The following is a 129,745-nucleotide window of genomic DNA, read 5'->3' as shown; positions in this document are numbered from 1 at the left end:
CGCAGCCACTTTACGGGGACCGACCGCACCTCGGGGCGCCCATCACCACCTTATTCCGCCCGCCCCGGGCCAAGCCGCCGCTCCCCCTCCCCAGCCCTCCGGAAAAGGCTCTATTTGGGCCGGGATAGGAGCAGGGACCCGCCCTGCCCCATCCAGTTTCGCCCAGGTGCGGGAGGGAGGGGGCGGCGGTGGTTTAACTGCGCACCCGGCTGGTCCGGGAGGAGGAGCAGCCGTCGCCGCCCTCTGCGCGTCCCAGGTGTAACCGGAGCCGAGAGGGTGCGGCACAGCCACCACCACCTGCGGAACCTGTCGGGTGGCTCAGATCGCTTCGCCGCCGCGCACGCAGCGCTCCCGCTTCTCCGCCCGCGACTCCGGAGGACTTTTCCCGGCCTCTCCGCGCCCCACCGCCGGCCCGAGCCATGAAGCCGCTCTGTGGGGCTGCGCTCCTGCTGCTGCTTTGCGCCGCTGCCTGCGCCCAACAGACCCGTGAGTACCCGCAGTCTTCTGTCCGCCCTGCACTCGCTACTGTTAACCCGGCTCCTCCGCCCCGCGACCCTTCCTGCGGCCCCTCTCCTCTGCGGCCGCTCACGGAGCCGCCCCGGTGGGCTCCCTACTCCGTGCGGCGACACAAAATGGCGCCCCCTTGCCGCTGGGGGCGCGGGGCCGCTGCCGGGCGGGGAGGGGCCCCCCTGCGGGCGGGAGGGTGAGGAGGGGGCAGAGGCGCCCAGTGTCCGTCAGCCTTTGTTCTCGGTTGGGCAGCTGGCGGGAAGGGCTCTTGGCGAGCCTGGGCGTCGCGAAGGGAGCTCTCGCCCTTCTCTAGGGAAGGGCAGGTGGCGAGCTGGGAAGCGGGTGGGGTGCGGGCACGCCACACCCGGCCGGTTCCGTCTGGTGAGGGGCGGCTTTGTCTCCACTATGTCCGCGGAGCAGCGGGTGCCCGGCTGCCTCCCCCGGGGGCGTCCGCGCTCACAGCCGCGCTTCTCTTCCAGCCTGTATCTGCGAGAAGAACAAGCGCGTCACCAACTGCCGGCTGGTCGACGGTGTCTGCTGGTGCGACTCGGTCGGCTCCGGCGTGTCCGTGAACTGCGACACTCGTGAGTAAAGCACGCGTGCCGGCTGCGCTTGGCCTGAGTGTGCTCTCTGGTACGGGGCGGCGAGGAAAAGTACCAGCAAAATTCAAGGGAGGACGTGAACGTGGCCATTTGAGTTCCGGCACACAATGGTAGCGAGGAAGGAGAGCTTCTTTCTGGTCTTCCAAGTCAACTGGTGATGGAAGATAAGGTTTAGGATGCCTACTGTTTAACTTGTGTGGCTGTGCGTAGGCTCATACTGATGCAGGCTACCCTGTCCTCCTTAATATTGGTCCTGGTCTCTAATGGCAAGGACTTCTCAAAGATTAATTTTTAGCTTCCTTGTAGGCGCGTATCATGACTTTCTACAAATCTGGAGGTGAAAGAGCCTCGTCTCAGGACCTTACTCTTATTTCGAGCTCACCTAAGCTGTAAATGATCCTCTACGCTGTAAGAAATGCTAATGCACTTGCCTTGAGAAGCTGAAGTACCCTAGTTTTGTTGACTTTATTGCACCATCTACGTGCTAGACACCCACTCTTTCTTGTAATGGCTTCAAATCTGGTTGCTTCTGATGTAACCATGTGTTTTTACAGACCAAGAGCTCTGTTTTGAACATGCATGGTTGGACGCTGCATAATGTGACTTTGGTTATTTTCAGTGACCTCAAAATGCCTGCTGATGAAAGCAGAAATGACAGGCTCAAAATCGGGTCGTCGTGAGAAACCAAAAGATGCATTTGAAGATACTGATGGCCTTTATGATCCCGAGTGTGAAAATACTGGTGTTTTCAAGGCGAAGCAGTGCAACGGAACCACCTGTTGGTGTGTGAATACAGCTGGTGTTAGAAGAACTGACAAACACGATGCAGACTTGAAGTGCAATCAATTAGTCAGAACAATGTAAGTATTTCAACAGGATATGCTGTGACCTGAAAACACTTCTCTATTAGGTTCTGTGTTGTAGAGGACTTGTATGAATGATGTGCTGGGGCTGAATGAAGATGAAGCAATAAACACTTGATTACTGTTCAGTGGTTTTTGGGCTTTTTGTTTTGTTTGGTTTGGTTGTTTTTGTTTGGTTGTTTTTTTTTCCTTCAGAAACAAGGAGACACTGAAGGGCTTTGGAGGGGGCTTGCTCTGTTTTTCTCATGGCTCTTTTTTTTTTTTTTTTTTCTTCTCCGGTTAGGTTTGGTTTTTTTTTTTTTTAGTGTATTATACACACATGCTTTAAGAATATTAATTGTCTATTATTTCAGGTGGATAATCATTGAAATGAAACATGCTGAGAGAAACACTCCTCTGAACACTGAGTCTTTAAAGAAGTAAGTGATGATAGTAAAATGCACTACTAGCTATCTATTCTGTTTCTAAACAATTGTTTTAAAGCATTGTCAAACCTGTGTGAACTCATTTGTAAGACATCTTGGAAGTGACCTACAGATCCATCATAGAGTTCCTTTAACTTTTATGGAAATAAATTTACTAATAAGATTCACTTCCACTTTTAAAACTGATTGCTACTGGTTTGTTTGGTTGTTGTTTTTTTTTTAATCACATCAATATACTGAAAGCAATGGATGGTAATAAGGTGGAACTGCCCAAAAATTAAACTGACAAAGATGGCAGAGAGACTGCATAGAAGCAGCAGGAGAAAAACAGTAGTTTAGCTATTAATTTTCTAAAGTAAAATCCTACTTCTCTGTGTCAGAAGTCGTATAGCAAGAAAAATGTGTTTGTAGGTGTTAAATTCCTCCCATCTTGCATATTGGAACAAAACGGCTATTCTCTAGCTCTTCTTCTGAACTCTGAAAACTGTTAGCACTTTTCTCTGTAACACTGTGGTAATGTACGTGTTTAAAACTTAATTAAGGGCAGTGTACTGGATTTGGTTGGGATGGAGTTAATTGGTATAGTACTGTTTTAGACTGGTGACCACAACAGTGTTGGTAAGTGACCAGTGTTTTAGCTGTTACTGAACAGCGCTTGCATTGTGTTGAGGCCTTCCCAGACTTTTCGCTCTGCTGCCCCAGTGAGTAGGCTGGGAGGTGGGCAAGAGGTTGGGAAGGGGACACAGCAGAGATGGCTGACCCGAATTGACGAAAGTGATATCTTGTGTTGTATAACGTCATGCTCGGCAGTAAATCTAGAAGGAAGTTTTTCACAAGTAGCCATTGCTTGGAGGCTGGTTGGGCACCGATCTACTAGCGGTGAGTGATTGCTTTTGCATCACTCAGGATTCCCCTCCCACCCCCGGCCCCAAACTTGTCACTTATTAGACTGTCTTTATCTTGACCCATGAGGAAGTATTTTTCTTGCTTTTGCCCTTCTGATTGTTTTCCCAATCCTGCTAAGGGGAAGTGAGTGAGAAACTAGGTGAGGGTTTAGCTGCTAGCTGGGGTCAGCCCACCAGAGAGAGACTGCAGGAAAAAAAAGCTGATTATACTTAGTCTTCTCTGCTGCTGAAAATAGATGTGTAAAATAGTACTGTTTTTTAACAGCTATGGATTTAATATCCTTACAGGTTCTTCAAGGAAACAATTACCAATCGTTACATGCTGGATGGACGCTATATAACTAATGTTCTGGTAAGAGGCATGTAATTTTTAGTGAAGTATCAGAATTTTATTTTGTTGTGAAGAACTTTAAAAACTCTTGTTTGACTAATGCAGTACAGCATGAGTCTTCTTTGAAGTTCACAAAATAGTGACACTTAGTGAGCAGCCAGCAAATAGCTGTGTCTGAAGCACAGTACTGAAAAACTACTTATTGCTCTCCTCAGCCTGTAGATTAATTCTTTCTTTGGTTCACTAAAAAAGTGGAATTTACTGTAAACTCTGTAAACAGTTGACTTGAGAACAAGTATTGTAAACCTGATTCAGCATGTGAGTTAGCAAGTTAGATCATAATATTTTGCTGTGTATTTTGTAGCTGGATTTAAAATAGCCCCTTCCTAATACCATACTTTTTTTTTTTTCTTGCAGTATGAAAAACCTTACATTACTATTGATTTGAAGCAAAATTCCTCAGACAAATCTTCTGGAGATGTGGATATAGCTGATGTGGCCTACTACTTTGAAAAAGATGTAAGTGTGTCGTGGGTAGAGTCTGCTGAAGACTAGATGTGTATGTTGCATTGCATTTGGTAGTCTTGCTGTGTACTGGGTAAAGCAAGATGAATTACTACGATACCTGCATGAATGCCTATTACAATGTGAGCTAGCAAGTCTTTTTTTTTTTTTTTTCTATCTGTTCTTAGGTAAAAGGTGACTCCATCTTTCATAATAACAGACTAAACGTCAGCATTGATAACGAAATGCTGCATTTTGAGAAGACAGTGGTCTACTATGTTGATGAAATAGCACCAGAGTTTTCCATGAAGTCTCTGACTCCTGGCCTCATTGCTGTCATTGTAATAATAATAATAGCGATAGTTGCTGGAATTGTTGTTCTGGTAAGTTCTTAAAAAAGCTGCCAAACAAAACGGGTAAGAATGTAATTTGGGAAATAACAACATACCAGGGTAATTGCTTCTGATAGAAACAGTACTCTTGTGAACTGGCTTCTTTTGTGAGATTTGAGGGGTGGGAAAAAGGTGATGGACATACCATCACTGTTTCAGGTTACAACTGAAGGGTGTTATGTGGAAAACGAAAGTATTAGGAAAAACTAATTGAGGTGAAGAAAGTACCCATCCTGCCTCCTGGTTTAAAATAGTTGAGAGTGACAGGCAGCCTCTCCTGTACCTTGCTTTAGAAGGATGAGGAAGGGATAGATTCAGGTTTGGCATTTTAAAAATCACAACCAGATAAAGTTACATGTAAGTGAAGACTTAAAGAAAACGTCACAATTATTCTGTCCTCTTACAGGTCCTCACAAGGAGAAGGAAAGGGAAGTACGTGAAAGCAGAGGTAATTAATTTCTCTTTATGGTCTATGTGCGGGGAGGAAGCTGACCAGAATCCAGAAACTCCTGAGTTTGCTGTAGTTTGTTAAAAACTTGCTTTGGGTGCTTTGGATGTGTGCAAGAAGACTGAAGGCATTCAGATCTGTAACTAGTTCTCACCTGTGTATAGTTCACCCTGTTAGTTCTGCACTAGTTTCAAAGGCAATTGATGATCTGCTGCATTTCCCAGGGGTGGGGGGCGGTGCTGACAGCAAGTACTATTTTTACATATCTATAGCAAGGGCCATGCCATCCACAGGAAATACTGATAGTCTTGTTCTGTCATGAAGACCTTTAGTCGAGGTATTTGCATGAAGCTGGCAGTTTCTATTGAAGAGCTACTTTCCAATGGAACACTAGCAAATGGTGCTACTGCATTGTGCTTCACCCCCAGTGCAGAGCCTTTTGTAAAGGAATCCGAAGGGTGTTGTGGCTAAATAGTAAGGTTTGCTCCCTGCGTACACCCCAAAGACTGCTGCGGGTTTTTCTTTAAAAATAGTCGTTAAAAAAAAAAAAGCTGAAGTGTTACAGTGGTCTTGGCAGGTTTGATTCTGTTAGTGCTGCATCGTACCCCTTTTGTTAATGAAGATCTGGGTTGTTCAGTCCTGTTGACTTCTTGGGTCTCATGTTGAGAATTAGCATGAATATTGATCTCCCTATTCCTCCTCCCCTCCAGATGAAGGAAATGAATGAAATGCATAGAGGGCTGAACGCATAATTAAATCAGATGAAGACAGAGTAAGAAGCAAACAAGAAGACAACAGAAACGTTAGAGGCATGGATCTTAACTCTTAAAAGATTCCTCCTGAAAGGGAGGCAGTTGTGCTCACTTAGTGATTGTTAAAACTCTTGACAGCCGAGACTGGTAACAATGCTACTACTTTTAGTATTTTGTTGAGAGTTAAGTGCCCCATCTTACTCAAGTCAAACTTAACTATTGCTCCCTGATTTTTTTTTTTTTTTTTTTTTCATGATGATGAAATGAGTTGACAACTGCTGTTACTAGGGGTTTGGAGCTTAAATGGTTATTTTAGCCTTGTAGGAGGCTTATTGGAAATAATGATTTTTGTAGCCATGTTGTAACGAGACTGTCTCCTGCATAAGTGAATGTGACGTTTTTATCACTGTTTGTACATATTTGAAGTTGCTGTAACGTTTTTTATTACTTGAATTAATAAAACTTTGAAACAGGCTTCTAATTCTTCCATGTTGAAATGATGATGATCTACTACGTTACCATGCTTACAGATTCAGCAGTGTAATATTTCATTAAAGCAGGTAACCTCAGCATAGGTGAAAATATTTTAAACTCTACTTAACAAAGTTTGTATTGGCCATCTAATATATCTCACTAGTGTGGTGATTTTTATTTTTATTTTCTTAAAGCTGTGAAAAGGATGCTTTATCCTATTTTCCAGTCTTAATGTGCAACAGGAGTAAAATGATAAAATATGGATTGTTTGTATAAAATAAACATGCTGTGAATATAACAGTTTCAGGAATGCATAGACTGGTGTTTCAGATGCTACATAAGTATTTATAATAAAATAAGCCAAAACATCTCTGGTATAGAGTTGAGGGGGTGGGTAGCCTTGCCATCTGGTAGTGGAGGTGGGGAAGAGCTATTAACACAATTATTTGTATAGCTATTCATTATGAAGTTGCACAGCTAGAATCTGTTTCTGTGGTTATTACTACTTGCTGTCGTGGAGGCTGATCAAACTTAAGCAGGCTATCTGCCTTCCAGACCTCTGGATAAAAGCTTGCTTCGGCAGTCAGTAATCTGTAATATATATTGGCTAGCAGGTAGACATGTATCATCTGTCCAGCATATCTCATTTATAAAGGAAATGCTGTAACGCCTGTTGCCAAAGAAATAATGAGATACAAGATAAGGAACTGAATGACAAATCTTATTACTAATGTGTTTGTTTCAACCCTTCCCCCTAAAACAGGAACTGTAGGATAAACTACTGAGAGGATATTCTACCTACTGTATCAATAAAATTGAATTTGAAACGTACCCCATTAGAAAGCTTGTGTGTCTGCTAAATACAACAGGGGAAGTTAGTGTGCTGTGTTGGACGTACTTCCAATGTCACAGTTCACCAGTATACCTTCTGCCTTTCAACGAAGTGATAGCTGACATGCAGGTGTTAACTGTGCTGAATGGTGAAGTGTAGGCAGCAACTGTTCCCTTGAGTCTTCCAACATCTGGTACAGTCAACTTAGAAATGTATGTACTGAGCTGCTGCAGCCCCTGGGTTTTAGCAGATTTCTCAAGTCTACAGTATGTTTTGGGAAGTGGCAACATGCACATTGATTTGCTCTGTCAAGTTACTGCTCCTGCTAAGCACAAAAATCCCAAAGCAGGGAATTTATGTGAGGGCTTTGCAGCCTTTTCAGTGACAACTTCTATAGGGCAGTCTCTTCCTCCGCCAATACGCACCACTCCCTTTTCTCCCCAGCTATGTAGGCAGTCTGCTGAAGTATGATTAATTTCATACAACTCTGTAAGCTGTTAAACAAAGCCTAGTTTTCAGTAAGCTTGCGTTTTGCAGAGTTGTGTGTATTATTGTCTTTCCCAATTCTTGACTGTATCCTGTATTTTCTTAAAATGTCTGCAATATCTTTGCAGGTATCCTTGCCTTTTTTCTCCCCAAGATGCTATATTTTCTCTCCTCCTCCTCTTTCTACCCTCCCCATCCCCATTTCATACCTTATTTTTGGCCTGTGGGATGGAAGGAGATGTCATGCTGTGGCTGGGCTGGAGCAACACGTGCACTGACTTGACTGGCTGGTATGTGCCTGTTTTGTGGGCTGGACCTTGTCCCAATCAGTTTGTTTGAAAATCCCTTTCTCCCTACTTTTCCCACAGTAGAGGAAGGTATTGAGATCCTTTTCAATTTTTTTTTTTACCTAACGTAGGTTTTCATGTCAGATACTTGCCCAAGCTTAGTGTCATCTTCCTTGTCAAATTTGACTGAAACTAGCCAAGCAGTCAGAAAAACCACGTTTACAGAAATTGCCTAAAAGACAGAAGACAGTTTAACTAAATCTACAAGTGAAGGGATCATACTGTATCTGTTTCTAAACTCAGTTACTACAGTACAAACATGATGCTGCTCAGCTCTTGGTGTTGGTCAATAATAGGTTTTCCCCTAGTTTCCTTTTCTAGTTTTATTGACCTTTATTTTGGGTTTGTTCTGTTTTGTTTACTAAACACTGCACTTGTGCAGCAGTCCAGCTGTATTAAAGTGTGTATTTATAGGGAAATGGAAAAGAATGAATGGGGGGAAAGAGTTGAGAAATTAGTGCGTCAGCATCCTGCAGCTTTATTTGGGGGGGGGTTTTCAATAGCTGAGATTAGTGTGCTGATTTTTTTTTTTTAAAGCTACTATCAGATAGTGTCAACTCTCCATACATGCATGTGATTATTATTCTCATATAGAGAGCAGTTTTGAACTGTTGGCAAAAATGATTGCTGTTGAAAAATAATATTGTATTACATAGCAAAATACAAAGTGTTTTCTAATACTTTGTAAGTGTTCATAAAAGTTAAAAAGCAAGTTTCCTGTAAAAGAAAGAAACCGATAAAACATAGTAAAAGAGTATTAGTCACTGCATCAATTTTTGACAAGGTGAATAGTTTTATGCTTCTGTTTGCCTAATTAATTAACTTCCCTCAGTGAAGAAGCGTGTTTCTTAAATGTGAAGTTCTACACAAAGCTGTGATAGCATGTTCCCTCTCCTTTAATGTAATGTCAATTGTGATAAAGGATATGAAGGGTAGACTGAAGATTTAATAAATACTTTGAGACTGAATAAATGAGATCTTTTGTTACAGATGGACACAAGCCATACAAGAACCCTAGTAATAATATTTATTTTAGTGCCTATGTACAACATGGGGAAATAGTATTTGTATAAGCAAGTGCAAATCTATTACCTCCTTATGAATTATACACTAGCATATTGTCATGGTTTAGCCATACTCAGCAGCTGAAATACCACACAGTCACTCACTCCCCCCTCACCAGCCCCTGCAGTGGGATGAGGATGAGAACTGGTAAAAAAAAAAAGAAGGCAAAACACATGGGTTCAAATAAAAAACAGTTTAAGAGAACAACAGAGGAAAAGAAAACAAACCCCAAAACCCCCTCTATAACAGAAAATACTGAAGCACATAATTTACAGTACAATAACTCACAGTGGATCTTTACACCCAGCTTCCTCCCAGGTAGCAGGACCCTCCCCTCAGCACCCTTCTCACTTATACACTGAGCAGAATGTCACAGGGTGTGCAACAGTCCTGGGGCCAATTTGGGTAAATTATTCCATCTGTTGGCTAATCAGTAACCTATCCCAGCTGCGTCCCCCAGCCACAGGTGCCACCAGCTCCAGCTTCTGTCCCAGCTCCATCCTAACACACACGCACACACGCATGCACACGCATGCACACGCACGCACACACGCAGGCACACACATGCATGTGCACACACACACATGCGCACGCACTCGTGCACACACAGGCACGCACATGCAGACACACATGCGCTCACATGCATGCACACACGCGCACACACACGTGCACACGCGTGCACACACGCGCACACACACACAAATTATTACTGCTGAGCAAAATAAATAAATGTTTATGCAAAAACAATGAGAGACTTTTTAGAAGAGGATATGCAAATGACATATTTGAGAAAGCATGACCAATAAAGTCTATACAACTTTATTCCGAAGACCTAAGTAATCCCTAAGCGTAGTTTCCACAACTACAAAATGAAAGGTCAGCGTTGTGTACGCAGGGTCTGTTGACACTGGCATGCTCATTACCCTCCCAAACAACCATAGTAAGTTTGGTAAGAGAAATAACATTGTTCGTGAACCATGTTTATTTATATTCTCTCCTGCTGGACTTTGATCGCTATAATATACAGAGACTTTGGATAAAAAATATTCCAGGAAACTGAAAATACTTGCTGCTCCACTGTCCCAACTTTACAACTGCTACTTACTGAATTCTAGCAATTCCCAGGAGAGGCTGCGGTCTGGTGTTACAAAGGTCCGTCGCTGGGCATACAGGCAGTCAGGCGTGCTGTAGGGGTGCCTCGTATGTTGGGGATAGTTGGGCCCATCCCCACAGTTTTATACACTTTGCTAAAATCTCTGTCCTCCTTGTCTTAGCAGTGACATGTGATGGCAGACCTATGCAAGGGAGAGGATGGTAGATAAAAAGGATGTGGTGTATAATGTTAGAAGGAACGCTTATAAGGTTATAGCATGTAAAAACTTGATAGACGTATGAAGTGGTTATTTTCTCTATTAACCCCTGAATGCACTGCAGAATCCTTGTGCATCCAGGTGCCTGCAAAGTACAGCGTGGCTCTGCCAAATTGATCTGAGTGAAAAAAGTGCATAAAAGAAAGTTAAAAGGTCCTTTACAAGGCAACAGACACATTTTCTGTTTTCAAACTTACATTAACTAAATATTCTTATCTTATCTTAAGACTCTGCTGCATTATACGTGTGCACACATACATACGCACAAGTCTAATAAAAATTTTTCTAGTAACATCCCCACCAACTTAAAAGCATTAGAGCTGCCACTGATCACACTTGAATACTGATTAAACTTTGGTGAAAAAGGGTTTATTTTTCTTTTCTGTAAAGTGGTTAAAGGACGCCCATTTTCTCAACTGAAAAGCCATTTCAACTTTTCTGTGTATACTAGTTATGCATAAGAAGGCAACAAAATTAATTAAGGTATAGATTAGCATCCATTTTCCACCTGCCGCATGTGTAGCAGTTACAGCTGTCTTCTCATTCCAGTCCCCCCTGGCAGGCAAGGGAGAAAGCGGGAAGTGCTCCGCCAGCAACAGCAAGCTGAAGCACCCAAGCCTGGCAAGGTGGAGATGGTCCCCGTTCAATAGCTAGACCTGTGCAGATCAGCCGGTGCATCGAGCTGCCCTGGAAGAACAGACAGGGCAGGAAAAATGGGAGAAGCTCAGCGGAAAGGTGATCAAGCTGGTGGGATTTTGTGCAAGACGTATCACAACATAAACATTTCTCATGGACTGTGGTCACCACGCTAAGAGCGTTAGTGGCTGGTTTAGGTGGTGGCTTTCGGTAAATGGGAGCCTCGGTGGAGTTGTCTTGAGCAAACTGCTGAATGAAGAGGTGTAACTAGTCAGAGGAGAGAAAAGGAAGCACTGCAGCATGCAGCAACTACAGCTTAGCAGACATTATTTTACCTCTTTTGAAGCTAGTAATGAGGTCCCTGGAGCCCACTTCCTCTCCAGTTGTTTGTACAGGACACTTTTTTCCTTCTTGTCCTATCTTCTCCCTTATCTGTAGTCATTAGTATGTAAAAAGACATGCACTCCCGGCTGTTCACAATGTATATTTTGGGCTCACCTGGTATTCACACCTCTTGGCAAAGTTACCTGACTTTATGAGTCCCTTCAGAAGGGGAGGTCATTTGCTAAATTATGATCATTTAGGCTGAATTATTTACGTGAGTACTGCCACAAGCAAACACTTTTGGTGGAGGGAAGTATCAGACCAGGCAATTTAGCCACTTCTGAAAACAAGGTTAGGAAAAGTACACTTAACTCATACAGAAATTAAATCAAACTACCCTGCGAGAGCAATGTCGTTTTTACAAATGTTTAGGAAATAAGAGGAAGATTTTGGGCAACTAGGAAGCTGTCAAAGCTCTAGTGACCTTATGCTTTGCTTCTTCCTTCCTAAGCCAAATGAAGGCAGATCTTACTCTCTCTTCTCCACAAGAACTGCCTGTGGTCCTTCAGCAAGTGCATTTGCAAAAGGGCTTTGAAGGCCTTTTCTGGAAAAGCTGTCTTACCTCAGGGGTACAGGGCCGGCTGAGGTAGGGACAGGCAGCCCTGGGTGACCCTGGGCAGGAGTGGGGCAGAGGTGGGGACACCAAAGTGTTCCCTGTGGGGGCACAGCCAGCACATGGCGACATGGTCAGACTGAGGTATCTGGGTGGCCCCAGTGGTGAGAGGATAGTGTGAAAACCCGACTAGCCCTTATGTGGGCCTCTGTGGGCCTTTTGGAAAGCACCTATTGACACCAAGAAATATCAAAGACGAGCACATTGAATGACCAAGTGGAAAGAAGACAGAAGTCAGGTCAGAAATATGGGGAAAGAGGTCCTAAAAGCATGCCATAGCTGGGACCAGGGGCGGGGAGGAAAAAAAGGAAGGGTGGGAGATGAGGTAGGTGAAGCTGAGGTGATGTACGGTAGAAAGGAGAGAGAAGGCAATGGGACACAAACAAAGGGACATTCTGAAGCAGCAAGGTATGAAATGAGAAGAAGGGATAAGCATTTATGGAAGAAATGCTGAGGCATGTAAAACCTAAGATGTGTTTTGTCTGCAGGTGGTAGGGCGCAGGCGACTGAATTGGAGTGCAAGAACTGACTGGAGGAAAGAGCAGTGGTGTGAGACAGGAGAGGTTTCCAAGAAGCCTTGATTTAGCTGACGAAACATGGGATTTCCCATTATTCTTAACCAATAATCACTAAATGAAAGATTGTCGGTTACACTGTTTCTATTACTTTGTGTCTTTACAGCAGAAAGAAAAACAAAAAAAAAAAAGCAAGGAAAAGATCACGAAAAATATATTAAAAAACCCCTGAAGCGCTCCGTCACGAGAGGCCACAGCTCGCCCCGCGGGGGCCCGGCGTGCAGCAGCCTGCGGGCTCTGCTCCCCCCGCCACCACCCCGGCGTTGCCATGGCAGCGTACGGCGCGCGGGAAGGCCCAATCCTCCCCGCTCCCGCCACGCGGGCGGCCCGGGTGTGACGCGCTCCGCGGGTCCCGCGGCGATTGGGTGCCGCCGCCGGCGCGCGCCTGCGCGGTGGGCGAGGGGACGGGCGGGCGCGGCGGCCGCTTGGCGGGAGGCGGCAGAGATGGCGGTGGAGCCGCCGCGGGAGGCGGTGTGGCCGGAGGGCGCGGGGGCCGAGGCGGGCTTCGTGCGCGCCGTGCTCTCGCTGCCCGAGAAGCCCGACACCACCGTCCGCTTCTTCGAGCGCGGCGACTACTACACGGTGCACGGCGCGGACGCGCGGCTGGCCGCCCGCGAGCTCTTCCGCACCCGCGCCGTCATCCGCCAGCTGGCGGGGGCACCGGGTGGGTGCGGGGCGGTGCGGTGCGGGGCGGGGGGAGGCCGGGCCCGGGGGGCTGAGGGGCGGCCGGTTGGACTCGACCCTCCCGGGGGCCTTGCTGCGGGGGCGGGGCGGCCGGCCGGGGAGGAGGGAGCGGGGGAAGGCGGGAGGGAGGCCGGTCGATGTCGGTGACAGCGGGTGCCGCCAGCAGCCGGTGCAGCCGTGGCGTCTTCTCAAGGGCAAGGCCTCCGGGGTGTCACTGCTTGTTTTCACCTTCAGCCGTGGCGTTTGCAGGCGGCGTCGGACATAAGTTCTGGCTGGCGTCATTTTTTTCAGAGCTGGGGGCCTTGTCAGGGCGAGGGAGCGCGGGGTGCCGCTGTCGCCTCCCCGCTGTAGGTCACTGTGTCGCTGGGCTGCTGGAGCCTGCGGCACCCCGGGCGTGGCAGGGAGCGAAGGCCGCGGTGCCCGCTGCTGTCCTCTGCGGTGATGGATGTGGGGAGGGAGGCATTAAGAGGTCTCCGGATTTTACTCTCCGCTCTGATTCGTGGCTGCTGGGAAGCAAGCATAGCGGAATGCAAATCTTTCTTCGGCCTCTCGCAGCTTTAAAAGGATAATGAGTAGCTGTTTCGAGTAGGGTGCACGTGGCAGATGCTGGCGTACAAACATAGGAAGGTAACTGCAGCAGGAAGCATGGAGCCTAGTGTTACTTCTCTTCCCATAAGCTCATACTGGGGTAGTTGGTTGAACACAAAATGTTGCATAGCCTAACAGCAGTTAATAACATTTTTCCAGAGCACTGGTAGATTTCTGTTTGTGAAAATGATTGTGTGGCATTTGCTGTCATAACTGAGGACTGGACTCATACAGTTCTACAGTGCAGGTGATAGGTAAACAGTGGTATCTTAGTGCTTGACTAATGATGGCCTGCAGAAGTAAATAACCTATTTAATTATGTATTGCATAAGATTTTCTCTTCCATCCACCCCCTGTTGCTTTTTATTTATCTCTTGGTATGAGACGATGGAGCTTGCAGATGTTGGATCTAAGAGCATTGAGATAAAATAACTTGTCAGAAGAGGCAAACCTTTGGTATTATCCTTAATCTCCAGGAACATGATGTTGCAAATTTATTGGCTTATACTTTGCAAAATAAACTTGGTTGGAACCTGTTTGTTATGAATTATATTCTTTATTTTTTTTTGTGCACTGGCATTAAAAAGAGAATGGCATTCTGTTGTACTTTTCACTTTCTATTGCAAGTGATGAGCTAATACATAAAAAAACCCTAAACCAAACAAAACCCCTGAAAACAACAACACCCCCCCCATCCAAAACACCCACACCACAAAAAAAAAACCCCAAAACTTGTGGAGAAGTTGTAGAGCATGATAGTTTCAAGTGCAGAATTTGATATATCTTCCAGACTAGAAGCGCATTATTTTTGTATTCAATTTAAAAGTGATCATTTCACAGATGTAAGCCTGTGACTATCAGCTCTGGTTTTAAAACACTGCAAACTATAGCCTTATCTAACATATCAAACTAAAAGTCAGCATAAAACTACACTTTTTGCTTTCAGGATGATTTCAAAGTACGTATCAGCTTCAGCTGCCACCTGTGCCGTGCTGGGGTATTATGTAGTGTCAGCTGAAAAATTGTTTTGTTGGACATATGCATTGGGAATTGAGAATCTAATTATGTAGTTTTTTTACCTGCTTCTAAAAAAAGTCTTACTGGAGATTTGAGGAAAAAAGAAGAAAGAAAATGAAAAAATACTGGTTAAAGTAAACCTATTTAACTCCTTTAATAAATCCTGTCTAAAATAAAACTTTTGGGTGTGGAAATTCACTGTTTAACATCTGTCATGTAAAGAGAGGAAAACCCTCAAATGCGATGAAGACATGCTAGTGAAAATAGGGATGTGATGATCCCTGTTTATTGCTTGTGCTCACTTTGCATGTCATCTAGCTCTTATGTATCTGACACCAGTCTGAGTAAATTCCACTTGCTGCTCTGGGAGAAAACTTAATAATACCAACCTGAAACCCCAGTTTGTTAGTAGTGGAATTATCTTATTCTGTGAGTGTGCAGGTACCAGAGGTAGGGAGGTAGAAGTGGTATTGTTCCTCTTGGCAGCTGTACAGAGTTAAATTTGTTCTATGTCATCTGCCTGCTCCCTTGTAGGAACAGATGCAAGAAGTTTGTCAATAAGGCACTTTCTAAGTTAGATTTTACTGTAAACTTTTACACTTTTTTTGAGGTGGTTTTTTTTTACAGCATATATTGTGATAAAAAGGGAATGTCTTGGCACGTGTGTCTTACTGTCGTCTGAGAGCGAATAGGGTGACAATCTTTTCTGTCAATGGAAGTGGCTTATCTAGGAAAGAGAAGATGTTATCCAGAATGAAAACCTGTAGCAGGCATCAGCCACTCATTAGGTTAAAATGTGTGAAACACTAATTAGAAAACCAAATCAAGAATATTGTAAGGAGAGGGGAAGGGTGGGAGGAACAGATCTCTTTGTCTGTACGTATGTATAGATTTAGTGAAATTTGGACATGAACATTGTTTTTATTTGGATGTGGAGTATGCTTTCTTAATTCTCAGTATTAACCAGTTAAATGTTGTGGTTTTGTGTTGTTTCATGGATTTTACTTGTTTGCTTCTTTGATATTAAATAGTATCCTTCCTGAAGGCTGTTCTTGGGACTTTTGATTGCAGAGAATAAACTTTATGAACAAATTCAAGTATCTCATGATTTTATTTTTTCCTTTTTTGCAGGAATGCAGAAACTTGAAAGTGTTGTGCTCAGTAAAATGAACTTTGAATCTTTTGTGAGAGATCTGCTTCTTGTTCGTCATTATAGAGTTGAAGTTTACAAGAACAAAGCAGGGAGTAAATCTATCAAAGAAAATGACTGGTATTTAGCATACAAGGTACAGTTTTCAACCTTTCTTTATGATTGTGATATGAAATTTAAGAAAACCCATAACTTTCCTGAGCCCCTCAGCTTGGAGTTTTGGGGTTTTCAGGGACTGGCTTTGATGATATGGTGGTAAATCGTGCGGTCTGTTAAAGATCCCTGTATTTTCTACTCCTCTAAGACTGAAAGAGCTTGTTCTGTGTCTTTGCCGTAAGTTGGGAAATAAAGGAAGTAGTTCACTATGTGTCGATGATATGTAAAATTTTAATGGCTAAAAAATAGAACTGGTGTATGTTTTATACTAATGAACTGTTCAGTATTTAGTTTTATCAGTTGTTGTCCTTTTTAAAGAAAAATAAAAGCATGTGTATATATGCAGACTCTTTAAAAGTATATTTCTTTTCTAAATAGGGTTCTCCAGGAAATCTTGCCCAGTTTGAGGAAGTTCTCTTTGCCAACAATGATATGTCAACGGCCATTGGGGTTGTGGGGGTTAAGCTGTCTACTGCTGATGGACAGAGACTAGTAGGAGTGGGGTATGTCGACACTACCCTGAGAAAATTGAGTGTCTGTGAGTTTCCAGATAATGATCAGTTCTCAAACCTTGAAGCTCTGCTGGTTCAACTAGGACCAAAGGAGTGTGTCCTACCAGGAGGAGAGACTGCAGGAGAAATGGGAAAGCTACGACAAGTAAGGGAACCATTATGGCTTACAGTTAGGCAAAACTTTATCTAAAAAGATGGATTCTAGCTTATTAGCTAGGCTCCATGGTTTATGTAAAAATAAAGGAGCAATATGGTAACTCGAAGAAGTTTTTATTTATGCATGCAAAATGTGTTATTGACTTATTTGCATTTTATTCAGCAAAAGTTGTCCTAAGGCTAAAATCTCTTCTGTCATTCTTCTCTCTGCAACCCAATCTAGCAGTAAATAAATATCTCTTTAGGGTTTACTTCTATGTGATCAACTTCTGTCCCCTGAATATTGAAAATAATTGGTAACTGTGTGTTTATGGATACAGGTCATTCAGAGGGGAGGAATCCTGATTACAGACAGAAAGAAGGCGGATTTCACAACAAAAGATATTGTTCAGGATCTCAATCGCTTGTTAAAATCAAAAAAAGAAGAACAAATGAATAGCGCAGCATTGCCAGAGATGGAAAAGCAGGTGAGCACAGAGCGATGTTTAATGTGTTCCTCTTTTTTAGAAGCAGAATGGTGTGTGCACCTGTTATGAGCTGATCTCCTCTGTCCTCTCTGGTCCTGTTTTAGGCTGGATTCCCATACTTCTGGGAAAGTGTGTTGTACAACCCTGGGTATATTAAGCTATATTCTTGCTGAAGTGTTTAGCAGTTCTGTTCAGCTTGAGTCTGTGTCAAAGTTAGATTCCAGGGAAAAAATGAGAAAACCCTTCACTTACCTCTTTAAAGTAGTAAACTCTGGTAAGCAAAGACTGTGTGCAAGAGATGCTTCCTGTTCATCTGTCTGGCTCAAGTACTGAAGTACAATACTTAAATTATTTTGCATGACAGTTAAATTGGTATTTGAAAACAAAGTAATGTTTGTGATAATATTTTTGTGGTTTATATCATCTTACGGCTCAAGCACATGATTTAGTGCCTGCATGTGAACTGAACATGTTTGTTCTTAGCTGCAAACAAGAGCTAATTTGCTTGAGATAAGCGTGTTTTAATTTGTTTTAAAATGCCCTTCACTGCTGATGCTCACTGCAGGTACCTCTGTAAGGTACAGAGTTATTCTCCCTTAGTGCGTGATTTCACAACAGGTTAAAATTGTTTGAAGTGTGTTGCAGCTGAACAAGTCAGTCATGCTGTTGCCTCTCTTCAGTGCTGGCCCTAGCATTTGTAATCTCATGGAGTGAATCAGATCAGATTCTTGTTCTGGCTGAAAACTAACCCTGAAACTGTGTCCTGACATGATCCATGATATCTCCTTTATCTGCAATAACTTGTTTGTGTTCCTGAGCCAGAAACATCCTGATAACAGCTTTAGAAATCTGGCAAGGCATGCACGTCACATTTTGTTTGTCAGATTATGCAAATATCTAGTTAATTGTTCTTGCACCTACCTAGAAAGACGACGCAGTGCCGTAGAAAATGAAGTCTTGTCAAACAGGATGAGTCTCTTATGGCCTTGCTGGAATTAACATGACTCAAAGACTTCCCCTGATTGTAATTTTCTAGGGGCATTTATCAAATACTGCCCATTCAAGAGTGTTTCTAACTAGAATGTTTCTGGTGTTTGTGTGTGGTTTTGTTGTTTTTTTTTTTTTAAACCACTTCAGGTTGCTGTTTCATCTTTGTCAGCCATTATCAAGTTTTTAGAGTTGCTGTCAGATGAGGCTAACTTTGGACAATTTGAGCTGACTACTTTTGATCTTAGCCAATATATGGTTCTGGATAATGCAGCTGTTCAAGCGCTCAACCTTTTTCAGGTAAGAAATGCACACTTGAATTGATAAATGTCTTGCAATATACTTATTTAGCTGCTTGGTAAGTAGCCTGACTATCCAATTGCAGCTCCCCGGATCCTGATTAATGGAAACTTCTACATTTTAGCTTTGTTTTCAGCTGCTCCTGAACAGTGTGTGTTTTAAACCCTGTTAGCCACTGTTACCAACTTTTTTGTTTATTTTTGTTAGCTTATTTTGAATGTAGAACAGAAGATTATCAAGGAGATAGGAAGTGGCTGCACACAAGTAATTGTAATTTTTTACAGTGAGGCTGGTGGAACACTGGAACAGGTTGCCCAAAGAGGTGGTAGATGCCCCCTCCCTTGAAACATTCAAGGCCAGATTGGACGGGGCTCTGAGCAACCTCATCTGGTTGGAGATGTCCCTGCTCCTTGCAGGGGGGTTGGACTAGATGACCTTTAAAGGCCCCTTCCAACCCTAACCATTCCAAGATTCTAATTTGGTTAACTGTATTTTTTCCCATTGCCTCATTCTGTTAAGTCCCTGCCCACCCTGCCCCACTCTCAAAGATTTCCAACCAAAACTCTTGAACCCGAGTCCTGTTTCTTGCTGCTTTTTTTTTTGATGGACAGGACCCCTATTTTTTGACATTAAGAAGGGCAAACTAGCAAATATCTAGTTTTTCCACTTTTCCTATTCAAAGAGCAAACTGCTGAGTGACTAGGTATGTTTCTGACTTTTCTGTTCAGTCATGATTAGTTTCAAAGTAGAAAAAACTACTTTGTGCTTGCTGTGTTCCAGGGACCAGAGTGTAAGTGCCATGCTGTTTGATTTGCCTTTTTTTGATGGGTGCCAAGTTGGATACAGAAAAAAACACTGATCTGTTCCTAGGTAGCAAAGTTGAGTGCCATTCAGTGAATGTCAATAAACGAACTCTTTTTTCCCTTTCCCCCCTTTCTCTTTCCAGAGCTCTGTGGAAAATGCTAATACTGCACAGTCTCTAGCTGGTTTACTAAATAAATGCAGAACCCCTCAAGGACAAAGACTAGTTAATCAGTGGATCAAACAACCACTTATGGACAAGAATAGAATTGAAGAAAGGTAACAGTATTATGTGTTTGATAGACTTGCACAAGTTACTAATTGTTTTACAGAAGGCTCTTTTTAAGCACAAAATACTGCAACCAAGGTGTGATGGTGGTGGAGGTTTTTCTGTGCTATCCTGTAACATATTGTAGTTAGAGCAGAAAGTGTTTTTCCCTGATGTGAAAATTGACAGTTTAATGTTAGATTAAATGCTTTTTACAATTACAACATTTTAAAGAAGAGTTATGGCATGTTTGGATGGTGAAATGATCCATGCTACAGGCTAAGGCAGTGTATCTGCAACTTCTTAACTGTTATACTGCAAATTCTCAAGCTGTATAATATTTTTATGTCCTTCCAGTTTACCAATGAAAAAAAAGAAACCTACCAAAAAAACCACCAAATTATTAAGCAGTACTGACCTCTTTGTATTTCCGAAAAAAAACAACCTTTGGTTGCAGTGAGGCACTCTTACCGTATCTTGCTCAGATATTCTGGCCCAAATATGAGTGCTCTTTTTCTTCCTTGCTCTTTTGTACTGCTGCCTGTCACCATGCTTCTGCCCTACCAGTATCAGTCAATATGATGCCTTAGAGAATCTGACGAATCTCTGTGAGAATGTACAGGTAATTCTCAGTCCTTCAGAACGGAAAACTGCAAAGGCCGTATTCCTACAGTGTGTGTTTCTCTTGCTTATGTTCAGCATGCAAACAAAAGTTACACTTTTTAAAAACTCATGCTAAATACAGCTATATTCTTACTATTTAAAACCAAAATTCGTGCTAGTCAAGTGAATGGCAGGTTAATGCATTGCAAAATGTGTGTTAATGTGTACCTTGACAAAGCAGAAGAAGCTAGAAAACTGAATTTAACTTTGATACCTTCTCTAAGGCTCATATTTCAGACAAGACATGACAGGTATGTCTGTATATGCTGTTGGACTTCAGCAGATGTCACTACTACCAAAAAAGAAATTTTGTCTTGGTCACATTGATATTTAAAGAAGTTATGCAAAGAGTAGTTTTCTGTCTAGCTTTCTAGAGACTGAGTTATTCTGCTTCTCTTCATAATTTTTTTTCTTTTACTAATCATTTGCAGAATGGTGCCTAGTAACTTGATCAAAGCACACCCAAAATATTGTCAATGTGACATTTAAATATCTGTCCCCAGGTTTATTGAATGCTGTATCTTATTCTGGCATGTATTACAAGAGCTTTCATCATTAGTTCTTGATTACATGCCCAAGGTCTTCTACTTCTGTCAGTTTTGGATTCTAATATCTAAGCCAACTTTAATTTTATGATTATGCTGGGTTTAAGATTTTGAAGGTTATTACTCTCATTTGTAGTTTTCTTATGTCAAAGTAAGCACTGGAAATTTGAACTTTTGTGTGAGATTTGTTTGCTTGTTGCTGTGCATCAGTCTTGCAAGTTTGGAAGAGAGATGGTGTTTTCTTGATAAAGCTGGGATTAAATGATAGGCCGAAAAAGTACCTTGACCTGTTTTGTAGAGTTATGATCATCTCTGCATTTTGTGTTGCAATTTTATATGGCTAATGGTGACTACTTTTAGGAAAAGCTATATTTAAAGGAGGAGGGGAGTAATTAAATGGAGTTAAACTCTTAGGGAAGTTTGTAAAGGTTGATGTATCAAAGTGTTACGAGGTTGAAAGAGATCCACTGATAACCTCCTGTATCTTGCCCAGCCACAGAATCATCAGGGTTGCCATGTGTTAAAAGTAGTTTGTTTTAATCTGTACTTATGGACGCTGAAATAGTAGAATCATGCTTTTTCAGTTTGTTCTGCAGCATAGCTAAGCCTATCTGAATGCTTCTTGCTTTGATGAGTTTAATTATTTGGTTTTGGGATAAAAGCAATGTATTTTACTCATAAGCTTTTGATGTGCTGTCGTCCCAATCTTAATGCTGTTCAAAGTGTGTAGGACTGTTCTTTTTTTAATCCAAAGGAACAAGCATAATACGAGAAGCTGTTAGTGGGACTGATGACATATATTGACAGATTCAAATATCTTTGGAAAGATAGGCAGTTGCCAAGTTGTTTTCTGTATGCTTTACAGTATATTGTGGCTGTTTTAACAATCACAAACTATAATTCAGAACATATAGATGGTTTCAGAAGGAAATGTCTGCACTGATGTTCCTTTGTGTTTCCTTTGTAGTCAAGAGGAGTTAACTGATTATTTCTTTGCTTCAAGTGTGCCACGTTAAAGGACACCGTTCAACACTAACCTGTGCAAAACTCTTATCAAACTAGGCTGAAGTATTCAAGTTGGACTGATGTTATATGACAGTGTGTTGAAGTAAGCCTGTTGTTTTGCTTATACAGAAGGTATTTTGACTTAACCTTTGTTCTGATAGTGTAGAATTGGATGTCTGATGGCTTATTTTAAAAACTGTAAATTAGACTCTTGTAAGCCTCTGCTAAGACCTGTAGGTGGTGCAAGTCGTCTTTTGGAGCTAAATGGATCAGCTTCTTTCAGTAGTTTGTAGCTTGCAACATGTTAACATTTATGAATAAATAGAACAGGGTATTACGTCACTAGTCCATACTAACCATCGATAGAGTAACAATACTGTGGATAGTGCATGTGCTTCAGATAAAATGATGTTTGTCTACTGGAACAGCTCCCAATGAGAACAAAAAAAACCAAGGGTTCCTGATACTTGCCTGTCTTGAAGGACTTGGGGTTGTGTGCATGTCTGGCTGGTTTTCCATGATTAAAAATTAAATATCTGTCATAAGTATACAAGATGACACGATGCTTCTCCCATGTGGTGTGCTCAGAAGGCGAGTACATGAGGTTCTTGCTCCCTGCCTTATGGTCAGCATATTTCCGAAATTAAAATATAGTTGCAGAGACAGGAAGTGCAAATATATATATTAATTGTGTAGCACGATTGATTGTAATACAGCAAGTAACCAGTATGTAATGTTTATTTCATAGGTACTAGGAAGTCTGAGAAATGTGCGTGTTCTGTTATGCCCGGGAAGGGAACTCATGCTGAATATGTCTTTTTTTTTTTTTTTTTTTTTTTTTTGGGGGGGGGAAAACTTTATCTGAAATTTGTGCACAGAACGAATATCAGATTCCCGTTGACCTTTTTAGTCATCTATGCATACTGTGGCCAGACCTCTTATATGTCTCCATCCCGTAGTAGAAAAGGTGGAGGGGTCTCAGTTCCAGAGGAGTTACAGGCTGTACTCTAATGTCACTTATTCTGACTCAAGACTGTTTTGAGCTTTTCTCTTGTGTTCCTAAATACTACACTGCATTGGGGTCTAAATTGTAGAAACCAGTCCTATCTCTAGCAAAGTCAGAAAGTAATAGATTTAGGAAGCTTGAGGTGAATCAATGGCTAGCAGGATGAAATTTCCAAGTTTGTAGAACGTTCTCATGAATCAGTCTTAAATAACGATTAAAGTAGCAGTTTGTTTAAAAATAAAAGAAAACCTCAACTTGTGGGCAGGCTTGAATGGCTTATACAGGGTTTTATTTAGTAATAAGTTAACCTAGCATACGTTTTCTCTAGCAGATAAATGGAGGGACAAGGTGGGGTAATGCATATGGGATAGCTCAGAAGCTGTGTCAGCTTATCTCAGGTGCACACAAATACACAGCGTGGATGAGAAACAGCCAGGTGAAAAGAGAAGTCTGTGCACATTGCAGGCCTGTGATCTCCCTCGGATTGCAGAAATGTGATCAAGCAACCGGAGTGCTGTAGTGCCTACTTTTTATGAAGGCTGGGCAGGGAAGATGGAGAGGTTGTGTTTCTCCAGAGGTATGGCCTGAATGCGCAGAGCTCTGCTGCAAAGGGGGCAGTGGGAGAGGCCTATCAAGAGCTTATGGTTTAGGATTACGTGCCAGCAAGTTGAGGGGGCGTTACAGTGAGTATCTGCAGCACACCTGGCCCATCAAGATGAAAAAGTGGACAAAGCTGCCTTGACACAACAGGAAGAAACATGATCATAGGCCCTGGCTCTCTTGCAGGACTTGAGCCACCCGGGCACCTGCTGGAGTGAAGCACAATACTTGCATCTTTACACATGCTGGCAGACACATCAGCAATGTGGCCTTGCAGCAGTGAAGAGTGACCGCACACTGGGCTTCACTGGTGACAGCAGATTGAGGAATGTGATTGTTCACATCTACTTGGCAGTTGTGAGGCTGCACACAGAGGCTGAGCACTGTATCCAGTATGGGTCTTTGCCGTACAGGTAGATGGACAAACAGGAACCAGTCCAGCAAAAAGCCACTGAGCAGGATTGTGGGCTGCAGCATGTGATGTGTGAGGAGAGGCTAGGGAGCTGGGTTTGCAGACTGGAGAAGTGAAGGCTAAGGGGCAGACCTAACTGCTGGTTTCAGCTGCTTAGTGGGTGGGAGTTGTAGAGAAGGTGAAGCCAGGTGCTTCTTGTAAGGGCACAGCAAAAGCACCAGACAAAACAGACACTAATTTCACCAAAGGTTCATCCAGCTGGACATAAAGAAAAAAAATCTTCACCATGAGTATGATCAGACTCTGGAATGTGTCCTCAGAGAGATAAAGGGATCTCTGTTCTTGTTCAGTGTTCAACTGAAGTTATCCTTGTGAGCAAGGGCTGGAGCTAGTGGCCTTCAGTTTCCTTCTAACCTGTGACAGATTTTCACTACTTTTGTGTTCTTTTCTAAGCTGCAGCTGTTCCCGCAAAGCACTGCAGATAGGCTTTGTTGCTTCTGTCATTGTGGTTAGCAGCTCTGGAAAGACCTTCAGTACTTTTCCAAGTATAGGTCAGTACTTCTCCACAGCAACAGACTGATTTCAGGCAGTTAAATTGGTAGGTGGTGGCCTGCGTCCTCATAAGGGAGGGGAGAATGTGACCAACTTGGAGGTTTGTCTAAATGGCTTAATTAAAATGCACTTTAAATACTGGGAGTGTCCCTAATGCCTGTAAAGAAGCTTCTGAAATACAGGTTGAATCTGAGCTAGTTGGAAGACAGAAATGTGATTTGTTGTTGTCATGCAGATGATGATGCAATAAATATTTCGCATGAAAGAAGTTGTCATTCCAGTGACATGAAAATGGTATTTGCTTCCCAGTAAGCCTCTAGAAATGTTAGAAAAATGTCACCTTTGTCATTCCAAAAGTTATCATCTCTGAGGCCCCTAGAGAAATGTTTGGAGCTTGAAGCTCTCAACACTGCTTCTGTAACCCTCTCCCCTCCCTTCCTATGTTTACTATTTTCAAAACTACTAGAAAACCTGTGTTTTAATTTGAGTTTGCTTGTAAAACTGAGGTTGACAGTGGCTGCTGTCTAGAAACATTAAACAAAAGCTTTGCTGGTCAAACACAGTCAGACAGGCCACATCTTTAGGAAGGAATTTCCATCAAAATCCTAGTTGCTTGAAACCTATTAAAAAGCTTAGATTCTTGTGTTGCAAGAGACTTATTTTTAGTTTTTGTGGGAACAGGAGGATATAAATAAAAGCTGAAAAAAGACTCCTTTCATGACACCTTCAGGTGTGGGTAAGACAGGGTTGCTATTTGAGCTGGAGAAGTATCTAAAATCTGTTTGTGTTCTGTGTGTTATCCAAATAATTTATCTTCTAGGTCAAGGATCAGCAATCAGCATTGCAAATCTGTAAATTACAGGTGGCATTCAGTGGTGCAGCATTGGAGCAGGTAGTCATAGTATCTCCTAGTTGATACTTCCAGCTCACCCGCTTCATCCTGACAAGTTCTCACTTGATGCAAAATAAATAGAAAGATTAAGCTTTTAGTCAGTTTCTTTTGTATCTGAATTTTGAGGCTCAAGAGAAATAAAGATTAAAGTAAAATTTCCTTGTAACGTCAAATTGGTTTTCAGAATTTTAAGAAATAATTGGATTGCTATTTATTTAGGGAGATGTGAATCTGTAGCTGCCATACTGTTCTTTTGCTCTCAGCCTGCCAAAAGGAGGTGGATGGTAATTACTGCAGTAGTTATATTTTACTTAGAATCTCTGTTTAATTATCTCTATTTAATTTTTTTTTCTTAATCACAGCCATAAGTTAATAAAGTTTCCAGTTAAAGTGTGCCCATATGAAGACTTCTACTATGTACGTGTGCTCTCTGGTTTGTCGCACTATCCTAGATGGTCACTAATTTGAACACTGTATAGAGGAATATGGTATATTTTGTGTGAAAGGACAGTGAACATATTATTGTTTCTGCTCTGTTTAATTTGCTCTTGGCAAGATAATTTTGTCTTGACTTGTAATTTAATTTTATTTATCATGCATAAGGGTTATAAAAGTCTTTAATGTTTTGTTTACATACAGTTTTGAGTTTCTCCTTTGGGCAGAATGAATGCAAATGAAGAAATATTTGTTTTTTTTAAGGCAAAGAAATAGAACTTGTTCAATATGCTCTTAGTCTATACTGGTTTAAGGAAATGCACAACTTAGTAATTTAAAAGATTATTAGTGTTCATAGAATCATAGTGTGATTTGGGTTGGAAGGGACCTTAAGGATCATCTAGTTCCAACCCCCCAGCCATGGGCAGGGACACCTTCCACTAGGTCAGGTCACTCAAAGCTCCATCCAACCTTGAATGCTTCCAGGAATGAGATGGAGTGTAATAAACTTAACCTCTTAATTTTAATAATGTATGGAAACTTGCAAGGAATAAAACACTTAGAAAAAAAATAATAATGGAGAAGCCTTTCCTCAGCGGTCTCTAGTCTTTGAAGGCCATGCAATAATATTGTTTTATCACTGGATCCCAAAAGGCTGTATTTAATTAAAAAGGAAGACTGACACAAAACCTCTGCAGTGTAAGGCATTATGCTGAGAAGCAGCCTTAGCTGCTTTCCATCTTCAGTTTCTCTGGAAGGTTTTGGGTGGGGCAGTTTCACTATATGGAGTTTACAAACCTGCCCATGACTGTACAGTACTTCATGAGTTCTTGCTCTGCTGTCTCCATTGTTCTTTGTTATCATAGAAGAAATTGAGGTTTAATAGTAATTCTTAAAAGATGGGCAGTTATTTTCCAGAAGCCTAAGTACTATGTTAATGGAATGGCAATCTTCAAAAAAAAGGTATTGTGAAACTGGTTGTTCTTGTCTTTGTTTAAATTAGGATATTTTTGCCTTCATGTCCTTGACATTTGCTCACACTAGCTGTTCTGTATGAAGGATTTCCTTGGTCTTCAGTGATCGGAATTCAGTGTGAAGGTTTTTTGTTTGGTTTTGACTCTTAAGCATCATGCAGCAACCTGTGACACTGAGTTGTTTTGTAGTTGGCTGGCACTGTCTGTAACTATTTAAATCAAAAAGTGTAGTCATGCTTCCCTGATTGTGGATTGTTACCAGTTCCTTTGTTATTGGCACTGGCACTAGTGTTCATGTAGCTACTTGGTTAATCTTTTGATGGGGAATATAGTATACTAAAATAATCGGGGGTATAATGTTGTATAGCATCTTATCCAGTAGAACTAGCCAGTTGTCAAAAGGGGCAATCCCAGTTCCCCTTTCTGGCCTTCAGCTCCTGCTGCTCCCTTTTTTTGGTCTTGTAGCTACAGACTAATTTTGTTTGGCTTGTTCCTCTGATGAAAACTAATGCATGAAAAAATGAGGAAAGTTGTCATCTAAAATTAATCCTTTTACTCCTCTGCAGCTGGTCCATGACCTGCTATCATAATAAATATGAGAAGATTAACATCTTCCTAAATGCAGATCAAGCAATACCAAAAGCCTGATCTGATTTGTAAATGTTTGCTTTCTCTTGATATCTTGACTTTTTTAGAGCTTATGCTAATTAATTTATATTGTAAGTTGGATTACCAAACTTGCTATGGGAGGATAAATTGAATATCTGCCTATCTTTGAATTGGAAAAGTGTCTGAATCTGTGGAGTGGATCTGTTGAGTACCATTGCTCAATAAACCTTCTGCCTTTCTGACACGTTCACTATGAAGTACTACTTGAATACTTTTTAGCTCCTATGGAAGACAGACTATAGAAATTTTATGGAAAATAATGTATACATGGAAATAAATTAATAAGTAAAATTTCTTGTAACATTGGGAAGACAAAAATAATGTCTCTGCCAAAGTGTTTAGGAGACACTTAGAGAATCTTTGCTTTATGAAATACCATCCTATCACTTTTGTCTGTAAAATTCCTTGAGGGTAAGAGACTGTTTAGTCCAGCAAAATTGTGCCGGTTTTTTGAGGTGGGAGAGGATTTGCTCTGTAAAACATCTTGTATTCAAAGTTGAACTTTGCTGACGGATTTTCTGTATGATTTTTTTTCAATAAGTGTGCATGTTGGGAACTGCTTATCATTCTGTGAAGCATGGGGTTGCTATAGGGTGAGAATTTTGCCTTTTTATCTCGGCTCCTCTTCTGTTGGACCTGTTTAATTCTTTAAAGGTAATCATTTTGTTATTTCTTAATTGGGAATGAGAAGGAGTGGTAAATCAAAGTTGTACTGTTACATAAAACTCTAGTCTGAATGGCAGTTCTCAGTAATAATTGGAAAAAAAAAGCTTTATTCTTATTTGGGAAACATAACTTTTGAGAAACATAAGTGAAAGTTTGTTTTCCTTTTCTATAACTTGGATAGCTGACTTTTACTGTAGGTAACATACCCTGCTGTGGAATGGGAAATGAAAGACACTTGGTTTTGGTTTTAACCGTGACTGGGGTGATCATGTAGGTGTAGGCTGGATGCACAGATCTATGAAAGTTTCTTTAGAATATAGACAGGAACAATACTTTTTGCTTTAAATGTTTTAATATTTTCAGGACCCAAGTCTTGTAGAGCAGGACTGGTCTGCCATGGGAGCAAGGAGCAGTCCCAACTGCAAAGTGAACTATTAATGGGAGCTGGTGAGAGGGAGATGCTGGTAGAACTCTTTGGGTCCCTGCTGCAGGGCATAGGTGGCTTTCTGTGCTATCTGGAGGGAAACAGTGGAACCCTTGACCAGCTGTGGTCATTACCTGCCGGTAGAACTGCTTCTGAAGATCCCTTTCCTTAGTGCTCTGAAACACAGCTTGCAGCCTATGGCTCTTGGCCATGTAAAGAGATAGGTGTGTGATAGTACCATCAGGAGGGCTGCCAGCCTTGCCTTATAAATAAAGAAAAAATACTTCCTTTCTGCTTTTCTTTTTGCTGTAGGGAATTTCTGTGCATGCCTCAGAGCCCTGCAGTTCTTCACTTTGGCATGCTTTATGGCTAGAGGAGGCAAAGTGAGTTCTGCTTGTGTGCTGCTGCTTTATTTGCATATGTTTAAGAATGATGCCAGGCACTCCCTTCCCTCAGGGTCTAAAATATTGCTGTTGCAGCAGTCTGCTTCAGGAGCAAGATCCTAATTGCATCAAGTGATACTTTGCTGGTAAGGACAAGACCCAAGTTTCTATTTTCATAGAATCATAGAATAGTTTGGGTTGGAAGGGACCTTTAAAAGTCATGTAGTCCAACCTCCCCTGCAAGGAGGAGGGCCGTCCCCAACCAGATCAGGTTGCTCAGAGCCCTGTCCAACCTGGCCTTGAATGTTTCCAGGGATGGGGCATCCACCACCTCTCTGGGCAACCTGCTGAACAATGGTTTTCTTTTTCTTTACCTTGCCAAATCTGCTAGAGATGGAAAATGTTTAAACACATGTGCAAAAGTAGCAAATTATTGGTAACCTCTTTCAGAGTAAATAAGACTGCAATAAGTATCTTTGGGAAATAAAACATTATATTGGATTTAACAATACTCTTTCTGAGAATCCTGCTTTGCTTTTTTTATTCTGAGCTCATTAGCTTGCAACCTCACAGTCAACACATAACAGCTTCCAAAGCATTGCTTGATTGTTACAGAAAATAGTCATTTTGTACTTGATGTAGTGTTAGGGCTTTAGTTTACTGCCTCTAGGCTTTGACATAATACTCAAATGGTATATGCAGGAATTCATGTAGGGTTGGAAAGTGCTGCTTTCCTGATACATATTAGTTTTATGTTATATAAATGTAAGTGATATGGAAGAGTGAACACAGATTATCTGGAAGAATGAATGCATTTATTGAATTTAAACATTTATCTGTAAGTGGACCATTCTAAAGTTGCAAATATCCATTATTGTTTTCATGGTAGGATTATTTGGGGACTGAATAGGAAAATCAGAAAAGGCATGAGATTGATGTTTGGATGTGGCTTTCTCTTACGTTGCTTAATCTTTCAGGTTAAACAACAGGGATTCTGATGTGCAACACTTTTGCCTGGCTGCTTAGTAGCACACTGTGTACCCGGTGCTCTGGAAATGTGTGCAATATGATTTCTGTGGCTTCTCTAGGGTCTAAAGCTGCTCTTCAAGCCTTGGACTCTGCATTACAAGGGACTGCTTCAGTAGAGCTGCAAGAAATAGCCTATTCGTGATTGCTTCAAGTTATGCATTTGAGATTAAAAGACAGTAGTAGCAAGTTCAATCCAAAGACCTGTCCTGTAATAGTGGAATGAAGGCCAATTTCTAGTACTAAATACATCCTGAGGGCATCAGATACTTGGCTGGAGATCTCTTGACTAAGTTAACTTCTGACTTGAGGCAGAAGGTATGGCAGGGTGGAGAAGAGCAGCAGGCAGCAATGCTACTGCACCCTTTTTGTTAGTGGCAGTGCTGGTTTGTGCCAGCTTAGAAGTGTTTGTAGGACTGTGGCTTGAGGACATAATTTCCTAGCCAGCTTAAGCCAACATCTGGATACAAGAGGGCTTGTCTGCAGCTGGCAGAGCCACCTCTGAGTTGAGCTAGTTCAGGGGAGCCTCACTGGTGAAAAGCTAACACAGCCACAGCAAATGAAGGTTTGTGTTTAAGGAGAGGACTGCTACTGGGGGTGTCACCTTCAGTGTCAACCTGGGAGGTCGGCAGCTGCCTTCACCAGACTACTAGTTTTGCTTCCTCTGTGGTATGTGGTTGGCGTGTGTGAAGGACAGGATGGCTTTCAATCTGTACCACCGAGCCAGGTCATGCTTAGTCTCTATAACTTTCTTGTTTCTGCAGAGGAAAAGTTTTGAAACTCTTAGTTTGGATCTAGAACTGGGAATCGTTACAAAATCTTTTAGGAAGCTAGGAAGGTCGTCAGAACACAAGGATCGCTATAAATTTAGTGGGATGACAGCATTGTCTTTAAGAAAGCAAACATTACAGGTAAATTGTAAGATGCAGCGCTGTGGGGCTGTTTGTTCCTAGTTTGCTCTTTCTGTTAATCTGCCCTAGTATACGATATCTGTTCGTTGCTAGAAGTCTGCAATTTCACATCCCGCACATAAAGCAGTAATGTACTTTACATTCTGAATTGAGGATGTATATACACTGTTATACTCCTCCACTGTAGTCTTGAAAGTTTTGCTGTTTAGACAAGCTGTGTCTTCTAGTTTAGCTCTTTCTTTTTTTGGGTTATAACTGGTTTTTAGAGGGGGAAGCTGTGAAGTCACTTGGTGTTACAGAAGCATTTATAGCATGTTCTTATATGAGGAAACAAAACCAACTTTGTGCTAGCATACTAAGAAGAAATGGTAACAGGCTGCAGGGTTTGGGCAATAGTAGGTGCGAAACGGAAGAACTTTAGCTGTTCAGCATGGAGGGGAATACATATGAAGGTGCAGGCTACTTTTTTTGGCAGAGAGTAGGAAGAAGCCTTACTTACCTGGGTGCAAGCCTCTCACACAGGCCTGTTGGAATTGACTGGGTTGTCTGTTTCTGAAGTACAGGCCCTTGTGCATGCACGTCTATTTGGAAGAGCTGAAAGAGAGTTTACCCAGATGAACAACTTGTGACCCTCACTCAGACATAAGATTTTGGACCCTAATGATATTGTAGGGCCAAATTATACTAGTTTCATTAAAATAACAACAAGATTTTGACCCCTTTCTTGGAGTATTTTCTCTCATATGTAAGATGTGCTAGAAAGGTAAGTATACAACTCATCCAGAGAGCAATGTTCTGAGTTGTTGATGAAACAAAAACCTGGTCTCAAATATTGTGTCTTCAAAGTACTGGAAGAACTGGTGCTTACGGTGAGTCCCCTGCAAGGCTGCTCCTGTGGCTTGGGTAAATATTGCCACCAACAGGAGGCCTGCTGGCAGACTATCTGCACAACATGTCTGGTGTGATCTGAGTGTGTAAGCTGAGGGATTGAGAAGATCAGGGATATTAAGCTTCTGGTATATAAGTAAAATAAAAAGACCTTTGATAGTATTAGTCTCTCTAAAGCTACCGGGTCCTTATTCATAGGATCATAGAATGGTTAGGATTGGAAGGGCCCTTTAAAGATCATCTTGCCTAATCCTCCTGCAAGAAGCAGGGACATCCCCAACTAGATCAGGTTGCTCAGAGCCCTGTCCAACCTGGCCTTGAATGTTTCCAGGGATGGGGCATCCACCACCTCTCTGGGCAACCTGTTCCAGTGTTTTACAACTCACACTGTAAAATTTTTTTTCCTAATATCTGATCTGAATCTACCTCCCTCTATTTTAAAACCATTACCCCTCCTCCTTTCACGACAGGCCCTACTGAAGGGTTTCTCCCCATCTTTCCTGTGGGACCTCTTTAGGTACTAGAAGACCGCTATAAGGTCTCCTTGGAGCCTCCTCTTCTCCAGGCTGAACAGCCCCTACTCTCTCAGCCTGTCCTCACAGGAGAGGTGCTCCAGCCCTCTGATCATCTTTATGGTCCTCCTCTGGAGTCACTCCAACATGTTCATGTTTTTCCTGTGCTGAGGGCTCCAGAGCTGGACACAGTACTCCAGGTGGGGTCTCACAAGAGCAGAGTAGAGGGGCAGAATCACTTCCCTCAACCTGCTGGCCACACTTCTTTTGATGCAGCCCAGGATGTGGTTGGCTTCCTGGGCTGCAAGCATGCACTGCCAGCTCATGTTGAGCTTCTCATCCACCAGCACACCCAAGTCCTTCTCCTCAGGGCTGCTCTCAACCCATTCTCTGCCCAGCCTGTATTTGTGCCTGGGCTTGCCCCGACCCAGGTGCAGGACCTTGCACTTGACCTTGTTGAACTTCATGTGGTTTGCATTTGCCCACCTCTCCAGCCTGTCAAGATCCCTCTAGATGACATTCCTTCCCACCAGTATGTCAACCGCACCACACAGCTTGGTTTTGTTAGCGAACTTGCTGAGGCTGCACTCTATTCCACTGTCCATGTCACCGACAAAGATGTTGAACAGGGCTGGGCCCAACACAGACCCCTGAGTTGCTCAGGTTTTGTGTTTGTTTTATTTCAAATTGTTTGCAAAGATTGCTCTGATTTAACAAGAAAGTCTTTCCTGCATAACTAAGCACTTCCAAAAGCATGTGTGGGTTGTCTAGATCTCTTGCATTGTTATTTCTTTGTACTTGTCTGAGAAATTTTGAATATTATTTTCATAAATGCATGTAACAACTCTGATTGTATTGGGCAAAATGACCTGGGATGGTCAGTGTTATTTTTATGCTGCTAAGATATGTGCTGGAATAAAGTAATTCTCAGTATCAGGCTTCAGATAGCTGATTTTGCCTCCTGTGTGTCCATCTTAAGTGTCTGTCTTAATACTTCAAAGGCTGTAAAACATACTGGGGTTTTTTGTCGTGAAAAGAGCTTTGCAAACTTAAGGTGATATTTACTGCTTACCTAAGGTGGTGAAAACTGGACTTCAGCTGATTTTTATGAGAGAGATGTTGTTTGTCTAAGGGATGATTGGATCACGAGGGAGGAGTTTGTAAAGTGAGCTTAGGAAAGTGCCTTGCTTATTTCTGACTGGAAAACACAAATGCTGGTATTAATCAACTACAGCAACTTGCTCTAGTGTGAACTTCCTCCAGGGTGTTAAAATTCTGAGTGCTTTGTGTGGAAAAGAAAACCTAATTAGAAGAGGTAAGATGGTGGTTTGGCTTTGCTCTGCCCTCCTATTGAAGAGGCAGTACCTGAGGCTGTAGTTTATTATGCTCTTCTGGTAATTTCTATAGGATTAGAAAAGAAGAATTCATCAGTTTCCTATGTCTCAGTTAAAGGTGTCTGGGGAGGGTTTACCTTGGCTACACTGGATTAAGAAGGTATTTGAGTTTGAAAGAAACCCAAGGGAAGCCAAAATAATGGTACATGAAGTGTTTTCCACTTTCCTTTGATAAAGGAAATATGGAATTAAACTGGTATAACTGTGCATATTCTGAAACTTTTGTGGTGAGATGAAAGTCTTAGCATATCTTAAAGCAGTCCTTAATATGCTGCTTTTTGAAGTGACATTTCTCTGATGAAATTCTCTTTAATAAAGTTGAACAGAAAAGTTGATCTTATTCTGCAGTCATAGAAAACCTTCAGCAGGCAGAGAATACAAATGTATGCTCTTCAGAAGACTTGGCTATTGTGTAGCCACGGGAGTTACAACCTTTCAGATCTTAAAAGGAAGACAGCTTCTGTAAAAGAGTGCATTCTTCATTTGATTTCAGTTTTACCTGTTTTTTCCTTGTGTCATATGGAATTTTTAGTTAGTACATTTTTCCCAATGGAAATGTCTACTGGAATTTGGGATTTTAATTTACTACTCTGTAGTTGTAGTTAAATATATATATAACTCATTATTAAATATATATGTTACTGATTATATATGGATCCAAGTTTCACAATGTGATAAAAAAAACACAGAGTCCTTTTTCTGAGCAGAGGTGCTTGGGGGAAGCGTTCTTCCTGCGTGCACAGAGAGGTGCAGAACTGCCCAGGGTTTTGCAGAATGTCAGTGGAAGAGAGATTAAAACCTAGGTGCTTTATAACTCAGCAACTCACTGGTTTGTTAGGGGTTTTTTTGTGCTGGCCAATCCTGCTCAGGCATTAAAAATATTCTGTGTGTTCTAGCTCTGGTCTTTTATTTTAATCTGTTAGTTTAGTTATTTCTACAGATAGAATTCTTTTCATCCTTCTATGAAATCTGTATACAGATCAGACTTGATTAAGGTTTTCCTGTTAACTTAAACTTGTACAGCCTCTGTGTTGTGGCAGTATTAAGTGCAATAACCTTAAAATCATGATTAAAAATGCTGCATAGATGTAGCAAAGGAAGAAGCAATGTTTTCTGATGTCAAATGTGATGTAAACCTTGGTCGAACGGAAGCGTTGTGATGAGACTTGTGAAAGTCTGTGCCATTTATTAGGTGGAAAACAGGTTTTTGTTGTCTTATTTTGGTGTGGAGTCTTAGTCTTTTGTCTGTTAATAGTAGGTCCAAGAGACGCCTTATCAACAATAAATCATGGGAAAGGGTGAAATGCTTTCAGTTGGATTCCAGAATATTCAACAGAAACTTGGAGATAGGTGGGGATTTTTTCTCTCTGGAAGAGCACGTTAAGCCCAGTGTTACTTGTTATTGCACAGAATTCAAAGCAGATAAATAGCCATGGTTTTGAATAGCAGCAAAAAAGAGAGGGTTATGATTTCCAAGTTCAAGAAAAGTACTTGTGTTGATTTTCAATTATATTAGCTGAAATTTTGTTTGCTATTTGTGTGGGTTAATTTGCAAATTTAGGTAACTGTCTTGAAACAAAGATTTCATTTATATACTAGTGTGGTTTCACTAGTTATAGTTGTTTCTGTTACCTTGACTGTGCTACCTTAGAACTGTGGTGGGAAGTTTTGCTTTATTTTCCTTTCCCTTTTGACTGTGTGTCAGAAACAAGTTATCCAATGTCATCTCTTGTTTGATTACACTTTTGGAATGTTTTTTATTTGTTTCTCTTTGTATTTTCTCTTTTTGTTTCCTCAGTTGAGCTTTATATTAAAAACAACCTGCCATTTGATTTCATCATGACTTGTGAGCATTAGGCATGGCTTATAGTTGTATTACCTTAACATAGCCCTTGCTGTTCAGCAGCCTTGTATGTATTCTCACCATTCAGGAAATTGTTATGCAAAATGTGACACGAACATAAACCTGTCAGCCTTATATTTCTGGTTGGCAAAGATGAGGAGGGGAAGATAGAACAGTACTAGGAAGGTCGTGAGATGTTATGCTAATTAGCATGGTTTTGGCAGAGGAAAATTGTATCATGATGATCTGAGCACTCTTTGAACTTGTCATTGTTGTGGACAAAGGAGGAAAAAAAAACTAGAGCTTTCAAAATGCCTTTCACAAGTTCTTATCCAAGGCACTGTTGAACAAGCTGAGGGAGTTGTGGGATGAAAGTGAAGGGTTTGTTTGTGTAAAAGGCATAAGCAAAAAAAAAAAAAAAGAAGGTTTTAATCTTGGCAAAGGTAAACTCAAGACCCCAGAAGCTGCACTTGAGATATTCTCTAATGATCTGAATAGCAGCTGTCTAGTAAGGTACTGACACTTTTATAGGTGACACAAGTCAGGACCAAACTTTTAATGAAAACCTAAACAGGCCAGTTGATTGGACCAAATAGGGATGGTTCGGATTTTAATGAGAATAATTATAAAGCAATGTGTATAGAAAGAAATAATGTAATCTGCCTGTGTATTACAGAGGTTTACATGGATTCAGAAAGGTTGTTAAGCGTCTGTGTGTCACGTTGAAGGCAAGTCTGTGCAGTTGGATTTTGAAGATTTATGGTGGCATTATAGAAACTTGCTACTGTTTCGCACTTTTCCAAGTGCGAAATTTAGTAAGTTTCAAGAAGTGATTCCATGTGTATGTGACTGCTAGGATTATCAATTGTGTAAGGAACTCTTAGAAGAGAAACTAAATGCTCTGGCCTTTAAGAATAAGCTATCACAGGGCAAGATGGGATCTAATGCAGAGGAGGAACTTGGATTTTGCAGACTGGTCATCAAAATAATAGAAAATATTTTTATACTGGAAATTTTAATGTGAAAATCATGGAGTAGTGTGTACCTTAAGCAGGTTGGATAAAACCACCAAATCCTGATTTCCTACCTCAGGCAAGAGTAGTATTTTTCTAGATTAAAATTCACTTTTACAGTTGGATAAACCCTGCAAATATGTGTGTTTCTTTCTTCCTAGTACTTTTATTAAGTGAAGAGAGGGTGTTTTAAACTAGAACTTCATGCAGCTTTTCAGGTAAGAAAATACAAAGGTATTTGTGACAACTGCCTCATTGTGGATTGTTGTGTGGTCATATTTTTGTAATTCAGAAGTCCTGAAATCCTACATATCACCTGGGAGGTGAGAGGACATAACATCAGAATAGTGCACCCTCTTGTGTGTCTTTGCCATGACCATAACTGCTAAAGACCAAGCAAGGTAACAGTAAGAACACATGGATATACTTTATGGATAAGTTTTCAGTGAATCCTGTCTTGGTTTTGCCAAATAAATGGTTTCCAGATTGCAGGACTGAAAACTGCCAAGTTAACTTGGGGCCTATGAAGAGGAACAAGTTGGCAGATACTGCCCCTATTTTTCAGTAAGCTCTGACAGGGCTGAAGACACTTTGAGGGGAAGATCTGCAGATGGGATTTATTCCTTCTGTAATCCCCTTGGGAACCTAGGCAGACATTTGGTTTGTAGGCTTATATTTAGACTATTAAGCAGTTGTATCTGGTATCTTTGATGTTGTTTTATTTGGTTTGGGTTTGTGTTTTTTTTTTTAGTATTTAAAAAGTCTGGTCTTTACAAACTTTGTTTGGTTGCCAGTTGCTACTGATGCTTCTGAGAAAAGTTAGTGATGTGAGTCTTAAGTCAGGTCTACTAGGTAAATTGCCAAGTTTATTAAAAATCCCCACAATGTATCTGCTGTGACAGTCATGTAATTCTTATTCCTCCAAAGCATTTGACGGAGACCTGAAAGCTAGAAATTGTGCTTAGAAACACCAACAGGGATCAAAATTGGAAATTATTTGACTATTATGACATAATGTATGCAAATCCTATTCTGCATTTTTGCAGTGGGTACTTTAATTGTATTCCTGTCTACTTCTCACAAGTTCTGTATATCTGTCTGCTGAATCTTTAACATATCCTTTAAAGATTCCCTATGTTTACTATCCTTTTTGGAAATGAAGTACCATTAGAGGTCAGCAATGTCAATCTTTAAATGTATTTATTAAGTCAATAGTTGAATGGATGAATGTAGAGGTAGGACTCTTTTTTTCTTTGATTTTGTTCGGTATAATACAGAAGGTTCACTGGAGTCATGTGGGTAGAGTACTTTCTGCAACAGGAAGACATTCCTTTTGAATGTTTTATATAGAGAAAGGTAATTCTACCTGTCCAGAGATCTCTATTTCTTGTGTTATCTTAGACAAAGCCTTTGTTTCTTGACTGACTGTCTTTACTAATTAGCTGAGACATTGTACCATGTTAACCTCAGTGTACTGTTCTGAGTGTCTAGCTCTCTCTGCAGAGCACTGCATGATGTAATGTAGAGATTACTGCTTTCAAAATGACAAAAAAGTCATTCCCAATGCAGTTTGCAAATGCAAATATTCAGGTAACTTGAACTGATGCACTCTTCTGCCAGTAAGCAAAACAGTGCAAATAATGTAGTGAAAGCTATTCTTTCTCTGCTTGCATGTCTCTAAATGAAATTAACTTCCTGCTGAAGCCAAGATATTGATAGATAGCGTGTTACTGTGATTAACCAGAAGTCAACACAGTGTATTATGTGTGGAGGTCTCTGAAGGGGGCAGAGATCTTCCTTTATATTCCTAAAATGTGACCAAAGAACAGTGAATTCTCTGGCATTCAGAAGTATTTGATTTTCTTTAAACTGCAAATGCAAAGTAATGCAAAATATGTAAAGATGGCAATGTTAACTTGTGCAAAAAAGAAAGCAATAAATGTATGAAAATTCTATTACTTTCTAGTGGGGAAATATAATTTAATGCTCTGCCACTTCTCATTGAGTTTTATGCTTACTTTCAGCAATTAAAGAATATTTACTTCACTATTAAAAAAAAAAACCAAACAAATGTCAGGGAGTAGCAGCAAGGGCAGGCTGAAGGGAAGGCAAGCTGGGAGTCAGTGGTGGCAACAAGGCAGGTAGAGACAGTACCCTCATTGATAAGGACGCAGTCCCCCAGTACCTGTGTGAGGCAAACAGGGTATATCTGATGATGGCAACCAGGTTTGGCCAACAGTCTGGGTCTCTAGGCAAGTCTGTAGAAATGATCTGAGGTGAAGCAAGGGAGTCAAGTCAGTGGGTCATGGTCTGGATCAGTGGGGTGCATGACCAGGCACGGGTATGGCTGCAGCATAGCTCAGGTGAGAACCAAAGACGAGTGCCTTAGGTTGAATGCAGCTCTTGAGTGAAGGTGAGGAGGCCCCAGGCAATGCTTCTTACACCTCATTCTTACACAAGTCTTCACAATGGTCTTCACTTGTAAGATTTGCCTTCAGGAATCCCAAGCGCCTGAAACCAATGGCAAAGTCTGGAGCAAAGAAGACACAGCCTCATTAGAGGAGGATCAGGTTAGAAAGCGTTTAAACAAACTGGACACACACAGGTCTGTGGGACCCAAGGAATACGCCCATAAGTGCAGAGGTAGCTGGCCAGAGTCATGGTGGGACCAATCTTGATTGTCTCAGGAAGGTCATGATGGTTGGAGGAGGTTTCTGAAGATAGGAGTGACATGTGCTTTCTTCCAGTCCTCAAGAAGGGCAAAAAGGACTATCCAGGGAATTACAAGTTAGTCAACCTTGTCTTCATCCTTGGGAAGGTGATTGAGCAAATAATTGTGTAAAGCATTGCTAAACGTACTAAGGGCAGGATGGTGACTGGAAGTAGCTGGCATGGATTTACGATGGGAGAATCATGTCTGACCAACCTAGTAGTCTTCTGTGGGACCCAAGGAATACGCCCATAAGTGCAGAGGTAGCTGGCCAGAGTCATGGTGGGACCAATCTTGATTGTCTCAGGAAGGTCATGATGGTTGGAGGAGGTTTCTGAAGATAGGAGTGACATGTGCTTTCTTCCAGGCCTCAAGAAGGGCAAAAAGGACTATCCAGGGAATTACAAGTTAGTCAACCTTGTCTTCATCCTTGGGAAGGTGATTGAGCAAATAATTGTGTAAAGCATTGCTAAACGTACTAAGGGCAGGATGGTGACTGGAAGTAGCTGGCATGGATTTACGATGGGAGAATCATGTCTGACCAACCTAGTAGTCTTCTAACAACAAATTGACTAGGTTATTGGATAAGGGGAGAGCAGTGAATGTTTTTTTTTATCTTGACTTCAGCAGGCTTTTATCACTGTCTCCTATTACATGTATAGACTAGATAAGTGTGGTGGACTGAAAACTAGCTGAACTGCCAGAGTCCAAGGATTGTGATCAGAGGACTGGAGTCCAGCTGAAGGCCAGTCACTAGTGGTGTATCCCAGGGGTTGATACGGGGGCTGTCCTTGGACATATGCAAAATGTGACTGGACGCAGTTGTAGGCAGCTGGCTCTAGCTTACCCTACTTTGAGCAAACAGACTGGAGTAGTCAATGTCCAGGGTGTTTTCCAACTTTAAGGGTTCTGATTCTGTGATCCAGGATTGACAGCTGCAGTGTTGATATTGCCTTTGACCACAGGCAGCTAAACTCTGCAAAGAGTAAGGGTTTTTTTTTTTTTTCCTGTAGCGTGGGTTTTTCCTACTTAATATCTGTTTTTTCATAGACTACTGGATGACTTTTTTTTGTGGTACCAGGAGGGATTAATCTCAGAGTAGATTCTGAGCTTTGACATACCTGCAGAACAGATGTTGGCATTTGTACTTGAAACAATTTCACTCCAATGCTGTTCATTAGATACCCCAACTGTTAAAAACTACAGAATCATGACAGAGGCTAAATATCCTTGCTTTCTTAGCTCATGTGTTGTCTTAGTTTCATTTGTTCTTTTATCAGGAAAGTTGGCCAATGGATACAGCCATAGAGAAAGGATAGAAACTGATGGATAAATGTTTTCCTTCTAGTTAGTGACGTAGAAGAGTTATAGACCATGCCATCCTAATCATTCTTATGAACTTCTTATTTAGGTTGAATTTGGTTGAAGCTTTTGTGGTGGATCCAGAACTACGTCAGTGCCTTCAAGAAGATCTCTTACGTCGCTTCCCAGATCTTAACCGGCTGGCAAAGAAATTCCAGAGACAGGCAGCAAACTTACAGGACTGTTACCGAATGTATCAGGCTATTAATCAACTACCTAATGTTGTACGAGCACTAGAAAAACATGAAGGTAATGCTACCCTTGTCTATTTTCAATGTTTTATACTGCATTGATGTTGCAAAGAAATAGTCTGTAGACTTCCAAATATTACTTTTCTTGTGTGTACTTTTGTTGCAAGAATAAAGCTTAAAGACATTTGAATTTGAAATGAGCTGAAATTCTGAAATACCAATCAGATACTTAAACATAGCCAAATCTTTACACGAGAAAGCATTCCAATTAGCGTGTAGCTAAAATACTTGAACTGTTGTGTGACGGTCTGGTAATCTTTGCTGTTGACTTGTCTCTAAGAATTCCTGACCAATTGTGTGTGTATTATATTCTTAGAAAGAATAACCATTCATACAATATTGCTGTGTTCCTTTTAAAGACACTTGGCACTTTGGGTTGTAATTAAACACAAAAAAAAACCCCAGTTTTAGCATTATTGGATTACTGGTGTAATTTGAATGGTGCTTTCCCCCCCCCGCCTCCCCTTTTTTTTTTAATTGTAATGTTCCTATATTTGGTAAGAGTAACATGGCAGGGTTTATCCTCAGCTTCATTAGTAGGAAGCTCAATGCTATGCCAAGCAAGTTCAGAAAATCAAAAGGCTACCATTTATTTTCCTTTTCTGTGTGTTACCAAGAAAATACAGAGTAAGATTAGTGCCAGCATAACAGAGGAGTGATTCAATACAGCAATGGCAGTCCTAGCCTGTCAGAAAGCATATTTTTGTAGAAGTCCAGTAATTTGTTTGAAAATGTCTTTGCACAAAGCAAGCATCAAAGCCTTAAAGAGAAATAATTTTTGAAATGATTACAAAAATGTCTTTCCTGTATTTGAGTAGATAGTAATATTACCCAATATCTTATTCTTTTGTGTACTATAGTTTTATTACTTCAAGTAATGAAACTTACCTTCTAAAATATTAATCTTAAAATGAATTAGTTTTTAGTTTCTGGCTTGTTATTTCCAAAAGCAGTTAAGATCTAAAACTGGGAAGGAACTGGCAGATACAACTTTTTTTTTTTTCTTTTTTTTTTTCTTTCTTTAAGAGCCATGCCACACTTTAGCTACCTCAGTCATGTCCCGTTCGCTTTTCCAAACAGCCTGTGCTTGGTTTTGCCCTGGCATGGAGCTCTTGGATTTTCATCTTAAACTGAGATATTAGTTCAAAATGCATGCTCCTGTCTTTACTTCTTTTTGGTTGTCATTTGGATCTCTGTCATAGCATTAGGGTAGGAAAACAATTCAATTTTTAGAAGTTTTGAGGAGCAAGCTGTGTAAGGCAAACTGCTAAGCTCACCATATGGAAAAATTAATAGACTGCAAAAAGTTCTTGCTGTTTTACACGTGAATCAATCGACCTTAGTAGGACATTTATCAGCAGTATCTCTTAGGTAATTTAAAATAGATGAAATGTGTTGGTTTTTTTTTTCCTTTGTACTTGTATGCCTTTGTTTAAAGTGTAAAAGTGGTCTGGTAATTTCAAATGTATGTAACTGATTCAGACTGGATCTGATCATTTTCCTGTTTAAGATTGTACAAAATCTTTTAACTAATGAAGAGGTGGAAAGTCAGAAAGATTTTTTTACAATTCTGAGTATCTGCCAGTTTCAGAACTTTTTCTCATGAATGGCTATGGGGAGATATGGCAGCTACATCAACTACTCCCCACCTGGAGTACTGTGTCCAGTTCTGGAGCCCCTAACACAAGAAGGACATGGACCAGTTGGAGAAGGTTCAGAGGAGGGCCACAAAGATGATCAGAGGGCTGGAGCACCTCTCTTATGAGGACAGGCTGAGAGAGTTGGGGCTGTTCAGCCTGGAGAAGAGGAGGCTCTGGGGAGACCTGATAGCGGTCTTCCAGTACCTCAAGGGGGCCTACAAGAAAGATGGGGAGAGGCTGTTCAGTAGGGCCTGTTGCGATAGGACAAGGGGTAATGGCTTTAAAATAGAGGGAGGTAAATTTAGATTGGAAATTAGGAAAAAATTTTTTACAATGCAAGTTGTAGAACACTGGAACAGGTTGCCCAGAGAGGTGGTGGATGCCCCATCCCTGGAAACGTTCAAGGCCAGGTTGGATGAGGCTCTGAGCAACCTGATCTAGTCAGGAATGTCCCTGCTTCTTGCAGGGGGGTTGGACTAGGTGACCTTTGAAGGTCCCTTCCAACCCTAACTATTCTATGATTCTATGATTCTATGAAATGATCAGTGGTGATTGCCTTTCCTGCAGTATGAAGCCTTGCTTTGTTGAGATGCTTGTTTTTATGGATGATGAAAGCTGAGGAGAGGGAGTAATGAGTGAAGATTATTTTTTTATTTCTTAGATGTAAGAAATCCTATATAAGACAGGAAGGGACTCTGAGTCATCAAATCATTCATTACTCAAATTGCTGGGGCATAAAATCTAGGTACTTAAAGGATGCCTATCTTCAAGGAGCCACTGAAGCATCTTCCTTCTCATCTCAGACTGACACTCTTTATTTTAAGCCTGTAAATGCAGGATACAGGAATTGTATGCTGGGTTCCAGGTGTATTTTTACCATATTGTGTACGGTAGCTTGCTTTTGGAAATACTTATTGTGTGTTCCAGTATTGTTCTTTCATGACTGTTGCACTGATGTGTTACAACTATGTTTTGATCAAACTTGGCTGTTTCCCATCCTTTGTCATCTCCAGCTCATTATTCCCCTATTCAGAGTGGAAATTTCTTTATCTATCAATGTGTCATCTTACTGAATGAATTTTACTTCATTTCTGTTAGTCCAGTTTTCAAGGTTATGTTCCGGATTTATTTCGTTCCAATTCCCTCTATGGATATCTTCCATATTTTATATATTAGTGAATTTTATAAGCAGCCTTCTTTTGTGCATTAATATCATTAATTAACATATCTTAAAAAGACTAATGCTTTTATAAGCCCTGGAGGAACTGTATTGCTAATGTCCTTCCAACTCAGTCATCTTTTGCAAGTTGGTGATGTCTCTTTATCTTGTGATCATTGTATTAATCATGAATCTTGCATCTTAGCATCCCATGTGACACCATATTGAAAGCTTTAGAAGAGCCTAGATTAGGTCTACAGACTTCCCTTTATCTTAGGCAGTCAGTTATCTCAGACAGGCGTTGCGCTGTACAGGTGTGATCTGCCTCTGGTAAACCCATGCTATATTTTATTCCAACTTCAGTTTTGCTTCTTGTTCTTTCCTCATCACTTTTTCTAAGACCTTCTGTACCATCAAAATGGCTGGTTTAAGTGCGTTTAGTTGTTGAGATTTATCTGTTTTCACTTGATAGAATAGTGTAATTTTTTATACTTTTGTTTGCTGCCAAACTACCTATATAAATGTTTCAAGTTTGAAGATCAGTACTTGATTTTAATTTCTGTATGTTTTAAACCATATTAATAGTAAAGCCTTTACTAGATGTAATAACCATTTGTCTGTGCTTCAGTAAGTAAGTTATGGTTTAAATTAAAAACAGTACCTGGGAGCAGATAGGCGTGTGATCAATATGTATCTCTGCTTTTGACAATATATAGGTCTATTATTCTTTCTTGCAATGGGTAGCTTACGTGCTAATGATGTTGAGTAGGTGCAAAAGTGGGGTTTTTTTTAAAACGATGGATCTTTTATATGAGTTTATGAATGCAAGTGCAAGACAAATTGCAGTTTAGTTTAGAGTTTTTCAGTGGTGTTTCTTGCTCATACATTCTTAATGCCAAGTGTTATGCTTTTAAGAAAAGCATACGTATACAACTTTTATAAATCGTCAGTATTCACTGACACCACTATTTTACTTCCTTTGAGTGTTGAATACTGAATATGAAGTTGGATTGAAACTGTAAATCAGTTCTGCAATGTATCGGTTTGAACCATATCATAAATATATGTAAATATATTAGTATTTTATTTACTTAATAAATTAATATTTTCTGATTTTTGGATATGACATCTTCCTAAGGTGGCTGAAGATGTACTCTTCAGACTTTAATAATGAAATAGTATCGTGTAACTTTCCTGCTTACTCCTTTCAAGAAAAGAAGTTGTAATCACTACCTTTAAGTTCAAGCCCAAGAATTTTTCATTAATTCAAGAATAATGAAGATCATTTCATTTCTTGTGCCGTGCCCTCTGTCATCTGGTGCACTTGGAACTGAAGAATGGACACAAAACTTGTTTTCTGTCCTTCAGTCTCTTCCTTATTTACTGCCTCCTTTTATTTTCTAGGTTGGTTTATATGTGTCTTCTTACGGGAGGGGGAAAAAAAAAAGATAGAGAGCAAGAAAGAAATTTGGAATAAAAAGCAAGCTGTACTTTTATTTCAGATATCTCTTAGTTTTGAAGATTTTTAGTCAGCAGAAGACTCCATGTTTGCAGATTCAATAACCTTTCAACAACATGTGATTTTTTTTTTTCTTTATTAATAGATATTAATCACTTAAGAGCTGTAACTTTAAAAGCTTGGAGGAGTGGGGAAGCAAAAAGACACAGGAGGAAAAGGAAAAAACCCAAACTTTTTCTTTGTACTTGAGTTACAGTCCTGAGAGAGAAGGAAGATTCCCTTGAGTAATCATATCCTCACTGTGTTACTTTTATAAATTTGTATGGAAGTTTTTCTTAGGAAAGATTAGGACTTCTTCCCTACCCTGGTAAGAAATTGGGAGGCCCTGAAATAGTCAGAGCTTAATTCTGTATTTCTCTGTTAATGTGCAAAGCCTTGCCTTTCAACATTGGAGGCAAATGTCATAATTCTGCACATAATCCAATGGCTGTAATGCTCATAGTATTGGATTCTTTTTGAGACATTTTGTGTGAATCATATAGTCAATAGTGTTAATCTTTATGTGATTAAATCATGACTTGCAGGGACTGCGAAGATATGAACATTCATTTACTGACAGGACATTTTCACAGCTGTCTGTTAGATAGGTGCTTATTTGTAGGCCTGAAGGAAATAAATCTTTCAGAAAAAGTGGCAATATCTGTGCATGCCAAGTTAACTGTGAACTGCATTTTGCATTCAGTGCTTACAGTGTTCTGTGGACTTGCAACCAATATGTGCTATGCAGTTATACTTGGTGCTACAGAGTAAGCGTGCTAACAAAATACATTGGAAAAGACTAATTTGATTTTGATGACTTCCTGTTCGGTGGAAAGATCAGTGACTCTAAGGATCTGATTAGAGTGGATGGTCTTTTTGTAAGGAAAGCAAAACGAAAAAACATACACCACAATTTCTGTTTGTGTCCGTATTGTAACCTACCAAATATTCCCAATTCTTTGTAATTTTGAATTAAGAAAAATTAAAAACTCTGTGTGTGGTGATGAGACTTCTACTTTCTGTCTTTTAAAATTACTTACTGTAGAATACAATTTTTACTAAAGCCATTTCAACTTGCTATGTGCAAGAATAGGTAAAGTTCAGACAGCAGGTTTGCTTTCCAACTGTTGTTTGTAGTTTTATTCCTAGAAGAAGAGAATTAATACCACCAGATATGAACAAAGATGACAGAATAGGTATAAGCTTAATCAGAATATAAATTGGAGAATGCCAGTTTTAGAAAAAGATACACATGTGTCAGTGAAATAACCATAACCAATCTTAGTAAAAATTATCCAGCTATATAGTTGTGCTGTCTATCTTGGGTAAGTGAATCCTGGTGAAGTTGTGGGGTTTTGTGAGTGATAATTTTTCTTGTTTGTTCTTAACAGGAGCTCACCAGATGTTGTTGTTGGCAGTGTTTATAACACCTCTTAATGATATCTACTCTGACTTCTCAAAGTTTCTGGAGATGATAGAAACAACATTGGACATGGATAAGGTAGGGACTGGTGTGTGGGAGGGGGTTTACTTAGCAATTAAAGTTTCTTATTGAACTTCGCAATCTGCTCTACAGACACTAAATTTAATTGATAATCTATATTAAGTAGTTAGTGATAGTTTAGCTGTGGAATATATGTAGTCTGTTATTAGTATAGCAGCTGAACATCAAGAGGGTATTCACCCACTGTCTGAGATATTCTAGCCAATGGAAAAATAATTTGGGTACATGGATGCTGTGGACCTGAAACTATTTTTTAAAAACATCATCAGTGTTAGAAGTGAGGAAGTTATTTTGTCACTTTTCTACTTCTTCATATTTTCAAAGTTATTGCGATATGTCTCAAATCTAGAATGTAGCCAGAATATGTTTATTATATATTTCTTTACTTCTGTAAAGTTAATTAGACTTGGTTCTGTTTGGTGGGATTAAGTCTTCATAACTAACAGTTTTCCTCTGTGAAAAATGATTGACCTAGGTATACAGACTGACTTTACTTTCCAGTGTAAAGACATTTCTCACTGGAGAGAAAACTACTACAATTATCTTAGCCTTGCATTTACGCTTGCTTATAAAATATTACTGATGATAGGATATGCTTGCAAGGGAAACTGGCAATTTTTCAGAAGAAAAATGGGCCAAAGAAAGCTGGAAGGAACATTCCTGCTCCTTAACTCTGTAGTGGAAAAGAGAAGGGACAAGTATAAATGACTGATGTGGTCTTGTTTAACATTGAACGCTTAGGACGCAGGCGAAAACATGAACTGTTGCTTAACTGGGTGAAACAATGCCAAGGTTTTTAGTGAGTTTTGTACATAATTATTTCCCATTATATTGCTTAGAGAATTGGTGAGATGCATTTTGAAATGTACATGCTTGGTTCCAAACATATTTAATGTTCCTTTCTCAATAAGATGTTTTCAATCATTTTGGAAAACTTGGGAGGCTTTTAGGATTGTCTTAAGTGTCAATCTCAGCTGAGGGTAGAAATATGACATCTACCTAACCATGTGCCAGGCGTGGTAGTAAGGGCAAGGTGTTGACCTTTTGAAAACTGCAATTGCTTTAAAATTTTGAATGTGCATATTTTTCTCCAAAGGCAGAAGGACTGCTTTTTATCTCTTTGTATTGTGTATGCATTCATCAACTGCATTTTAGTGTTTAAGGAAAGACTGTTTGATTGACATGTTGCTGTAATTTGTGATATATGCTAATGAAGAAATTTATAGCTTTATACTAGTTACAGACCATCTGTTGATGCAGTTTGTATGCCCTGGGACTCTGTTTTCTTTAAAACTAACAGCTGTTCTAAGCGTTCACCCTTCATAGTCCAGCTCTGCAGATTACTTTTCAGCTTCCACTTTTGAAATGTTTTGTTGTCCTTCTAAAGAGACTAACAAGTCAGTTATTTTTAATCGAGTCCCATAGAATCCAGTGTGTTGGATTTGTTTTTTTCCCCCCTTAAAGATACTGGAAAATGGGTATAGATAAGCCAGTACTAGTTTTAGTAGAAGAATAAATCTTGTCTGTATGAATATTAAAACTTGAACTTTGACTTGAAATTCCTCTTAGATTTTTAGGGAGTTCAAACAAAATACCCAGCTCTGTTCTGAGTGTGATTGAAGGACAGGTTGTCATAGCAACTATATTATGTCGATAATCCATTCTAATATAAAAAGGAACATCTAAGTTCAGGAAGTGTGGGATGTGATTATTCATTTACCTGTCTGTAATAAAAGTTGAAAAACTGTCACTTCCATTCCTGTCTTTCACAGATTCATAAGGGGCCTTCGAAAAACAGTCTACTCCAACCTCCTCCTCAAGTCGGGGCAACTACAAAGTTTGTTAGCACTTTGGTGTATAGTATTTTGGTTTGAGTATTAAGAGCACAGCCCTTTACTGAAGGACTTGTTTTTCAGATTAGCTAACTAGCTCAGCATAGTCCCAGAGCCTGCAAATTATTTGCTATCACCTCATTCATTTGAGCACCCCTTGGAAATGTGACTCACTTGGGTCTTGTTTCATGTAAGTGATCATATGCAGGTGCGGAAGTGTTGTCAGTGCTGTGACATTAGTCTGCTACTTACCACATTAAATATTTTGTACTTTGAACAGTCATTTCAGAGTAGCTCTGAGAAAAAACTTACACTAAAAAAAAATGCAATGTATTTAGTAGAACAAAAGGGAATGTCTAGCTGCTTCTTATTCATATTATATTAAGGGATTTGCTTTCATTAAAACCCTTTGCATGACTCTTGCCAGTAAAAGGTTATATATCAAGAGTGAAGGTGGTAGCAAGAGCGTTCAGACCAATCTGTTGCATGTCTGTTGCATTCCTTATTCTCTGAAGCAGATTTAGGATTTGTGTTTAATGCAGTACTGAGTTGTAATTTAGACTTGAGTACGTATTAGTGATGAATATGTCGGTGAAATGTCACAATGATTATAAGTATTTTTAGTCTTCTTTTGAGGAGATGAGAGGAGAGTGAGCTGGGTTCACTGGTATTTCCGTCAGTTTTTCTGGTGAGAGGTAACCTTACCGGACCGTAACTGATGGTAGATTCATTAGGTAAAAAGCACCAAGAGCTCAAATACTACATTCCCATTAATACTTGGCCTGCCATGTTGTTGGTGATGTTCACACTGGGGGCTGTGGAAGAGAAAAGCAAAAGTTTACTTTCAGTGGCTTACCTAATTATAGCTGAGATGCTGCTGTAGGAGGAGCACAGCTTGAGAAAAATGTTAGAGGGGGATATAGTTGTGGGTGTTTGATGTTTTTATATATTAATTAGTAGCACTAGTTTTTAATATTTTTAGTAAACCATAATGATTTTACTTCCTTAGCAGTTTAGCTGAACTTCTAATTTAATTTTTAAGTGTTTTCAATTTACTTGATCACACTTGGTTTTCTCTTGGAGACTGCAGTCAGATGGAGCAGTTTTATTTGTCACCTGCCAAGAGTTACTTCACGAGGCCTGAATGAAGAAGGAGCTGCCCTATAATAGTTGGAGTGGGTAGTGCATTTATTAGAAGCTGTCTTCAAACCTGGATATTACACATTTTAAAATTCAGATTTTCAGGCTGAGGTAATGGGATATAGGCTGCTAGATGTCCTAAAGACTTGGTGTCTACACCTGGAAAAGCCACTGGGCTGGAATGCCTAGTCTGCTGTGAACTGGTTCTTGAACTGCTACAGTCCCTAACTCAGACTATTAATGTAAACTGAAGCTGAAGTAATTTTACCTCAATGCTCCTGTCCCGAAACTTTTCAGCAGTTTAGGATTTATTTCTTTCACACTAGCAGCCTCTGGGTTTATTTGTCATGACGGGTCTGTTGGAGCTGTAATGGAGTTAGCAACAAGCACATGAAAACTAACTCCATCTCCATGACCGCAAGACTGAGTGGTGGGTGAGGCAGTAACATAACTTTTTTTTGCATTATAAGCTCTAGCCACCTATGGTGCTTGCAGTGAAACTAAAGCTTGTCTGCAGTGAGGAGGCCCTGAAGGGTGGAAGTGCAGGACATGACTTTGGTTCTGATCAGCCTCTCTGACATGGCAGCCTGGGTGAAGGCAGGAGCCAACAGCCAGTCTGGGTGCCCTGCTGGGGCTGCCGGAGTGCTGTGGGTCCTTGGGAATGTTACCTTCCCTCTCCTGAGTTTATGAGATTTCTGTGAGTTTATTCCAGGCTTCAAATAGTTCTTTGAAGCTGTGAAACAACATTACTTTCCACTTAACTGTCAACCTCGGTTGTCTCATGAAGCTGGCTGCGACAAGGGTTCCTGTTTTCACCCCAGTCTTTGCAGGTTCTGTTTCAGATCCAGGATCTGCAAAGCCAGGAATGGTCTTTTCTGCTCTGTACTCTGTCATAAGTGTTTGTTGCTGTTCTTTTAGCAAAATTATTAAGGGAACGGGAGGAGCAGGCCTATCAACAGGGACCTAACAGGGAATGAATTTGTTCATACCCCTTTCTTAATGCCTCTGAGTTTCAAGATGGTCCTCTAAAATCTCATAATCCATTGTTTTGTGGAGTCCATGTCCTGGTTAAGCCATTGGAGAAGTTTGCTACTGCAGTGTGTTTGTACACAGCACAACAGGAACCAAAGTGTCAGGCTTTGTAGTGCCTTGCAGTGCTGGTAATTGCACAGAGAAAATAAGCACCAGTGGTTCAGTTTTTCATGATGCAACTTCTGTGGAAGATCAAATTACCTGTTGTGAGAAGATAATTTTCAGAATAAAGTAACCATCCTTTGAACATACAGTATGTTATGTGGTTTCTTCATGATAATTTACTTGTTCCCCCGTTCCAGATTTGAAACGTATAAGCCCTGTGGCTTTCATCTCCAGATTGCGTTCCCGGGTCTTTGTTCCAAGTTGCTGCCAAACCTGGGAGTCTTCAGTCTGATGCTTTTATGATCGTTGTGATGCACTGAAGATCTGAAATGCTTTTTGTGCGTAGCAGAACAAGATATATGTAGTGGTTCTTGCAGTTATAGTTCCTGTTGCTCAGTGCTTTCTGGAGTGACACTTTTATTGTCTGGGAAGGAGTAAAGTAACTGTGAACCTCCCTTTCCCCTTCTCCTTCCTCCTCTTGCTAACATATGCTTGTGGGTAAAAGTGAAATTGTGTGTAAAACACCATCTTCTGGTGTGTTTTGCAAAGTATTTGCAGCTACTTTGTGTACAACTTTGCAGATAATTCACAGCTAGAGGAAGGTTCATGAAAGTGTTGTTTTGGTTTGTTGGTTTTTTTAAACTTAATTAGATTAAATATATTGCTAATATGAAGCTGGTGCTTAGTTTCCATATTGGACAATAGTGCTAATATTTTGTTGATTGTAAAAGCTTGTATATTAAAACTTTGGTTTCTTTTATTTAGCAGTTACAAGTTGTACTTGCAAATTAAACTTGAGACTTGTAAGGTCATCAGAAACACACACCTGGCAGTGAAAGCATGGGGAAGAGAGAGGAAAAATATTAAATACAGCTTACTTCATCTGTACTTCTGAAAATGTTTAGCTTGGAAGGAAATGTGTATGCTTTTCAACTCGAAATAATAGAGTTGATATTGGGTAGGATTTTTGGTGATATTATGTAGACTCCTTCTGTAACCTCTTAAGTGTGCTTTGGCCAGGAATTACTGTTTCAGAAACTTCTATTTCGAAAGACTTCTTGTTTTGAAATGCCCCATCCTTTTACACTCTGTCTTGATTAGCTACGCAAGTCCAAGCTAGCATATAGATTAGGTACATAACCATTTCATTTCCTCTGACTTCCATTTTTTTCCTGCCTACTAGTTTATTTGTATGCAAATAAATGTGCAGATAAATCCCTTTCAAAGTAAAGGAGTCTGTTACATTGCCATATTTTGCTTTTATAAGTATATTATTTGAGAAAACAAATATTTGAGAAAACGTATTTGTTTTGTAGTTGTATCAGACACGAATTGTCACAAACAGCATTGCATTACAAAATTATTTATATTAAAAATAAATTGTATAAATGATTAAGTAAATTCATTTTACCGTGTATGATCAGAGAGTTGATTCTTTTTTTTACTGCTTATAATCGTCTGAATTTTTTCTTGTTTTTTTTCCCTAGGTAGAGAATCATGAATTTCTTGTCAAGGCTTCTTTTGATCCAAATTTGACAGAATTAAGAGAGAAGATGAATGAACTGGAAGAAAAAATGCAATCCTTTTTAAAGACTGCAGCCAAAGAACTAGGTAGAGTATGAAACTACCTTTTATTCTTCTTTGTAAAATGCTTTGAGATCAACTGATGAGAACTTGTATAGAGGAGTTAAGGGATGTTTGTATTATTTTATTAGTAGTTTGGAATGACTTTAGTTGTCACAGTAGAATCTGTTGAAAACTGAGTGATTTTTGGTTTGTAACTTGGCCTTTTGTTTTTAAGGATGACATTCCAGAATATTTCAGAAATTGTCACGTATGTTGCAAGATACTGCAGGATTCATTTTGTGGATGTAACTCATCTAACTCTTGGCTAAGCCTAGTTCTGTTTTACATCCTTTGAGGACATGCATTGAAACTCCCCCCACCCCGCCCCAGGAAATTCTCCTGAGTATCCATTCAGGACATGCTAGTTTTCTTTTTAAGCTCTTTGCAAAATGTAATGTGTAAGCAAATGAGACATTTAAAGAATTGATCATCCTACGGAAGAAGATCCATATGTAGCTGATGAATCGGGCATTCAAAGAGCAACTTTAAAAAAAGTCAATTTTTAATGTAAATATGGCAAGGTAAACTGGCAACACCATAGTTATTTTAGGTTACACCTTTAAGGCCTTATGTATTTTTTTAGTCTTTATTTTTTTAGTGTAAACAAGATACCTGGATGAAAAGAAGGAAAGACAAGATTCTGTAGAGGTGGAATGAGAAATCTCACCAGTGGAAGCATGTATTAGTAAAAGAATCACAAGACTACAAGAATGTCCTTGCAGTGTGCTATGAACATTTTTCACATTTCTGGAGAATATGTAGGAATACAATAATAGTGAACCTGATTTGAATATGCAGTTTGAGAGCATATCAAAGTAAGAGCAAAGAATGAATCAGTAAACTTCTGTTAGGTCTGGGTATTTCTCATACCTGTACAGAAACAAAGCAAGTATACTGAGAGCGTATCTGAGAGAGGCTGCATCACACAAACTGGGGATTAGTGAGCAGAAGTAGCACAAGCTGCGGGATTTTTTATAATACAGTGGTTTTCTTTTTTCTTTCTTTTCATCCAAAAGGTTTGGAAGCTGGCAAAAGTATCAAACTGGAGACCAATTCACAGTTTGGACATCACTTTCGAATAACTTGCAAGGAGGAAAAAGTTCTCCGTAACAATTCAAAATATGGAATAGTTGATACACAGAAGAATGGTGTGAAATTTACTAACAGGTATGAGATCATCTTGGTAGTTTTTCAAACCTGTTGTGAAAGAAACAAAATTGTTCCTTTCTTTATGCTGATAAACTTGTTTCCCTACATCTTGAATGGTTGCATTTTCACCTTTTTAATTGGCTCACAGATTTGAGATATTGAGCCAGACTGGCATGAGGGGAGGAGTAGTCATACAATTTCTGTTAAAAGCTGCATTCCTCATTTACTTTGCCAACTGTTAGTTATTTTTGGTCCTTTGACTTAGGCTAATTTCTCTGTTTTAGCTGCACCTAGTAGCACAATTGAATTCACCATGAGTGTTTATACAGACATTTTCACAAGCTGAAATAGGAAAAGAGCTATTAAATAGGAAAAGAGCTGTTTATGTTTATCACCAAATATGGCATGCAGCAGTTGATTACTTTTTTTTTTAATTGTTCCAAATTACACTGTAATTTCTGTTGGTCCTATGTATTGGATTTCCATTCTGTGGCTCTATAGATTAAGGTATTTAAATTTGTCAATATTCAAGCTAATTGCATTGATGCCGTTTCAGTATTTCTGTGTCTGGACAGCAGTTCTGTCACAGGTCAGCCATGCAAAATTCTGTACCTTTTGTGGAATTTTCAGCTCTTCTAGAGCATTTTAGAAGAGCAAGGGCTACCTCAATCATCAGGTATCTCTCTTTCTGTACTTCATTGTTTTTATACAGAGCAAACAAAGTAGAAAGTGGCGTATGCAGAATCAGGTAGTAACTTAGGTTGAAGGCCATCTCTTGAGGTTAATTGGTCTAACCCCTCACTCAAAGCAGAGTCACCTTGGAAATTACATCCTGTCTCAAAGGTAGATGAGTAAGCTCAAGGCCTTACCCAGGTGCCCATCCTCTAAGCATCCTTCACAGCCTGGTGGGGCAGAAAGTTCCAGTGCTGAACCAGTCTTTGTGAAAACGTTCCTAATCAAATCTAATGAGAAGTTTCCTTGCAGAAGCTTAGGTTTTTAGTATTTAATTATTTTGCCATGCACCTCCAAGAAGAATCTGTGCCTCTCCACTCCAGGCTGACTTCATATTCTCTCAGCCTGTCCTTCTATGCCATGTGCTCCAGCTCCAGATCTTTGTGGTGGCCATCTGCTCCAGGTTCGATGTCTCTCTTACACTGGGAAGACAAAACTCGAGACAGCACTGCAGACGGGGTCTCTAACAAGTGCTGAAAGAAGGGAAGAATCACTTCCTTTGACATGCTGGCTACACTCTTGCTAGTGCAGCCAATACATGCTCGGCCTTCTGTGCTTCAGGGGCATGCTGCTGGCTCATGTTCCGCTTTTTGTCCACTGGGTCCCCCAACTCTTTTATGAATAGCTGTTTCACAGCCATTTGGACCCCAGCCTGTACTGTTGTGTGAAGTTATTTCATCTGAGGTGCAGGACTTTGCATCTGCCTGTGTTGAAATTCTTGTCCACATATTTCTCTAGTCTGCAGATATCACAATGAATGGCAGCCCTGTCCTCCAGCATGCTGACAGGTCTCCTTAATGTGGTATTGTTCACAACCTTGCTGAGGGTGCATTAGGGTGTGCATTCAGTCCCATCATTCAGGTTACGGCATAAATAGTATCAGCCCCAGTATCAATCCTGAGAAATGCTGCTAAGAGTCAGCCACTAACTGGACTTCAACCTCCTGACAAGTGGCAGGTCCAGGAGAAAACTAGTCTTTAAGTCTCTTACATGTATTATATACGGAAGAGTAAAAATAGCAGAGATTAATATATCATGCAGTCTGTTTCAGACAAACCGTGCTGCTATTGCTTTAGGTATAACAGTTCCTGCTGGAGTTAGCATCAGAGAAGTGAGTTTGAGAGAGATCTTGATTGACAGACATGTATGAGGAGCACTGCCTGCAGGGCAAGGTTTGTTTCAAGCCAGTGCTATTACTAATAGTGACTGTTTTTGTTAATAACTCACTTTCATAACTAATAAATTCTATGCTTTGAAAAGGAAGACAAACATGTTGGTTCACGCCAACCAATATGTTGGTGTATTTTGCACCAATTTACTTGAATGAACAAAGTGTAAAGCTTAATTGAATTTTATTTTAACATTTACTTAGAGGATATTTTTTCAAAACATCCCTGAAGTTTAAAACAGCTTTTTTTTTGTTCTAGATAGGTTGTGAATCTAAACGTAATGGTGAAGTTAGGCTTTTCTGTAACTGAGAAAATGGTACTTAGAACCTCTACTATAAGTGTTATCTATTACTTTCCTTTAGGGAAGGAGCCCATGGGTCACTAATAAAACAGACTTCTCTGTGCTTAGTTAACTTAGAGTTGGTTCTGTAGACAGTACTAGAAGCACAAGGCTGACTTCTCCTTATAGTTTGGGTGCACTACTTGGGTGTGTTTCATATTCAGTCCTGCAGACTCTGCTCCATGTTTGGAGGTGAGCTTCGAAGAATAAATGCTTGTGTAAACTCTCTCTTGGTTTCAGCTTACCTTATTTTGAAGACTAGAACCTGTTCTTAGTGACTGTAGTTCACTGAGGTTTTTTCTAAATGAAAGAGGTCAATGCCTTCAGCTCTGATAAGCCTGTTGGAGGACTATTACACAGTTGCTTAGCAGCAATTCTCCTCTACCAGTTCTCTAACATGCCACATCTTGTTGCAAAATGGCCAGAAATTCAGCTTTAAGAGCAAGTCCTTATGACATAGTGTGTCTACAACAAACAACTACTGTAAGATTTTAAAGAATGCTGGGTTCAGAGATGCTAGAATTGCTGGTTTGGCCCTTGTGGGTGATCTTCAACTTGGAATTAATCTTACTGATATCCTGGTGTGGATTAATTGTGGATTAATTGTTTTGTGGTCCTTGCGCTGAACCTTGCTGTTAAAACAGGTGGGGACAGCTGATATTGACTCATAGATGAGGAGGCCAGAAGTTTGACATTGTAGCAGTGAAGACTGCTGAACATCACAGCTTCTAAATATTGTGGTTTTGTTCACAGCAAACTGAGCTCTGTCAATGATGAATATATAAAGAACAGAGAAGAGTATGAAGAGGCTCAGGATGCAATTGTTAAGGAAATCATTAACATTGCTTCAGGTGAATATGTCAATGTTGGTGTGTATTGCAGTCTGAAATCCTGGGTTATTTGTAGGTCTTTCTGTGGAGAAGAACTGTCATGTTCCCCAAAGAATTAGTGTGAAAACTGAGGTTTGACTTTTAAACAGCCGTTGACAGTTTGAAATATGTTGCCTTCTATGGTCAGACCTTTTCCTGGCATTGCTGCAAATGTGCAGTGATGGGGAGTGTATGCAAATGCTAAACCCATAAAAGGGACAAAAAAAGGCCCATCAAGGCCACATCTGTCCTTCACCTACCTCCTTGACTGCAGACATCCCCACCCAAATAGCAGATGAAGTAGAAGGCAGAAGAGGTAGAGCACAACAGAGAACTAGGGGAGTGGGACCTGAAATCTCTGAAGGATGGTGAAGAAAGAATGCTGGTATGCAATATAAGATCAAGTTATTGTATAAGATATCACTTATATGGTACAATAAAAAAAAATATTTTTTTCCTAATTGATCTCCATATATTTTGCTCCAAGATTGCTTACTTACAGGGCATTCTTTACTGTCCTTCACTAAAAGGAGAAGAGACATCAGGGAATTTGGGCTGGAGGATTCTGTTAAGTATTACCTCTCCCGAAGGCACTAGTTCCAGCAGAACAAATCTTAGTTCTTTGAAAGAGAGAAGTGGAAAATGAAAGCACTAATTAATATTACGCTAAGGATAAATGTATTAAAGATTAAAAAGCACTTCTTAAGTTGATGTGTTAATGTATTTGAGTGTGTATTAAGTTACAGTGGAAATCTTCATAAGCTTTGACCTGTTATGATAAGGAATTTGCCAGTACATTGCAAAATCGGTAGCTTATTAGATATTCTTTTTTGTGTCTTGGTAATTTTCAAATGGTGGTTTTTGTGTGTAGCATACTAAGGTTTGTATATGGTGTTAGATGGTTTACTTTTGTAGACTCCCGTCCCTCTTCCCTCTCACGGAAAAAAAAATCCAAACACCAAAACTTAAAAACTGGTACTGGGGATCCTGGGCCATCTAGTCTAGTTGCCTGGTGTCACAGGGACTGTATCTTACAGACCTGTCCATACCATCTTCATATAAACAGAAGTGGTTGCTGTGTCTCTGTTGTCTTTGCTTACATGAGCATCAAAATGCAGTGTATTATTGAGGAAAGAAACTTACTGGATTTCCAACCATCTTGCCATTGTGAGCATTTGCTATTCTGTACTAAGATAAGCTGTTTCTTGTTGTTTAGTGTTAAGGCAAAACAATCATCTTGGCCTTACCTCCTCCTTTTCTTAGTCTGAATAGAAGTCCCCTTTGTAGTCAGAGCATGGAAACTTTAGGATTACATCTTAGACTCTCACAGAAAGTGACTGCTGTCTTGAACAAAATTGACTTTTCATGCAGATGAATTAGTTTTATGGGCTCAATATAAGCTTTAGGATATCTTTTCAGCAAGAACAAAAAAAAATTCTGACTGTGTTGAATTTGTGTATCTCTCTAATAAAAAACAGGTTATGCAGAACCAATACAGACGATGAATGATGTGATAGCTCAGTTAGATGCAATTGTAAGTTTTGCTCATGTGTCAAACGGAGCACCAGTGCCGTATGTCCGTCCTGTCATTCTGGAAAAGGGACAAGGAAGGATTGTGCTGAAAGCTGCCAGACATCCTTGCATTGAAGTGCAAGATGAGGTGGCCTTCATCCCCAATGATGTTACGTTTGAGAAGGGCAAGCAGATGTTCCACATTATTACTGGTAAAAGCTTCTGTTCTCTTTTTCGTTTGTTATTTATGTTTTAAATGTCTCAAATGTTTCCAATAATACTGTATTTAAAAAAAAAAAAAAAAACAAGAAAACCCAAGACCAGTAAACAAACCAGCAACCCAATAAAACTCTGTCAAAACAATTTCTCTAATCAACAAAGGGTGAGCAGCTAGCAAGTTATTCATCTTTCTGTATGGGGGATAAGATTTAGCTCTGGAAAAGAAGGGAGGATATTTGTAAGCTATTGTTGTTTCTTATATTAAAAAAAAAAAAGTGTCCACAATGTTCTTGTGAAATGTTTCCTTTGATAGTGGATATTGTACATGCTTATGCACATACAGACGTATTTTTCGTCTTCCAAACTAATGGTCATGGAATTAGTTGTTATGATTGTAGTTACAGTACACTGTTTGGAGAAGGAGATCACTAATATAGAAATAGTCATTTGGGAAGAAGAGGGAGGCTGCTAGGACACTAGGAAATAAGAAGTTAGTCCTTCCTTAATATATGTATTCTTTCCCTTAGTGAATGTAACTCCACAAGCCAGGCAACCTCAGCAGCTGGAGAACCTGAACCTGCTTAAGTGATTTGCAAAATTCCACTAGGCATCAATTGTACTGTAGCCGCATAGGCACCTTCTGTAGGCAAGGTTTTAAGCAGCCTCTTTGTTAATGTTTTCTTTGTTTAGTATTACAGTTGATTTTAAATGCAAAACATGTTCTAATGACTGTACCCATTTTTTCCCCCTTACTCTCTGGTGTAATTAAGATAATTTTACTACACAGGAAAACATTTTTAGTGTTTATACATTTAATTGACTTTTAATTTCCATCCAGATGTACTTGACATACATTCTGAGTAGCAAAGATCTGAAATTAGAGAATGATTAATGAACACTCCTAATATAATCAAAAAGAAAAACTAAAAATCTGAATACATACATGGCACCACACTTATTTTTGTGGTTAGCAAAAGCATAAAATTGATTTTAATGATGCATTTTCTGGAAAATACTTTTTATTTCATTTGTACTTCAGTTAAAATTAACTTCTTAATATCTGGTTTTGCTAATTCAGAATCCCTTTAGATTGTAATTTAAATTACCCGTTAGCTTGTACCTAAGCTGTAACTAAGCTATTTCATTTTTACAGACAAATTGTAATTGTTGTTTGAGTTGAAAGCAAATTATTTTCATTCTTAGGAGCAATACTGATGACTTGTAATTTAAGGCTTATTAGTTTTAGGTATGAACATGTGTTTTTGATGACTGCTTATACTTCTGAAAAGTCACAAAACTTATGATGCCCCTGACGCTCTCTGATCACCTTTCTTTTGAAAAAGCAGCATTCAGTAAGACATACAAGCAAGCCTTATTAATAGTGGAGCTACTTGTTGCACCTGGTAAACAAGTCTGCTACTCTTTCCTGGCAAGAGAGTAATCAGTTTAAACATTCTTTGTTTTAGTTTAGAGCCTGTTCTCCTTTAAAAGAATTGTTAAATTGTAAAAGATGATGGTTTTTTTAATTCATTTGCAAAATTTCTTCTTTAGGCCCTAACATGGGAGGAAAATCAACATACATCCGACAGACAGGGGTGATTGTTCTTATGGCCCAAATTGGGTGTTTTGTACCTTGTGACTCTGCAGAAATAACCATTGTGGATTGTATCCTGGCTCGAGTGGGAGCTGGAGACAGTCAGCTGAAAGGAGTGTCTACTTTCATGGCTGAAATGTTAGAAACGGCTTCAATCCTTAGGTAAGTCCTGTGCTTATTTGATTTTGTTGCTTGGGGTTGATGGGAAAGGAGGTGCTCTAAGAAAGATGCATTTAAGATTTCCTTTTATGTAATTAGGAAAGGTCTTTTGCTTCTTTTATGCTATGCCTCTGCAACATAACTTGTACTCCAATATCCAGAGTTCATGCTGTTCTCAAATGTTATAAAATGTTCTTGTGTTTTTAGGACAGCATCTGAAAACTCCTTGATAATCATTGATGAACTGGGAAGAGGAACTTCTACTTATGATGGCTTTGGCTTAGCATGGGCTATTTCAGAATACATTGCTAGCAAAATCTGTGCTTTCTGTATGTTTGCTACACACTTTCATGAACTGACAGCTCTTGCTGACCAAGTGCCAACAGTAAATAACCTACATGTTACTGCTTTGACCAGTGATGACACGCTGACGATGCTTTATCGTGTTAAGGAAGGTAAGATTGTGAGAGGAAGAAATCTTAATGGAAAAAAACGTTTTAAAAATTTCATGTCATACTCCAGGCTAGGGGTTTATAGTGGACATATTCTTCTCTGTCCATAGAGAGTGTGTATGGCAGGAGCTCTGTCCATATGTGAACACAGTTGGTGATGTTGTTCATGAGTTATTTCTGCCACTCAGGTCAGTGCTTTTGAGGTCAGTCCCTTTTTGTTTTTTAAAGAGCAGAGAGAAGGGTTTCAAAAGTGTATTTTCTATTTTCGTAAATCAGCCATTTTAACCTGCTGATAGAAAAGACTTATGTTCCTTAAACTGTCCTTTTAAAAGAAATGAGTACAACTTTTATGTGCTGACAGTTTTTAATAACATCTATTTCATTGTAATAAGGTGTAGTCTTTGAAGAAAGATGTTGCCTGATTTATGCAGTAGTTTGATATAGGAAAAATCTTATGGTTTTTTTTTTTTTTTAGTAAATGGCATCATAGTCAAACATGTAGCCTGTTGTTTTGTTACTGTAAGATAAATCAGATGTATTTAATTAAAATCCTTTAGTGGATCCAGTTATTCCTTTTTGGTATTAAATTAGACAGTCTTTAATTGGGCATAAATTTCATTTCATCTGTTAACCACAATAAGTGGTTCCTCCTCTGTATCCCTAATCATTTGTTCTTGCTCCCTTCAGCAGGAGCCTGTATTTATGCTAGATAAAGCAGGGCTGTATAACTGTGGCTTGCAAGGTGCAGTCATTTATAGCATTCTAATTTAGTTGTAAACTCTACAATGATTTTTGTTATTCCCATAAGAGCATTTCAGTCAAGTTGCCTAAGAGTTTGATTTCAAAATGTCAGGAGAGTACTATTATGCTATATTTTCTACTTTAAAGTACCTCTTAATTATCTTCTTCTGAGTTCCACAATGAAGGAATGAGTTAGATGACATCCAGATGGATAGAACATGGTTGGTTACTGTGAAACACTGTGGCTATACTGGATCAAATCAACAATTTACCTTATGGAGTGGTTTTGTCTTAAATAAGGAATAACTATTTGAGGAGTTAGGCTATTATCTTTACTGAGACAATTACTCAGTATCCTTGTTAAGGCTACGGAGCTAGTCCTTGTCTCCTATCTCAAGTCCTGAAGACTGATGTTTATATCTTTTTAGTTTAGGATTTAATCTTACAGGTACAATTACTGAACTTCATTCCTCATTTTTAAAACTCTTTTGTAATTCTGACACAATACCAAATACTTGCTTTTGCTTGCCTAGTTCCTCCTAACAACTCTACTTTTCATGATTAGCGCATATTCAGTATGTGTTATCTTGGAACTCTCTCCAGTATTTCCTAATTTCTTTATCTGATTTAGGGCTTTTTAGTTCATTCCTTCCAGCATACATCGTTCTGAAATGAATTTAATATGCTGTCCAATTATTAAATTTTACTATTATGCTTTTAAAGATCATTTATAATACAGGCTATCACCATGCTATTAAGTGTCTTCAGTTAATTGGTAAATGTATTTTTATTATATCCTACTTTCAGCCTCACTCAGATGGTACCATGCTGGTTTTACTCTTATGATGTCACTAATTTACTATTTCTTACTCATTTCTTCTGGTTTTAAATCCATGAAATTACTTCATTTCATGCCCTTTCATTACTTGTATAACTGCTTCTAATTTTGTCTTCCCCTATGGCTATAGACTTGCAGTTAGCTTCCGGGTACATTTCTATAAAACTAGGAGATCGCTCTGAACAAGAGGAATCAAAGCAAGTACTGCTCTCCTGTGGCTTTACTGACAATCTTCTTAGAGCTGGTCAGAAAATCCCCAGCTGCCACAGTCTTGTTTCTCTTAACTCTGTGTCCTTGGCTTTTGAGAGCTTTATTCCTTAGCAGTTGCCTCTGTTCTCCTAGGCAAAGTTCATGCACTTTTCCTAGGCAATGTCCAAGCTTTACTTCTGCGTCCAAAGTGCTGTGGCCCTGGTACCCAGCCTGTTCCAGTGGAGAAGTGGTGTCTATGGTTCTTCTGTAGTTTTCCATTTCCCATCTTCTCCAGTGCATGTTGATGTCCTTGCATCAAGCGAAGTTCAGAACCGTCTGAGTGTCTTGCTCAAATCAGTGCTTAAAATACAACTTAGTATGGCATGGGAACTGAAGACAAGTGTAGTCATAAATTGCTGCAAGCGTACATTGATGAAATGAAATGCATGACAGGGAACTTTTATACAGTATTTTCATCCCTATCTTCATGCTTCATGCTTCAAGAGCGTGACAGAATCGCTGGAAGAGGAGACAAAATACTCTTCTCTTGGCCTCTGCTCAGGATTCTCTCAACAGACACCTGAGCTAGCTTTTTTTTCTGGGAAGGTGTGTGTTTTTAATATAAAATCAAGAAAACTAATTAAAACTGCTTAAAACTATTAATTTCCTTAAGAAACCTGAAAAATTACAATGTTAATAAAACAGAAAAAAATTAAATGCTAAATTTACCTATTCTTCAGTACCCAGTAGTTGATAGATGCTTGTTTAAGTATCATTTTACATGTATAATTCATTTAATCATAACTCCTTGCTGGAGACCAGAATTAAAAGGATATAGTCATATTTGTGGGTGGCCAATCAGAATTACGGTAATGTAAATGAATGGAGTTGACAGATTGTATCAGAGGGCTTTTGATACTGAAGTGAAAATTATTTTATGTAACTGTGTATAATTGACATATTTTGAGCAATTGTAATAATTTTTCTTTCTCAACCAAATGTTATAAACAGTGTATTAATTGAAGTAAGTGTAAAGTTGGCATAATGAAAGACTGTGCCTGGAGACTAAGGAGTTATGTGGTGCTGATGCAAAGGAGGATGATGATTGAGAATGCAACATTTAAAAAATATTTCTATATACATATACACACACATCCACATATGTATATGTATCATATAAATAGAGGAAAAAATGTGAGAGAGGTATATATAATCTAAATAAGTGGCACAAATTACTGTATTCTGCAGACTGAACTGAAGTATTTAAATAAAAAACAATATTCAATTTCGTTCAAGTACTAGAGGAAAATTCTTTCTGCCTGAAGAGTTTTCCCTTTCTTCCTGAAGCACTTTTGGAGCTCTGCAGTTAGTGCTCTGAGAGAGCTTAATTAAATAAGAGCATATTCTTTCATCTGTGTTATCGTGCATAGTCCAAAAGGTAAATCAGAAAATGTTGAGAGAACCAAACCAATTCTTCAAAACAGAGAACTATTACAGGTTTGTTCATATAATGTCTGTGTAGCTGTATTATCTATTGAGAATTCTTTACTGGTTGTTTTTCTCTGTACCCAGGTGTTTGTGATCAGAGTTTTGGAATCCATGTAGCAGAGTTGGCGGCTTTCCCAAAACATGTGATAGAAAGTGCAAGAGAGAAAGCACTGGAGCTGGAGGAGTTTCAAAACATTGGCAAGTCCAAGGAATCTGAAGGAGAACCACCAGCCAAGAAATTCTACAGAGAAAGAGAGGTTTGCTAACAGGAAGGCTTTTCAAAATTTGGTTATCTGGAATAGCCCAAGCAAAATAGTTCTAGCATTCAGATTCCTGCAGAGCTTGAGGATAATTAACTATTATCTCATTTTTCCTTAATAGAATGTTTCAGCTGTGAAGTTCGTTAGGAGTTGAAGAGATGTTCAAGGATAGTGGGTTTTGGTTTAGATTAATTTCAAGTTAACATAGGCAAGAACTTTATCTAAAAACTTAGTCATGAGAATTTTTCTTAAAGAATAATGATCAGCAGTTAGTATGGTTGGCATAGAACTGGCGTCATATAAGGGACCGTGTCTCTAGCTGTCCTGTGGGATTTTCTTTACACTATGAACCAAGCCAGAATTTTGTGTTCATCACTTCTGTTGGCTACTTAGTTTGTATGCAATGTTTCTTGGCACTTAGGTTATAGCTTTTTTATTAATTGTTGTTTAGCTTGTTCTTGGCTCTGCAGGTGGGTTGCATCTGGTTCTGCTCCTGTTTTTTTGAGGGCTTGCTCCTTTGTGCTCTTCCATGTCTCATCAGTGCTAAGATTTCTCACAAGCTGGTCATATTGAGGGGCATGGCATTTTGGACCTGGAGTGTCTGGTTTACAGATGTCGTAAAGTTCTTCCCATTTCACACATGAGAATTTTAGCTTGGCACTCTGTTCAACTGAGAAGGAAAATATTCTTGGCTTTGCACAGGCTTCAAGTAGAAGTTGAAGAAACCCACGTGAGCATAGATCTGATCATGTCTACACTGTATAATACAACTGTGTAAAGCCATTTGAATGAACTGTTTTTTCTCCATTCACTTTCTCTTAAAAGAAGCTTCCTTAACAGGTAGTGTAAAGGAAAATAGTATCTTGCAGGAAGCTTTTTCAGAATAGCCTCTGTCGTCTTAATGCTGGATTAAGAGTCCTTACAGTGACATCCACTGCAGCCTCCTCAGAAATCCAAGTGCTGTCTTATGACTTGCATTGTTTTTTGATAATAGTCAGGTCTTCCTTGCTGCATGCACATAAATCTGTGTACACATCTTAGTTCTGTGTCCCAGCAGCTGGGTTGAAACTTCACAACCTTGTAACTCATTTACCTCCTCCTATACATCAGTGGCAATCTTGGTAATACTCCACTATATGGAAGCCTTGAAGTGTTAGTCCATATCCAAAGCACTTTCTAAATTTAAAAAGCCTTTGCTCTAGGCAGAGGCTGTTACCTGTTACTTTATTTTCAGTTTCAGAGGTCTACTGCATTTGTTCCTGGGTCAGTAAGTGGATCTGATGTTGTGGATGAATGATCTCTGGTTTGTCCTCCCTTTTAGTGCCAGGAGGTTCCCCTTCCAGCTACATCAACTGCTCCACTATTACCTTTCCTTTGTCAGCTTGCTAGCTGTCATAGAATCATAGAATGGTTTGGGTTGAAAGGGACCTTCAAAGGTCATCTAGTCCAACCCCCCTGCAAGGAGCAGGGACATCTCCAACTAGATCAGTATTTTTCAGATTAGTTGCATCTGGCTGTGTGGTCTTAAGTTGGTGTAAATTAAATTGTTATGGCAAACACTTTTGACAAATACAGCATCGTGTTTTATTTTTTGATACTTCAGTAACATAATATTTTGCAAATTCTCTAGGCAATAGAATGGCATAGCTTTAGATGTCTCAGGCAATTTGTCTGCCTTCCTTAATATCATGTTTAGAGGGGAGAGCGTGCTGTTACATTTCTAAGTCCTTTGGAGAGTTCTGCACTGAAAGCACACTGCATTAGTCCTAAATGATAAAATAAAACTAAGAAAGCTTTGTAGTAGAGTTCTAAAATGCAAAATGCAGAGGACCAGACAAAATTCTGTACTCTAGGTAAATTGTTTCTAATACAGGGTTCCTGAGTACTATTCATTGAAATGTTTGCTCTTGCTATTCAATTCACATTGTTTAGAAGTTCCACTTTGCCTGTTTGTGTAAAAGCATATGCATGAAGCTTAATTATCATCTGTTCTCCTTGGTGACGGCCACTCTCCAGTTGCTTGGTTACAGTTTGTTCTTTCCTTTAGCATATTGAAACATTGGTTTTGATTTACAGTTCCTCCAAAAAGTCACTCCTTTGGGTAATATGGCCACTCTGATGCTATTATTGCAAGCTATCTTCACCTAATGTGCTTGCACACTGGAACTAAATGGGGAACACATATAGGAGGTCTCAATGTTAAATATTGTATTTCTGCTCATCAACTGATGCTTTTTACTCATGGGTTGAAAAGGGAAAGAACTCCTGATACCAGTATAACTGAATTGTTCTGGTGTTGAGAAATATGATAGCAAGTGCAAAAATAACCATGTGTTTTGCCTGCAGAAACTTTCTGGTGATGAATAATACTTTGAATCTTTGGGGAATTTGAAAAAATCCTGCTTGCAATCTAAACATCCTTTCTGTTTTCTTTTTCTTCTCCGCCCTCTATTTCAGGAAGGTGAAAAGATAATTGAGGATTTTCTTTGTCAAGTGAAAGCATTGCCCCTGACAGATATGTCAGAAGATGACATCAAAATCAAGCTGAAACAGCTGAGAAATGATGTGTTGGCAAAGAACAACAGTTTTGTGAATGAAATTATTTCCCGAACGAAAGTTACATCATGAAAGGTGTGAGAACAGGATACAGCTCTTGAAGCATGTTTTACATTTCAAGAACTATTATTTTCTTGTCTTGTAGCTTTTGTACTTTGTGATGCTTGTACTGATTTATGTAGGCATTTTTTTCTTGGATTGTAATTATTTTGTAAAAAATTCTGAGCACATTCTGTGCCAGATTTCTGCTTTAGTTGTGATCATTGTGTCCTTTTAGAAGTTTTCAATAAAATGCTTTTTTAGTATTGAGAGAATTATTGACTGTACAAACAAAACGTGTAATATTTTACCAGAGAGGTATGGTATATGACTGAGAGATGGCATATGACTACCACAGCCTTGAAAAGCAACAGCACATACACGAAATCTTTGTCTTTATACCATGATTCTTTTTTGTGTGATGCAGTTACATTAATTCATTCAGCAAAGTTTTAGGAACGCTATATTAGCACTCCATTAGAAAAAAAGCATCTAAGTGATTTGTCATAAAATTTTTGCATGTGTATCTGTGTGGAGCTTGGGTGGAGGGGGGTGGATTTTTTTTGTTTGCTGTGTGGATAGTGATGCTTGAGTTAAAAATACTGCAGGCCTGCTCTTCATGCCTGAGTGGTGATAACTTTTGCATATTTTGGGTGGTTTTGTAATGTAGGCAGAGGCTGGGGTGAAGTTACAGTTTAACTGGAACTTCTGAGTTGGTCATAATTTATGAGGTCTGTCTTTGGAGAGAGAATGCATTGATTTTTTTTCTAATGTACTTCCTGCACTGAGGCATTTTCAAAGCTTGCAGATACAAGTTTATATTCTCCTTGAAATTTAGCATTTTAAATTGTAGCTCTAGAACACTTTGCCTATATTTAAAACTGTCAGTCTTGGAAGATTAATAAGAAAAGGTGTTTATTGTGTGAGATTATAGGAATAAAATAATGCGGAAGATGCCATGCAAACCCTTGCTGTGTTCAGAGATTGCATCAGTGGGTGTGTGCTGGGGACAGCAGCGCTGCTGTCAAAGCTGTGCTGTAGCTCTGCGTCAGGGATTAATGTGTTGCAGTGGTCTGCATTTAAACATTCCAACAATAGTCATAAAAGAGGTGTGTTGTTCAACTTGCTGTCGGATACATTTGTTTGTACTTAGACTAAAACTTTGATGTACTAGATATGCTTCTCAACGGAAGAAAATAAAGGCTTGTTTGAGAGGTTTGGGTTCTGCATAACACCTTTTTGGTCTTTAAATTAGAATGCATTCTAGTTACAAAGACAAAAATAGACTTGCATTTACAAACAGCACAGTCAATACATGTATTCAGTAGCTGTGTCTGGGAAAGTGTGTGAAGGGAAAGATCTGTTACATAAAGTGATGAAAAATATAGCTGTTTTTGCAAATTCAATTGGTTCAAGCACAAGCTATTCAAAAATACAGAATTACACATAACAGACAACGAGGATCAGTTTAGAGGATCAAATACTGCAATGGCACGTAATTTGTATTGGATCAAACTGCTTTATCTGTTGCTAGAAACAGGCAGTTCTTGTAAAGGACTGGAGTGGCTGGTACTTATGGCCTCTTCCTACATAGGCTGAGATATCTGTGGTCTGATCAAAGGTGCCCTTCACTTGATTTCCTGTCCCTAACCATGGGAACAGGCGTAAAACTGTCAGTGGTTTTCTCTTCCAGGAACGTCTCGGTTTTCCCCTTGATCCTGTGTGAACCTTCAGTACCTGCAGCACTTTTAGCCCAGGAGTTCCTCACTGAGCTGCCACTTGCGAGAAGGATTGGTTCTTCTTTGCTTTGAACCTGATTCCTAGTTTCGTTCAGTGCCTCTTGTTTTTATTCTTTAAGTATCCATTCTTTCCACTCTGGACATGGTGCATTAGTACAGCGTGTCTGGAGTATGCTGAGGAAAGGCTGCTTTTATTTTTATATTGCAGTTGGAGGCTGATTTAGATGGAGCTGATAGAGCTAGAGCTGCTCCTGCGTAACCAGATTTGCTGCTCCCCAAGGGTGAAAGCAGTACTTGGGCGTGATGAGGTACCCTGACTGGACCAGCCCCGGGCAGCACCTTCTCCTCTGCGCCACAAAAAGGGAGTTCTGCACCTGAACAACAAAAAATAATTCTTTTTTTCTCATGCCTTTCAACATTCACAAGGAAGAAATGTGCAAGTTCATGGGATTTTAAGACTCATCTTTTCAACTGTTTTCTCTTCTACACTGCACTTCCCCCTCTCTGAGTGTACTGCTGCTGCCGGATATAGGCAAGAGAGGATCAGGCAGAGTTTAGTCTCCATATGTCAGTGCTGCTTGCAAATTGGGTTACAGGTAGTGTGATTTCATGTGAGCAGGAGGGTGGCTATTTTTGCTGGTTCCAATTTAGCTTTTTGTTCAGAAGCGTACCTATGGGACAGCAACCATTCCAGAACTCGTCTGGTTATTGCAGAGCCGTGTCAAGGACGCAAAGATTATCAAAGCTTCAGAACAAAATAATGTAGCTATTGAGGAGCAGTGAGGCCGCTTACTGTCAGTCTTGAACAAAGCTGCAAGTTTCTCTTTGCTCGTTTGGTTGAGAAAGCTTGGCACTGAATGCTTGCTGGAGACGTGGTCTTTTTAGTCTGTGCTGTTACTGTTCATGTAGAAGACTCTTTATGAAGAAAACCCCATTTAGGTGAGGTAAAAGAAAAGAGTGGACACGAACAAAGACTGAAGGAATTATTTTCCTTTGATCACTTTACTGCCCGCTTCTTGGTGATCAGGAGTTCAAGCAACCTGTTTGTGTGCAGGAGCACCTGGTAGCCAGCCTGATGAGAAAATGCTGGGCTTACCTCTTGGCCTATGGTCAAAAGCAGATGAAGTGCTTGGAGGTCAGCAGGCTCCAGGTATGGTTGGAGAACTCAGGGATCAAGCTCACAAATCCAGGGAAAGCAGCCTGCCAGCTCTGGGGCTCAGCTCTTCCTATTTTTACTTGCAGCTGTGCAAGTTCATCTCAAATAACAATGCAGTGGATAAGTGTCTCTGTATCTCCTTACTCTGCTGCAACCAAGGTAGTTTTGGAATTGGAAATGTCAGGAACGCAACCGACATGCACTGAAGCTGGCTTGAGGAAAGTTTAAAGCCTCTCAGAGACCTTCAGATACCTGCTCATGAGAAGCAGGCCCGTTACTGGCCTGGGCTTTATTGAACATAATGACTTCGCAGTAGCTCTTGGTGGATGTGTTTGTTCTGGGTTGATAACCACCCTGTAAGCGACTGGGAGTGCTTGTGGTCTGCCTTTTCCAGATTTAGGGAAGTCTGAGAACTCATTGCTCTGCTGGAGCAGCTGAGCTGAGGTCTAGGATTGTGTGGGTAGTTGGATCTGATCTGGTGCAAGATTAGGATGACAGTTTAAACTGGTTTTCATGGCATTTAATGAGTGTCAAATATATGACCAGTACATTGGCTGGGAGATTCTATGGCTACAAGACCATGTGACAATTGGCCTTGCTACTCTACAGTGTGACAGATTTATTTGAAAAAATGAAGGGAGAGCAGTTGCTGCTTTGCATCCAAAGTAGCAGGAGGTCATGCATCAAACTCTGCTTCTAGCTGCCTTGGGAACAAGGAAAACAAGTGGCCGTAGGAGCCTGAAGCCTTAAAGGATAGTGGGAGAGGTGCTGTCATCTCTGTGAGATGGCTGTGACCCTTGCAGGTAGAATTTGGCTCTTGATGCTGCCTGTTTGCTGAAAAAGCCTTGTTTGCAGTTGTATCTCAGATACTCTTACTCCTCCTCTAGCCATGCAGCCACCTTTCCGGGCCTGTTGCTTTTCCTTCCCCTACTTCTGCCAGGTGTCTGCTCTGTGCCTGTACACAAGGGAGCACCTTACATTACTACATTTTGTGTATGTGCATCTCTTTTAGCTATCAGCAATGCTTTTTATCCTTTGCGTGGGGTGGGACAAGGGTAGGTATATTCCTGCACGTGTATTCTCTCCTAAATCTGGTTCTGGTTATGACCAAGGCTTTAAAGCAAAAAGGACTTTCCTCCTTAAAAGCAAATCTAGCTCAGTTTGGCAGCGCTGGTAGAAAAATGAGTGGCATGTGCTGCTTTGCCAGTCAAGTTGAGAGGGAGCAACCTCTGCTGTTGAAGAGGGAAGTGACAATTTCTAATTCTCAGTGGCACCTGGGACTTACCTTCCTGACATGGTGTCCTCTGCTGCCCGGGAAACAATTCCGTAAAGCCGATGGCAGATCGTGTTTGCTCCAGCAGCTGGAGCGAGTAGCGCTTTTCTAGTCGTGAGAAAATGTATTTGCTTTTTCACTGCCTGGAAAAAGGTGCCTTGGCACTGGGCTGAGCTGCTGGATGCTTGTGGCAATTTCCCAAAGGATGTAATCGTTCTGTCCTCATAGGGACGGCTGGGAACCTGAAAACAGCTGTGCTAAACAATGTGAGCAGAGGGAAAAGCTGAGAGTAAATAGCCTGTGCTCCTGAGACCACTTCCCCTGCTGATCCACCTGGTCCTGCTGCATACCCCAAAGCCATTGCTTGTCAGGGCAATGTGTTTGTGTGAGGGGCTTCTGCAATTTGCTCTTCTCCCCTGCCCCCTCCAAAAAAAGGAGACAACTGTTCTTATCTGGGTTGCTGTGGGCTCCAGCAGTGGGCCTGACTGCTGTGGCAAACAGCGGACCTTTAGCCTGAGCAGCGAGGGCTGTAGCAGCTCACGCTGGCAGTCTGGTCACATCTCCAGCCCACCACTGGACGGTGCAGTGGGAGAGGCAGGAACCTGGGCAGCACTCCTAAAGGGTGTGTGCACCCTCCTGAAGCTGCTGGTTTCCACCCTGAGGAACATGGATTTTTTTCATTTTGAGATTTTGAAATAATATCTTGTCTTCTGTCCTGCATCTTTCTATTTGTGCATAGAAATGGTATAAAACTTTAGGAACGTATCCACCACCTGTGGGCTTTAGACTGGAGATTGTTGGTCTTTTCAGCATGCCTGCTGTCCCCACACCACTGTGATGCTTCTGACAGCAGCTAGTCCAAGCTTGTAAACCTCTCTGCACCCACCCGACCTCATCCAGAGCTGCCTGGGGACCTCTGTTCGTATGCAGGCGCAGCCAGGCTGGCGCTGCAGGGAGCTAGAGCGAGTCCAGAGGACCGGCTATGTGCTGTACCTCCTCCCCAGGGCATGTGGTTTCAACAACACTCTCCAGAGGTACTGAAATGTAGCTGTCGTCACAATGTGGTCCCAAGCCTTGCAAGAACTGACAAGGTGTGTTACCATAGTGCAAGCCTTGCAGATTTTAGGTGATCTTTGGAAATGCCCTTTTGAGGCAATTCTCTTCTCCCTGGATCATTTCAGTAACTCTTCCTCGTATCTTTCTGCTGTAGCTTGTCACTGACTTAAATGTCCCTTCCTTGGTTTTCAGGGTCCCAACATAATGGCAAGTAGTTTCCTTATGCTTTGGTGTTATAATGAAAAAGGTAAAAATAAAAGTCAAACTGCATATTAATGTTCAATCCCCAAATCATCAGCAAGGTCATTCTGATACTGATTTTAGTGCAGATGCTCTGGCTGTACAAAGTCTTTTCTTCACCATGACCTGGGAAGGCAGCGTAGGAGTTTTGGTTTCTATAGCTGCTGATTGCTCCTCTTTTCTCCTTGGGCAGTAATAGATTTTTTTCAAGCTCATGCTCTCTTTCTGCTTGCAGTAGGTCATCCCTTGTATCTTCATTCTGCTGTGGCATTCATAGAGTCATAGAATCATAGAATCATAGAATAGTTTGGATTGGAAGGGACCTTTAAAGGCCATCTAGTCCAACACCTCTGCAAGCAGCGGGGACATCTCCAACCAGATCAGGTTGCTCAGAGCCTCATCCAACCTGGCCTTGAATGTCTCCAGGGATGGGGCATCAACCATCTCTCTGGGCAACCTGTTCCAGTGTTTCATCACACTCACTGTAAAAAATTTCTTCCTTATGTCTAATCTAAATCTATCCTCTTTTAGTTTAAAACCGTTACCCCTTGTCCTGTCGCAAAAGGCCCTGCTAAAAAGCCTGTCCCCATCTTTTTTGTAGGCCCCCTTTAATTATTCAATAAGCCCCTTTTATCTTTCAATTCAGGGACACTGGGATGCAGTGTAACAATTCACTTGCACATTAACAGCAATCAATTACATGAAAAGAGAGGGAAAAAAAAGCCTCCCTACTTTGTGCCCGAGTGCTGTACAGAAGGATGTGTATTAAAATGCACAGGGTTAGCGATCTAGGTATGGGAACACAAGGAGGTGCACGTGAGCTGTGCGAGATGCTCCTGCTTTTTGTTTGTTTATACCCACACCGAAATTCAAGCAGTGCCCTGGGTTTGAGAACAAAACCAAACCAGCTTCCTAACCGCCCAGCTGTGCATGAACCTGCTGAAGGTGCTGTTTTCACACAAGTCCCAACCTTAGTGGCTTCGCAGCTTTACCACGAGGCATGCCGGTCTGCCAGGGTGCCAGAGGTTGCACACATCAGTTGAGGGTAAGAGAGGGTTTGGGAGCGGGGGTTGCAGTAAGTGTCTCATTTACTCTACCTCTAACCAGGCCTAGTTCCACCTCCCTCCATGCAGTAAGCACGGGAGCTGCCAGCGCTGTTACTTAACTTGATGTTGGTTGCTGTCATGGTACCCTGAGTCCTGAAAAACCGAACAACTGGAACAAACCATGCAGCAGGGCTTGGCTGTCAGGCAGCTCTGCGCTCCTCGGGTCTGGCACAAAAGCCTGAGTCTGCAAAAGTGGCTGTGGCAGCGGAGAGCCCAGCTACCCAAGGTAACTCCGGTAGCACTGACTCTGTGGCATTGCCTCCTTTCATCCAATTTGGGGGCACCCTTGTTGCTGTAGAAGCCCTGGTCCCCAGTACAGGTTCTCCTTTCTCTGCAAGGGCTCTTGAAGATGCTATTTCAGCGGTCCTTTAGCCGCTCACCTTTTGTTCTAGTTATTACCTTTAATTTAAATGAAGTCATCTGAGACCAAAAACATCTGTTTGAGGTTTCCCCAGAAAATGAGTAGCACTTATTAAGCAGGCCCTGGACCGCCAGTGCTATAAAACACTCGTGTGGCTGGGGAGCTTGCTTAAAATATTCAGTCTTTTTCCTAGTCACCTGATGTATGTTCCTCCCGATGCAGGAAGGAAATCAATTTGTGAAAGAAAAATCTCACAGAAGCCCCTCTTTCTGTGGCGCAGGGGCTGGATTTCAAGCACAGTTTATTATGGTGCAACACTGGTTATGAGAAAACTGCAGTGCTGTTTATCTTTCTGCTGTAGAGAGATGCAAGATTAGCTCTCTGTAATCTCTCTTGTAAGAGATGTGCTCATCTGGTGTGAATCTGAGGAGCTGCGTGAAGTAAATGGCTTTTTTTTCCCTGGGATTAGACTGGCTGTTGATTTGGCCCATGGATCCACGCTAATGCTATTGTACTCCTAGTAGTTCTCAGTGGTTTAATCTCTCTTGAGTGTAGTTTGTCTGTAGAGAAAAGTGTAATTTTCTTACAGGAAAACTTTGGAAGCTAATAAACATCCTATCCATTAGTATTGCAAAGTTTAGTTTTACTGATTTTTAAGGGATTCCCGCCGTGCAGTCAGTGAGAACTGGCTTCACTCAATGACTAGATGCTTGTTTATTCTGTGTATGTGCGAGAAGATAAAATAATCCAAGACTTTGCTGCACTTCCCGTGCATCCTGAGGAATGCATCTCCTAGGATCTTTCTTTTCCTGTTTCCCCTGTCAAAGGAGATCATGTAAGGCATTAGGCTGCTTGAAGATCTTTTATATGAACAAGAGGATTTTGTAATCTGACATTTGCAAATAATGCCTAAAAACTTGCTCTTTGGCCCTTCCAGGAGGACAAGGTGGCATGTGAGGGGTGCCTGGTCTGCCCCACGAGCTGTGGGCACAGCACCCAGCCAGTCTCCCTCCAGGAAGGATTTTGGCCACCAACATATGGTGTAGTGGCTGCTGGGCTGCCTGCCGGTGGCCCACTGGCAGGGAGGGTGAGCTGCGGGAGCCATGACAGACACTCATCCCTGCATCACAGGGATGGAGCAAACCCACCCACCTGGTAAACCAAAGGGAACCAGGAGTAACTGGTGCAGCTGCTGCTTTAGGGAAGAGTGGGGTCTCTTGCTTTTGTTCTTTAAATTCAGAGCTCAAAGGCAGCGTGTAGTACTGTCCTTGGAGTCAGCCTGCCACCGACTTGGCACAGAGCTGATCTTCAACCCAGCAGAGATTTGGAAATGTCTTTTGGTTCAGGTGTGATCAGTGGGCTTGTAGGTGTGGGAGAGCAGAACCTGTTCACATCTGAAGCTTCAGCCCCTACCATGTGTGCAAACAAAGGGGGGGTGCTCTGGGGGGTGTGTGGAAGTAGCTTAATGTCAGCCTTCAAAGTCATCATCCCACAACGTCAAACTGCAGTGAACACACAGGAGTTACTCCTAGCTCCTGCTGTGGTTTGGAGGACCCTTGATGGGAACTGCTATTTGCTCTTGCCTCGTTCTTGCTCAGTCCATTAGGTAAGACCTTCTTGGTTAACTGGGAAGAAGAAAGGAGGAAAGCAGTAATTAAATGAACATATGAAGCATGCACAGCTATGGGCCTCTTGACTTCTTAACAAAATCCTCATTGTAATTTCCTGTAAATGCGGCAATATGACCAAATGGGGTAGAGAGCAGGAGGGAGCTCCTGGTATGGCACTCGCAAGCAGATGTGGATGGGGAGCCGGTCTCTCAGCAGCTCCTGATGGAGGCAATGCCGGCACAGAGAGCCTGAAACCATCTATCTTAATTAAATTACATATTGATCTCCTATTGGAATATAACAAGTTCCACTGCTCCAGAGTTGTAAGCCAGAAGCAAACACCACAGCTGTGGCTCTGACAAGTGTACGGATGATTCATTGCCCATCTCTGCTGCTCTTCTCAGAGTCAGAGGAGGTGGCATGTTGTAGCAGTCGCATAACTGAATGCCTGGTTATGTGGAAACACAGAACCGCTTGTGTCTTAGGGCTGTAGTGCTTCATCTAGACGTGTTGTGCAAGTGGAACAGAGGAGGTCCACGCACTGCACAATGCAAAGAAACGCCCTCCTTTTGCATTTGTTTCCCCAGGCTTGCAGGAACTGGTTTTCCCCCATCTATGACCTGTGATGAGCTGCGTTGCTGGTGAGGGACAATGGGTATAGTTTTCCTCTGCCCAGACTCTGCTTCTCCCTCCACACCCAGCAGACCCCACTGCAGCAGAGCTCGCTGGCCAAGGGGTTTGCCAATGCTGGCCATGCTTTCTGCTGACCAGTTTCACAGCTTTCCAGCTTGGCTTTGTCTGGTGGCACAGGGCTGCTGTGCTGGGGCTGAGCTGCCCAGAGGAATGTAAGGTTTTAGCTGCCAGTCCAGCTCTGGACCCTAGGGTGAGCACACCCGAGACCTGAGCTGGGGCAGTCACCGCCTCACACACCTTCAAATCAGCTCTGGATGCTCTCAGAAAGGCGTATTTTCTTACTTCTGAGCATCTATCTCCCTACCATCAAACCAAGGATAACGGTGATCCCTGTTTCAAATTGCTCGCCTGCTGATCAGGTCCTAGAGTGATGAGCACTGCAAAAATAGAGAGAAATAAAGATAAAAATAGCTTTTGTCCTCTGCAAAGGGGAGCTCAGCTCTAGCACAGCTGTTAAGCTGCATGACTTCAGGATGGCCGACAGGGAACATCTGGGGCTCACGCTGCTGAGATGGTATAAATAGAAACCAGCTGCTTGTGGCTTTGACTGCAGAGTGAAACACACCTGTGTAGCACAGATCACTGGTCATCTTTTAAGAGAGTCGTGAAAATTGTTTACTGGTCTTCAGGGCTTGTGTGTTTCTGCTTGATGTTCAATTTGCTGGTTGGGTTGGCTCTATCTGCAGTTCATAACCCCCCACCTCTCCTAAAAGACAGCGATCTACCATTAAGAGGTCTGCCAGAGGATGCTCTTCTCTGCTTCTCCTGCAGTTAAGTGTATCCCCAGTCACAGTGTGCTGCTTTGCACTATATCAAATACATGTGCAAACGGACAACCTGAGTTCCTCTGGTTTTAGCACTGTGGAATTGGTGAGAGGAACAGGGAGGAGACAATGAGCTCATCCAAGAGGAGCACGTGCTTAAACAGCGATGACACAAATAAAGAACCACAGGGTTTTCACCTCATATACCACAGGCTGCTCCATTTTGCTGTAACAGGAGTCAGTGACAAAACTTGCATCGATTTGAATAGAGCAGGACGAGGTCACCGTGCACCCGTGTGATGTTTTAATTCTCACTTCCTCCTGTACTGCAAACACAAGCCCTGAAGCCTTTGAGGCTGAGTGGGGTCCTCAACCCAAAGGCTGAGGGGTGGGGCTGCAGCACCTCTTGCTGCGGGGGACCGGTGGGTGGTCAGTGCAGAGACCACCATTGAAAGCATCTCCATCAGCCATCAGTCTTTAATGAGGCACTAGGAGAGCTGCTGTACACCACACCCTTCATATCCACTGCACTCTCACCTCCCTATTTCTCCCTGACTTCGCAGCTATCGCCTGTCTCATCCATCTCATCGTTACCTGTCTCTCTCTCTGGCGAAGGCATAGATGTCGGTTGGGAACGGAGGCCGGTGATGAGGGAAGGGCATGCCACAGTTGAGCAGGGGACGAATACTCTGTGCGGGGGTGGGAGGGGGACAGGCTGCGATTTTTGGATGCCCTTCACATGCTGCTCTAAAAAGGCCAAACAAACAAACAAAAAGACTGTTTGCACACAGAAATAGTCCTATTTCTACTCTTAAAAATGCCCACCCTAGCAAAGTCTTTCAGTTCCAGCTAACGAAGAAAGTGGCTGTGAAGATCGATTCTCCTGACTATGGACACCTTTGGGACCTGGGTGGCAGAAAGCTTCATACAATCAGGCTGCGATGTGCCTGCTGCAAAATTCACCTTTCTAGAAATGTAATCAGGGAAAATTTAGGCTTGAGGTCATGTTTGGAATACGTGACCTGAATGCTGTGCTGATACACAGAGGTTGGCCCATTCCTCAGATGCCTTCACATTCCCTCAGTGGGTGAGTTGGAAAGGAAAGCCATCAGGAAATTTTTGGTATTTTAGGAGACTTGCGTGGCCTTTTAAAGTCACTTATAATCACCTGTTGAGACGTAACACAAATATAACCATGGCAGTATGTTGGGTGCTTATGTAAGCTTAGTATAAATGCCTCCTCATATTTAGCTTATGTCGACACACTTGACTAAAAGTTAGGAAACACTTGGAAAAATTAATACATATTTTAAATGTATAAAAAGTAATATATATATAACAACGTATTAAATTCATGTTTATAGGGACAGCTTTCTGAAAATAACATTTTTTTCCCCACCATTCTGTGCCCTTCTGTCAGGCCACATTAAAAACGTACATGGGAGCGGATGAGCTGTGGTAAATTAGCACGGGCCCCTATGGCAGAGCATGAACTTGGCTAGGGTAAACCCAGCCCTGCTTGTGGCGGTTTCAGAGACACCACCAAGAAACCAACCAAACAGAAATAACAATCCTCAGCTTTGGTGTACCCTAAAAGTCAGCAGTTCCCATTTTAAAATGGACCAAAAACAGTTGCTGGAAAAACTGTTTAGGAAGATGTCGGTCTTTATCCAGTTCATAGCGGAAAAATATATGAATACAAACAGGCATCCTTGTTGATGTTCTGAAAGGAGACGGGCTCTTTGCTTCTCCCCAAAGCAGGACCAGTCACTGCTGTGGGTGACAGCACCTTTAAATAAAACCACCTGGGTGTCACAATCATCAGCCCCTCTCTGGGGAGAGCAGCAGTTATTCTAACCTGTATTTTTAGTAGCTTGTAACTGTATGCACTCTCCAGACAGAAGAGCCCATCAATAATATATGAATAAGATATCAATGACTGAATTTTTTGAGCAGCAGGAGAAGAAAATCTGTATGGGGACTTGTCACTTCACTCTCCCTGGGGTAGCTCTGCGGACTGTGCCATTTAACTGCAGCGGAGAAAACCTTTGTAGTTTGAATTAAACACCACACCGCTCAAAAGGCGAATATTATGTACTCAGAGTCTCTCCTCACATCCTCAGCATCTGCCTTGCAGGTGCTTTAATAACGTTCACAACAAATTTCCTGCCCACACAAGAAAGCACTGATCTAGGTGGGGACAAACTCTGTGAAGGATGATGTTGACTGGTAGCTCCCAGGCTCCCGTTGGTGCAGACATTGCGTATTAAACATTAACAGGGTACTAGAAAGATACTGGAGGGTATAGGGCTGATGCTAAAACACCCAGCTGCAGTTTCTGGAGTTTTAAAATACTTTAGAGCGAAGATGACTGACAACACTGAGTGACACAGTGGATGCATCCTCTTCTGACTACATGGGGTGCTACTGGTGCTGCCTTGGGCATGTCAAAATCGGCTCTGGCACTTGACAACCTTCCCCCCGGCCCTGGGCATCTGTGGGTACCACCAATGGCTTGGAATGATTTGCTTTGTGGAGGATTTGCTTTGTTTCCCTCCTGGCAGGTCGTGGAGACCCTCCATCTCACGGCACCAGATTCTCATCAACAGTGGGAGATGTGGGGATGGTGCCTCCTGCTGAGCCGAAGGGCTGAGAGACAAAGAGTTGCTGCGAGCAGCAGTGTCACCCTGAACACTGGGGCCCTGCCAACACACCAGCCCTCCTCGCTTCTTGTCAGGCAAAGACAATTTCTTTAAAATCCTTTAATCAAATTATGGCTCCCGAGTCTCCTCTCCTGGAGTTATTACATATTTACTTGCTTGAAGGGCATCCAGGAGCACTTCTTTGGGCACCAGTGCCAAGCCATCTTCTGCTTGCAAATGGGATGGATGCCGGTGGTGCTCTGTATGGTGCCCCACGACTGGCGATGGAGATCAGCGGCACTGCGGCTGGTCTGCAGAAGCCAGGGTCTGGTCTGCAGAGCGCTTGGGCTTCTCAGCTCTGACAGCCGTGCTCAGGGCCCTGCGGCGCTGCAGGTGATGCTGGTGCTCAGGAGCCAGGTTGTGACGGAGACCTGGGCATCATGGTGGCACCTGTCCCCCTGCTGAGGGTTTGGGTCCTGAGGCGGCCAGCAAGTCTGGTCAAAGTGAGAGGCAGGAAGGAAAGCGATGGATAAAACATCCCAGCCAAAGCGCTGAGACCACCATGGTGCTCCTGTTCCTCTCTGCGGGTCTGTCCAGGAGCAGCCCTGGGAGAAGGGGCTGCCTAGAGGGACCCCAGAGAGCCCCCAAATCCAACCCAAATCCCCCCAGAGGCAGCCAGGTCTCCCCACATTTGGCTTACAGGGGTCTGAATATCAGTAGCTGCACTAACATGTGAATGATGCCCAGGGATGCTTTGGGCATCTGACCCCTGCACATGGCAACGCACAGTGAGCCTGTGTTACCCCACAGCTGCGTTCGTTGTTACCTCTGCCTGTGTTAAGTCTGGAGGTGCACAGAGTACATATGAGCCCTCTCTGACAGTATCTGCTGGCTGTATCTTTGGCATCTCTGCAGAAAAGCAAGCAAAAGCACCATGGCATGAGGCAGAATTTTGCACCGGTGATTTTCCCACTTGCTTTGGAAAATAAACGGATGTGCCCTAGTAGGAAAGTGGTTATGATATTTCTGGGGACTTCTAACAGTGTCTTTCTGTGGCTGCAGATTTCTCTATCGTCTCTGCTCTTTTGTAGGTGAAACCAGCTAAAAAAATAATGAACAATCCCTCACAGTTGTTTTCACACGCACTTTTGAAATAATATTTTTATAGCAAAGCAGTGTAGATCAAAATGCATTCAGGCTGGGAGGTGATACCATAAAAAAATCTTCTAGAAAGTTAGCTCATCGATTTTTCTATGCTTAGGTACCAAGCAAAAATAAAGTAATTCTTCAGTTAGCTTTAAAAATTGCTGAGAGATGCAGCCGTCTTTTCACTGGCAGCTTCAAAACCTAAAGCTATGCTTTTTTTAGACTACTTTGATAAACGAATGTTTTGTTAAAATTCCACTGAGCTGAGCTGCCTTCTGACTCCTGTTTCCTAATTCTGATATGTGCATGATGGGAGGATTTGTCCCCATCACCTTTATACATGGCAACATCTGCTTTCAGCTCTTCCATCTGCCTTTAATAATACTCTTAAGTTTTCGGTGCTGTTGCCTGATGTCCACTTTTACCAGCTTTGTGGGCACAAGGGAGGAGGTTTTGTGAAAAATTAGGAAAATGTTGAATACTCTCCGTTTCTCTTGGAGCCAAGATGCTCAAGATTTGGAGGTTTGCGACTGTCATCCACAGCATCTTCAAGAGAAACCACATAGAAAAATGTGCTGCCTACAAAATTGGTCTGGGGCTCAAGGATCTGCTCTTAATTCCTGTGCAGATCTCCCATGTTATGATGGACAAGTGTCCACGGACAAGACCCTCCAGTGTCTGAGTTTCTCCATGTAGAATCATAGAACCCCAGAATCATTTTAGTTGGAAAATACCCTTAAGATCATTGAGTAACATATATGAAAACAGGATGCTGAGAGCCTCTTATTTAGAGGCTAGAAGATAAGCTTACGGCTGGTCATGAGATGCTTGGAAGTCACGGGCAGTTGAAGTACCAGCGACAGAAAGGAGCAAAGACAGGGTATCTAATTCTTCCATGGGCTCCTCGTTATTGATAGTGCTCTGAGGAGTTAGGAAAAAGGTGATGGCACTTCAGATGGAAACAGTCACTAAAAAATGACTCTTGATGGTTCTTTTTTTTACCTCTAAAAGGCTGTGGATACAGCTTGTAGCTGCCCATACCCCATTTTTAATATAAGGTAATTTCTGCTTAAACGATCTTGCAGATCTCAAGATTATGCTAACATTTACTACTGTCTATCAGATCTACATTGGAATATTTCATTTCTTCTGTAATAGCACAGCTGATGCTCATAAGAGGTTGCTTAATTATGCCTACATTTTGGAAGATGAAAGATAAAAATAAATATTGGTACAGATCACGATTTTGCTTGCAGTCATGAAGAGCTGAGAGCAAAGATGCAGCATCATTATACGGGTATGAACAATCTCGTCTGCTATTGGCTTGTTCCTTTCTAATTGCTAATGGGTTTTACCTGATTTGCAGAGATTTCAGGAGTGAGTGTTTCTCTCCCTGTATAATTCAGATGAATTCGTTTGATTTTGCATTGCAAAGCCAGTTGATGTAATGAACCACGGACTCCCACAGCGCCTGGTATGGATGCGTCTCTGGCTGGGAGTGCAGGAAAAGACTTCACACCCTGCCTGACCAGGGTGGGAAATCTGTAGTGTGTTAGACTAAATGCTTTTCCTTTCCTGGACATCCCAGGTTAGCGGAAATCCCTCACTTGAGAGACACCCACTGTCAAATTCACACAAATTTTCCTACTGAAAGAGCAGAGACTTGGAGTCACTTGTCCCATACAGTTTCCCCAGGAAAGGGTCGCGGTGGCTATTGGTCTGCAGCTCAGCAAGGATGGAGGGCTTATCTCTGGTAGCAAACAGAAGATCTGAGGAACAGCACAGAACTCGTGTGCTGGAGGGACCGGCATGCTTTTACCGGTCTATCAGTATCCGAGTGCCTCTAGCGCACACGCCTGCCCCCAGTGTAATATGTGATTGGAGATCAAGCCATACTGAAAGCAAAGAGATGCAATTAGATGGCTGCTCTTATCAAAGCAAACCCAAGCACATCACTTACAAATGCTTCAGATCCACTCCACCAGGTATTTTGCTATTCCTTTCTCCAGTTTACTGGGAGCATAAGTCAGAACAATTTCCTTGGCCAAGAGAGCCGCACACGTGGTATTTTGCCAGCTGATTGACATTTAGGTGGTGATGGACATAGGGACATAAGACTTTGCACAACTCACATCCACCTGCAGTACCTGCAGCATCGGGGTGAGTGAATGGGGCTGCCTCTCCTTTTTCTGCAAACATGCCCAAAGAGAAAGTATCCCCAATCATTTGCCATTACTCCAGGGTTGAATCACTCAGGAAGCCATCTCTCTTGATGTCAACATGATGTGTTGCGTTAGAGGCAATCAGAAGTTTTCAAGTTTGCACAGGAAATAAGATTTTCCTGCAAGCAGATCTCTCCTGGGGTACGCAAATGTGTTGCTTCAGGTTCTGCTCACTTGGTTTTACAATTAAAACAGAATAACACTACGAAGAAAAGCAGTTTGCAACTCTGGGGACATGAGACTTGTGGCCAAATCTTCTTGATTTTGATGGCACATAACATCTTTTTTATCGGGTCTTTCTCATACAGTCACTGACCCTTTGGGGATGCAGCAGGTGATGGCTCTCCTGGAAAGAGACCTTACATCTGTGCAGGATCTCATGGGTTGCAGGAGGATTGGCAGCCTCCAAGTCAATGCAGCGATATAGCTATGATTATAGACACCCAAACGTCAATAAATTCCAAAATAAAGGGTTTCATCACAGCATTAAAAACTTCCCACATGAACCATTTCGAATGACTGGAAGCTGACAATCTAAATATAAATCTAATTTTTTTTAAAAAAACCCAACTGATTTCAGGCACATATGTACAGCTTCAGCTGAATTTCAAGAGGAGTCTGTGGGAACATCTGACAGCAAAATTAAGTTATATGTTTCTTGTGGGAGTTCGTTTCCTACAAAAACTGTAAACGCCTTGTTTCCTGGCACTCAGATCTTTAAACCTGCAATCCTAACAGGATATGAACTGTTTTTAATTACCCCCAGTGATGGTATTTCTTCCTTTGAAGGAATTGCTTGAAGAGTGGATGGGAACAGGGAGGTTTAGTGCAAACACGAGGACGTGATTTATTTTTTGAGCCGGTGTGGCAATCAGCTCAGCCACAGAGGTTTTGTCACCGATTTCAGCAGGTCACAAGTTCACACGCCGCTTTTGCATTACTTTGAGAGAATAAAGCAGTGGGAAGGAAACAGGAGACCTGGAAGCAGGCAGAGGAATAAATGGGGTAAGAGACCAATTAAACTGGATAAAAGCAAAGAGACAAACAGGGAGCATGGCGAGGGCTTTAATGACTTCTACAGCAAATTTCAAGGGTATTTCAGGTGAAACCTTTTTTGGCTCACTCATTTAAATAGCCTCATTTCTACCAAAATAGCTGGTTACATGACTAGGGTGAGCCGGATTTTAACCTTTATGTAATCTTCCTATATAAACGTGATAGCTGCACAGAATGCACTTTCCGGATAGACTATAGACTTGTGAGGGAGGTGGTGGTGTGTTTCTCAGTGTATTTTCAGCTGCCCATCAGAGGTGGAAGGAAAAGGAAGTTCAGACCCGGGAAAATGCAAGAGCAATCATTTTAATTCAATGAAGTTTGCAGCTCTGACTGGAACCACTGAAAAACGTAATACATCATTAAACCCCAAATCATACTGCGTAAGGTCTAGTAAATCATCTGTAACCACCTCATTATGTACGTATCAGCCCTCATGCAGGGTTTTAGCCATCATGCTCCGTTCCCTCCAAATTAAGGCCATGTCTCCTTGCTGTGTCTCACTGAGCTCAGAGCAGGACAGGGGTGTCCAAAATGCACGTGTGCCTGTTGTGGGGATACTGGAAAGGAGGGAAGCCAGCGCAGCACAGCAGTGAGATGCCAGTGCACAGCCCAAATGCCAAGCTGGTACCTGTATGGGTGTGTGATAGGATCCTGGTGAGACATTTGGGAGCTTGAGGCAGCCCCATCATCCCTGTCCTGCAAACGCCTTGTAGTGTGATGCAATGTAAATGTAAATATAAATGCAATATAAGTATAAGGGCTGTTTTTACACTCCTGCCTCTGGAAAGGGTTTTGCGAGGCTGGAGGCAGACACATGCCCCAGTGGGGTACCAGCAGCCCCGTGTCCGCTCCTAGAGGGGTCACAGACGGCCTGAGCGAACCAGCCCAGGATCACTAGGTGGACCATGTGGATTTTCTGTGGCAGAAACAAGGGAAGTTGGCTCCCAGTGAGCTGGTTGTCTTCTCCCACCTCATGATAGGCACCTGGGATGGATGCTGTTACAGTGGCCTTTAGCCTACACCAGGACGAGCCACTTGAGAGATTTCAGGAACAGTTGTGGGAGCTGCTGATGCTGCCTCTCCAGGTGAGTTTTCTCTTCCCCTTCTTTACTTTGCTGCCTCTTGGAGAGCAGAGATCAGTATGTTTTTTTTTTGCATTAGGAAATGAGCCAAGGTAGCTGGTGGTTCCTCCAGGAAGGGATACATTTGCAAACCAGGAAGGTACCAGAACAGTAACATCAAAATGGAACGGTGTAGAAAGTGTAATTGTTATTAAAAAAAAAAAAAAAAAAGCTATTTTCTGTAAATACTAATATCTATCAGATTAATAGGGTTTTCCACCCATACTCTGTGATGGAAAACTTTATGGTTGGAATTCTGAAGAAATTGAAATATTCTGAAAGTCTTGAGCTTCTTTGAAGCATGGGAGACCCAGAATAAATCCCAGGGGAACCGGTATGCCCAACATCAGCATCTGTGAGGACACTTTGTGCCCATGGAGTCAGTGCTAAACAGCCAACAGCTTCCCTCTCCCGTTCGCTGCCTGGCCCAGCAAAACTTCTGGTAGCTGCAACTCACCAGCCCTTAGCCCTTCTGCCGGGAAAGTAATTTGGGTGTGTTTTGGCAAGCAAGGGTTGTCAAACCAGCGCTCGCAGGTTGTCTGTCTGTCTGGGACACTGCAGCAGCAGGTGCCATCCCGAGCACTCACTCAGCACCAGCTCTCGCTGGGGCTCATTTTAATTAGCCAAGGAGATGGGGACAGAAATATGGGTTTTCGCTGGGTTTATAAACCAGAAAGGTTTGCACTTTGTGTCCCTGTTATCTAGCAAGATTAGTAAGCCTCCACGTTTGGTACAGTGACATTTCTCTGTTTGCGGTGTGATTGATTTTTAAAGTGCCTTTCTAGTTAATACCAAAATTTCCAGGATTTATCTTAATACCTTGGACAGATGGATCCTATTGATTTGAATGGAAGTTGGGGAGAGGAGTTATATAGGCAGTTCCTTATAACTGTTTACAGACCAAACAGTTTCCATCTGCTCTCTCTTTTGCTGTTAAGCAAAGGATCAGTCAGCTGCAAACTGATCAGTAGATGAGCCTCATGTCACACTAGTTGTTATCCTCCCTGGCTCTGCTTGGCCACACACAGTTTAGTCAGCACCTGGAGGGTTGTGGGGTCTCCCCTTACAGCTCCGTGGTCTCCAAGCCACAGATTTCAGAGCAGATCTTTCAGACAGGAGATGCTCCTGCCTCACCTCCTTCTCCCCACATTCAGAAAATAAGAGTATTTGCATACACATCCCAGGCAACATTTTTTTTCTCCTGTTTATTTCAAAAGTCTTTGTAATAGCTTAATTGCAACAATCCAAACGTCACCTGGAATTTGACATCCTCCCAGATGTACAGAATTCATACTCGGTTGTGTATCACAGCATTAAAAACATACAGAAATGTTCCCCGAACACCATCAGCAGGTTCTTGCATGGTTTCATTAACCACGAGCTCTATGCATCCTCCGCCAACGCCTCTGCACCACTTTGCAATGCGGCTGTGCATCAGCTGTCTCTGCCTCCTGGGTCCATAACCATGCTTCTGTGAATGAAGGGGTGCCAAGCCCAAAATACTCATTTTTGTTTGCAAACTGTATATAACATACCAGTAGAAATGTGATCTCTATTTAATTGGCTTAGTATATGGCTTTTAGTCTTCTCCGTTCAAAGATCCTACAGTGGAAAAATCCTGAGCTGACATCAAAAATGGGACTGAGTCGTTAAAAGCACTCACAATTATGGTATGTGTTAGAGGCAAAGTTCCTGTCAACCCAGAATTAAATTATTTTTAAAAATGCTGCTTGTTTAAATAGATTTCAATCTTGACATTTATTCCAGTTTAATGTTTTGCTAGGAAGGATCATCTGAAGAGAGTAAAAATCAGTGTTTTCTAATCAACGATTTACAGGAATTTATGCTTCCTCCTTTCACCTCTTGATTCAGTAAACACAGCTGAAATTCTGCTGGAAAAATGCATGCAGCTCCTTTTGACTTCTAGCAGGCATTTAAAAGACATTACGGCCATTTTATTAGGCTATTCACTACCCAAAATTCAACTAAGTTACTCCAGATTCAGCCAAGAGCAGCACTTGCTTTCTAGAACCTACTGGCTCTTTTGCCTTATTTAGCCTGGCATTGAGTGATGCCAGGTGCTGAGGAGTTACTGAAGGAGCAACTTTGCTCCCTTTATCCCATCGGAAAAGTGGAGCAGTGCCTGCAGAAAGGCCAGGCTGGCAGGACAGCCTCATGGCACCCTTCTTGGCAGCTCATGTGAGGTTATGACTGCCTCATTTAGGATTATTTTTCTTTTCTGATATGCTGATATTGGGTGTTTTTTCCTGTTTTTTTCCTTTTTTTTAAAAAAAAAAAAACAACAACCATGACCACCTGAAGGTCAGCTGTCAAATGAATTGAATGATCATCACAGGAAAATTGAAAATCATGACATCTTGTGTGTAGGCTGTGAATAATGGGCACCACCCTTTTGATCATTAAAATAGAAAATGATCTCTACATATTCTGATGTTTTTAGCCCATTAAGAAGGCAGAGATATGACCGCGTTGCTGATGATTTGCACCGCTTTCCTGGCAGTACATTCGCTGGCTGCAGACCAGGGGCTGGTGGTGGGAAGGATCCCATGCCGGGGGAGGCTTGGCCAGAGGAGGCAGCCACAGGCTGCCATGACATTCAGCTCCTCTCCAAAAAAACAGATGCCCCAAGCCAGGTCAATTTTCTGCTGGGGACCAGAGCAGTATTCATGGACTCGGGACCAGGGGCGTGCTTAAATTTGGGGATGGAGGCAACTCCATCCCTGAGTGCTGTTCAGACCAAGGCATGTCCTCAAACACATTTTGCTTTCATACAGATGAAGAAAATATATGCCTTGAATACCCCAGTGTTGTCAGAAACCGAGCCTTTCCCTGGAGATGCAGGTGCATTGAGCATTAGAAATGAACGCTACGGTAATTTTGTGTGGCATGCCTGAGCTTTGGGGCCCAGCTGTATATTTTAGCACCTTACTTTCTATTCACAGCACCACTTTTGTTGCTTCACTGTACTTGTAGGATGGTAAGACAATTTTTCCCTTTTTTTACTGCTGAAGATCTCTTAGCAAATATAGCCAGACTTGGTAATTGATTCACCTTGCAGTATTTATATAAGCTGTCATCATACAGAAAGCCTAAACAGATCTCTCCATCCGTTTTACGAGGAAAATAGGATCACAGTGTTACTGCTTTGCTGGTGCAGAGGCTGAATGTACGAGTCGATAACTGCACCTGAGCCCCAAGCGCTCCACTTGCAGGAACAACCTGGGGTTCAAATGTGGCCAGAAACAGTCTAGCGCAGGCTACAGCACTTTGCTCTGCATCTCAAGAGTGGCTCAATATAACATCAGTCCTTTTTTTCCTTTTTCTTTTTCCTCTCACTATTTTTTCACACTGACAATTCAAATAGCACAGTTGCCAGCCCCGATTCAGGGGCAAGGACAGGGGCGTACGATGCCTAAAAACAAGGACCCTCCTCAGGAGCTGCAGCAGGCTGGGGCGACGGCCAACTCTGTCCTGAGGCACAGCGAAGGGAGTTGCTCAGTATTACCCAGCCAAGCTGCTTTAACAAGCCCAGTGTAAACTCCCAGCCACTGAACCAGTGTACAAAATAACATCTTTGTGTACCCAAAGTCAGTAAATTATCCTTGGTGCTGTAGCTAGCTGGACCAGCGGGCTTTTTGATGAAAGCGGTCAGCAGCAAGTGGAGCTCTATCGCTTATGTTTCTCTGCCTGAATTAGAATCATATTACCATGCTCTTAGTTTGCAATTACCGAAGACGTAAAAATATCCAAGTTTTGAAGATCTGCACATATAATTGCGTCTGCAGCAATCTAGTTTTAACCCCTTTAGAAGCCCTCTTCATAGGAGTGAATGTACAAGGTAGGGCATTTTCCAAACGGGATTTCCATCCTTGCGACTTTCTTTTAAAAAGTCTAAACAAATTAGATAAAACAGGCAAATAAACCAGGAAGGATTTGTTACATAAAACTGTATCTTTAGCATCGTTCACTTGAGTTCATGTCAAGGATTTCTGTTGGTAGGAACAATATTCAGTCTGGTAATTCCAGCCATGACAAATAATTTATACTGATAATTTAGATTTTACAAAACAACTTTGAAAAAGAAAAATATTCAGAAAAGTGTCTAATTTTGGTGTGTCTGGGAACATTTGCTGGTGTTAATATTTCAGCTCTTTGCAATCAATGCAAATGGAAAAGTGATACCAACCAGAAACCAGCACAGAACTCATCACTCCTTTTGTAATTCACACTTAGTGAAATACAGAAGTAAGTAAATACCAAAGCCAGTGGAATTACCTGCAGATGTAAAATTCTTGATGTTTGTACTAGGAGATAATAATACCAACCCCATTAAATATATCTATCAAAGTGTGCCTCTTTAAAAAGAAATAAAAATTAAACAGGAATATCTTTGAGCTGATATATTATAGTTGAAGTCTTTTTAAGTTGACTTGAAATTGGAAGTAATATTTTTGCAGAGAGTATACAACAAGGTAGTATTCAGCAAGCTAAAAACGTGTGTGCCTATATGTATATATGAAGGGATGGCATTTTATTTTTCTAAATAAACAATGTCTCCATATACACACAAAAAAAAAACCTCCAAAACTTTTTTCAGATGTTGTGCTTTCAGATACTGAGGTTTTACAATAAAATTGGAACTCAATTCTTGCACTGCCTGTACAGCCCATGTATGTTACTGTAAGCAAAAATTTTGGGACATAATTTACTTCAGGCAAGAAAACTGATTCACTGATACAAAAATTAGGAAATTATAGCCACTGAGAAAACACTTGGTGTTTGAATTACACATTGTCAGAAATACCAGTATTTTTTTCCAAGTTTTTTACTGTACGTTGTTATAAAAGTATTAATTTTGCATTGACTCACTGGCTTTAAAAAGTAATCTTACAGTTTGCGAAGTAGCAAGGGACTATGGGAACACCTTTGTATTTTTCAGACGGTTTGATAAAGCATCACCTGCCAGGGGGCCTAATCCTGGCAACACTTGGGATGATGGTGTTACACAATTTCAAACCTACCTACATCCTCATGCCCAGTGCTTCCTCCCGCTGAGTCCAGGCTTGGGAGCTGGCTGGCACACACCCAGGGCATGACATGGCCTGGGGACTGCGGGGACTGGGGATCAACACCTACAATACATCCGTCACTGCAAGGGATCAGCACGGCTGCTATTCCAGTGTCAGGCTGGGGGATCGTCTTCCCAAACTCAGCCCTTGACAGCATTCACCTCCTGAACGGAGTACAGATGGCGAGTGTAAGCGTGCAGTCCCTCTCTCTTCCCTCTGTGTCTCACAAAAGACTTCTCTCCATGTTCCAGATGAGGTAGCTGAGCCTTGTTTTGCAAAGAGAGCTCCTTGGGGCTGTGACTGTGTCTCACCATTTTGTGATGGGGCATAATGCACATGCATATGGAGAGCAAAGCAAGCCTTTGGTTTTCTGCTGGATTTGTTGGAAAATACTTCTGAGTCTCTCCCTTCCCCCATGCTTTTCACTCCTTGGCAAGAGTACACCTGCTGTTCCTTGAGAAAAGCTTGCATTTTTTTTTTCCTTGTGCTAAATTGCCAGACTACAGGGTACTCTGCCACAAACTGTATCCGTATTCACCAGCTCTTTCCTTTCCCAAGGAAGAACTAAACACAATAGCTAGGAAGGTTGCAGGTTTGCAGCCCCACTTCAAAGCAAAATTACACCATTTCAGTACCCGAGAGCTGCAAGTTTGGATTTGATCCTAGACCTCTTTTTGGCTATACAATATTTAGGGCAATTGCATCTTTTTTTTTTTCCTAGTTTAAAGGTATACTCTAACTAAAGGGTGGATGTTATCCATTCAATAAAGAGTATGAAAAAAGGCATGCGTCTTTATTGGTAGCTGCATTCGGACTGTGGCCATGTAAACAGAAGTAGTCCTTCCTGGTTGCCATTGCTATACAAGGCGTTTATAACGCATAATGAACCACTTACTGTGCACATGTGACTATGCAGATCCTACGAGTCAAATATCAGTGGAACTGGCCATACCTTCATGCATTTTCCATAGACAGAAACATTACATTACATTACATTACATTACATTACATCTAATGTAATTAGATGACCTTTAGAGGTCCCTTTTAACCCAAACTATCGTATGATTCTATGATAACGCTTCTGTTTTCCTAGCATGAGTATTTGCGAAAGCAGAATATGAGCTCAAATATGGAAGTCTTCACAAAAAAGAAATTGCATACTCGTTGTACAGTGTGCAATGCACACTTCATTAGTTATTTTGTGTGAGTCAAGTACTAATATGCCCTAATTGAGTTTATAATGTAACATAACATTTATTGTATTATTTAAATATAACATCGAAATGTGTGTGGGTTTGGAAAGGCACATTAGTAATCCAATTAGAGCAGAAGCCGTATCCTTAGATATGCTAGCAATCAGCAAAGTATAATTTTGTTTAGATTAGCTCTGAACATTCATTGTAATAATTAGTCACTGAGTATTTTTCAAGTCAAAGGTTAGAAACACATGAAAAAGTGAGAACGGTCTCATTGCTACAGCTAACTTCCACAAAATTATAAATTCATCCCACACAGGCGATCAGGTTTATATCGAGCCTGCATGCCTGGCTCTATGGCCTCCACTGCTGTTCAAGTCCTCCTTTCAGCAGCAAGTCAAGACATGACGGAAATACAGGTAAATGGCTGTAGTATACCCAAAATTTCACCTGCAGAAAGCTGGGGAGGAGAAGAGATCAAGGGCCAGGGCTGAAGCTGTGCTGGGACACCAGCGCTACACCGACCGGCAGCACCGCAGTGCACCTCTGGGTGACTCGAGCACGGCATGGGGTGGTCACCAAGAGCTTTAAAGTAATTCTTATACCTCTCTTGTCTTCCACCAGGTATTTTTACTGCAATTAGAGCTGGCAATTGGGTTATCAAATAGCAAGTACCTGTCAAAGAGGCTCCTTTATAACAGACCTTCTTTCCATTTTCAATTGTGCCTACTGCTGCAATGGCCCAGGCACTGCCTAAAGTACCTTTGTAGTCTTGCTAGCAGTAATGAGTTACCTGTGCAATGCGTTTTCCACAGGGAGATGGGCAAACTACAGCCTCTTCCTTCAGAAACTTCCATCTGCAACCGAGGTCAATGAGATTACTTCTCTGAACATTTATATCGTCTGAAGGACTTCCTTTGCATTGCAAGGAAATAAAAGGTGATATGAATTTCTTGCACAAAAAGAGAAGTGTGTTTGCAGATGGGAAGAAACCAAAGGGAATCGGATGACATTGAGACACAACATTGAGTCTCAATTTTGAGACACTGAGTCTCAACTTTGAGACACATACAGGAAAGACAAACCCTAAGAAGTAAATGTAGAGGTTTGTTGAACACTACAGGTTTCACAAGAAGCTGTTCCTTGTAATTGTTCTGCCCTGAGCTCCAGGGGAAAGAGATGTTGTTTGAATTTGGCCATTGTCTCTTATAAATTTTCGATTAAATTTTAATTCTCATCTGCAAGGTATTAGCACATGGGCCAGGTGAGCACGGTATCTCCTCCCTTTGTGCTGGATGTCTGAGCAGCTCATGCCTGGTCAATCATTGCTCTGACTAGTGACTGTCTCACAGCAAAGTGCTAAGTCCTGCAGCTTTCTTCTGCTCCCACATGCTCTTCTCGGGCTCATACAGCAAAAGACCAATTTGGGCAAGGGGGTCTGAGCTCTTGTCTGTGCTGCCTGTACAGCTGCTCAGCTGGGACATCTGGGTCTGTGCCATCTGGGAGCCACTGCTGCTGTTTTGCAGGGTGGTGCAGAGGGGGTTGTATGAGGGAGGATGAACTTTTAAATCCTAAGTTAATTGCATCCTTCATAGCTGTTCAAAAAACAAAACCTGGGAAAAAACCCATTTCAAGAATGTAATACCACTCCCCAGTTACCTGAAAAGAAAGTGCAATCTAGTGCAGTGTGCTTTCACTCTCCCACTCTGTTCTTTGAGTTTCCTTCTGATTTCTTGTGCTTCCACCCGTGTCCGGGTATTGCAGGTTTCTGCTTTGTCTGTGAAAATGAAATACCAGGAGGAATTGCACTTGGTGCAACCAGTTCATGTTTAGGGTTTAATTCACAAAAGGAACAAGTTACCCTGGGGAATCCTGAGTTGGACCACACACAGTAAAACAGAGGAGTTAGGTGCCCAAGTCTGGTAAATTTAAAGAGAAGTTGTCATAAAAAAAACTAAAGAAAGAGCAGGAAGGACTAGGAAAGACTGATCTTAAGCCTCCTATGTCCTCTTGGCTCATGTACTCATTCACACGCGCGATGGGTGCCCAGGTAGTGCTAGCAGGCAGAAGAGTAGAGATTTGGAGTGTGGTTTTCATGTGTCCTTGAAAAATACGCTGGAGACTGAGTATGACGGAACTGTAAGGCCACTCCTTGTGAGACCCAGTTCAGAAGCTGTGCTCTGAAGCCTCTCATAAACTAACCTTGCTGAGCCAGATGGGGCTGGGGATTTTTACGGGGCTTAGCTATGAGCTGGGGGTCCCTGTGGTTGAGTCGTGTCAGCTTCTGGAGATATGTGCACTGCCAGAAACAGGGGCCCTGGTAGAAAACTGGGCATGCTCTTCATATGCCTCCAGGGCTAAGGAGAACCAGAACTGTGTTCATCAAGGATCTTGGGAGTAAAGAAACATTAGCCCCCAGAGCATAAAGTAGCAATCAGATGCCCAAATCCCTTAGGGAAATGAGCTCTAGGAGCCAATGCAACTCCCCCTGAAGTCAACAGGACCTGCAAAGGGTCCTGCAATGGCACCACTACGACCAATGGTACCAAAAAGACTCAGAAACATTTGAACCATATCACAACAGACTGCCTGTCTGCCTTTGACTGGACTCATAGAAAGTACAGAAATAGCAGAGGAGGTATGTACAATTTCATATTACTTCACTGTTATTACCCAGGCAGGAACAGGTAGTTTGAAAACAACTCACACATTTAAACAGGTCCCTCATCACAGTTCTAATATTTATCCTCTAAAAACAACTTACTGAAAAAATAAAACCCCTTATTTGCAAATTTGATATCATAAAAATATAGTTCTTGAGCTCACAGAATGTTAATGCATTTGAACATGTTTTTATGAGTGAAGTGATAAACCTAAGTAATTCTGCAGTGGCTTGGGATCCTGTCTATTCAAACTCTTACGACCTTTGGGACAGAGCCTGTCTGCCTCGATTTATGCAGCACTTCATGCAGTGGCGTCTGTGCTAGTGAGTAATAGTCCTCCTGACAGCAAATGTACCAAGATACGACCCTAAGAGAGGTCTAGCTGCAAAAGGAGAGCAGTGCCCCATACACTCTCTTAATAAATAAATACATAAACCATCACAGTTCAAGAGATTTATCCCTGGGGGAAACCCCGAGGGAAAATAACAGATTTTTATTCTTTTGGATTCCTGCCTCTGCTGTTTCCAAGAAGGGTCCCTGCAGCTCTGGAAGTTGCCTTCCTGAACTGGGTCTTTGCAGTCGGTCTTTGAGACTTTCCTAGACCACGACCTGCCCCTACACATCCCGCTTAAATTTGTCCTTCACTGGGCTTCAAGTTAGGATCACCAAACACTTTGACCTCTGCCTCCTTCTTCAAAGGGCCACTCAAACGTCTGTCTGAGATGGAGGACTCAGCCAGACCTCGGTGGGGGGTCTCTCTGCCACCAAGGAAGCTCCTGCCAGATGAATGCCTCTTTGAATGCGGTCTCTGCCATACCACATACTCTTACGTATGAGTCCGTATCAGGTAGATACAGAACACAAATATCATCGAGTGTTTCTGGCCAAATGCATCTTGATGCTGCAATTACGTTTACAGTAAGATACAGATCCATGTGTGACAGTTTATCTGCTGCTCTGGTTCCTTGTCCTTCAAGCAAAAGATGTATTCGCTGCCATACTTCAGCTGGCAGGCTCAAGTGTGGAAAACCAAATTACAAATTAAGTTTTCTGAGGTTAAATTTCAAAAAGTTTTGCACTACTACAAATTTAAAGGAAAGCAAACCGATGTATACCCTTAACCCATGCAAAACAAAGTAAATAAACAACAGAGTAAAATATCTATATGAAACTTAATATAAATATTTTCAAACATTTATAATATACCTAGTTTGTTTTCATCAGCTTTTTCAATGTATTCAGCAATCAACCTTGTACTTACGATCTTGCCTATAATTACCCAAGTTGTTTTCAAGAGCTGACTGTTGCGGCTTCTCAGACTTCAAGCCCAAGTTACATTTCTTGCTGGAATCAGCAGAAGCATTTTTATTACCTTCACAGCGTTAAAGGAGTGGCATATTATAGAGAATTTAGATAAATGATCCAGAGCTTTGCACATATTTCTGAAAGAGATTTGCAGTAATTCCGGTTCACCCATTTGTCATGCTGAACTCAACACTTAGACCAGGTTTTGCTTGAAGACGTTTCTTGGCTCTTCAGCGGTTTGGGCTAGCACAGGTTAAATATGACTTAAGACAGTAACAACAGCCTTAGGGCAATTCACGACTTCGTACCAAAGTTCTGGAAGAAGACAGCTTCTGGCGGAGCTCCAAAACAATGCTCTTCTGTGTAACCTTCACAAGCAGATTTGTGGGAAACCAGTATGGCATTGGGGCCCTCAAAGAACTGCAAAGAAATCATTTGCATGACTCTCTGCAACAATACTGCAGAAGTAAAAGATGCAAATTTAGGACAACAGAGAGCCTACATTCATTTTGGCTACTTATTTTTCATGTAAAAGTAATGAAATGAGCATTTCAGTGGTGATGCAAACATCTTGACACCCGAGGTGTGTACTGGCTTCTCTTGCATTAAATGAAGTCAGTACTGAAGTTGACAATTGCCCATTTTCAGTAAATCAGCAGGCAGGAATAGATTTGCACATTTTAACAGGGCTCCTAGATAATCCCCTGACTTTTACGAGTTAGGTAGCAGATAGTGTTAGCAGACAAGACTGGCTCAAAACCAACATTTATAGTCAGGGCAATTCAGCCCATTTGATCCTTTACCATTGAAGCCAGCAGGATCATTCAAGCGAAGCAGTCACCCTAAAGCTGGTGTAACTGCAGTCACCTACGTGTATGTTATATACAGGCCTGCTATGAGGAACTGCTGAAAAGCATCGAATACAAAGTTCAGGGCCAGATCCAGACTTCAGCTAATGGTGAGATACTGGTTTAGCCAAACCTTATCAACCCCAAGTTTGAGTCTGGAGCGAAACTTGGCCATTTTATGCATTTTAACCCAGAGTTTGGGTTCAGGTTATGTTCTGAAGAACATGCTGGTTTTGGCACCACTGTAACCATGCACACCATTCTTCTATAATTGCATCAGATTCTGCATCAAAGTCTCTTCCAAAAAACCCCTTTGGGGAAAATAATAACATTACAGTAAAGATGTTACTGCGTATTAGAGAGGACTTATAAAACCCCCAGAAACTAAAATGCTGAACACCCAATGAATACCAAGGCTGTCTCGGAATTTAAAACTTTCCAGTAGTTTACAGCAATAATTCCACCCTAATGACCATTTTATTTTTATTCAAGAAACAAAAGGAACTTCAAAAACTCTACCTAGAATCACTTGTTTCTGCCAAGCGGTTGTTCATGATGGCTAGAGCACCCACCCCTGCAGAGAAACCGTTTTGTCTTGTATTGATACAAACGTTCCTCGGATAGCCATTGGCTGTCTCGGACAACTGCTTTTGCAAAATGGCCAGGGAAACTTTATTTGATGCTGTGAGCTCCCTCATGGAGATCATCTCTCCAGAGAGCCTCCTCCCCTCGGTGTCGCTGTCGTACTGTCCCTCAGTGTCCACTGAGATGTTGTGTCGACGCAGGCGGGCTCCTGGGGTGATGGCGTTGCGACGTCCGAGGCGGGCACTTGATTTATGGCACTTTGGGCAACATCTGCATTTGAATTTTTTCAACACCCAGTTCAAAACTTGCTTGATTACAATTGAGATGACATTAAAAAGAGAGTATATGCAACATACCCCCATTAATATAAATATGAAGTTTCCAAATCTGTATAATCCCTGATTTTGGTACGCAGCGTTTTGGCTGCTTACCAAATCTCCAAAGCCAATGGTGCTGAAGGTGACAAAGCAATAGTACAAGGAGTCAACGTAGTTCCATCCTTCCACCGCTGTGTACATAGCGGAGGCACAGCAGGAAAGGGTAATAGCAAAAATTCCCAGAATCAGCAACACATGGTAAACGGACGGCTTCCACCCCACAAGGCTGCCCACTCCCGACACAGCTGGCCCCCTTCGGAAGTTGGGAGGTAGGAGACCACTTCTTCGCAGCTGTCTCTCATGGCATGCCTTCATGATAAATGCCAGTAGAGAGATAATGCGCTCCAAGAAGAGGTTGAAGAAAAGGATAGTCCCGGCGCACCCAAAAAGGCCATAAACGATGAGGAATACTTTTCCAGCCACAGTTGCTGGTGTGGTCATCCCAAAACCTAGGGTGTGGAGATAAATGAGTAATGTTAACAACATGGTTTTTCATGTGTAAGCTCCAAATGTATGTAACTTAACAAAGGCCCCATCTCACTGGACAAAAGAAGTGCTAACTCTAAGTCAGCTTAGGCCAACACAAAACTGAGTTTCATAAAGAATGAAGAAGGTACCAGAAAGCTCAATGATTTGACCACAACCCAAGAGAGAGCAAAACATCCTCGCAGAGATGGAAGATGATATTTAACAGAGAAACACCACTCTGCAAATGCAGCTGGAAGTATTCCTGAGCCCAAATCACCTTGAGATAGATGAGGTGAAGAGGCCATTTCCCTGCTTTTGTGGCTTGAAGGAAAGTTTAAGCTCTCTGTCGACAAGCTGTAACCCAGCATAATGCTATTGTTACCGAGGTCTGATAATAACCATTGCTGCTGAGAAAATGGAAGGCTTCAGGCTTCCAACCAACTCCCAAAGATTGAATATTGTTTTAAAAATAACAGCACTTGAAAGTCTTAACCAAATCCCAACTGCTGCTAGCCCACCTGATATAGTCACAGAAGGATGGAAAAGCCAGGTCCCTGTTTTGAGTCATCGGCGAAATACCCCTGCTGCAGAGCTGCCTGGCAGACCAGCAGCACTGCGATCTTGCAGGCTGGTAACTGCAGCAGGGAAAAACACTGCCACACAATTAAACAGAGAAATCAGAGTATACAAACTCTGGAAAGATCCAGCAGCAATATTAATTCACCTCTTCTTCACAAGAATTGTCTTTTGGCATTACTCATACCCATAATTTTATATATAAGCAGTAATGCTTTGTAGCGATAGATGCTTAAATAACAGCAAAAGTGATCTTAAATTTACAGGCAAATAAACTCAGTAAGTTTCATCCATGTTATTTGTGGTTACCCATTATCTTACAAAAACGGATTACATATATTTCACATACTATCTCAGGAAGATTGTTCTGAAACTCAGTTCTGCAGGTATTGCCCTTGTTCTGCTATCTTCCCTGTAACAATGCTTGGTGGTTCAGTCAAAAAGCATACTGATGGGGTTGAGGTGACTCCTCACGTTCCATGATTAAATAACCACATCTAATCTAAATCAATGGTTTGTGAAAAATCCACATGCTGAAATTTATTTACCTTGTTGTTCCATAAAAATGTTGAGCAAGTGACATATTGAGGGGGGTAAATATCAACATCAGACCACATCAAGGAAAGTTTGCAAAGAAAAAGGAGCTACTTTTAGCATAGAGCATAATGAAATCATTAAATTCAGTTTATTATCATGACGCACCTTTGAACAGCAAGAGGAAAATATTCCCTGTGTATAATGAGTTGAGATTGCTACTTCAAATCTACTGATTTAATTTTGTAATGGCTGTAGTTTTCTGGGTAATTTATTTGTGTTACACTGGTATTTAATTGCTACAGAGTTTTGCATTTGTTGATAAAAGAACGTAAATGCTCGTGACAAGTAAACTTGCATGTATCTTTTCAACGACATGAAGGTGCATGAGGAAAGAGGTGGTCCTGCTTTCCCAAGAGATGTGTATGCTTGGAAACAGCTGTGTGACAGCAATACAGACTGTCCTGCATCGTCAGCACCTTCACAGTAGAAACAGTTTTTTCTGTAAAAGACAGTGAAAAACCTGCACAGTACTACCAGAAAATTTAAAAAAAAAAAAACCAAAGGGGTCATTACATTCTGTTTTCTGGACCCATGGTCTCTCCATTTTGTCATGCTCAAAGATCACTTTTGAGCAGATCTCCCAAAACCTGCCTCGGGGTCCGAGGCTTAACATGGGAGAATGGGAAGTTCCTCTCAGTTCCCCCTCCTCTGTGGGGTGAACCTGTTACCGGGTCAGGCTGGCTGCTCGCAGGACCCTTCTCATTTGATGATGAATATCCACTAATGTCTGGTCCCCAGGAGAAGTAAGGGAGCCTTTTGCGGTTGCCAGCTAGGGATACCCAGCCAGCTCGTTATGGAGAAGGCATCTGCTAGCCCATGCCTTGTCAGCAAAGCATTTAAACATGTGCTTCACAGCAAGCATGTGAACATCACCATCAAAATAAATGGGTTTATTGTCACACATATGGCTAGACACATTTATTAATTAAAAAAAAAAAAGACATAGTGACAGTTTGGATGAAGTTGTAAATGCGCTGAAGCTTTTTAGTATTTTCTGGCGATCATTCCTGAGGGGTGCTGAAGTTTTGTATTTTTGATGCAGCTTGTTTAAGCAGGATTTTCTGAAACATAACGTCACCAAAATTCAGTATGGAGCTATGCAAGGTGAAAGGACCCATCACAGCAACAAGAGTGCTAAGACTTACAGGCAAAAAAAAAGACCAGGCAGACATAGTAACTTCAGGTCAACAGCCAGCAGACAGAAGCGCGCTCATGTACTCTCCGCACATGGTCTTCCTTCGCTAGCTGTGTTTGTCCCTTCGGCACCACCTGGACCACGAGGGGTTAGTCCTGGCATGTTCGGTACCACAGATCTGAGCTCAGCCCCTGCTCCAGGCGAAACACATCCTGACACCTGGGTGATGTGAATTCATCCAGAATAGCCTGTGCTTCTGGGACAGTACAAGGAAAGAAGCACAACGTCTGCATTTTTCACGGCCCTGGTATGTATTGCTGAGTTACCTTGGGGGTGATTTTGTGTGGCTCAGCCACAATATTTCAACCTCCCTCATGCTAATTCTGCCCCACTGCTTCAGACACAAGCTCTACGGTAGCACTAATACCAGCTGTCCGACACCTCTCCCCAAACAGAATTAGTAGAGCTGAGTTGATAAAAACACTCAGATAAGAACACTCAGGTAAGGCTTATCCTTCAGCAGCCTCTCATGGCTAAGTGCTGGGAATTAATTAGTTCCTCATCCTGACTGGCAGAATAGGTTTTGTGGTTACTATCCTGCTCATCTGGACTTTTAATTTACTTAAGCTGGTGACGTATTCAAGAGGTAGTGCAACTGGGCAAACCTGCGGAGACTTACGTGCCTTGTGATAGGCTTCCTGCTGCTCGTCCTGTCTTTTCTTGTACCCGTTTTCTTATGGGTAAAGAAGATAGCTGGAGCCAGAAAACAAAAAGGAATAGCGGCTTTACCACCTGTGAGCTCTTCTCTCAGGCCAATCGGTTTGGTGGTTACCCTGTCTTACTGTATTTTGAGATTAAAGAGGTTGTTAGTTTTCCACTAAAGATATATTTAACCAGAGATGGAGGAAAGTTTTGGTCACCTTGAAAACTGAACAGAAGAAAGTCTTTAGTCTTTACCACGGCATCATGTGTCCCTACTTCTTTCAGGCCCTCAGCTTTTCTCACAGAGGCATCCTGGCAGGGAACTTGGCTCATACAGCAAGTCAGCACAGCTGAGCAATCGTTTTAAATCTCAGAGTGCAGATAATGAAAGCAGCATCACCTCTACCACCTCTTAATAATGCAGTTATATTTAAATGAATCAAAAGAAACTAAAATTGCTGAATATAACTTTTTAAAAAAATGTTTTCTCAGAAATAAACAAAAAACCTCCCTGTAACCAGAATGCTGCTTCCAGAGGGAAAGAAGATCTTGCAAAATAAAGACTAAGCTCTTACAGGGCTGGTCCCCAAGAGATGCAGGTTACAGAACGCATGCAGATAGCAGACTAAGAGCAACCAACTTTGTTTCATGTTTCTTCCACACTTCCTTCAGTTACGGGCTTTCCATAGTCTTGGCTAGTCTTTCTTGACCAACATGTATACTGCATCAAGGAAGATATTATCATATTCTGAATTTTGAGCCTAAAATTTTGTATTTGGATTCTAGTGCTCCCTTCAACCCCTTTACCACCTATTAGCATTTCATCATTATTGGCCCAACAGAATCATACCTGTATATTTCACAACCACCTCTCATTTATGCTATAGCTCCTTACCATCTAACATCCAGAAACAGTTGCCTTGGATACAGGGTCACAGCTCACAGCTGACAAAAACGCTGCAGATGGAAACCTTCTGCTGCATCCAGTGCTTTTACCCAAGGAATGAGAATACTATGAGGTAGTTCTTCCACCTGGCTTTGCATTTTCAGACTACAAATGAAAAACTTACTTTCCCCTTAACATCTTTTTCAGCCCACTTCGCTAAAATACCCCACTTTGGGCTCAGACAGGAAATTTTTTTAGAGCTTTTCCATTGCCAGAGCCTTTAGTATCAAAGTTGCTGTACAATCATTTGATTTTATTTAGATTACCATCTGGAAACAGAGCTCCTGAATGGCAGTGGTCTGTCCAGCACTGTATGCATTAAGACACTTTAAGTTAGACCCATGCTAAGTCTGAAGACAGGAGATACCACCACAGTTTTTAGGGCTGGTGTATTGTACACAAGCTTTCAGTCCTTGGTGAGCCACATACTGGAGAAAATACTGAGTGACTATGCAACTAAGGACTGAGTCCCATAACCTATCTATCTATATATCTATACTTGCTAATATATATACCACTTCAAGTTGAATAAGCAGGCTGTTTCTGGCATTTCCTAACTTTTTTTTGTAATTTCAGTAACACTCTTTTAATATGAACTTGTTCTCCCCAAAGCCTACAGTAAATAGATGGTCAGACGTCCTTACTTACTTTGTGAACCAGGCTGGGCTAAAACAGGTCTTTTTTTTCCCCAGCTCCTATGACTGTTCAGTACATAAAAGTATGCATACATGCACCCAATCCTCCAGAGACTGTGGGAAAAGATGCCCAGTCTATTCTGTGACCTGAAAGAGCATCGTGATAAACTCGATGAACATAGTTAAAAAACATTCAGGTCACTGCTGTTGCTCCTTGTTACATCTCCACCGGTGAAATATTAGTCAGGTTTTTGAGACAACTGCTACTCAAAAGGAGCCACGCTTGCAGAACAGAGGCAGGAGATGATTAATTGAATATTAAGGAGTTTCAAGGAGCTGTAGGCAATTATTAAAGGCTTTCCGCAGTACCAATTTTATTCTGTTTATACACAACTGTGATCAGGTTATCCGTTATCTGAAATGCTGCTGCGCATAGCATCAGTGAACACCAGAATCAATCACCCTCAGCATTTCTCTGCTGGCTGTGATTTAAACCACAGTCTGAAAGGTCGTGGCCACGTCTTCATTCTTCTTTAAAGTACACAGATTTTTAAAAGATTTTATAGAACTGTCAGCCTAAAATAACCTAAGCTTTCTTGACCAAAAAAAAAAAGTTATTAAATTGGTAACCATGACAATAAATAAATAAAAGGTAAAGCTCATACACAGTTGTTAGTTACCAGTGCAGCACATGTGAAGGGTATAAGAAGCCGAGAGGTACAGATATTTTTCTGTAGAGGTGAACGACAAAGACAAACCTAAAACTATGCCAAAAAGTTACTTGGTTGAGGATGAGAGACAGGGCTGGACAGCAGCGCCTTGTGCCCAGGGCTGGGAGGCAGCAGGGCAGCTCCATCAGGCCAGGGACGCCAGGACTCCCCAGCTCCTCTGGCTACCTCTGATTTCTGCTCATGAGCAAGGGGCTTCTGCTCCCACAGGCGCCCCCGGAGGGCAGTGGGACGCTGTGAGGGGCTGCCCCGTGGGGACGGGGTAGGAGGCACCTGCAGCTGGGAGTGGTGTGATGGAGAGGGCTGCGGGGATAAGCAGAGGCACTGGTGGCTGTGATCCTTGGGTTTAAGAGGGGACTTGGGTGCTCTGGAGAGGAAACAGGGTGGTGAAGGATCTCCTCTGGTAGGAAGGGGAGAGGGCAGCAGCGGGGGGCTAAGAAGCTGCAAGGAAACCTCTGTCTTGTGAAAGACAGGAATACAGACCCTGAGCCTGCATGCAGGGTTCTTGGAGGTGGAGGTGCTGCCCTGTGTGGCTGATACCTGGCCATGTGAGCAGGCAGGCGAGGAGGGGACTCCACATCCTGTGGAGAAGATGTCCCGTGTGACAGAGCTGGAACAACATATTTAGGGTGAAGGATACGCTAGACCTGAGAGGAGAGAGGGTGAGGTCTCTTCCCAGAAACCTCAAGTGTTACCACCTTGACAGGAGCCTGAGGCATTAGGGGTACCCCTGCTAAGATCCTCCAGGAAAGGCAAGAGGAATAACCTCCTCAAAACCTGGCTGCTCGTGTACCTTCACCTTCACCTCCTCACAGCAGGTCTCCCAAGTGTGTTTTTCTACGCTGACACCTTCTAGCTGAGCTTTCCAAGAAAGATCTTTAATTTCTAGTGAGTACTCAGCAGGCACATTTATCAGCTCAAGTGGCCTAACTTTCATAAATCTGAGAGATAAATGATTCTTGAAAAGAGAAACGCTGGGGCTTCAGCTTCACCAGCAGCAGCAGTACTCTTGCTCTATTCATGTACCAGAAGTGGGCAAGCTTTTTTTCCGAGTTGTACTGCATGTTGCCCTTTCTGTGTACAGCGTGAGAAGACAGTGCATACAAAGACTAACAAAAAAAACCCGCCCTTGCTCACTACTAAATGCCGTTACTGTAAATGTGTAGCCCAACAAATACAGCAGGAGGCTGATCATCTGGTCTGGCCAAGCTGCTCTGGCCCAGAACCAAGAAAAGGAAGAAGCAGAAGTGTCTCTAAATCAAGTTTTACAGTTCCTTGGCTGGGGCTGCTTGCTCCTCTATGCACCCCGTACCAGCGAACGGGGACTGACTTGTGCCAAGCCACCAGCGTCGCCAGCTGAGCAGCAGCTCTGGCCTGAGGTCTTGTTAAGCAGCCCCTCTGAGGAGGGAACACATGGGGAGGGTCACGGGCTTGAAGCCAAAAATCTTTGGCAAGCTTCTGTTTGGGTCTTCTGGTTAATCCTATGGCATTAGGATACAGTTTCTAACGAGGGATAGGGGCCCCTCTCCTAAAACGAGATGATGGAGAATGAGGTTCAGAGAAATATGAAAATCAGGAGTATGAATTCAAACGGCACACAGAAAAAGAAATTTAGGACCTACAAGCTGGCATTATTCTTGCTGACTCTCAACGTAAAGGGATGGAGGTGCCCTGTGGTATGACAGTCTTCCTTAACTTCTCCATTTAAGTATTGTTCATAAATAAACTTTCCTCCAGTGCTTCAGGTTTTATTACTCTTATAAATAATAAAATCTTCTTATCTTGGGGCCAGACTCTGGTTTATAATCATAAAATCAAGACTGAAACGATTTTCTTCATTTTACGTTACCTTTCTTGGGCAAATCTTAAGCAAGATGATACTAAACCCCCTCTTTGTTTTGTCAGTTACTCTGTCCCTTGGCACAGCTGGGGTGCTCTAATAGCTTCTTAATACAGAAAGAAGATGAGTTAGTGTTGGCTAAATTAGTGCTAAATCACCTCGCAAAGGAAAACTTCCAGAAAAAGGGGATGAAAGCAGGACGCTCTTTCTTTTGGTTGCAGCCTATCTCCTTGCAAATTGACCTAAGCTAGTCAGAGCTGCTTCTCCTGGCTGTCTCCACATCTGATGATCAGAGTCTTATCTTTGGTTTGTTTTCTTTCCTTATCCTAACAGCTGGGTGAAAACCATTTTGCTATAATCTTTTCTGAAAGGCTGGTGGTGTTAATAATGGAAAAACATAGCCCACAAGCTCCTCGGTTCTTTAAGTTATACTACTGTGGAAAAACACTTCCTTGCACTAGAGGCTAATGGTCTTTGAAATCCTGCCTTAACGGCCATCGGGGCCATATCAAACCCTTCCTCACATTGGAGGCTGTGTGCAGAAGCAGCTGCCTCGGCTTACCGCACTGCCGAACCTCAGTGAAAACACTGAGGTTTCTGAGATGCTACCACACAGAGGAAACTTCTCTGAATTTAGAGTAACTATTTTCAAAAATCTGTAGAAAATGAAAGTGTGATAACCAAGACATACACAAAGTCTGTCTCAGTAACCAGGGATATACATGGAGGCACAGCTCATGGACCCCAAGAGTGGGCAATTCTTTCTCTCCCTTGAGATGTGTCCAATCTCTGAAGCCACACCCTGCCACCTTCTCCGAACATCCTACAGTCTTCATGCAGCTTATGATACAATTCCAGAACATTGTTTCAAAAGTTGATTTCTCTTGCAATCTTAATTTTTCATCCTTAAAAGCTCCTTCCATTCTTATTTTCTTATGTTTTTGAGAATGCTTTTTTTATGGGTAATTGTGTATCTAAGCAACAATCTTAACAAGAAAAAGCTTATGCCCTGTCATTTCAAAAGGAGTGTTTCAAACATCAGCATTCGCACCTGCTTTTGCTGTTTACTGAAACCTGCAGTCGCATTTCAGATGCCTGAGTAGACCCAAGGTTGTGCAAAATTTTTTTTCTGAACTGCAAGGAAAAAAGAATACTGGCGTTCAAATTTTGTTTTACTCTTGACATATTATGGGCTTCGAAAGAATACTTGCACGTGTACTGCCACTTCAGTGCCAGTATATCTCACGATACTTCTCCTTCCAGGCCAAGAAATAGCATTATCTTGAGTTTTACAGGTGATCTTAGGCGTACGTCATATTAACGCACGTGAGAAGTCTGATAAAACAAGATGTTGGTCCTGGGCTTCCTAAGCCTTACAGATGGGAAAGGCTGTCAAATGGTTAAATCACTGGCTTACCTTTTAACTGGATGAAACAAACTTGCAGCTTTTTTTTATTCTGCCATTGGTGTTTGTGCAGATATTCAGAGAACATCTTTTTCCTGATAGCTGTCTCAGCTCTTCCGCTTTACAAAGAGTCAGCCTATAAAGATGGACCTGAAGGACAAGAAGGACCTAAACACACAGGGCAAAATCTTTTACACTATTTGGTCAATTTTTTCCCTGAATTTCTGTGCAAACGTCTACAGTTATGATTTAATTTAAAAAAAACCTGACCAATCTACCTGAACTTTTTAATGGTTTAAACATGCCTTCCTGAGTCTATTATTTCAAAAAGTTACAGCTGAAAGAAAAGCAGCAAATTTTAAAGTATTTTTTAGCTCAGGCAGCTCTTCTAATTCATTCACGAAGGCACAAAGACCTAATTCTAAGTAACTGTAACAGAAATACAAGGTTTCAGGATTGCTGACTAACCAGTTATTTCTCATTTTCTATTTCTGCATTTAACTCTTCCTTCCTTAGTAAGCATTTCCCTTGACTACTTTTAAATTTAATGATACTGAACAACTTTGCCACTTCAATCACGATCATTTTGAGCTTTTGATTTTATCTGAGATTTTCCGGGTCCTTGCAGCACTTCCAGTAGCAGTTTTTGTAAATGGACAAACCATTTATCACACAAGTTTTTCCTCCACTCCCCATTAAAATCACCATTTGGAATGAAGATCTTTACACTGCAGTCATTTCCATCATCAAAGGCTTATAGTAGACTCGACTCAATACACGTTGAGCACGAGTGACGCTGTATTTTTTACTTATCCTCATGAGATAAATATTGCTTGCACAATACTCGGTCTGAGCAAAGAGATGACAGAATATTCAATAATGAATAACCAAAATGATTCTATCCAGTTTTCTTTTAATTGAAATTTACTGAATTAGTGTCTCATCCAGTTCTCATGTGGGCAAATTTCTCCTAACTGCTGTTTCTGCCTTGATTAAATTTGCCTGCCTAAGACTTGAGAACAAATGTGAACATTTCTAAAGGGGAAGAAGATGCAGTGGTACAAGCTCAGGAAGTTTAAAGTTCATTGAGGACTCACTATGGGGCTATATTTGTTATTAAGGTATTATCACTTTTTTCATCAACGAGTAAGGAGCACTTACTACGGGAGCAATAGCAGTGCCTCATCCACACAAGTAATCCCATACGTTAACATCAAACCATTCAATTTCTTATCTTATTGCACTCCAAAGCTGTAATTACTTGAAAAGGCTTCTACTGCTTCTTCTCATCTCATGCAATTAGATTTAATTGTCATTCTGCTTCTCTTGGTTTGGTTCAAGAGAGATGGCATTGAAACCATATTGTCTATATTGTCTACAGCAAGGGGTGCCACCCATGGCCTTCAGCAGACCCCTGTGCTCAGACAGGCATTACTACAGTCGTGTCATGCACCAGCAAGCACTGGAAACATCAGACTGACATTTGTTTTATAAACCTAGTGTGCCAACACAATGAGTATGGTGGGATTTCCTAAAGCTCTGTAAACTGGTCTACTATTGACTTCAGCAGAAGCAGGCTATTGAGGAGAGATAAAATCAAACACATTTGATTTGTCTGGATTACTACGCGATTGCCCCTTAGGTTATAATTCTGTTTGTTACTTAAGTGCTTCTATTCATAAAAGGTTTTATTATCACTCCTAAGATTTACTGTGCTCAGGAGGACTTTCACATTTCAAATGTTCACTAGCATCAATCCTTATCTTTGTCTTTACCTACCTTCTCCCAAAATGCACTCAGATATGCACTGGGTGCTGACACACTACAAAAACTGTCTCTTTTGATAAAAGCAAGCAAGGCTCATATGGATCACGGGTACAGGCTATGTTTCCAATAATATTAGTCTGTCTTTATTCTAAAAATGGCAGATGAACTGTTCCATGTTGGTTTTCTGTTGCTCTAAGCCTGACATTACTAAGGCAAGAAGTAAAATTCTCATTGACTTCAATAGCTGCAAAGATAAGGTAACTACATTCATTAAAATAAAGAAATGACATTGTATTTTCCAGCACAACATCAGGAGTGGATATTGTTACATGAAGTTAATTGCCAACAAAGCTATCCTATAATTGTTTTCCTCTTCTCTCCGCAATGAAAAGCAATTAAAGCTTGCAGAAAAAGCAAGACAGTGTGCTTGCAAAGATGACCCATCAGTAAAAGTGAGAAAAAAATTATCAAGAGTGTATTATCTGTGGCAAGCTGAAGACAATCAAAGAAGGGAGAAAAATTTAGACTGAAAAAAGAAAGGAGGGTCAATAGCAGGATTAACGCTGGAGAAGAGGGACAGGTGTGATTAGGAGCAGACAGAAACTGTAAAGCTTTACTTTTTACTTCTTTGGTAGTTCTTAACTTGAAAGACTACAAAGATGTGAAGCAAATATTCAAAATTTAATCAAGCAAACAAATAATCAGTAGAGGAAGGCATGCTAATTGGGAGGGAGGTAGCAGAGATTAAGAGTGTCTGAGAAAGGCAGGTGACTGCTGAGGGTTAGATAAGCTGTAGGAGAAGGAAAAGGGGAACATCCCCAGGAGAGAAATGAGGGATGGCAGAAGCTAGGGACTGACCGGGCTCAACGGGAATATAGCCTGTAGGGTTTCAGGCAAGATTTGGAATTATGAGCCCACAGCAAACAGGGCAGCTGATAAGCCCAGTAATTATGATCCCCCACTGCTATTACAGGCATGATAACTGCTTTATGGGAAGGTTGCTTAGCAATACAGACCGGCTGGCTGGAGCCACGCATGTCACCTCTGCGGACGGAGAGCTGTCAAAGCGGTATTTTGGCCCACTAACGTTTGGTTTGCAATCTCATCTCCAGGCTCCGGTAAATGCGCAAGGAAACTGAAACACAGCTATTTGCTGCCCAGCAGGAATATCACTGAAGACCAAGCTGAACACCGTGCTAAGTGGGAGGTACGTACCCACTAAGTAGACATTGCTCCTTCAATTACCTGAGCTAGAGGGGCCCTGAAGGCTGCAAAAAAGGAGAATCCTTGATTACAAACTCCAGTCTGCCTGTGTTTCGAACCTGAATGAGCACACAGCAAGTCAATATAAAAGTCCCCTGACTTTTGAGATGCGAGACCGTATTTCATGTGATGCCAGGCAAAATCTTTCTGCCCTGATGTTAAACAGAGGGGCTTTGTTTTTTGGGTGACTGCTCTGAGATGCTGCAGTGCTTGACACTCGTTTCAGTGCTCCAGCTGAGCACCCCAAAGTCCAGATACAGAGCGAGAAGAACTGCAATTTGGTTGTCCCCTGGCTTAACATCTCCAGCCATAAACAACAAGCAGATCTCCACTGTACTCATGTTAGTGTTCTGAAACACAGGGTTTCAGAGACAGGGTTTAATATTTAAGAAACCTCTGAAACTCCTAGATTAAGTAATCTGAGCTGATGTGCTCTGTAGAAATCACTCAATTTAGACAACCGAAGCACAGTAATAGCTTCACTTTCTGGCTCTGGCATATCCCTACAAGGGGAGGTAAACCCTAAGCAGTACTGAGATTGATTAAAATAATACTGTCAGGATTTTTTTTTCTTTTAAAAAGAGCTTTCTTTAAAGTACTGCCCCCCCCCTTCCCGCTTTCTAGAATAAAAATCCAATAAATTTAAGATCAAAATTATTTCATCACAACCCTTCAGTGGGGACACCTCAAGTAACCCGTGTAACTACATGGATGTACTCCTAGTAAAGCTTCCTGTTGCTGCTCTCAATTACAAGGCGGCAGGCTGTGATTTCCATTACTTTCTTACCCAGAGCACCTGACCTATGCCCACACATTTAGGAAATTCCCATCAGTGGTACCCAAAGAAGTTAATACTCCCGCAAAGCTACAGCAAGTAGAAAACATTGTTATGGCACCAGGTCTTCATCTGAGGAAAATCACTGTAGGATCACTTCTCTCCACAGAAATATGCTGACTGCTGACTTGCTGACCTCTGAGCCTCTTGTTCTCTGGTCTTTATTGAGACTACCAGGGTGAGAAAATAACTTTCAGACATCCACTGGCACATTGATCAAAACATCACACGCACATAAGGTATCAGATCTGGCCGCAGCAGACCAAGCTGAAGCACACTCTCATGCTGGCTGCAGACCGCACATTGGCTGGCAAAGACAAATAACCTGACACCGCAGCTTAATAACACTGCTTGCTCTCCCAACTGCTTTCTCACTTGGGTTTTGTTTGTTTTTTTTTTCCCCGCCCCGCTTCAAGAAGGTCAGCTCTGGAGACAAGTGCCCCCCTAAAGCTGCCTGTACAAGCCCCAGAGAACTGCAGAGCCGTGAGAAAACACAACACTGATGTGGATCAGGTGCACACTCTGGTTTGACTGTCGCCTTTTGGTTTGCATTGGCCATAAATACAGTGAAATTGCACTCATGGAGAGCAGCAAGCCAGAACTTTCCCCAGCTGCACCTCAAATTCACATCCTGAAAGATATCAAGAAAGAAGACAGGACAAATACATTTCCCCCCTCAGAATAACTCGGTTATTTGTGGAATTTCTTGCCAAATTACCAGGTGAAGTGCCTGCTCTTCGGCAAGCCCAACATCGGACCATGCACTCGCTCAGCTGTCTGACTGCCTTCTGCACATCACTTCTACTGAATTATCACCTTCAGCACGTCCAGACCTCTGGATTTTCTCAGACGACTATGACACGGAGCCCGAGGAGATTTTAGAAGTGAGTGGTTAGGGTGCCAAGGTTGTGGAGCACAAGCAGAAATTATGTGCTGGGTATGCTGGCTCCCTACAGAGGACCCAGAGGGAAGGGAAGGGGATCTAACCTAGACGACATCCTAAGCAAGGTGACCGCAGCTGCCAGGAGTTAGCTAGCTAGTAGAGAATACCGAATATTATTATGTGCCTCTCTTCAGGTGGGTTCAAAGCCCATCTCACTGCAGGGCTGTGCCTTATCTCTCTGAGATAAATCCCTCATCACTCATCCCTTTGGGTGGAGCTGTCAGTCCACACAAATACTGACAGGATAGCTCAGGGATAAGGAAAGGATGAATAGTCCCGCTCACACCTGTACGCTGTGCCCTGAACATCCATAACCCTCGCACAGCTGCACAGAGGGAAAATCTTGGCAGGATTTCTTCCCTTCTCAAACCCACACGTGCTCCATCCCAAAACAATCCACCTATAGTAAAGGTGCATTTTAAAAATATTAAGTTAAAAAATCACTTTTCTGTATTGGACTACTTCTTTTGACCTCATTTTTTAGTGCCTGGTATGGATTTCCATAAAGCAGCCGTATCACTTGATTTTCCAAAGTATTTTGAAATGTGTACTTACACGTAAGAAGCTTAAAAACCAAATTTAGTAATAAGTCAATGTTTCAATATGTCTTAATATGTAGGTACTTAATGTTTATTCTAACATTTAAGAGAGGAAAAAAAATTTAGATACAGAGTCTAGACTCATGGACTGAGTCAGAAATCCAGAGCTTCAAGCACCCCAGAGTTGCCTGATGCGTTAGGTAGAATGAATCTGTACTACTAGAATATGTGGAAAGCTCTGGTTGATGATGCTGTACTCCACAACATTTCACCAGGAAGAAAACTGGTTTGAGTTATGCTTTGTTTTCAGTCTTTAACAAAGTGCTGGGAAGTGTCTGCGACTTTTATTTGGGGAAAGAAGGAAAAAAACTCAATTGAAAAATAAAGTCTACTGCCAGTTAGACCAATGAATCAAGAATAAATTTCACCTAGTTGCTCCTTAAAGAAATCAGTAAAAAAAAAAAAAAAAAAACTTACAAAAAAACACCTTTTTGAGTGCAAAATGGTAACTGAATAAATGGTGTAGAATGACAGCAAGCAACCAGAAATTAGCCCGAAGAATTTTCTTACACAGCTCTGAAAATTGAGATGTGTCTAATGAAAAATAGAGTCAACATTTCATTATTCAACCACAAACAATGCAAAAATAATAATAATAATAAAAAAGAATGCTCAGAGTGCTATCAAGAGAGCATTTTATGGACGTTAAGCCGCTTGCTTTGTGGGCTATTCAAGAGAACACTTTAAGATTAGACTTAACATTTCATTTTAACTCTCCCCCATTACTTAAAGACCCCACTAAGGCACTTCTCACTGGGAGGGTTTGATTGTGTCCCTGAATAACTAGGGAAGATGCAGAACTGCAGCCAGGGAAGTACAGCAGACAAAGCATCTGACAAAGGGGAGCCACTGGGCTCTGGAACGGCCCGGCTCAAGGAGGGTGGACAGAGCAGTTTTCTCTGAGCCCGACTGTGCCTAACCCTCGTGTTCACAGAAGGATGAAGAACAGGAATCTGCCTCCCTCTGCTCAGCTTGCACAAACGCCAGGAAAACTTGCGGCCCTGTCCCTGGGCAACTGCATTTCAATGCCTACGTATGACAGATTTAGTAGTTTTAGTAAAACGAATGAGAGCAGAGTGAGGACTTGAAAAGACCCAGCGAGTTTTCTGCAAGTTAGAATCCTCTACAAGTAAGAGGCTGAGTAACCTGTGGGTGATTTACCCTTGACAGACATGGCACCTACTTGCTGTTTGTTAAGCGGTGAGTAAGAAAGCTTTCTGATGCATCACTAGGTTAGGAGTGTGTTTAGTTGGAGTAATAAAGTTGCTTTGACACATGTAATGGATGCGGTGTTGAGGAAGGCAAGCTGTTTTGACTCCAGATGTCTAGCAGTTCTTGGCAAGGTTGAGTAAAGACAGTGCTCTCCTTGTCAACGAACCGTGACATGAAGGCAAGTGACATTGCTCCGAACCAGGATAACACAGTGTTTGAGCTGACAGTGCAATCAAAGGTACGCCAGGTAGGTAGCTACAGAAATGAGCTGCCTGGGAGGGAACAAAGGAACCACAAAAGAACAGCTCTGGAGTTACTCCCCTAGGTGACATTTTGACATCTGTCATTTGGTTTCTCCCATACCGTGACTGTGAGTGAGAAAGCCTGGTGCATGTCTCATTACGAGTACAGCTTTTGGGTTTTAGCAGAACAACTGGGTTTTTCTGCTTTTGCTGGGCAAACGCAGCCGCCAATAATACAACTGTGCAGTGGAAGAAACCTTGCCCATGGAGAGAAGCTGCTGAGCTCACCAAGGGCTTTGCCTCTCTCCAAGCTGTAGCAGCTTGAAGAGCTGAGCGAGCGGAAGGGCTGAGGTGTGGGCAGCAGTTCCTCTTCTTCTGCAGGAGCTGCACAGGTAGCTGGTAAAAGCTCTGCCAGGATGGGGTACGACAGCCTCGGGACAGCGGTACTCCAGGAGATGCTACTCCTGCTGGGGAGGTGCAGCTCAGCATCCCCGGCACAGCAGCTCTGCCGTGGCCTTCGCTGCGTCCAAAAGCACAAGTCAGCTTCGCTTCGAGCCACCTTCTGCTGCACCTCCTCACCCAGAGCAAAGCTGGGCCCTACAGCAGGCTCGCTGAGCTCACGCCGAGGGCTGTAAGGAATCCAGCAGTACCAGCGGGTCGCGGGCCAAGAGAAAGTACAGCTCGGAGGAATGCTTGGCAGGATCTGGCCTCTGTTGCAGCTTGGGAAAAACAACCTTCAGCCTCCACCTCACCATGCGAGGGATGCAGATGCCATTTGTCACAAAGACGGAGCGGTGCCCTAGGTTGCACTACAGGAATATGAGAAACACCATTCTTGGTTCAGCCATTTACACCTGTCCAGACTGCCAAAAAAAAACCCCCTGCTGAGTTTCTCATTCCCTCCAGATGACTGCGATGAAGCAGAGATGCAAACAAATGCTTGCAAACGAAGAGGAAACATTTTACATTTCAATAACCACAGAGAGAAGAAGCCAGCGTTGGAGGCGAAGTGAACGGATCTGCGTTTACACATCTGAAGATTTCTCTGTTTGCTACAGCAGGTGCAAGGAAAGAGTCGGTTTGTTAATACACTGATATTTTTTTCCCCATCCATTCAGGTCAGTCATAGTGATCTCTTAAAAATATATGTTCTTGTGATGAAGACAGCCTAATGTTTAATTAAAATAGTGTTTTAATGACTGGGCTACTGAACGTACTTGAAAAGGAAAAGTTAACTGAATTATTCAGTGCAAAAAGTAACAATCCTGGACAACACTGCTGTAGTCACCATCACGACTGTATTACAGAGACCAGTCACTACTGATGAAACATTTTGCGAATCTAATGAATGTAAATGCAATAATGAGGTGTGCGTTTCATCCTCTCTGATAATGGGAAAGCATGACATTTCTGCTCAGAAGCCCCGAGATACCTGGCTTGTTACAAAACTTGAAAACTGGCAGAGAGAGAAAACTGGTGAGATCTTGTCTCCGCAGGGACAGGATTTCTCAAGCAACGCTCGGAGAGCTGCAGACGGCCACAGCTTTACTTCAAGTAAATCTCCCACACAACAGTTTTTAATGGTGCTTTTAGTGTAAAAAAAAAGTAAGAAACGGTAATTTTGGAGTTAAAAAAAAATAAAATCCTCCCCCTCCCCATTTGCTCAATAAAGCGCTGTTCTTCCGTACATGAGGAACATGAGGAATTGTTCTTCTGTACATGAGGAACTGCCGCCGGCGATGCACCGAGCGCCTACACCGCGGCACGGCCAGCCGACGGACGGCTCCGTGTCTCCGGCGTCGTTAATTCACACACGCACCTCAACTTTGCGGGGCGGTTTAAACCAGCACCGAGTCCAGTGCTCCGGCACCCCGAACGCCCGGCGACCCCTCAGCGCCCCCGGCAGCCCCCGCGCCGCCTCTGCCGGTAACCTGCCATTCGGCCGGGAGGGTTGCGGGTTGGGGACAGACACCCGGACGCCCCCCTCCGCCCCAACCGCGGCGGCTGTAAGCACCCCCTCGGTTGCCGTAGCAACGCGGTGGGGCCTCTCCCCAAACTTTGGTGGCCATACCGAGCGCCCCGGGGCCGCAGCATCCCGCGGGCGGGGGCCGTCGGGGCGGCGCTCACCTATGGTGGAGACGACGGTGCCCACGAAGTAGAAGGCGCCGGGGAAGTCCCAGCGGGGCCGCAGGGCGTCGACTCGGATGCCGGCGGCCATGGCCGCCTCGTAGCTCCGCAGGAAGGCGCGCAGCTCCGGCAGGCTGATGTTGAAGATGCGGCTGAAGTTGTGGAGGGTCCGGTTCCAGCGGAGCTGCGCCGCCGCCTCCGACGGGCTCTCGAGGGCCGAGAAGACGGTGGCACCGGCGCTGAGGTACGCCGCGATGAGGGCGGCCAGCAGCAGGAACCGCCCGTTGTCCTCGTTGAGGGGCGCCAGGCGCCGCCGGCGGCACGAGCCCGCCGCCCCCCGCGGGGGCATCATCCGGTGCGCGGCGGCGCGGCGGGCGCGGCGGCGGCGGGCGGCGGGGGGCGGCCCCCGGCGGGGGGCGCGGGCATGGGGGGGCGGCGCGGCGCGGAGCCCGGGGCGGTGGCAGCGGCGGCGGCTTCGCTGCAGGGGCCGCGGCTCTGAGTCATCCCCCGGCGGGGCTGCCCGCCCGGTTGGCGGCGGCGCCCCGGGGCCGCCGGCCTCGCCCGCCCGCCCTCAGCCCCACGCCCCGCGGCCCCGGGGCCGTAGGCTGCTGCGGCGCGGCCTCGCCCCGGCCGGCTCGCTCTGGCCATGCGGGGCGGCGGCGGCGGCGGCGGCCCCGCCGCGGGGGAGACCGCCGCGGGCAGGCGGAGGCGGAGGCTCCGCGCGGCGCCCGGTCGACGGTGGGCGGAGGGCGGGAGCGAGCGGCGCGGCCCCCGGGGAGCCGCATCCCCGGCGGGAAGGATCCCCCCGGCTCCGCTACCGCCGCCCGTCCGGGCCAGGGCAGCGCCGCCACCGGTGCCGCGCCCCCCGGGTGGCACCGCGCCTGGCCCGGGGGAGGGACGGGACGGGACGGGGCGGGGCGGCCCGGCCCTGCCCGGCCCTGTCTTGCCCTGCCCTGCCCTGCCCTGCCCTGCCCGCCGCCCCCCGGGTTTCCACTCCCCACGGCAGCACCGGGCGGCTGCCCCCTCGGTGCGGGACGCGGCAAACGCGGCTGCGTCCTGCGGCTCGTGTGTGCCGTCCGCCGCGCCGTTGCGGAGTGTTTTTTATAGCTTTTTATAACACTTTTTCTCAGTGCCCGGTGGTGAGAGACGTAGTTTTGAGGGAGATGGTGGTGTTCAGTGGGGCGATAGTTAATTAATTTCAGCCATTTTTGGGTGCACGAGTTGTTGTTTCTGATCTAGCTCCAGTTTCTAGGCTGCACAAAGTTGGACCCAAGAAAATGATCCATTTGGTTTTCGGTGCCAAGTGCCCATTCAATCTTAGCTGGAGCCTGAAAGGTGACTTTTTTCCTAAGCGGGTGGATTCTTTCTTCAGTCTTTGGCTTGGAACAAACATTATATCTTTTCTTATCCAATTAGACTGCAGTAGGAACTGCAGTGCTTTCCTGAGAAATTGTAGTAAATAATAACATTCGTTTGTTTATTTTTTAAAAGGTAATTCCCACCGATAAAGTATTGCAAGAAAGATGGGAGCAATGCCAGTCCTGCAAACATGTGCAGGGGATGGTAAGACGTGTAGGAAAGGTCTGGGCTTGGAAAAGCAAATGCTCCCCACAATTTGCAGCTGCCCATGTCACTCTCATCTGGTTGGAGGTTTGTTCCTTGGTTTATGGTTGTTTTGTTTGTTTGGTTGGTTTTTTTTTTCTGACCTAGGATTTATGTTTTTAATAGAGGAAAATCCTTGCTGCCTCTGGGTAGCTACCTGATGCCTTTTAGCAAATGGATATTTACTGTACTTAGGGCTTCTCCATAGCTGTTCTTCACACACTTATTTCTTATTTTGGATCTGGGAGATCTTGTGCTGCCCTGAGATTTCATGTTACATCTTCTGGCCACATTTGTCACAGGAGGATTCCCTCCCCTCCTGACAGAGTGTTCGTACTCGCCAGATGACAAAAATGGCTTGGGTTTGCACCTCTGCTACCAAGTAAGAGGACTTTCCCAGGAAAAGACTGCAGATAAAATGCAACAACTTCGTTTACAAAATACCTGAATATCATGTTTTGATGCCACTAACACATTTAATCTTCACTTTTTGCTGTTATTGCTTTTGTGCCAGAGTGTTTTGTTCAGTAGAGGTGGAAGGAGAGCATCTAAAAGTGTCACAGATTTCCAATCTCCTGTTCTGCTTAAGGTGACCAAGAAAAAAAAAGTGCCTCCTATTTCAGAGTGTGTCCCATTATAAATACTCAACCCAAATAAAAATAAAATAATTAAGCCAATAAATCACAAACTTAGTAGCTGTGGGAAGAAATAGCAGAACTCAAGGACAAAAGAAGTGGAAAAAAACCCAGGAAAGTGTATCCGACCTAATCTAAAGCCCATCGCAACGAGTGTGCAGTCTCCCATGGACAGTCAAGGGCTTAATGTAATAGGTCAGATATGTGTCAAGGGCTACAGTTAGAAATAATTTCCACTCCCGTAATCCAGGAGTGATTACGTGCAAGCCGCTGTGTCAGGTGCTGTAAATCTGAGCTAATTTACCTGAATACATGGGAATTAGGCTGCTGCAGCTGGATATCGGGGTTTGGATTCCTGCTGGTTTTGTGTTTGTAGAGGAAATAATTCTCATGCATTTTTTTTTGTTTGCCTTTTTTTTTTTTCCTGTTGAAAACATTAAAAATGAGTGTCCAGTTCTCTGGAGTGCTCAGCAATTTCAGCTACTGTGAAAGGCCGGTGCTGTTTTTAGTGAGAAGATGGTTAGAAAAGTTTGTGTAACTCATATTCTCACCACGCCATGCATTGTCCCCTCTTGGGTGGTGGCTGGGCCATAGATGGAGACTGAAAAATTGGCTGGTTCCTTGGGTGACAGGACTGAATCTTTTCCAAGCCGTAGAAGCTGACTGATGCTGGAGTCTGCGGTGACCTTTCTGGAGATGTCCTGCCTATGAAAGGATGACACTGGTGGGACGCTAATTAGCTTGAAGAATCACCTAATAGATATGAAAATGTACTGGTAACTTTCCATGAAGAAAAAAAAGCTAAGCTTACGCAGCAAGGAACATGGTTTAGCTGCTTCAGCATGGACAAGACAATATTTCAAGCATCACCAAATCATGGTTTCTAAGAATTAGAGCTGTTGACAGATTTTCAAAATGTTTTGACAACTCATTTCACTAAGATTTTTTTACTTAGAGTCTTGTAAATTTGTCACTCTTTTGCAAAAAGACTCCAAAAAAGAACTGTCCAGCTATTTTTTTCATTAAAGTCTCACTGAAAATGTATGGTCCTTTCCAAAGTAACTAACTCCTGGAAAAACACCAGTAGCTGGATACAAATCCTCCACAGCTACAGGATTTTGGTTTAAAGGAAGGTCACTGTTTGGTTAATCTGATCCAGATACCAGTGTTTGTTTGAGGAAAAGTCCTGAAGCTGCTGCTGCGTCTCTGCTTGGGGAGTCGGCAGTCGTTTGGTTAGATGAATGTTGTTTTTATCAATTTACTAGATTAATTGAATCAGATCTCCAGGCATTTGGCCAAAATATCACCATCTTTAAAACCGTTTGCCTAAGTTTTTTTTCTAAAAGCTGATGGTCAACTGTAAATTGGGTTTTATGCTAAAATTGGACCTCTGCGCTGTGGGCACGTTTGTATGCACGGCGCCAGCCATTTTGTTTGCGAGGAGGCCGGTGTTCATGAAAACAATTATTTTAATAATCAAACAGTGATGTTTACATTATTAGCTTGGTTGTTTAGAGTGAAGCTCATGCAAAGAAAAGAGATGCGCTCATTAAATGTTTAATTAAACCATTGTCTGAAAATAGGCCGTAACACTGAACATCACGTCTCATTATTAAAGAATAAAGATTAATATTGTGTTTCAAAACTTAGATAGCCCAGTTACTGTTAATCCTCTCAAGGGAATAGTTCTTTTTTTTTTTCTTTTGTGGGTAAAATCCTTAAATTCTCAACCATGGTTGGACCGTGTGACTTACAAAGAAGTTAGCAAACCCACTTCTTTTGACTTCAGGGATACTAAGACATCCACAGTTGGATTCTTGATTTCATCACAAGCTTCACTCATACATGTCCCTACTGATTTTATAGCGAATATCTACTGAGACAAAAATCAAATAGATAAGTTAGGAGCTTTTTACCACTGGCATGGAAATGTCTCAAGTAATTACTTGAAAGTCTCTCACGTTATTTGAATGTAAACATGCTATACAGTCCCTGACCTGAGCTGTACAGCTGGTTTGGAGTAGCTGGACGTATTTTCTGTCTTGACAGTGACCAAAGACAGATTATAGATTTGTAAATGCCACTGCAACTGGGATTAATGTGCAGATGTTTTTGTGCTGCTCTTTATTCAGCCCAATATGGTTTCTTTTTTGATCTGTAATCTGTGCCAAGGAAATTACTTTTCAATGAGTGGCCTTATGGTTAGTCTAGATGCTCAGCAAACTGCACAGGCAATGAGATGGTCCTCTTCTTCACTTTCACCTGCTACTGGAATTCAGCGAACAGTCTCTGCTTTGGTATTACTTTGCAATTGTAAGATAGATGGGTAATTTGTTGTCTGTCCAGTCAGAGTGTTGATGGCATTGTAAGCAAGGGCTTCAGTCATAATGCACAACAGAAGTGAATATGCCAGTTTTCTATGTCAGAAATCTGGATACTTTGGGATGGAGAGCAAGTTCTTCCTGGTACCCTACTTAGCACGATGACAGATGGAGACAGTGACAAGTATGCTAACTACAAAGTTAGTATAGGGGAAAGTATTTGTTTCCATGGAGCCTTCAATGTTACTAATGTCTCCTCATCCTCTCAGAGTACTTTTGTAGGTTTTGAAGCAAAGAGCAGCCCAGTGACCCAAATGGCCATTTATATTATTCTCTTGTCTCCTTTCTGTATCAGGGTGACCTTTTGGCGAGGGGAGAGAGAAAACAGGCAGGCTTGTAGCTGAGCTTGAAGCCATGAGTTGCCTGCTGCAGCCAGCAGCATTGGAAACCAAGTAGTTTTATGGATTGGCTAGCAGGGGATCCGTCTTGAGTCTTGGGCTGAAACCGTTGTCAGGTAGCTGTGCTCTATCAGCCCTAGTTACTCTGTCAGTAGCACTCTGGCTTTCATGAGAGCACAGATAAAGAAGCTGATGAGATAAACTTGGGAATCCTTTGGGAACCCTTTCTCATACTCCCAAACTCAAAATCAAGTCAGGGTGAGAGGTAGGAGTCAGCCATGTGCGAGTTCTGATTTGCTAGGTCCAACTGCTAGGGGATGCTAAGCGGTACTGAAACAAGGGTACTGTTAACTAAACAGGTGGTTTTACTGAGAGAATATTCCCATGGATTTACAAGAAGCAGAAAACAATTGCTGTTTAAATAAGAGTTTCCTGTATTCTTGCTGATAGTTTATGGATAGTTATGCAACAGCTTTTTAAAAAATTTTTCCTGAGGGCCGGTGATAATCTAACTATGCTTTCTCACTTTCACTGTTCTCACTGGGAGAGAGAATAATCTAATTAGCTACTCAGCCCTGACAATTACATTCAATTTAGATGTGATGAATAGCCAATTTCAAAAGGCCTGATCCTGTATAGTGCTCTGCACATCCCGAGCACATTAATGTGTTCTCACTTGCCGGTAATGCTAATGGAAGTTGAAGGGATCCAGCATCTTGTGCAGTTTGTTCTGTATTCAGATGATTTGTTTTCATCTCTGTCTTTGGCGATATGAAACTTTGCATTTTATGGGCAAACCTTCCACTCCGGTGGGTTATGTTCTTCCTGCATTAGTTTTGCTAATTTGTTTTCTATGATTGCTTTGCGCAGGGAAATCTCAGTCAGTGTCTCAGCATGCAAAGGATTTTTAATACATTTTAATAATGGGAAGATAGTATTCTGCAACTCAGGGAGAAGCAGCTTTGTAATATTTCTGAAACTCTACAAAGAATAATTTCTGAATACGCAACCCACTGTCGAGTTCATGTAGACTATTTGGCAAAAACCAGTCACCTTGGTTTTTTTTTTATCTCACCTTGTTCAGCATAACCAAGGCCAGGCCTTTCAGAAGAGATCAGCATCCTTCAGCTCTCCAAGTGAACGCCTGAATTTTTGAAAGGACTGAATGGCCAATTAGTAGGCAGCAAAAGTGTTTTGCAGCCTGTCATTTCTCTTGACAGTAATTTGGAGGAAAGAGGGAAAGCTCTTTGTAAATCTCTCTATTAAGGTGAGAGAGGTGTCACCTGTATTCAGAGAGGGGTTGAGGTTCACAGTGCTGCAGAAGGAAGGGACAGATGGACAGATGCATGGATGGATGGATGCAGGAACCTGCAGAACGGGATTGGTGCAGCTCTTGAGAAATCTGCATCCTCCCAGTCTGTGCTTGCCTCTGTACCACAGACCTGCAGGTAGCGTGCCAGGAAGGGAAATAATTTTAGAGTGTGGTTTGGAAAATAATTCAATTTAAAAATTGCTGGTTTTGAAGGGCTACTTTCAACTGGGATCCCGTCCCCAGCATGTGCCCAGAAGCACTCACCTTGCTGCAGCAGATTGTGGTGCAGGGGGAGAAGAAATGTCGGTCTGGGAGCTGGGAGCCCTGAACCTCACGATGCCACGGGAAAACAATTCATGGGAATGGGTCCTGCTCCCATTTCATGTCCCATCCTGCATTTGGCAGGCAAGTGCTTTAACCTAGCTAGCCTGATAGACATGACAAGCAGCTCTGCACACCCTCCTGAGGGGTTGACCGTCCTCAAGGGAATCTGGAAATTGGGATGCTAGGCAGACAGTTTCAAGACAGGAAAGCCTACTTTATCCTGTTGACATAAAAGCCAAGGACAGCTTGAGGAATTTATCAAGAAAAGTTATGAAATGGCAAACAAACACCTTTTTCATGCCATCTGAAGACTGACTATGTATTTTACAGACCCTGCAGCTGCCTCTCTCACAAATCTCTCCAGCAGTGCCATTGAAATGAAACCTGCTAAGCTGATGCTCCCTCCATCAGGCTGAGGCTTTACAGAAGTGCAGGACAGGCAGCATTTGATCACAGCAATGAAGAAAATGTTGGCAACCCCTTTGGCCTGCCAGATTTGCACTGCAGATAGCGATCCTGTGCTGTTGATGTGATTCTGTGATTCTGTCACCGTGGTGTCTGCGCCAAGGTTCCTGGGAGTGACTGGCTGGTGGGTTTCCCAGACAGTGAACCAAGCCCTGCTGAGACGTGTGTGCGTGTGCATGTATGTGCATGTAGATACAAAACAAGGGAATAATTTCTCTTTAAATAAAAGAAAAAACAGAGGCTCCAGCTGATTGATCATTATGGCAGTGTCATTAGAAATATGGGTAAGTTTATCAGCTGAAAGTTCATGGAGGACCACTGCGGTAGCAGTCTCACTGCTTGTACAACTTGTCCCTGTGGCATTGGAGATTCTTCTCACTCCATTAAGTGACCAGCTTTACACAAGGTCTGTAGAGATCCTGATTTGCTGTGAAAGAGGGGAAGAAATTACAGGAAAAGGAGACGTACATGGTAAATTCTGTATCTGGGAGGATGAAGAACATATAAGGAAAGCAACATGTCATCTTTTGAACAAATGCTAAACTTCTGCTAGGAAGCAGAAGGTGAAGAAAGAACATGATGGTGAGGAGGGCTCCCTTTTACAGCTGTCCATTCCTGCTCACTTGTGGTGAGCAGACGACTGTATCAAGCTTCCAAGTAAAAAAATTCCGGTTTGGTATGTAGAGGGTTTTAAAGGACTTTTCTTTCCAGATTAAGATTTTCCATTATTTGTAGCCACATAAAAGATGTTTTATGTGTAATACCAATACATTCTTTGAGCATGTAAGGAAAGAAAGACAACTGCTGCACCACAGAGCATGCAAAAATGTGTCGGGGAAAACAGACAAATCTGCATTCAGGACCAGATTCAGTTTCATCTGTGGTCTTCCTTAGCCTGGAAATGAACTTCAGCCTCCCTAGTTTTCCTATTTTTAGAGTTGACCACTGCCCATATTCACCTGGGCACTAGAGAAAAACTGAATGAAGTTGTTCAGCAGCATTTTGCAGTCATTTTGCAAATAAGCAAAGTGGTGGAAAGTGAAAGCGATTAATCTTCTTACTGTGACCAATGCTGTCACTTTGGTTTTAGAGCACTGGGGTATGATTTAGCCTATCACAAGCACTTATCTGGTGAAAATGCATCTGTGGAAACATAAAAAATAAAAGCACACAGAAGATACAGTATTGGGACCTACCAACACCATATTGGAACCATGGTGTGTTCAGGTAAGAAAGATCTTAGGTAAGGAACGAAGTGAATGTAGAAGAATAGTGGGACAAAAGATGCCTACAACTGGACACTTCAGATGAAAAGTAAATAATGGTAATTCTGAGAGATTACCTCTGTAGCTCTACATCTGTGAGAAGTGCAGGTGAGAGGGATGGAGAATAGAAAGGAGCACAGGCTTTCTTAAAAAGGTTTCTGAAAGCTCCATCAGCCTTACAGTCCTCTCGAAAGATTTCCTCCCAGCTGCAGAGTCTCCATGCTAACCCTTCGGGTTGGTTACCTTCCAGTTCAATTAGCTAGTCGTCATGGTCTAATGCAGAGGTTGGAAAGTTTTCAAGCATTGCTGGCCAGCCTGTATTTTCCTTTTCTAAATCAGAGCTTCAGCAGGCTACTAGACAACATTTTGGAAATACCAGATCTGTCCCTCATGAAAACAAGCTGCCCTCCCCCAGCAGTCTGTTGGACTCTCAGGTGCATCTCAGGATGCAACCACTGCCGTTATACTGTGCCTGTGTCAGTCAGGCGCATCCCATGTGCCATCCGCTGCCACTGTGCTGTCGGCTACTGACTCCTGGTCTAACAGCCAGGACGTCTGATTCAGGCTTAGAAAATGTGTGGTTTCTCACCAGCTCTGTGCTAATATATATATTACATCACCTTAATCCAATTATTTCTCTTCCATTTTCCTTACTTACCCTTCTGACCTTGGTCCTGTTTCTCTCCTTAGGTTGAAAAATATTCCAGAATAGAGTTTCTTTTGTTTTAATGCGTTATCATAGCTCCGCTGGAGGTGCAATGAAATCATGGCTGGGATCATGGCAAGCTTCCCACCATCCAGGAAGGAAAAAAAAGAGCATCCTGCTGGTGTGAGAACTGTTGTACTGGGGAGACCTTGTCGTGCTGATAATGATGTACGGGTATAAAACTCTGTTATGAAAAAATTGTGTGCTCTAGCAAGCAGGCTTCATTTCTGTCCAAATGCCAGCGTCGCTTATTATTTTCTAATGAAATGAAATATATTCGTCCTCTCTGAAGTAGACTGTGTTGATTTAATTTGTGGTTTATGATCAAGATTCTAAATTTCATATCTTTTATGTTTTGTAAGTAGTGAGCAGGGATTTAGCTGCATGAGACCCATTAATATCAATACAGCTAACTCTCCATGCCCTTCTTTAAAGACTATTTTATACATACCAACATAGAATTTCACCTCTATATTTCTCTCAGTCTCTGTAGGAAAAAACAGCAATAGCTAATCTGAAGGCAAGTACACATTTTATTATTGCTCTCAAAGCAATAAACATTTTTAGTACCCTGAATTTTTCCTACTGACAAGCCACAGGCAGTGTATAACAGAAATCAAATAGCTGCTTTTTTTTTTTGCAGGCTGGGTTGGGGAAAGTAACAGAACAATCTCAGGCAAGAAATCACATATTATTATTTATTTTATGTAATTTCAGTGTACTGCCTTTTGAGTTTTGTATGCACTAGAGAATTGTATGCACTAAGTTAGGGAGATAGTTCTCCAGTGTGAAATATTATTAGAAAAGGAACGTTTACTTTCCCAGATTAAATTTTCTGGGTTTGCTTCCTTCCTCACATATGAATAAAAATGATCCAACTACTGTTGAGAATGAGAATAGGGAAAAAAACATATTTTCCAACCAAAATATGTGAACTTTATTCCTTCATTGTCCTTACAGACCATACATTCTGACTTTTATCTCAACCATTAAATTTATCTCTCTGTGCCTCCCACTACTAAAAGACAAAATTCATAGCTTAAGCAGTTGTTGTTCGTCTTGTTCCAGGAGAATGGAACAATCTGGGGATGACCCTGGATGATTTTGAGTATTTTCCAGCAGAAGGAAAGACCTGTCAACATCACTTGAGGACTGTCAGTGGGTGTTGGACATAACAGGATGTGCTGTCTGAGCTCAGCATGGCAAGAACTCTTGCCAGTAATTGAAATGAGTGAATACTTCCCATTTGGCAAGCATGGAGGGTCCTCAGACTTCTGCATTTCTAGTCGTGAATAACATGGAGCACTACACCAGTCATTGATACCATGTGTATTGATTCCATCAAGAAAATTTTCCCACCTATGATCAAGCACTCAAGTTTAAGGGGGCTGATGCAATACAGTGGAACAGAAATTGTCACCTTAACTGCAATTTGTGGAAACTTGTGTCATGGGCTTCAACCTAACAACAAAACAAATCCGTAGAGAGAGAGGTAATCAGCTGGACATGACTGTGGAGACAAGTGTCTGTATTTTATCCGTTGAGTATTGAATAATTACAAGCTACCAATGTGGATGCCTAGCTCTCACACACACTGGAAGTGTGTAGCTGATAGAGATGTAGCTCAGGAGCTCATTATTTGACAGCTATGGGAGTTATGAATCCCAAGGACTGCCTGATCTTAGGATGCTACTTCTAGGCTGCATGATATTTAAGCAGGTGAGACTGGATTCCTTAGGACTGGTGTGTATACATGGATCAGAGGGATGAAGATCAGGGAAAGAAAAGCTACATCTATGCTAAAGAGTAGTGTTGGCCCAAGAGCAAATGAGTGTATATTGTATACGTTGAGAATTCATATTTGAAAAGGTTCCTAGCTATTCAAGTAATCAACTATTTGAATGATCTTCCAGTAGGAAGAATGAGAGCAAAAAGCAGAACTGCCTGTAAGGTGGAGTCCCAAGTGTTTTGTATGAAGTGATGTCTGCAATAGCAGGAAATTGAATTTAATGTCTAAAGTGCCTCTTAATATTGCCAGCTATTTTAAGGTGGATAACATACAGACCTCAGTCATATATGGTATTTCTTCCTAGTCACTGCTAAAAGGAGTTTCCCATTTCTATATTTCTTTTCATTGTGATAAATGTTGAATTTTGGAAGTCTGTTGTACTGTCTGAGGAATGCATTTAGGAAGAAAGTCTTAGCATGATTTTGCTAGAAGACCCTTATCAGTGTAAACAAAAAGAAAAAAAAAATCTGTTATATTTTACCAACACGAAGACTCCTCAAGGTCTCCACCGTTCAGAACCCAGCAGTAATTTTCCAGTTGTGGAGGAGAAAGAGAAATGTTTGCTAAAAGACAGACTGCAGACATCAAACTGCCTGTTCTTTAATTGATGTTTTACGCTGAGAATATTCAGGAGATCTATACTCATGGTTAGACTGTTATTTGGAAAGCCAGTAAAATACATTCTGCTGCAAACTGCTTCATATTAAGCCTGCAACCCAGGGATCTTTTAAAACACAGCAATTGTCTTGAATTTTCATTTCAAGGCAGACACTGCTCTGTACATTTAAAGCAATGATTTGTCTTCCAGACCCACTGGGGTTTTTTTTTCTGCTTGATTAAGAAGCGTAAGAAATAACACGAAGGAGAAAAGTGAATATTAGGTAGATTTTTGTTAAATGCAACACTAGCTCCTTCCTGAAAAAGAAAGGCAAAAACCGAGGGAAGATCCCAGTCAAAGCCCTAATTCTAAATATCAGATGATCCTAAATTTTTGCAGGTTTCATTCTGCTCCTCCTTGCATTAGCACCATGCTACACGGCTGCACTGACATCCAAATTTCACCAGAATACACACAATTAGAGTCATGACCTACCTTTCTACAACAGGCCGTGTCTGGCATCTTTGCAGTTGGAAGTCTGGAAGGTAAGTGCAAACGTTCTCGAGTTTGGAAGCTGCCAAATTCAGTCCAGAGGGCTGCACTTACCTCAATGAAACACGATGGGAAAGTCCAGAAATGGGGGAACGATGGTCACATGCAATAGCTGTTTGCTGAACAACCATCTTGTCATTTTTAGGAGAGGCACTGTTACACTTGGTCATATTGGCCTTTAGTTTCTTATCACTGCAGATTGATCTCCTCTTTTGTGTTCTTTTCCCAGCCTCTTCAATCAGTATCTTCTTGATGAGAAAATGACTAGTAATTACAAGATTAAGTTCTGCTAGGAAAAAGCTTGAGTCTTTTTGTCGGTTACCCTTTGAATTGCTGCTGCTAGGAGAAACAAACACAGAAAACAGATTTAATGTTTACGGCTGTGCTTCCTGTCTGGTAGCATGAGGCTACGTCCATATCTCCTAGGTTCCTATCTAGTACTCTTGTACAAACCTGTCTTTTTCTATGTAGCAGCAAAACTTTGCTAGAAAAGCAAAGAGGGCGAACAGCCCTGTGGTGTCTCAGGCCTTCTGCAGCACTTTTAGTACCATGCTGCATTCAGCCTGTTCCATTACTTCTGTGAGTCTTGAATCCTCTGCCATAAAGCACCTGTGGCAATTGTTTCCCAATAGACATGTGATAACTTTAAGCTATCTCCTTGTCTCTGATATTAAATTCCCTGGTACGAATGGATTATGGCCTTCAGCATCGTCGATATTATTAAGAACAATACGGTTACACTGGCAACTCAATCAACCCTCACCTTTTACATTAATAGTTAAAGGGTTTTTCCCTTGGCAGCCCAAAAGGAAGCAAATATTATGGATCCATGAAAACATCTCAGACATAAAAGACACCAAGTAATGATTGGCAGTCCTTGTGTTCCTTCACCTGCAGAGGAAAGGAGATAATTAGAAAGAAAATAAATAAAGGTACTGATGGAAAAAAAAGGAGATATATATGGTTTATATGGTCCTTCATAAGAAATTCTCTCTACTTGCATCTGCATGGTGCATTAGCAGTTCAACTGGTTCTCAAAGGCAAGTGGGTTGCTTTCACAGCAGGTTTTGATGCATCTTTTGGGGGACCTGGGGCTAAGAATTGTCCAGCTGTGATTTGTATTTCTGCTTCCCAATGCATTTCTGCCTGTTTCCACACATGCAATGAAAACTCTGTAGTCTCTTCTCCTTTTAAGCACGGCTGACTAAAGGCAACAATCCCTGGGGAACTCTAAAGCAAAATCTTGTTCCCATTTTATGATCACAGCTACCTTTTAATTTACATATATATATATATATATATATATATATATAAAATTCTAATTTAAATCAAAATGCAACTGACTTTTTGGACTAAAATTTCAGAGTTGAATAATCAGAATTTTAATACCTTCCTATATGTGTTCATGAAGCAGTATTGTCCCAAATGGCTAATGATGTAGTGCTTTCTCAGTCTGGCTCAATGTAGGAATAAATCTATTTTAAGTTAATTCCCAGTCACAGAGTTTGAAAAGCTGCTCTTGCTATTGGCATTGTTTATTTGCAACAGTAGGAGTCTGCTGAATTTCAGACTTCATCCTGAAAATACCGAGAGCTTGGTCCCTTATCCAGCAAAGCCCTTCATCACGAGGCTTGATTTTGAAACATATGAACAGTTCCTAGTAACATCTGCAGAGTAAGTCATCTCCAACAGCTTTAGTTAAGCATACATGTCCTCCTGGGCCAGGAGGATTTGTTTCTGTGTTGTTCAGAGCACAATACTTAAAAAAAAAAGTCTATTTTAGAGGGTAGCTGCAGAGTTGTTGAGCATGGTGTTTTGTATAGGCAAGTGGGGCAGGGGAGCGGGGACCACCTGTAGCCAGCAATGGCATTTGGGAGGGAGAGGAGGCTTGTCTTCATGCCTTAAAATTTCTATTCTGATTAATCTCAAAGATTTGGTTTCACAACATTAGTGTCCCACAGGCTTTAGGGGTTTCTTCTTTGCTTCAGGGGAGAAGTGGGTCCACTGCAGACCTCTGCCCAGTGGTTGAAACCCTGCGGAGGTGGAGGATGAAATGGCACAGCATTGCTCAGTCCTCGGAGGTGTAAATAAGTGCTGGTGAAGGAGGGTCCTGTGCTACACACTAAAACCTGGCCCAGACATCTCTGCTGCACTGAATGCTTTTAATCTGATGGAGCCTTCTTTATTCAAATGGCATCACTCTTGACTGACATCAGGAGTGAAAATTGATCCTCTTGAATAGAAATGTTTCTGTCCTTAATTATAACCGGATTTCGGTAACTTCCCCTCTCTACTGCTTTGGCCATGCAATGTTTTCTTTCATTTCTATGCCTGTTTGGAAAGAAAGCCTGGTAGAGCATTGCCTGTAGGCACCAATTCTCCTGTAGAAAGGGAGAGTTTATGAGGGCAGGTGCACAGGAGATAAATGGATAGTGTGTCCTTGTGTTGACAGGAGCTGTTACTGGCATGGAAAAAGTTTCATTTCAGTATCACTATAAAACATGAAGCCAATAGCTTTGTGGATAGCGAGGCACATAGCGAACAGACTCATCCGATCCTTACTGACATGAAGAGAACTCTGACTCAGATGGGTTGAAGGCAGGTCAAGCTGAAACCGTCTTGATCACAGCAAATGAAGCAGTGACTGACAGTGCACAGGTAGGAGGATAGCTTAGTTAAGGCTCGCAAATGTGGTGGCGTGGACAGGGCATCCTCTGGCTGCAAGAATGCAATAAGAGACTGTAGCGTGGAAATCGGCTTGGGCAGCTGAAAGACTTAACGTTCAGGAGCTGAGAATGTGGCTGTCGCCAGGATGTTCTGTAATAATCTGAAATATAGTGGGGTTTTTTGTTTTACTTTGTTTCATTTTATGAGAGCTTACTGTTGCTTTTAGTGGCCTTCCAGATATGAGCTTTCCGCTAACGTGGAGTGTGT

At 42.0% G+C, this 129,745-nt stretch overlaps 3 protein-coding genes across 3 annotated transcripts; 2 read left to right on the top strand and 1 right to left on the bottom strand.

Annotated features, from left to right (window-relative positions):
• The first annotated feature begins 61 nt into the window (after window positions 1-61).
• On the top strand, window positions 62-6,501 carry EPCAM (epithelial cell adhesion molecule). The gene is made up of 9 exons (XM_086744669.1): window positions 62-486; window positions 987-1,091; window positions 1,729-1,969; window positions 2,326-2,391; window positions 3,591-3,654; window positions 4,051-4,152; window positions 4,326-4,520; window positions 4,936-4,977; window positions 5,688-6,501. Exons 1-9 carry the CDS (start codon window positions 420-422, stop codon window positions 5,727-5,729), a joined length of 924 nt encoding a protein of 307 aa, XP_086600795.1. The 5' UTR covers window positions 62-419; the 3' UTR covers window positions 5,730-6,501.
• Window positions 6,502-12,955: 6,454 nt separating this feature from the next.
• MSH2 (mutS homolog 2) lies at window positions 12,956-67,789 on the top strand. The gene is made up of 16 exons (XM_086744859.1): window positions 12,956-13,175; window positions 15,932-16,086; window positions 16,485-16,763; window positions 17,095-17,241; window positions 18,379-18,528; window positions 19,475-19,608; window positions 40,532-40,731; window positions 46,422-46,531; window positions 52,131-52,254; window positions 53,286-53,436; window positions 56,413-56,510; window positions 58,007-58,252; window positions 59,811-60,015; window positions 60,220-60,467; window positions 63,805-63,977; window positions 66,438-67,789. Exons 1-16 carry the CDS (start codon window positions 12,956-12,958, stop codon window positions 66,606-66,608), a joined length of 2,811 nt encoding a protein of 936 aa, XP_086600985.1. The 3' UTR covers window positions 66,609-67,789.
• Window positions 67,790-96,377: 28,588 nt separating this feature from the next.
• Window positions 96,378-115,196, bottom strand: KCNK12 (potassium two pore domain channel subfamily K member 12). The gene is made up of 2 exons (XM_086745256.1): window positions 114,845-115,196; window positions 96,378-97,273 (listed from the first exon to the last, which is right to left on the bottom strand). The coding sequence occupies exons 1-2, from the start codon at window positions 115,194-115,196 to the stop codon at window positions 96,378-96,380; spliced, it is 1,248 nt and encodes a 415-aa protein (XP_086601382.1).
• Window positions 115,197-129,745: the final 14,549 nt, after the last annotated feature.

This window comes from Chlamydotis macqueenii, chromosome 3, assembly GCF_036417535.1.
Source record: "Chlamydotis macqueenii isolate bChlMac1 chromosome 3, bChlMac1.mat, whole genome shotgun sequence".
NCBI classification, from domain to species: Eukaryota; Metazoa; Chordata; class Aves; order Otidiformes; family Otididae; genus Chlamydotis; species Chlamydotis macqueenii.
The sequence above is the reverse complement of the archived record's forward strand: the minus strand, read 5'-3'. Positions and strand labels throughout refer to the sequence as shown.

Coding starts and splice junctions, on each gene's coding strand:
- KCNK12 (XM_086745256.1), bottom strand. CDS start 115,196: ATGATGCCCCCGCGGGGGGCGGCGGGCTCGTGCCGCCGGCGGCGCCTG. Junction 97,274..114,844: donor CACCGTCGTCTCCACCATAG/GTGAGCGCCGCC, acceptor TCCACACCCTAG/GTTTTGGGATGACCACACCA.
- MSH2 (XM_086744859.1), top strand. CDS start 12,956: ATGGCGGTGGAGCCGCCGCGGGAGGCGGTGTGGCCGGAGGGCGCGGGG. Junction 16,087..16,484: donor ACTGGTATTTAGCATACAAG/GTACAGTTTTCA, acceptor TTTTCTAAATAG/GGTTCTCCAGGAAATCTTGC. Junction 17,242..18,378: donor TGCCAGAGATGGAAAAGCAG/GTGAGCACAGAG, acceptor AAACCACTTCAG/GTTGCTGTTTCATCTTTGTC.
- EPCAM (XM_086744669.1), top strand. CDS start 420: ATGAAGCCGCTCTGTGGGGCTGCGCTCCTGCTGCTGCTTTGCGCCGCT. Junction 487..986: donor TGCCTGCGCCCAACAGACCC/GTGAGTACCCGC, acceptor CTTCTCTTCCAG/CCTGTATCTGCGAGAAGAAC. Junction 3,655..4,050: donor GCTATATAACTAATGTTCTG/GTAAGAGGCATG, acceptor TTTTTCTTGCAG/TATGAAAAACCTTACATTAC.